Here is a 144,179-nt window from a genome sequence, read left to right as displayed (position 1 = left end):
CTTTATCCATTTGTGGACCACAGAAGGAAGAACGCAGCCACATCTGCCTCTGGGCAATGCGAGAAAAGATTATGTGTGAGTTTGGAAACATTTCCATTAGTTGGCAAAATGTCTCCTTCATTGCAAACTGCAGGGAAATGCCGGTAACATGCCCTAAACTGTTCCCTACACAATGAACAATAATAATGTCTGGATAAGGAAGCATCACCAAACTAGCACAAAAAGTACCGACATGGACCCACTGCATAACACGTATTCCGCACCACTGCACAGCAACATTATCGAAACCAAGGTGTGCTGCTAGTGCACAACTCTCTACGTAAAGTTGTACCCAATGTATCCACCAACAGCCATATAGTCGGCCTACTTAACGGCACACCTGTCCCCGCAGCCATGTCCACTACTATTGCCAAAGAAACGTTATGCCACAATATGTTCCTACACACCACACCCACAAATTCATCTTGACCAATCCCAACTCCTGCATAGTCCCATTTCCATTGCACCCACCCTCACAATACGCAGATGGAGCACGTGCGCTCCCCCTAAAGGCGCGGCTTTCACCAACATATTGCCCTGTATACGGGAGCTACACAAACCCATTTGAAGCGTAATGAAAATTCGGCATCTTCGTAGAAGTTATGCAAAGTGTTTATTTCTAATTTTGCTAAAGGGACGTGTCAAGAAACACCTTCTGTGCTCCTTGTTATGGATTGCTCTCGGCTTGTCCTCTGTATATTACTACATGTGTGTCTGTAGCGTACATAGTATGTACTGCAACAGATTACTAATTGCAATACAGGAAACAAAAATTCTGCCACTAACAAACGTCACACTACAAGCACTAACGTTATCATGGCCACAAAATAACATCCTACCATTGAACACAAAAGCATAAATACATGTCAATCGCTCAACTGTAGTCCCATTTCCATACCAAGCACATTACGAAGAACACCATTTAGCACGTGCGATTTCCCCTACTACCGTGAGGGCGGCGGCCCAGTAGAGCAGGGCCAGTCCTTCTTCTCTTTCAAGTAGTCTTTCAGCAGCACTCCCTGATTGGCTACTGTTAAACTATTACATACGCATAAACCAATTACAACCAAGAAGCGTGCATTTAATTCTATCATATCTAATGAACAGTGCATAACAGCCGTTACTCACGCAGAGGTGAAATATCTTCTAAATGAAAAGCACCTCCACGAGAAATTACGGGTGAACGATCTACGCGTTCTGCACCCACAAACATCAGCATCACTACCCATCAGCAGACCCAGTAGGTATTACTATTTTTTCTACAGTACAGTGCCAACTGTGTTATGCGTCCGCATACCCCTCAAATCACACGCTTTTGGCGGCTGTCACCCGCCACTTATGCAGCTGTCTCAACCGCCAAGCTCCCTAAACGTCCATAACAATCAGTGGGCTTTCCTATGCCAATTACAACATCAGTTGTTTTCAGCGCCCCAAGAGCCATGAAAGGTTGAGAACTATACTCCATGCGTAGCAACAGAGTACCTAGGTCTAAATCTCCATAACGTACTAAAAAGTTGTACTATTGTGCCTCCCATCACATACCATGAAATTGCTCCTACAGTGGTAGGTTCCATTTGGCCGCAACACGCATTGGTATACAAAAAAGGTTACTGTTTTCTTTTGTTCAGTCTTTTTTACAATTGTTTCCCCCATTACACCACCTCCTAACACTTTTGTACAAATCGCAAACACAACTATCAGGCAGCCTTTCCGACCAAACTATGCAAACTGCATACATTTCAAGCATAATGACAGTTTCCACCCGTACGTCATCCTTAACAACAGGAGATAAGCAATAAAAAAAGTTATCGCCACGTTCAAAACAGTCACATATGTAAATGTTCATATTCAAATTAAACCCCCTAAGCAATCCCAGCACTCAGATACTGAGCATACATATGCACAGAACTGCATGCAAATGGACGGCCAAAAACATTGTACTTTCTACTCTGTACATCTTTCTGAACCTTTGTCTCATCCTCCCACACTGCACAGTTCTGTATTTGTCAAGTAAATAGGACTACACTAATACACACACGTTTTTCATAACCTGTGACACACTAAACTCCCAAGTAGGTCACCTACTCCCTTAACAAACATGCTTTTACTCCCAGCCGCCTTTCATATTGTAGACCTTCTATTTACACAAACACACTTTGTCTTCCTGCCAAGACATCCCCCTGCAGTTCTCAAGAATGTAATGTACACATATAAGCAGTATGTCATTAGCCAACATATTTTCTTACCGTCTTCTTATACAGGAGCAGTACCCACCAGTCTCTGGGAAGCTACTGGAGTGTACACTTCAAAATACAGCCTAGAAGACACCTAGTCTCTGCAACCAACAAAGTAAGTACAATACCAGCATACTTGTGTATGTCTTACTAAACCAGTGCACTAATATTCTACTGTAGCGTATATATGTGTGCCCATCCAGCAGTATGTACTTCATTGTTACTAATCACACCTCTACAGGTGGTAAGTGTTTCTTATGTCGCCACCATTACAATAATACCCATACTAACATAGTGTCCCAAACCTAACCTTACACACCACTACACAGCCACACACGTGCACTTAAATAGCTGCCTACCCTCCCATTCACCCACTGATGCACATTGTACACATATGCATGTGAAAATTTGCACACCCACACTTCCCTTTCTTCGCCAACAGCCACTACACAAACACAGAAAGTACCCATCCACTGCAATCTGAACGTAAACAGAAAGGTTCAGGAGAAGAGTGTATTCAGGCATTAAGGAAAACAAATCCAACTGACAGTAAAGACAGTGTAGGTGATATGGCAAAATGTGAGAATGCACAGGAAACCACAAAATACAGTCCAACGCAAACTACTCCTAAAAGAGCACATACAAATAGTAGTGTAATCACAAGCAAGCATTCAAAAAAACTAATTTTACAGAAAATTTTCCACCACAGAGTCCTTCACAACCTTACAGGTAGAGGACAGAAATCACGCTCAACCCTCAAAACCTACCGCAGAAAAGTCATCCTAGAAGCTCTTGTAGACACTGCTATAAGTGTGAAGCGGAAATTTTTATAGTAACTTTAAAGAGAATGAAACCACTAACAAGATTAATTGGTAAATTACAAGCAGTACTATGAAACAAACGCAATGGGGGTCATTCCGAGCTTGGAGGTAAGGGAAAAAGGGTGCCGGTAAGTGATTAACGGCATCCTTTACCGCTATGGCCTGTTCCGACCAACCAGACCGCTATTTACGGCACCGTACAGTATGATGCAGTAAATAGCGATCTTGGGTCTCGCGCGCGACACACCATGCCGATATTAGCGGCATGGCATAAACCGGAGCTGATCACAAGGAACGTGCACACGTAAATAATGGCCTCCTCAAGCCTGTTAAGTACCTTACCGGCATGGAGTACATACAGGCATCTCAGAGAAGGTGTAAAGAACCCTGAACAGTAGTTCCCAGAGCCACAGGTCCACACAATCAGCACAGGTATAGCCAATGGAGTCTGCCATGGCAGAAAAGGACGACACCCACACACCAAACCCCCTCCCACATAAAAATGATAACAATAGTGGTAGCAGTACATGAAGCAGGAGGCCCTGCTTGCAAGGGCACAACTACAATAACAACACCAACAACACCAGGCCCCACCACAGAGGAGACACAGGAGGAGAAGGAGGGTGAGACAGGCCCTGCATGCAGCAGCATTGCAGCCACCGTCACCACCCCAGCAGCCCCCATTCCCACGCATCAGGTCCGGTCCCTCAAGCTAACCCCTGAGGAGATCCACATCCTGTACCAGCTTGACTGTGACACCATCACCACCATAGTTGACCTGAGAAATGACGAGATAGTGAGCATCATAGAAATGCACACTGCTATCCCCCCTCAACTGAAGGTGGTGCCTGTGCCCCACCTCCATGCCACAGGCACCTACCAGCACACAGTGGGGCCCAAGCATGGCCGATCACAACTGTTCATTTCACGGACACAGAACCAAGTGCTGGATCACCACCTCAAGCACACAGGGGACTACAAATCCCTACCATGGACCACCCAGGAGATATACGACACAAAAGTTGCCTGCCATGCATTGGCAGGCATGCCAAATTGCATAGGTGCCCTTGACTGCACCCACGTGGAGTAGGCAGATCTGCATGGCATGGAAGTGGCGTATCGCAACCGCAAGCAATACCACTCCACCAACGTGCAGACGGTATGCAACGCAAGCAAGATCATCACACATGGGTGGGCCCGACATCCAGGACCAACTCATGACTCAATGGTCCAGCTGAACCTCACGCTACCCTGCCACATGGGGCGACATGCAGGACGACGTGCCTGGCTGCTTGGTGAGTTGTCTGACTGTGTCGTGCCAGTGCATCGGTGTCATGAAGTGGGTGCCTGCATAAGCAAACCGGGATAAAATGTTGACGCCAGTGCACGATATGCACCCCACCAAACACTGTGCCACAGAGCCAGTGTAATGGCACATGAGTACAGATACCCACATTGATGTAGTAAGGCACACACCTAACACTACATGACCAACATGTGACAAGGCCACAACCCACAACACATGCGCCACTTATTGGCGGCCATCACACAACGTAAGGGCATATAGGAAGACACACTGCATATGCACTATGTGGCTGCCTCCAGCATATCACCACACCGGAGAGTCATCCCTGGGAGTGGATTGAATTGAAGCCAGCAGGGATACCACACCGCATCACTGGTTCGGCACACCCATAGGAGTGGTGGAAGTCACAATAGTACGGATCAGTGCAGTATGATGAATGTGCCACTGACTACAGCCAACACACCCAACTACGGAATCACACAGTAAACAGCACTTCATGGATCTAACCTCCAGACTGCTGCATGCATAAATGATGCTTGTGCCACGAGATGTGCGTGCCATAGTTCATAGACCATGTCGAAGACGCTCCCCCCTACATCATTCCATTGCACAGGACACATATCAGGGCCATGATTGGGGTAAATGTATCCATGGACATGTGCGTATGGCCATTAACGACCTTCTGCCATGCAAGACAAGTTCAGTTCTCCACCATGACAGTCCAAATAGTTACCTTCATTGCCTACACATGCAGGTGATGGTGGCTGTCCCTTGACACCATGGTACAGGACCCCTGTCAGGAACCCACAGAACAGGCCCGAGGAGGCCTACAATACTGCCCATACCCGTGCATGTGTGGAGATGAAGCAGGCACTTGGCTTGTAGAAGGCACATATGAGTTGCCTAAGCAGGTCGGGTGGGGCACCCATCTACTGCAATGCGTCGGTGTCCAAGACCCCCATGGCATGTGTAATGCTGAACAAAATGTGCATCCCTTGGAACGTGGCCCTGTCCCGACATGGGACTGCTAACACCAGATGAAGATGGAGTGTAGGAGGAGGAGGAAGGGGCAGGACAGCATCATGGTGCCGGTGCACAGGAGGGACATGTCGTGTGGCAAAAATTGATTGGACATCAAAACCGAAACACAAGTCAGCAGATGGTGGCATGACATGGGCACATAGGGCACTGGGTGTGGGGATACTTGTACACCATGCACTGTCAGATATCATAATACACATGCTCAATGATGAATGTCCACACAGGTGTAACTTTGTAACTTTGCGACACAAACAGTGGATTGAAAATGTAACTGCATAAGTGTAAACATACCCTCCACCACCCCACCCCCAACTCCCCAACACATCCTCACCCTCCATCCCCCTCCCCCCAACTCCCCAACACACCCTCACCCACCACCCCCCTCCCCCCAACTCCCCAACACCCCCACCACCCTCCTCCCCCCAACTCCCCAACAGTAGTCCCATGGTGTCCGTCAAGGCCACATGGGGCAGCTATGCTAACTACTCCATGCTCCCGGGGCCTGGGGGAGGCATGTCCCGGCGGCGCTGTGAACGTAGAGAACGTCACAGTGGGCTTGCCGGGGTTGAGCTACTGGATGAGGGGGTGTCCTCTTGCTGAGCCGGCTGAGTGGGACGCGCAGCCTCAAGGGCATCTGCAATGCGTCCAAGGACTTCGCAAAGGCGGTTTGTACTGTCCAGCACCACCTGACGCATTGCCCTTAGTTCGTCAATCCACTCCACCCTGCTCTGGCGGTTGTCTTCCATCAGCTCAGTAATGAGGGCAGTGAGCTGTGCCGCACATCATGCATCATTTGACGTGGTGTCATCCCTGCAGGGAATTGGGCTTACATGCCCTGACAGGGCTTCGACTGGGGGACTGGGCACGGGATTGGGGTCTTCCTGTGGTTCACCACGTGCACATCGGCCAGGTGTGTCAGGCTCCCCTGAGTTGCTCCACAACACCTGGGGGTAATTGCTGGGCTCTGGAGTGTGGCCGGTGGGGTAGGATTCCTCCTCTGACGCTCCACAGATGGACAAGGGGCTGTCCACAGTTTCAAGGGGGGCCGTGGCTGCCACCTCCCCAGCGATGCTGGACTCCTCTAACCTTGGGGTGGTCAATGTACCTTGCGCCTATGCCGGGAGGGATGGGGGTGGTGCACCCTCCATGGGCATTTGAGGAGCCAGGTTGGGTGTGTCCTTCCGGGCTGCTATGCGGCAGACCCTGCATTTGCCCCTGGAGGCTGGGACGGCTGGTCTCGGGCTCCCCGCTCTCATGGTCACTGGCTCTGGGGGTAGAAGAGAGGGACGGCATGAGTGATTGTCTGAGACGCTACTGACATTAATGGCTACATTCACATTTCAGTCATTTGTGGTTTTTGGCCTTTTGGGTATGCAACAGCACTACTTTACAATCATGTGTATGATATGTACGTAGGTGTCGGAGTCACTCATCCTGGCCTGGTACTGTGCAGTCTGACTCACACACTGGCCACCCAGCTGCACAGTATGCATCATGGGATGTGCCAGTTTGTGCACTGTGTGAGATATGCATTATGACCTTGTACTTGGGCCTAGCTTGGGTGGCAGTTGGTTCAGCATGATTGGATGGGGGGGGTGGACACCATGACACGGCCCTTGGGAGTGTATATATAATGTAATTGGCATTGGCAGTGTTGACTTTGGACACTCACCTCCATCAGCGGACGATGTTGCCCCACACTCCATTTTTCCGACGCCCTCTATGGATTCCGTTCCAATCAGTGCAGCACATGTCTCCTGCCATGCCATCAGTTTCATTGGGGAACTTGGGCCCCCTCCGGTCTGCAGTGCCTGACTGCGGTTGGCGGAGAGGGTGCTCTGCACTCTCAACCGCAGGTTATCCCTCCGCTTGCGGCAGTCTTTGGGGGTGCGGGGGGTGGTGCCGACTGTGCTCACCCTCTGGGCAAATAGTGCCCAGATGTTCTTTTTCTGGAGCACCGGCTCTCGACGCATGTCCCCGCTGAACACGATGTCAGCGTGCTCCTGAAGTGTGTCTACCAAGGCCTGCAACTCATCTGGGCTAAATCGCTGCTTGCGTAGCTGGTCTGCCGTCTTCTTTGGGGCTTTTGGCATTCCTGCAGGGTGTGATGGCCTTTTCCAGTGTTCAGAATGCTCCCAAGGGTGCTGCCTGATGAGGATGGCAATGGATTGTGTTTTAAAGATGGCCGCCGCACTCCTGCCCGTTCCTGTGTGATGATGGTATTTCCGGTTCCGTTATTTAACGGTGGCCGTAATTTACGGTAGCCATAATTTATGGCCAACATTATTTACGGACATCGCTGATTCCATGGCGGTATTGTTAAGTACGGCACGCATCATGCCGGTAGGGGGATTTACGGGCCCTTTTGCGGCATGGTGCTAGGTGCTTTACCGGCATTGCGCAAAGCTCGTGCCTGCGATGTCGTAATTCGCCGCAATTAGCGGTCTGTGACCAGATCGGACTTGTTCTTTGCTCCATGCCGGTAAAGCCCGGTACTTACCTCCAAGTTCAGAATGACCCCCAATGTCACCATAGATACCTTTGGCCACATATGTACAGGTGAGTGGAGTCACACCACCAACACAGAGCCATACTTCAATGAAGAATGCTACAAACAACAACTAACTAGCCGAATTGCCTTACATCAGAGTGGACGAGGATGTGAAAAGATAGCCAATACCATAATGGAAGAAGAAACACTTCTTTCACAAATATCCCCATCAAACTTAGATGGCACTCTCCAATCCACCAAACCAACACGCCTCACCTACAAATGGCCTTGCACATTAATGTGCAATGTTCACCCATGCCTAATCAAACATTTGCAGCAATTCCTCACTCAGTATGTCAAAAGCACCAACAAAAGAAAAATGAAAATACGAAAACTCTGGCTTTAGCACTCCAACATTTCAATGATATTCTCCTACACAGTATAGCCAAACAAGTGTGCGATGAAATTGAGCACATCCTAAGGAAATACTGTGAAACTGAAGAGCGCTTACCCACTGCAACATTGTCAGCCAACAGTACTGACAACGGTGCAGCTATCAAATATTTACATCACACATACACACAAGAAATGCAAAAGTTCAAAAGCACTTCTGCTGAAATGCCAAACCAAGTATGGGTGTGTTGTCGTAGAAATTTCTATAAAAAGAGCACCAAAACTTGATATAATTCTGAAAATAGAAGGCAATGAGGAATCCCAATGGTTTCAATTAGCTCTGTACTTTCTAGCAGAAAACAAGTACGACATTACCAACACATCCATACTGTGCACATACTGCACTTCAAAACTTGACAATAACCAAAGGCCTTCACATGCAATTAGTGATAATTTGGAACTGTTTACAGTGCCAAACGCACGGCAGCAGCTTAATTTGTATGTGAGCATTATAATACAAACAGTGCACCCATTTCAAGCAATAATACATCTTCAACAAAAAAACTGCAAAATTACCTCCCACCGAATTACTCAAAGGCATTTGTGGTAAAGTAGTTTATTTACCGTTAGATCTGAAAGAAAATGTAGACACTCTACGAGTGCAAAGGCCAATACACAATTCTTTGATTATCCTGGTAAATGGTGTAGCTACAAAAGACAAAAAAAGTTGGCAACACCTAGTGAACTTAACCAAAGCTAGAGAGGCGTTTCAGTACCTTAAAGAGAACACTACAAGGAAACAAACATTGAAGAAAACCTGAGAGAAACAACCGAAATAATGCAGGACTCCTCAACAAGTGGCAAATTTTAACGCCTAGATCCTAGTGCAGCCTCCAGTATTTTAGACCATTATACAATTCACCCACTGCACTCCAGAGACACCATAGATGATGCACTAGAAACATATCAAATGCGGCAAGCCAAAGGAGTCCCAATCAGTATATGGGAAAAAAGTGTGGAAGCACGAGCCTTTCCTCTACTCTTCCCCACTGGAAAAGGTGGGAGATATGATGAAAGAAGCACACAAATAACAGCATTCAAATACCGCTGTTTACGAATGTATGCTGAAGACCCAAGATTTAGAAAGAACATGGAGTACATATTCCATCTGCTCTTTGAAAGTGAACTAGCAACCCTATGTTATGGAGTTGCCCACACATTAAAAACAGGTTCCCATTTCCAAAACATGTCTGCTACACAACTACTTCAAAAGGTGCAACAAAAGGGCAAAGTTTTACAAAGTAGTGTTACAAATGTCTTGGCAAACATGCGTGGCAGCAAAGAGTACTGGTTCCGACGACACGCAGATGTCCAGTGTATGCTATGCAATCTTGGCCCACCCACATGGTTTGTCACTTTAAGTTGTGCTGAGTATGCATGGGAAGACTTGCACACTTTTCTACGCATAGCAAACAAAAACAAAACAGGTATAGACATGAAAACACCAGGAGAGCTCTGCTCTCTTGATCCAGTAGATGTTTCACGCTACTTTCATCATCGCTTCCTTGCAATGCTGCACTTTATTTGCAATAAAAGACTTCTTCCCCTCAGAGAAGTACAACACTTCTTTTGGAGAAAAGAATATCAAGCCAGAGGAGCACCACACATCCATATGCTTTTGTGGATTAAAAATGCTCCTAAATTTGGTGAGGAGAGTGATGAAACTGTTTTTGAGTTCATTCACAAATATGTCACTTGCGAAATCCCTCCGGAAAGCACCCATAGTGTCCTACGAGCACACATTTTGCAATTCCAACGACAGAAGTGTGGCAACGCAAATTTGTCGACGCAAATACAAGAACAGAGGCAAACACTACACCAAATGCTGCTTGGTTTCCATAGATCAGTTTCAACAACAGGCCAAGTAAACAGCTTCATGTCTTCAGTTCGACACAGTGTCAAAGGAAAATCTCCTAAAAACACATACTGCATAAAAAGGAGCGAAGCATCCAAGTACATCAATGATTACAATGCAATTATTGCCCTCTTATGGAATGCCAATGTTGATGTACAGTACATTGCAGACAATTCTACTACTGTTGCACGATATGTCACCGCCTACTTAACCAAATCAGAGAAAGCAGAGCTCAAAGACCTCTGGGTTGAAATATCCTCTGAGAAAACACTGGCACAAAAATTTTACAGCTTTGGCATTAAAATGCTCTCGCATAGAGAATGTGGGAGTTACGATGCTGCTGACTTAACCGGCACAGTCTTATATGGGAAATCTGACAACATAGTGTGGCTAAGCCTTGGGCCTGCTGCATCCAGAAATAGAGTGCTTAAATCGTACGAAGACATACAAAGAATAGCCAAAAGCGATCCCAACAGCCAGGACATTTTAAAGAACAATTTATTGGACACATACTGCCCAAACAGGAGTACTACTTAAGAATCATTGTCCTTGTACCAGGTAGCCCAAACTTCTCATACAAAAACAACATTACACCAAATGAGGAAAAAGGTAGAAAGAGTGGAAAGTTGTGATGGCAGCCTTGTGACACTAACCAAATGAAGCCTAATTAATCATATCAAGTTGTCCTTAAAAACCCCTCAAGACAAAGAACTGTACGACATGGCTCTACTGCAACTTTTTAAACCATGGAGAAAAGAAGATTTATTAGCCACCTACACGTGCTATGAAGATGCTTTCAAAGCCACTGAAAGTACAATTACTGATGAAATCTTTACACAGTACAAAACCATATTGGACAGTGAATACCAACAAGAAGAAGAACCTCAAGTACAACTAAATGTAAACACTTCTGAAAGCAGTGAACCTTCGCAAACAGGCAGCCAAGAACCAATTGGAGAGCCGCTCATAGCAAATGAGGCAGAATTAGCCATGACAGAGGTAACCACCACTATGCTTCAGTACGAGCACTCTGCAGAAGAGTTTGCAGTATTGAAATCCCAATTAAACAATGAACATCGTACCATTTTTGAAGAAGCAAGTAAAACCATTGAGCATGGTATACAGCACGAAAGTACAGCTTGCACCTGTAAGAACTACAAACCTATACAACTGTATGTAAGTGGTGAAGCTGGATCAGCAAAACATTCTTAATAAACAATTATCAGTAAATATGTCCAACAATTAACAAACAACAACCTTTCTGCAGTTATAACTGCTCCTACAGGTGTGGCTGCGTACAACATATGTGGAGTCACTCTACACTGATTGCTACTCCTTCTAGTGGAACACCAAAACAAATTAGGGTACTATAAACTTTCAGCACAATCTGCTTTGGGGCTACGCAGATTTTTGAAACAAATGAAAATACTCCTAATAGATGAGGTCAGCATGGTGTCCAACCTAATGTTGGCTTTGATTCACCTCAGATTGCAAGAGGTACTCAAAACAGACTACGAAGAACTCTTTGGAGGAAAACATGTAATTGTTTTCGGAGATCTCCTTCAATTGACACCAGTCAAAGGTGAACCTATCTTCAAAACCTTAGGACACAAACAGTGCCGTAAAAGTCTTGGAAGCATCGGCAATGTAAATCTTTGACAACATTTCCAATACCGAGAACTAACTCATAACATGCGTCAGTCCGCAGGCATCACATATGCCAACATTTAAAAAAACATATGGATTGGTGTACTATCAAAAGAAGCAAGGTCTACCGTCCATAATAGACACATTCATGAGCTATACGGGTGTAACACATAAGCTACTGATGTCATGGAACAATTAGCTCACAAAAATGTCAGCTGTATGGCCTTAATGCCAACTCTAGCAAGCTGCGCACAATTTAATGCAACAATGCTGCAAAAAGAGAAACAACCACTAGTAGAAATTCATAGCACAGACAAACTGGACCTACACGGTATGACAATACCTATGTGGCAGCAAGGCATAGCACGACTACAAGTCTTAGATAACTCCATCTCCAACACAGCTGGTTTGGAGAAAATTCTAACATTATGGGGGTCATTCCGAGGTTCGAGGTAAGGGAAAAACGATGCCGGTAAAGTATTACCGGCATCCCTTACTGCTACGGGCTATTCTGACCAACCAGACCGCTATTTACGGCACCGTAATGTACAATGCCGTAAATAGCGGTCTAGGGTCGTGTGCGCGACACACCATGCTTATATTAGCGGCATTCTGTAAACCGGAGCTGATCCCAAGTAATGCAGACATGCAAATAACAGCCTCCTGAAGCCCAAAAAGTACCTTACTGGCATGGAGTAAATACCGGCCTCTCAGAGAAGGGGCCTCATTACACAGTAGGAGGTAATGGCTGCCTCCAAAACCTTACCGACTCCGCCCTGGTGAATGGAGCAATTACCGGTCCATTCCAAGGTTGGCAGGACCGGTAATTCCCCATTCACCAGGGCCCTTCCCCATTCCCATTTGAGCCCCCAGAGGGCTCAATGGGAATGGGGAAGGCGCTCATAACGGTACCGCAAATTGCGGTGCCGTTATTAGCTCTAAAGTCCCTTTGCGGGTCCTGTCCTTAACGCCTGGAAAAACCAGGCGTTAAGGGAGGACCCGCAAAGGGAACTCGTAGTAGGGCGGTAGGGGATTACCGGCACCGGTGCCCTTACCGGTGCCGGTAATCCCCTACCGCCTACCGTGTAATGAGGCCCAAGGTGTTAAGAACACTGAGCAGTGTTTCCAAGAGCCACAGGTGCACACAATCAGCACAGGTGGAGGCAATGGAGTCTGGCACAGCACAAAAGGAGCACTCCCACACACCACACCCCCTCCCACACCAAGATGATACCAGTAGTAGTAGCATTACTGGAGCTGGACGCCCTGCTTGCAAGGCAGCAACAACAACAACAGCAACAACAACCACAGCCCCCACCACAGAGGATACACAGGAGGAGAAGGAGGGTGAGACAGGCCCATCATGCCCCACCAGTGCAGCCACCATTACCACGCCGGCAGCCCCCAATCCCTTGCATCAGAGCCAGTCCTTTCAACCTAACCCCTGAGCAGATCCACACCCTGTACCGCTTGACCGTGACACCATCACCACCATAGTGGACCTGATACATGACGACATAGTGAGCCTCATAGAAATACGCACCGCCATCCCCCCTCTACTGAAGGTAGTGTCTGTGCTCCACTTCCTTGCCACAGGCACCTACCAGCACACAGTGGGGCACATGCATGGCATATCACAACCCTTATTTTCCCGGATACTGAACCAAGTGCTGGATGCCCTCCTCAAGCACACAGGGGACTAGAAATCCCTAACACGGACTCCCCAGGAGATACTTGATACAAAAGTTGCCTTCCATGCACTGGCAGGCATGCCAAATTGTATAGGTGCCCTCGACTGCACCCACGTAGAGTTGGTGGTCCCGCATGCCATGGAGGTGGCGTATCGCAACCGCAGCAATATCACTCCATCAAACGTGCAGATGGTATGCAACATGAGCAAGTTCATCACACATTGCTGTGCCCGATATCCAGGATGAACTCATGACTCTTTGGTCCTGCAGAACTCCACGCTACCACACTATATGGAGCGACATGCTGGACGACGTTCCTGGCTGCTTGGTGAGTTGCCTGACTGGCCCATGGCAGTGCATCGGGGTTATGAGGTGGGTGCCTACATACTCCACCTGGGTGGGAAGGGGGAGATGCATACTCCACCTGGGTGGAAATGTTGACGCCAGTGCACGATGTGCACCTCACCGAACACTGTGCCCCATAGCCAGTGAAACGGCACATGACTACCGAATCCCACAGTGATGAAGTAAGGCCGGCACCTAACACTACATGACTAACAGGTGACCAGGCCACATCCCACAACACATGCACCACTCACCAGCGGCCCTCACACACCGTAAGGGCATCTAGCACTATGCACTGCATATGCACTATGTCGCTGCCCCCGGCACATGACTACCGAATCCCACAGTGATGAAGTAAGGCCGGCACCTAACACTACATGACTAACAGGTGACCAGGCCACATCCCACAACACATGCACCACTCACCAGCGGCCCTCACACACCGTAAGGGCATCTAGCACTATGCACTGCATATGCACTATGTCGCTGCCCCCAGCATATCACCACACCGGAGAGTCATCACTGGGAGTGCATTGAACTGAGCCTAACAGGGATACCACAGCGTGGTACCAATATGCTACTGACAACAGCCAACACTCCCTACCACCAAATCTCACAGAATACAACACAGCAATGATTTCACTACAACACTGCTGCATGCATATATACGATGCATGTGCAACAAGATGGGAGTGCACACCATAACCCATCCTGAGTATGCTACCCACTTCATCATCCCATTGCACAGGACACATAGTGGGGTTAGAAATGGGCCAATGCATCCAGGGACATGTGTGTATGGGCAGAAATGACCTGCTGCCATGTAAGACTAGCACAGTTGTCCGCCATGAATGTACAAACACTTACCTTCATTCCCCTCTCATGCAGGTGATGGTGGCTATCCCTTGAAGCCGTGGCCCATGACCCCTGTCCGAAAACCCACAGAACAGGCACGAGGAGGACTACAATCGTTCCCATACCGTACACATGTGGTGATTGAGCAGACCTTTCGCCTGTTGAAGGCACGATTTTGTTGCCTCAGCCGGTCGGGTGGGGCACGTATCTACAGCCATGAGAAGGTGGCCAAGATCACCATGGCATGTGTAATGCTACACAATATGTGCATCCGTCGGAACATACCCCTGCCCCCTGACATGGAGCTGCTACCACCTGATGATGATGAAGGGGAGGAGGAGGAAGAAGTGGCAGGAGAGCATCACGGTGCCGATGCACAGGAGGGACGTGCCGTGCGGCAATCATTGATTGGACAATATTTCTGACACACAAGTCAGCAGAGGGTGTGAGGATGTCAGGACATCGGGCACTGGGTGTGGGGATACACTATGCACTGTGAAACATTAAATGACACATGCGCAATTATCAATGCCCACTCTGTTGTTTTTTTTGATGAACAACCGGTGTATTGAATTAGAAGGTTCAAACGTGAAAAACAAAACCTCCACCACCCTCCCCCCCACAACTCCCAAACACACCCTCCCCCTCCTCCCTCTCCCCCCACAACTCCCAAACACACCCTCACCCCCCTCTGCCTCCCCCCACAACTCCCAAACACACCCTCACCCATCTCCCCCTCCCCCCACAACTCCCAAACACACCCTCACCCCCTCCCCCTCCCCCCACAACAACCCCACACTAGTCCCATAAGGACAACATAGGCCACATGTGTATGCCAGCATTGTCAATGTGCGCTCCCGGAGCCAGGGGGATCCATGTCCTGCCGGCGCAATGTACGCTGTGAGCGACGGAGCGGGCTGGTCTGGGTGGAGGAGCTTTGAGAAGGTGTGTCATCCTGCTGGGGCTGTCGTGCAGGAGGTGCAGCCTCCAGGGCTTCTGCAATCCGGCCAAGGACCTTGCAGAGCCGGTTCGTGCTGACTGTGATGACCTCTCCCAGTGCCCTAAGTACATTACGCCACTCCTTCCTGGACTCCCGATTGTCTCGGATGAACTCATTAATGAGGCCTGTGAGCTGCTGAGAGCGCTCTGCATCCATGGCTGATGTGTCAGATGTGGTTGGCCCGCTGGGAATTGGGCTTGCATGTCTTTCCGGTGCTTCTGTGAGGGAAGTGGATACAGGCCTGGCATGTTCCAGTGTAGCTCCTTGCCCTGTAAGCCCTGGTGTATCACTCTCACCGGAGCCACTGTATGACACCTGGGGGTTGGTTTGGGCGTCAGGGGTGTGGACAATCTCATCAGTGACCTCCTCAGTTGCTCTGCATATAGATGAGGGGCTATCGGGAACATCGAGGGGGCCCGTGGCTGCATTCTCCCCAGCCACACTAGACTCCTCAGAGTGCGGCATGGGTCATGTGTCCTGGGCCAGTGCAGGGTGGGTTAGGGGTGGGGGTCGGGGTTGTGCACCCTCCATAGGCCTTGCTGGGGCTGGTGGTGTGGCTTGTGGTGTCCTCCTGCTTGCAGGTAGACGGCGGGCCCTGACTTGGCCCCTGTAGGTACTGGGCCGGTTGCTTGCCTGGTCCTCGCTGTCATGCTCGCTGCCTGTGGGGGTGGAAGACAGAGACGGCATGAGCGATGAATTGAGAGTCAGCATTTGGACATGCCTACAATATCACAATGGGATTCTAGTGGGTTGTCGCAATTTGGGTGGTGAGCGGCACATTAATCTATGCTTGGATGGTAAATGCATGTCCTCAACAGCCGCGGACCGAGAAGGGCAGGAGCCCTCTCTCACCAGCTTGCCGCTCGACTGCCAGGAGGAACACCAGGATCCACATGGTCCGATGACCAGGAGCGCTGCTCCTCTACCTGTTGCCTTTCTCCAAGCCCAGGTGAACCATCTGTGTCCATCCGACGCAACTCGTGCATTATTTTATTGATTTTGCCCCGATTGTTCATCCTCGCTCATACGGAGCCGTGAGGAGCCTACAGCGTGCGCAAAATGGCCGCCAAAACAACGCTCCCTAGTTGCTAAGCAACCCGATCCTCGCCCCTTGCCTGATTGGCCCCGCGTCCTGCATCTGTGCCCCGGCCCCACCGGAAGGCGAGAGCCGGCACAGGAAGGGCCGCATAGAAAGGGTCCCAGCCTGTCTGCGCCTGTCCTCACTCCTCAACAGCCACGGACCAAGAAGGGCAGGAGCCCTCTCTCACCAGCTTGCCGCTCGACTGCCAGGAGGAACACCAGGATCCACACGGTCCGATTACCAGGAGCGCTGCTCCTCTACCTGTTGCCTTCCTCCAAGCCCAGGTGAAGCATCTGCGTCCATCCGAGGCAACCCGTGCATTATTTTATTGATTTTGCCCCAATTGTTCATCCTCGCTCATACGTAGCCGCGAGGAGCCTATGGCGTGCGCAAAATGGCCACCAAAACAACGCTCCCTAGTTGCTAAGCAACCCGATCCTTGCCCCTTCCCTGATTGGCCCCGCGTCCTGCATCCGCGTCCACCGGAAGGCGAGAGCCGGCACAGGGAGGGCCGCATAGAAAGGGTCCCAGCCTGTCTGTGACTGTCCGCAGCCAGTTCGCACAGCGTGCTGCACCCTTTCAGTCATTGTAGCACCCACGAACAGTCCGCAGCAATATAACTGTCTACTTAATGGTACTCCAGCACGGCCTCTGGTTGAAACCTTGTGTAATCTCATCTTACTGATGTCTGCACTCCAGTTGCTGATAGGACTGTCTAATTTAGTCACCCACTGATGTTTGCATTTGAGTTGCTGATAGGACCACTAAATGTAGTCGCCCACTGATGTTTGCATTTTAGTTGCTGATAGGACTATCAAATTTAGTCGCCCACTGATGTTTGCATTTTAGTTGCTGATAGGACTGTGTAATGTAGTCGCCCACTGATGTTTGCATTTTAGTTGCTGATAGGACTGTCTAATTTAGTCACCCACTGATGTTTGCATTTTAGTTGCTTATAGGACTATCAAATTTAGTCACCCACTGATGTTTGCATTTTAGTTGCTGATAGGACTGTCAAATTTAGTCACCCATTGATGTTTGCATTTTAGTTGCTGATAGGACTGTCTAATTTAGTCACCCACTGATGTTTGCATTTTAGTTGCTGATAGGACTGTCTAATTTAGTCACCCACTGATGTTTGCATTTTAGTTGCTGATAGGACTATCAAATTTAGTCACCCACTGATGTTTTCATTTTAGTTGCTGATAGGACTGTCTAATTTAGTCGCCCACTGATGTTTGCATTTTAGTTGCTGATAGGACTGTCTAATTCAGTCGCACACTGAGGTTTGCATTTTAGTTGCTGTTAGGACTGTCTAATTTAGTCGCCCACTGATGCTTGCATTTTAGTTGCTGATAAGACTGTCCAATTTAGTCGCCCACTGATGTCTGCATTTTAGTCGTTGATAGGACTGTCAAACCTAGGTATCCTTTGCTGCTCACATCTTAGTCACTGCTGGTTTTGCCAAATCCAGATGCCCTTCTGCCACTTGTTTCCCAACATGTACACTACTAAATCACGCCTACTATACATACTCTCTACCCTACTCTGGATTCTCCTAACCCTCATCATAACAATGGCCCACACCAACTCCACAACTTGCAACTTGCAAGAGAGAAACACTCGACTTAGAGCTAGACTGCCACGTCTCTATGACCTCAAAAACAAAAGAACTAGACCACCTAGCTCGACGTCAACCCCAACTGTACGGGACCCTAACCTTCTTGCCCTAGTGGCAGAAAGACACCATAAAATACAAACTGACATCCACTATAACCAGAAGAGGCCCAACACCTCTAATCCTAGACCTATCCAAGACACAACTATGACTTCCACCCTATCAGGAGCACTCATCAATGCGAGGTCCCTCATAGCACACAGCACTGAGATTGCCGATACACTGGTTATGGACAACTTAGATTTCATCACAATCACTGAGACCTGGCTCCATGATGCCGCAGGTCCTGCACTTATGATCACCGTACCGGACAACTACAACATACTAAGAATCGATCGGCCCAACTCTAGGGGAGGTGGTCTGGCTATCATTGCCAAAACTAAGCTAGATGCACGACTTACCCCCCACCCAGAAATAACATCTTGCGAACTTCTCTTGGCCAAAATACCCATTTCTAATAACAGCACACTAACTATCCTTTTGGTGTACAGACCACCAGGCCCACTAGGTAACTTTGAGGAAGACCTATCCAGCCTCCTCACCAATAATATCAAAGACTCCACCCAGTTCCTTTTATTAGGTGACTTTAACCTGGGCTTTAATGAGGATGAGGACAAACAAGCCTACACCATTCAATCTATCCTAGCTGATCATGGCCTCACCCAGAAAGTTCTTGCCCCTACTCAGATAAAAGGACGGACACTAGATTGGATAACCAACCGAAACTGTACCACCACCATCTCCAACATTTTATCGCAAACTTGGACTGATCACCATCTCATCTGTTTCTCATTAACCATAGAGCCGCCTAAACCAAATAATCAGGAAATAGCACCATCTATGCCAACCAGAAGTAAAAAAGACATCACCTCTGAAAAATTTCTCCCACTTCTCCTACCAGCCCTCACAGGCAGCGATACTAACCCTGACCCTAACACGCTAGTTGAGATATTTAATAATGCTATATCCAAAGCCTTGGATATAATTGCCCCTATTAAACTTCGAAAAAGTAAACGAGAATCCCATCTTAATTCATGGTTCACCCCGCACCTCAAAGAATTACGAATCCAAAAACGTAAACTCCAAGCTGTCTGGAGGCATACACCTTCAGTGGAGAACAAAGCCCTTCTTGACAATTTTGCTAAAAAATATAAGAAGGAAATAATCCAAACTAAAAAAGACACATCCAATGAGAGAATTAACAAGGCTAACTCCAACTCTAAAGAACTCTTTTCCAATCCTTCGGGAAATGGAAAATCCTATTGCCCCCGTAGACAACGTCCCTAAGGACAAACAATGGTGCACTAGTGTCCAAAATGCACTAGCTAATAAAATTGCAACCTTACAAACCAAAATCGCAAAAAAGAAAGCATCCTTGAGCCCTACCAGAATCCATACCACCCACTCGACCAACATACCCAGAACAGCCACCCAAAGCAACTGCCAATCTTTCAGCTTTACTAACATATCCATTCTGGAAACTGAAAAGGTGATCCTATCACTGAAGCCTTCTAACTGCCAAGGTGACAACTGCCCTGCACAGATCATTAAGGACGCAGCAAGAGATTTAGCACCCTTCATCTCGAAACTAATTAATGCTTCCTTTAGATCTAGCACAGTACCCATTAACCTCAAAGAATCCTGGGTATTGCCCCTCCTCAAAAAACAGACCCTTGACCCAGCTATCCCTTCCAACTATAGGCCCATCACCACAGTCCCATTTCTCCTCAAAATCATCGACAGAGTAGCCTACCTCCAGATCCAAAACTACCTGGAGACTAACCAACTACTAGGATCTCGCCAATCTGGATTGAGACCACTACATGGCACTGAAACAGCCCTTATTGACCTTAAGACACAAATCGATGAGTTCAAGGACAAAGGTAAAACAGCTATGCTCCTCCTCCTTGATTTATCGGCGGCCTTCGACCTAGTGGACCATGCAGTGTTATGCGACCACCTAGCGTCTGCTGCCCATTTCTGAAGTGAAGCTATAGCCTGGGTACAATCCTTCCTGGCTAACCGTACGATGAGAGTGTTTTCCCCTTTAGCCTCAGAGGACCCAATACAAATCACCTGTGGCGTCCCACAAGATTCCTGTGTCTCACCCACCATGTATAATATATTCACTAAGCCACTCTTCGACAAACTGGACAGACTGGGGGTAACTTATACCAACTACGCAGACGACACGCAGATCCTCATACCTCTATCTGGTAACTTTGTCGAAGACACAGCTCTAGTAAATAAGATCTACCTCCTCATTCAGGCATGGATGGCCTCCCACGGCCTCTGCCTGAATGATGACAAAACAGAGATACTGATCCTGGGCTCCGACTCTAACCTCAAGAAACTTAGCCCGAATTACAGAGCATTCAACATAGACGGCAATATAATCAAAGTGGCAACTGAGGTAAAACACTAGGTTTTTACCTTGACTCTACATTATCCCTCAAAAAACAAGTTAACTCCCTAGCGTCCTCCACAGCTTACACTTGTAAATTAATCAGAGCATGCCGACCCTACCTCTCCAAAACCAATTGCTACTATGACTACTGTAATGCCTTCTATGCAGGTGCTAGCAAAGCTTTCGCTTTCAACGCGATCGGTTCTGCGTGCGAGCTCCGCACACGAAGGAATGTTGGAGACAACTATTGAGAATACCCATATGAGAGGACAACCAATTTAAAGCAGTTGATGGTATATTCACTAAAGCATGGCCCTGACGATGGTCATAGACCGAAATGCATTGGCATATGTGCTTACTGATGAAACAACCTATGTTTTTCGAAGTTGCCTCCCTATATGAGAATTGAATTGGTGATACTAAACCTAGAAATGTGAATACAACATTTCTTGTTGAAGAATTCACTACAACCTTTGCATATCTATGAATCAATATTAAATACTTTATTGAATTTTTGAATTTAATTGCGCAACCCTGCCAAGGGTCAACTGAGAGCTCTAGCCTTTAGTAAGGTAATGCTACCTTACTTTCCTTCTAAACGGTGCTAGCAAAGCTGTCATACATAAAGTGCAAATACTGTAGAACAATGCTCTTAGAGCAGCTCTGGACATACCCCGCAGAGCCCACATATCCAACATCAGGAAAGACCATCACTGGTTTAAAATCAGAGACAGAGTCCTCCTTAAGACACTATCCCTCACATATAAAGGCTTACACAATACTGTGCTCCCGTATATCTCGGCCAGACTGACCAGAAAATCCCCCATCTACCATACCAGAGCCTCTAACCACCTCCTACTCGACATACCCAGATTTAAACTATCCAAAGCGGGTGGAGCAAGCTTCCCTGTTAGAGTGGCCCAGGCCTGGAATGCACTCCCCACTCCACTAAGAGCCACTCTACCTTACACTATATTTAGATGTTATGTGAAAAGTTGGCTCTGGACTAATGATGACCTACAACTGCGCTAGGCCTGGATTGAGTATCATATCCAACTACCGCTACTACTCTGACACCCGACAGCATACAATCCCATGCCTGGGACCCGTATTTTCTGGATCTTGTACTCACAGTTCTCACAATCTGTATATCTGTTTTGTATATGCATCAATAATTAATGCACTGTCTTTGTTTCTGTACGTATCTCATGTATGTAACCCAAGCTTAAGTATTCTTATGACTGCTGCGCCCGGCTACCCTTGGGTCTTGGTGCGGATTATCAAATAATAAACTAAACTAAACTAAACAATATGTCTGAGTCACTCATGATGGCCGGGTACTGTGCTGGTTCACATGCACACTGTTTACATCAACTGCCCTGTGTGCCTCACGGAATGGGGCTCTTCGTGTGGGATGTACCATATAGGTTACAGCCTTGCACCTGGCATTAGCCTGGGTCTCACTTGTTTCGGCATGATTTAAAGGGGGGGGTGGGTGTCGCCAACCATGATGTGACACCTTGCCCAGCCCTTGGCAGTGACTTTCATAACAAATGCGTTGTCAGTATTGACTTTGGACACTCACCTCCATCCACGGATGACACTGCCCCGCACTCCATGTCGCCAACCCCTTCAATGGCTTCTAGGCCTATCATGGCCGCAGACGTCTCCTCCCACGGCATCAATTGAATGGGGGAACCTGGCCCTCCTCCTGTCTCTAGGGCCTGGCTTCTGTTGGCCGAGAGGATGCTCCGCACCCTCAGCCGCAGGTCGTCCCACCGTTTTCGGCAGTCCTTAGTAGTGCAGGGGGTGTTGCCCACGGCGCTCCCTTCTGTGCTACCATGGCCCAGATCTCTTTCTTTTTAATAATCATCACCCTCCGCATGTCACAGCTAAAAACGGTGTCTGAATGCTCGTGGTGAGTGTCCACCATTATCTGGAGCTCATCCGGGCTAAAGCGCTCCTTCCTGAGGTGGGCAGCTCCCTTTTTTGGTGCTTTCGGCATGATGCTGGTGTTGATGGTCGATGTCTGTATTCACTAAATGGCTCCGTGTCCTGTGCAGTGAGGATGGCAATGGATTGTGTTTTTAAAGATGGCCGCCGTGCTCCTTCCCGTTCCTGTGTGATGACGCTGTTTCCGGTTCCGCTATTTAACGGTGACCGTAAATAGCGGTGACCGCTGATTACGGTCACCGCTATTTACGGTCACCGCTATTGCCACTTTACTCTATGGCGGTAGTGTTATTTACGGTGCGCTTGATGCCGGTAAGGGCTTTTTGGGGCCCTTTTGCGGCATGGCGCTAGGTATATTACCGGCATTGCGCAAAGCTTGTGCCCGCTCGGACACGCTATTTGCACCATGCCGGTAATGACCGGTACTTACCTCCAAACTCGGAATGAGGCCTTATGTGTCAACTGTAGAGTTATATTAAAGCGTAACATTGACATAGAGCAAGGTTTAGTTAATGGAGCACTTGGTACAGTTGTTGCCTTCCACACATACCCACAGGACAGCAGCATTCAGTTTGTAAACATCAATTTTGACAAACTTTCAGAAGTCAAAAATATAGGACGCACAACGCCGCGATTCCTTCTTTTCAAAGACATGTATGTACGCAGACAACAGTTTTCTCTGTCGTTAGCTTATGCAGTAACTATTCATAAATCGCAAGGTCTCACCTTAGATCAAGCATTGATTGATATTGGCAACACAGTCTTCGTAGAAGGCATGAGTTACGTAGCACTGTCACGACTACGTACACTGGAAGGACTGTATCTACTTAATTGTGATGCAACTGCAGTCAGTGCAGACATTCCTTGCATCATAGAGTACAATAGACTACACACCCCATCTAAAAATATACCCTATTCCTCAAAAACCAAAAGTTTGAAAAGAAGGCTCATTCCATCAGAAGTACTAAATGATTGGGCCACACTACCATCAAAGAAAGTCATACTACAGCAACTACCAAAAGCACATTCAAAAGGAGTAAAATAGACAAACCAAACCCAACTCCACCCACAAAAAAAAGCCTCTGCTAAGAAACCACGTACCCTTCCATCGAAGAGCTCTGACACAGAAGGACCTGTCCCATTAACATTTTCCAATACAATAGGTGTTAATTGCTATGCAAATGTAACAATACATGTTGTATTCCAAATCCCAGCAGTTGTTGAACACATTTATTCAAAGGGCGAAAACCAATTGTGTTTGCAAATTCTCATTCTTCACAGAAATGCAGTAAGCAATCCTGACACCATTTACAGTGTCTCAGGAATAAGGCAAGAATTGGACTACAGTGCTGGAATGGTGAAATTCACTTTAAACCGACAAGAAGACCCCCGACAATTTCTAATGTACTTACTACCAATACTGCAAAGAAAAAACATACTTATAAAAGAATTCTTTCACATTTCCTACATGTGGAGACATACATGCACTCTTTGCAACCATGTCATGGAGGAGCAAGTCCCTAACATATCCTTTGGGTATATACCAATAACCAACTGTGACTCTATTCCATTTCAGCAACTAGTCAAAATGCAAACCATAGCAGCTTCTGTATGTCGTGCAATTCTGTAAATCGTTCGATGCTACATATACCCTCACATAGTCAATATGTGATATTAATGCTCTTAAGATACAATGCAGACAGTACCAAAAACAACTGCAAACTTACTGCCTTCACACATGGACAGATATCACTTGGCAGGAAAACCTTCACAACTGTAGCCATAATCTACCACACACGGGACTACACCAATGCAGGCCACAATACTGCATACATTAGAAAGCAATCGTCATAGTGGGACTGCAATGATGCGTCCATCCGTCCAAAGCACAGACTACCTGCAAATCTTGCAAATGCCTACTTAATATTCTTGAGGCCAAAATGTACTCATTAATGTACAAACCCAGTATACCTTACTCCCCAGCACCAATCAGTACCTTCGTAAGTGGACAAAAAATGTTTTCCCTTCCACACTATCGACCTAAAGCAACATACCATACATGAAGCATTGTGAAATGCACTACAGTGTATATTTGCCAATTTCATCCCCAATGATTCGAAGGAGTACAGTCACACAAACAGTACGTGTCCACAAAACACAGTACCAGTATTTTCCACTGTAAATGTGGAAGGGAATTTGCTAAGTGTAACGTCTAAAATCACCACTAACGCAAATCAGTCACCAGCTCTCCAAGAATAATCCTACAACTACCAACACATATTTACGTATCACCATGTAAATCCGCAAATGGACAGTACCACTTCAAAATGTACACAGATGTCCAAATAACCACAGGAATGCACAAACTTCTCTACGTACCCTTTATAAACGGTACACTGCAAACAGTTAGAATACGCCACCTGGTATCTAACTGCAACCTAAATACGACAATGTTATTTGCAGCATCACAACTACCCAACTCAACCTTCAACAACTACTGTGCTACAAGCATAGCATGAAACACTTCCAAAGTATCAGCAGTTACAATACACCAATAGGTACGTAAGTACCGTGCAAGTTCTGCACTAGCACGGAGTCCACTATACAGCATACATTCGAAAATAGCGGTCATAGTAGGAATGCAATGAAACTTCCATCAGTCCAAAGCACATACTACCTACAAATCTTGGAAATGCCTACTTATTAATCTGGAAGCCAAACTTTACTCAGTGATGTACAAACTTACTATACCTTACTCCCCGGCACCATGCACTACCTTAGTAAGTGGACAAAAAATATTTTTCCTTCCACACTATCTAGCTAGAGCAACGTACCATACTGGAAACATTTAAGAAATGCACTACAGTATGTGTTCGACAATTTTATCCCCAATAAACCCAAGGAGTACAGTCACACAAACAGTATGTCTACACAAAGCACAGTACCAGTATTTTCCACTGCATACGTGGAAGGAAAAGTGCTAAGTATGAGGGTTAAAAACTATCCTCTATAACCTCTAAAATTACGATTTATGCAAATAAGTCACCAGCTCTCCAACAATACTCATACAACTCCAACACATATGGATGTGGCACCACGTACATCCGTAATTCTGCAGTACCAGTTCCAAATGTAGACAGATGTCCAAATAACCACAAGAATGCACAAGCTTCTCTACGTACCCTTCACAAACAGTACACTGTAAACAGACTACGCCACCTGGTATCTAACTGCAACCTGAATACGACAATGTTATTTGCAGCATCACAACTACCCAACTTAATCTTCAACAACTACTGTGCCACAAACATAGCATCAAACACTTCCAAAGTATAAGCAGTTACAATACGCCAACAGCTACGTAACTACGGTCATAATACTGCATTAGCAATGAACAATATCATTATACTTGCAAACCACCAGCAGAAACCAAATGCGTAAAGGAACAATGGTACAAAAAGGAAGCAGTAAAACATATACAAATCTGCACCTGCTATAGAACACCACCCATCCTACCAACGTGTATAGTGCACATATCGTACACCGTTACATTTCCTCCTACAACAGTACACTTTAAAAAGTGCTGTAACCACTCCAAACATCACTATCACCCATTGTGCACTATATTATCAACTACATTTCAAAGGTTTCTTTTTAAACCAGCATGGATTTTTTCCCCCACAGACCCAATGATTATGCAAAGAACCAAGGGAACTGCGCTGTTTGCACAGTACACTGGTTCAAAGCATAGTACTTACGAAGTGCTAGTTATGAGGGTCCACAAAAGAAAGAAATATATGCTATGTAGTGTACTTCAAAGTAACGAAATACCTGCGCTAACATATTGTGTTCTCTTTTCCCACAGATAATACAGCAACCAGTACGACAACATTTTACACTCCATACCCAAAACACAGTGCAGGGCGTCCTCAATGCAAACAGTAAATCTTCAACGATTCTGCTATACACATACCAATAGCACCACTGACAATGCACACCTATATTACACTATGCAGCTTGTGGCCACGCCCTACCCCCTTCACTATACCCTCTACATTGTAGGGCCTCCAGCCATAAGCTACACATTCAAACATCTATGCACATACGACTAACCCCACACATAACACAGCCACCTACCCCTTAGCCACTGCAGTTTACATTGCCTACTACTTCTTCCAAAGAATACATAACCTGTTTCCTACGTACACTGGTAACCTAACCCTATCATAAGTGCACACACTGAATTAACAACACTACAGTAACCTACCCTACAATGTGCACAATTACAACAATACCACTTCATGCATGCATCAATACATCTTACGTAACTCTCCTAACTTCACCGACATTTGCCTCCTTGCTTTACACTGCCACCATGTACGCCATTAGGTCACTTTCATCGTTATGTACACCATTTCCAAAAAACGTAGCCAACCCATATTTCAGTTCACTGCATACATCATAGCTCCCCAGCCACATTGCAACCACTGCCATACTTCTTTACTTTTTCAATTTACAGCCCATAACCGCCTTACAATGTTAAACAAAGGTTAACACTAACTGCTTTCCTTCCCTAAACAGTAGCCCCAAAAAAGGTCATCCAGTACAACACCAAACTGCGTACTCTGGACCACCCACCCACGTGTTCTCAAACAGCAAACACAGTGTCACATTACACACAGTTGCCTCGTAACACAGTGCACATCGAACTTTTCCTTACACACAGTAAAAACACAGTTCATGTATTTTGCCATCTGTGCAGTCACGTGTGCATTCACGTAACCATTTGTACAGCACCATCATATCTACTTGTACGTTGCACTGCCTTCACCGTAATGACACTACCAACATTCGCAAATAGATGCTACACTCGAAATGTTCCCGGCTAATTCCTTCCTTTTTTTCCTGCCTGACCTGCGGAAATCAAAACCTAACATACCTCTCCTTAAACAGAACACACGCTCATTGTAAAACAGCCTTGAGGGGGAAGCATGGTTAGCTCCAAGGTCACATATTTTATAGAAGTCTAGCAAAAAAAGATACATAACTTGCACTGCAGTTCCTCTGTCCATGTGCCCCAAAGGTACTCTGCAACCATCTCATACGCCGTACACTGCCATTTCACGGCCTCCCAATAGATGGATGGAATTTGCTGAAATTATGTAAGTACACCTTTACATCACATGTGTATTACGATTAACAGTTATTTTACGTGCTCCTCAGTATGCATATTTACAAACTTGCTATACCGCTCACTTTCTCTCAATACATTACATGGACCTTTGTGACGGCAGTTAAAAAATGCTGTCACACTGCCATGTCTCCACCATTCCTAGTAACTTGCAACTGTCATTGTACTTTCTTTTGCTTCCATTCTTCCCCACCCCCTCCAAATGCAGACATACAAGGCTCCACGAACACGGAACGCAAGTCGTACACTAAAGCACCTCACCTTCTACGCACTCATAGACTGCTACATTCCCTGTTCTGCCCTTTGTATGCCCTTTCACACAATTACTACGTCTACTCACCCTCAGTGTAGTATACTTTATAACCGACACAGGTGCTCGCAGCGGTCAACCGGCACACACATATGTACAATTCACATTTCTTTCACGCGCTTCTTAGCAAAGCAGCTACTCCACTCTCCATTAATCCAAGGTAATCCCCATTACGTTTCTTATTGTATTACTTTCTTTGTAAACACACTGGCACATTGTGCCTTGGGTCCGACTACACTCGCTACCACTGTCAACTTTTGTAAAAAAGCAACACATGAAAACATCATCTTGTCCCAACGGTTCCAACATATTTTCTTCTCTGCACCCGTACAATCACTGTATTACCTACAAACCAGACACCAAGGCAGTTAGTTCAGATATGGCGCTACGTACTAACACACACTTCATTGTTCCTCAACCATTCAGCTATTACCACATTATCCTCCCCGCAAAGTTTTGTCCTGTACGCTACAACTAATACCTGCTACTTACATGTACTCTTATTCCTCTTTCTACTCAAATATGTTGCACCCTACTGCGCATGTCACACCTTCCACATTCCAATAGACGGCTGGTGGACCAACCATTGGAAGATTACCATAAGCAATGTCTTTTACATCGTGATTATCTGGGCTGACCACTATGGGCCGGTATGTCCACTTGCGGTTCCTGCTATACGAACCAACATGCCAACCTTCATTCTATGAGCCATCCCAGGGGCACCGCATGCTACGTTTGCTACCTTTCATAGACCATGGGCCTCATTACAACCTTTTAGGTCTGGACCACAGTGATTCCGTGATGGCGGTAACAAAGGTTCCACGTCCGATTACGTGCTGTCGGTCGCGCGCACCACACGGACGCGGAAACCTTGTTATCACCATCACGGAAAAAGCAACGGAAATGGACATAGCGCTGCCACAAGTAGTGCAAAACCCGTGTCCGCCAGCGTCACCACGGACACGGAACCGGAAATACCATGATTGCCAAAACAGGAAACAGAGAGGCGGCCATCATATAAAGCACAATCCATTGGCATCCAGAGTCAGCACAAGCAGAATCCACACTGTGAGAAGCCAAAAGGGACCACCAGCATGTCTGCCAGGATTCCAGCCCAAAGGCAGCGCAAACAACGCTTTAGTGAGGCGTAACTGACCGTTCTGGTGGAGCACATAGTGGAGCATGCAGAGATGCTGTTCAGTGACGATCAACGGCGTGCAACACAGCAGCGGAGGAAGGAAGTGTTGGCCGAATCAGCACGCAAGTGCACCGCTGTGGGTGTGACTGTGTGGAGTGTAAAGGACTGCCACAAGCAGTGGGACGACCTCAGGCTGAGGGTTCGGAACCTGATCTCCACAAACCGCCAACGTAGCAGTGGGACAGGTGGAGGACCTCCTTACCCACTGAGGCTGCAAGCATGGGAGGAGCGTTGCAGCAGTGTCCTCCACCTTGAGGGCATCCATCTGATCGGGGAGGCTGAGGCAGGAGTGAGCCCACCTGCAGATGCTGGTAAGTGGTCAAACATGAATGCCATATGAGTATATGTTGATGGCATGACTGGGCCAAAGGACCCATTAACAAACCCCCCCCTCAGGCAGTGCATGACTGGGCCAAAGGACCCATTAACAACCCATCCCCCCCAGGCAGTGCATGACTGGGCCAAAGGACCCATTAACAGCCCCCCCGCCCCCCTGGCAGTGCCTGACTGGGCCAAAGGACCCATTAACAACTCCCCCCTCCCCCAGGCAGTGCAAGACTGGGCCAAAGGACCCATTAACAACCCCCCCCAGGCAGTGCATGACTGGGCCAAAGGACCCATCATGATCCATATGGCAACCAATATCACTACAATGCATACTCCCAACAAGCAGATGCATGTAACTGCCACTATTAAATGATCAACCTGTATGATGCATGTGATGCACCCACCAGGCACCACCACATAACTAATTGCATGTCCTCTGTGTCCCCACAGCCGTATCAAGTGACAGTGATACTGCACAACAGACCAGGCGATCAACACTGGCATGTGTGCAAGCCAGCGCCCCTGCACAGGAGGATGCTGCCAGCAGTTCGGCATCTCTGCCCCCAGTAGCAACTGCAACACATGTGCTGGCCACCATCACCGACATCCCCACCGTCTCCACGCTGCCTGACGCAACACAGGTGCCACGGGCTCCCATCATGCCCACCCAACCCACCACAGAAAGCAGCTGCACTGCAGGGGAGGCGGCATGTAGTGACAACAGTGCCCTGGCAGTGCAGTCTGATACTGGCCCACAGGGGGAGTTGCCCACATTGGATGACTTGCAATCCTTCCATCAGCTGGAGTTCAGCCCCACATCACTCCGAAGTCCCATGAGGTCACCCACCCCATCAATGGCAGAGCTAAATTCACACATGCAGCGGATGGAGGAGCAGCAGGCTACCCTCACCCAGCTGGTGGAGAGGCAGCTTGAGGAATCTAGGCTGCAGAGGGAGTGCTACAGGACTATAGTCACCCTGGCACGCCATGTGCGGGAGGGCAATGACAACACCTCCAGGCTCATAGAGTCCATGTTGATTGGCCAACAGGCAAATATTGCACAAATGCCATCTATTCCTGATTCTCTGCCATCCAATACCACCACCACATCCAGCTCCACCACTGCCAGTCCAAGGAGGTGCTCGAGTCGGCTAACAGGGCTCTCGGGCAAGGATGCACAAGCATAGAAGTGCACACGGAAGTGATGGCATGTGTGTCGGGCACTGCAGGACACGTGGACTTGAAGGGTGTGAGGGGTGGGTATGTTTGGGTGGTGGGGGAGGTTGTTTGGGGGGTTTAAACATTGGGGCCTGGTTGGGGGTGGGTACGTTTGGGTGGTGGGGGAGGTCGTTAGGAGGGTTTGAACATTGGGGCCTGGTTGGGGGTGGGTACGTTTGGGTGGTGGGTGGGCACGGGTGTACAGCTTCCCTAACCATTGCACCTCCTTCCCTGTTGTTAATTCATCAATATATCATCATTTAAAAAAAAACATACATGAGTGGACATCTATCATTTCATTTGCAGTACAACAATTCATTTATTGGCATCACCATATCCATGCATTGCTGTGAATGTGCTGTGTCTCAAAAGTAAATGCGAATCAGTTAATCCTGTGCTCTTTGTCCATCTATGCGTGTGTCATGTGGCAAGGTGTGTTTGGGCACACTGTGGTGACCTGTCATGTGTTGCTTTGTGATGTTTAGGATCCGCTGTCTATTCAGTTGATGGCCGGGGGGTGATGCATGTGCAGTCACAGCAGCACACTCACATTGCTCATTGGCCTTCACACACACCACTTCAACATGGTTGGTGCATTGGCAGCTGTACTCACCCAATAGCCATGTGCTTTGTCTGGTTTAGCGTTCCATGTACCGTGGCAACCTGGAATTCCGCAGTACCATTGAGTCATGGGTTGAGCCTATGAATCATGCGCAGCAGTGTGTTATCAGTTGCGTGGCATCACATACCATCTGTACATTCAGCGAGTGATACTGTTTCCTATTGCGGAACACCATCTCAATTGCACGTGGTACTGTCATTTCAATGTGGGTGCAGTCGACTGCACCTATGCAATTTGGCATGCCTGCTATGGCATGGAAGGCCAACTTGGTGGCAATGACCTCGGGGAGGGCACGGGGTAGGGCTATCTGTTCCGACACATGGCGCAACAGGGCATCCAGTACCTGTACCAGGATTTTTGAGAAACAGGGTTGTGATATGCCGTGCAGCTCACCAACTGTGTGTTGATAGGTGCCAGTGCCAAGGAAATGCAGTACAGACACAACCTTCAGGAGGGGGGAGATGGCGGTGGGGGTGTCTATGTGGCTGCTGATGTCGTCCTCAATCATGGCGGTGATGTATAGGATTGTTGGACGGTCCAGCAGGTATAGTGTGTGGATCTGTCCTGGGGTAAAGTTCCAGGGTGAGGCCCTGATGCGTGGTATTGCAGGCTGCCTGCGGGGTTGTGTTACGCTCACCTGATTCCCACAGGGGCGTCTATCTGGACTGGCCTGGTGCCACGTAGAGTCGAGATGACTGACTGGACAGACCCACTTAACTTCGTTTGTCGGCTCGTATGAATATCTTTCTGCAAAGGAGAAAGGGGATTAACTTCCCGTAATTTGAGCGTTAACCCACCTTCCACTCCCGTTGTCTGCCCACTGACCACTCCTGATGTTCCCTCTTAATCTCACCTGATGGTCTGGAAAGATGAGCTCTCCATCCTGCATCGAGCGCAGGGGCGCGTAGACGACCAGTTACTTCACTGGCGTGGAGGAATTGGTGAGTTCCAGTATTGACTCTAGAATCCAATAGTTTGTAAGAGTTCAAATGTCTGATCTTCACTCTTTCCGATTCCTTGTAGGTTGCCGGTTTAACCACCACGAAGAGTCCAAATGGCAATTGGTGAGAGTCAGGTAAGTCTATAGTGGTTTTCCCCTTAGGGGCCGGGGTACGGCGATGATGCAGAGTTAACTGCACCGACCCGAGATGAGGTGAGTACCCCCCTCCGGTAAATCAGGTAAGTCTTTGGGGGGGTAGCTTGTAATGTCCAGTGGTTTCCCCTTAGGGGCCGGGGTGCGGCGGTGATGCAGAGTTAACTGCGCCGACCCGAGATGAGGTGAGTACCCCCCTGTGGTAATCCGGTAAGTCTTTGGGGGTAGCTTGTATTGCCCTTTTGCATTCCTTGCTCACATGGCTTTTCTTGTCCCCTTAGATATCGGAGAGCGGTCTGGAAGTGCAGAGTTTGCGATGGAGTGAGGAAAAGCTGCACTGGATGGTGAGTTCAGCACGGCGCTGCGAGGTGCGTGGCGGCGCGCGTGCAATGACTTCTTCTTCAAGATCGACGGTGCAATGGATCAAGAATTCAGGTAAGGTTTCAAGTTTAAATCTCTTCTCCTTCTTTCTTTTTGTTTCCAGGTGGTCCCGGACTGAAGCGGGCGTGGCTGAAGACTGGAAGCTGCTGAAGGCACGGTGAGCGTTACGCTGCTGAATGCAGAATAACGCGAAGCACGTGCGGCTGTCCGGGTGTGGTTTAAATAGCCTTGGAAGAAGTCCCAGGTAAGTATTATTCCACAGCCCCCACCCAAGTAGAAAGTAGTCCCTTAGGTAAAATAGTCCCTCCTAAGCCCCATTTGGTTTGTGGCTTCGTGCAGCATGGTCTGCACCAGGTAAGTATGCAGCATGGTCTGCATTAGGTAGGTTTTCTGTAATGAGCCTGGCGCCCATGGCGCCAGGACTGACATTATCCGTATGAGCCCGGCGCCATAGGCGCCAGGACTGCACCCAAACAGCCCCTAACTGGGGTTTTTGGGCATGCTCCAAATGGCATGATGCCTGCTTCCGGGGTTGCTGGGCCTGGTCTGGCTACCCGGGGGCAGGCATCATGACAGCACTCCCCCTCAAGGCCCCTCCTAAAGTCATTCTTCCCCTTGGCCTTGGTTTGTTAGGAAATCCTCAGTGGAACTTCTTCACTAATTGAGGTGCATGCACGTGGTCACTAGGTTCCCAAGACCTTTCCTGAGGACCATAGCCTTTCCAGTCAATTAGATAAAAGATTTGTGATCTCACTCTTTTTGAGTCCAAGATGCTCTTAACCTCAAATTCGGGCTCTCCGTCTATGAGGATGGGATCAGGTGGTTTGGTTAGTCTTGATCCTGGTTGTACTGGCTTCAAAAGGGACATGTGAAAAACGGGATGAATCCGCATATGAGCTGGTAGGTCCAACTTGACAGCCACTGGGTTAATGATGGCCTTGATAGAGTAAGGTCCTAAATACCTAGGGTTAAAGGTCCGTGTTCCCTTGAGTGGGATGTGCTTAGTGGACAACCATACTTGATCCCCTATCTGGTATTGCGGTGCTTCACTCCTGTGCAGATCTGCATCTTTCTTGTATTTTTCCTTAGCCTTTCGCAAATGTGCAGTTGCTTCTTTAAAAGCTTGTGTAATAACAGCGTCGAGATGGTCCACCGCAGGCATCTCCAAGTGTTGGCGCGAATCAGGGTCCGAGGTTCGAGGATGGTGTCCATAGATGGTAAAAAAAGGACTTTGTCCAGTTCCCGAGTGTACGGAATTATTGTATGCATACTCGGCAATCCAAAGAATGTCTTTCCAAGTACCCTCAGACTGATGTAGCATACAACGCAAGTACTGCTCAAGAGTCTGGTTGTTCCTCTCTGTTTGACCGTCGGTCTGAGGGTGGTGACTGGTGGAAAGCCTAACATCTATCTCCGCCAGTTGGCAACATTTTCTCCAAAAATGCGAAATGAATTGACTGCCCCGGTCCGAAATCAACACGGATGGAAAGCCATGTAGGCGAACAATGTTTTCAAGGAACTCTTTGGCCAGGACTAAAGCTGAAGGTATCCCTTTTAAAGGAATAAAGTGGGCCATTTTGGAAAAAAGGTCCACAATAACTAAAATGGTGTTAAAGCCATTGCACGGGGTAGATCTGTGATAAAGTCTAATGACAAGGTATGCCAAGGAGTTGGTGGGATGTCCAAAGGATGTAATAGTCCAGCGGGTCTTTTCTTTTGACTTTTATTTTGGGCGCAAATGCCACAAGACATGACAAACAATTTAATGTCTTTGCGCCAGGTGGCCACCAGAATTGTTTCTTAATTTTGGCTTCAGTTTTTGCAATACCAGGATGTCCTTCCAGTAAAGTATCATGGTACCGGGAAATGACAAGTTCTTGTAGTTCCTTTTGTGGCAGAAATAGCCGGTCTTGGTAATAAGGTAAATCATCGGTGACAGAATACTCTGGACCTTTATTGGCCCAGTCCTGTAAGGCAACTGAATCAAAGAGCTGGTGGATCTTTTCTTGAATGTCCTCCAGTGTATGTATGGACGTCAGGCCAAGGATTCTCTGTTCGGGAATTATGGGTACAGGTTCTAATGCTATTTCAGTTTCTCCCATTCCAATCCGGGACAAGGCGTCTGCTTTACCATTTTTACAACCTGGTTGATAGGTTATTACAAAATCAAACTCGGCGAAGAACAATGCCCAACGGAGTTGGCGCGAAGATTGGGCCTTAGCTGTCTTTAGGTATTGCAAGTTTCGGTGATCGGTGATGACTGTAATGGTATGTCTGGCACCCAGCAGATAGTGCCGCCAAGCCTTGAAGGCGGACTTGATGGCTAACAGCTCCTTGTCGGTAATGGCATAGTTTAATTCGGGAGCCGAAAACTTTCTTGACCAAAATGCCACTGGGTGAAGCTGGTTAGTTTCGGGATCCTTTTGGGAGAGCACTGCTCCCATGGCTGAACTGGATGCATCCGTTTCCACTATGTATGGAAGCTCAGGGCGCGGGTGTCTTAATACAGGGGCAGATGTGAATTTTGCTTTTAACTCTTGGAAGGCGTTCTCGGCTTCTTCTGTCCACACAAAACGTTTATTCTTTCGCAATAGCTTTGTAATGGGATGTACAATGTGTGAGAAGTCCGGGATAAACCTGCGGTAGAAATTGGCAAAGCCAAGCATGCTTTGCACGCCTTTGACTGAGGTTGGCGAAGGCCAATTAAGAATTGCGTCCACCTTACGTGTATCCATCCTGATTCCTCTCGGGGTCAGAATAAATCCAAGGAATTCCACCTCCGTTGTGTGAAAGACGCACTTTTCCAGTTTAGCATATAATTTATGCTGGTGTAACTTCTCTAGGACTGCTCAGACGTGCTTTACATGAACAGATTCTGATAAGGAGTATACTAAGATATCGTCGATGTAAACGACCACACACACATCGATAAGCTCTCGGAGGACATCATTCATGAAGAATTGGAAGGCTGCTGGTGCATTGCATAGTCCGAAAGGCATCACCTGGTACTCAAATAATCCGTACTTGGTGCGAAACGCAGTGTTCCATTCATCGCCCTCTTTGACACGTACCAGATGATATGCCCCCCGAAGGTCTAGTTTAGTGTATATACAAGCGTCCTTCACCTGGTCTAGTAGTTCAGGGATCAAAGGCAATGGGTATCGATTCTTGATGGTTATCTGATTCACAGCGCGGTAGTCTATGCATGTTCTAAGGTTGCCTTCCTTTTTAGGTACGAAGAACAAAGCTGAAGATGCAGGGGATTTGGACGGGCGAATGAAACCATTAGCAAGGTACTGGTCAAGGTACTGGCGCAAGTGGAGATTTTCGGGTTCCGTAAGGGCATAGATTCTGCTGCAAGGTGGTTGTGCTCCCGGTGCAAGATCTATTTGACAATCATACGATCTGTGAGGTGGTAAAGTGTTTGCCTGTTCCTTTTGGAAGACATCCTGAAAGTCTTGGTATTCAGCAGGTAATTGCATGGCAGCTGGGATTACTGGGGCCAGGACTGAGTTTAGAGTTTTCTTTGAGTAGCAGGTGTGAGCACATTCTGGGAAGGTTAGTCTCTTCTCTCGCCAATCAATACAGGTATTATGTTTTTCCAACCAAGGTATTCCCAGTATCAGTTGGAACTGTGGGGCCTTGATCAAATCAAACACCATAACCTCTCGGTGCCCATCTTGACCCAGCAATGTCATCTCTGCAGTGGAATGAGTTACGGTACCAGAGACAATTTCCGTTCCATCCACTGTGGTGACGACATCGGCAGTGGTCTTTCGGGTGAGAGGTAGATTCATCCTGGAAGCCAATTCACAGTCCAAATAGTTTCCTATGGCTCTACTATCAATGTATGCCTTTACGGCGTGCATGCGTGATGACTGCTCTGGATCTACAAGGACCATGGGTATGGTGAAATGCGAGGTCAGAGTGTCCTTCTTTAAGCTCGGCAAGCGGACCTCTACACTTGCCGGGCTTGGTTGTTTCCCGAGTCAGGTTCCAAATGGTTTTCGTCTGCTGCTCCTATAGTTTTCTTGGGTGGTTTTACAGGGCAGTTCCGAAGAAAATGACCAGTAGTTCCGCAATAGAGACATAATTGCAGTTGCCGTCTTCTTTCTCTTTCCTTCTGCGTTAGGGGTCCTCTAACTCCCGCGAGTTGCATAGGTTCTGGGGCATCTACTCCCTTGGAGCTTACGTGGGTTTTAGTCAACACTCTATTCTCAAACTTGGTTCGATCAGCCTTTCTGGTTTGAAGTCTGTGATCTAACTGGACCACTAAATCTATATATTCAGCACAGTCTTGAGGCGGGTTCAAGATTTGGGCCAAAACATCTTTGAGTTCTCCTCGAAGCCCTCGATGGAATAATGTGATTCGCTTGGCTTCAGTCCATTCGGTTTCCACTACTAATCTGTTAAAGGTTGCAATGTAAGATAAAAGATCCTGATTACCTTGCCGTAAGAATAAAAGTTTGTTATCCAAAGCCTGTCCTTGGGAGTGTCGGGCGAATAGTCTTTCCATGCTTGTTTGAAAACCCTGGAAATCTCGAAGAATCGGGTCATCCTGATTGACTAGTGGAATGGACCAATCCGCCGCACTGCCGCTGAGATATGACAGCACAAAGGCCACCTTGGCCTGATCGTTCGGGAAGGCTCCAGGTCTACATAAAAAGTGCAAGCGGCATTGATTCATGAATATAGCAAACCTTTTTGGGTCTCCGGCAAAGCGTTCAGGCGGAGCCAAGGGAACGGCTCCAGGTAGATTTATCTGCACCGGGGTTACTCAGTAGTACAGGAGCTGGACTTGCCCCGAGTCCTGGTAGAGGTGTTTGTCCAGCCTGGTTTTGCAATAGTTGTCTGGCCAAATCATCGGTTTGTTCTTTTGATACTATCAGTTCTCTCCCGAGGGCATTAGTTTCTTGGCGGGCGGAATGCACTTCGGCCCTTAATTCCCCTAATAATTGGGCCAACTGATCCGTTTCCGAGGTCTCCATGATGTCCAGGTGGGTATTTGTGGGTAGGCTTCGCGTTCTGTTACGCTCACCTGATTCCCATGGGAGCGTCGATCTGGACTGGCCTGGTGCCACGTAGAGCTGAGATGACTGACTGGACAGACCCACTTAACTTCGTTTGTCGGCTCGTATGAATATCTTTCTGCAAAGGAGAAAGGGGATTAACCTCCCGTAATTTGAGCGTTAACCCACCTTCCACTCCCGTTGTCTGCCCACTGACCACTCCTGATGTTCCCTCTTAATCTCACCTGATGGTCTGGAAAGATGAGCTCTCCATCCTGCATCGAGCACAGGGGCGCGTAGATGACCAGTTACTTCACTGGCGTGGAGGAATGGGTGAGTTCCAGTATTGACTCTAGAATCCAATAGTTTGTAAGAGTTCAAATGTCTGATCTTCACTCTTTCCGATTCCTTGTAGGTTGCCGGTTTAACCACCACGAAGAGTCCAAATGGCAGTTGGTGAGAGTCAGGTAAGTCTATAGTGGTTTTCCCCTTAGGGGCCGGGGTACGGCGATGATGCAGAGTTAACTGCGCCGACCCGAGATGAGGTGAGTACCCCCCTGTGGTAATCCGGTAAGTCTTTGGGGGTAGCTTGTATTGCCCTTTTGCATTCCTTGCTCACCTGGCATTTCTTGTCCCCTTAGATATCGGAGAGCGGTCTGGAAGTGCAGAGTTCGCGATGGAGTGAGGAAAAGCTGCACTGGATGGTGAGTTCAGCGCGGCGCTGCAAGGTGCGTGGAGGCGCGCGTGCAATGACTTCTTCTTCAAGATCGACGGCGCGATGGATCAAGAATTCAGTTAAGGTTTCAAGTTTAAATCTCTTCTCCTTCTTTCTTTTCGTTTCCAGGTGGTCCAGGACTGAAGCGGGCGTGGCTGAAGACTGGAAGCTGCTGAAGGCACGGTGAGCGTTACGCTGCTGAATGCAGAATAACGCGAAGCACGTGCGGCTGTCCGGGCGTGGTTTAAATAGCCTTGGAAGAAGTCCCAGGTAAGTATTCTTCCACAGCCCCCACCCGAGTAGAAAGTAGTCCCTTAGGTAAAATAGTCCCTCCTAAGCCCCATTTGGCTTGTGGCTTCGTGCACCATGGTCTGCACCAGGTAAGTATGCAGCATGGTCTGCATTAGGTAGGTTTTCTGTAATGAGCCTGGCGCCCATGGCGCCAGGACTGACATTATCCTTATGAGCCTGGCGCCATAGGCGCCAGGACTGCACCCAAACAGCCCCTAACTGGGGTTTTTGGGCATGCTCCAAATGGCATGATGCCTGCTTCCGGGGTTGCTGGGCCTGGTCTGGCTTCCTGGGGGCAGGCATCATGACAGGTTGTGCCGACTGGACAATGGGGTTTGCCATAGGTGCAGGGTTGGCTGGTTGTCGCCTGCGCCTCCTACGCCTCCGCCTCCTCCTCTGCACCATTACTGCCATCATGTGCAGTGCTGCCTGTTGGTTGAGTAGGCCCAGTCCCAATGCTATTAGAGCTGCTGCCTGCATGGTTCTGTATTGTGTTGGGCTGGGTGTGGCCTTTTTGTAGGCTCCCAGTGGGCTGCTGGGTCCAGATGGGCTGATTTGGTGCACCTGTGCCCTGATTCAGTTCAGCAGGCACTGATTAACGGCATGTTCGCAGTGGCAGCGGTACCGCCACCGTAATAACGGTTTTAACGCCATTTTTCAGGCAGTGTTTCCATTTCTGCGCTAGTTGTGATGCTCGCTGTGTTTTGTATAGTCGGTAACGGAGGGGCTTCCGTGCAGGCGGACTTTACGGGACCCTTAGCTCCGCGGTGGCGGTTGGGGGTGGTGCTATTTCCGGGCCGCAGGTCATGATTGGGCGGATGCGGAAACGGTGCCGATATGGTTATACCGGCGGCGTTAAGTCCGGACCGATGTACTTGTAATGAGGCCCCATGTCTTCTTCCACATGGACATTCTCCTTTTCCCACTGTGCAACACGAGAACAGAAGAACATAATTACACAGACGGCATTGGTGACTGTGTTTTGTTTGTGAAATAAAAGAGCGGGGAATCCAACAACTGCGTTTACATTCTGTGACAAAATAAAGCACTTCCAACCACTCACTGGGCCTCATTACAACCTTTCAGGTCTGGACCGCGGTGATTCCGCTATGGCGGTAACAAAGTTTCCGCGTCCGCAAGGTTGCGGAAAGACCGCCCGATTACGTGCTGTCGGTCGCACGCACCACACGGACGCGGAAACGTTGTTACTGCCATCACAGAAAAAGCCACGGAAATGGACATAGCGCTGGCAAAAGTAGCGCAAAACCATACATGCCAACCCTCCCGATTTAGGCGGGAGACTCCCGATTTTCTAGTGAAAAATACTGCTATTTTTCACGTTCTCCCACCTAAAATAATTATTTCCCCAATGCATTTCTATGGCGAAATTGTTGTCTCCCGATTTCGCTGTAGAAATCTCCCTGTCAGCTGCTTCGGAATGTTGGCATGTATGCAAAACCCGTGTCTGCCACCATCGCCACGGAAACGGAACCGGAAATACCATGATCGCCAAAACAGGAAACAGAGAGGCGGACATCATATAAAGCACAATCCATTGCCATCCAGAGTCAGCACAAGCAGAATCACACTGTGAGAAGCCAAAAGGGACCACCAGCATGTCTGCCAGGATTCCAGCCCAGAGGCAGCGCAAACAGTGCTTTAGTGAGGTGGAGCTAACCGTTCTGGTGGAGCACATAGTGGAGCATGCAGAGATGCTGTTCAGTGACGATCAACGGCGTGCCACACAGCAGCGGAGGAAGGAAGTGTGGGCGGAAGCAGCACGCAAGTGCACCGCTGTGGGCGTGACTGTGAGGAGTGCAAAGGACTGCCACAAGCGGTGGGACGACCTCAGGCTGAGGGTTCGGAACCTGATCTCCCCACACCGCCAACGCAGCAGTGGGACAGGTGGAGGACCCCCTTCCCCACTGAGGCTGCAAGCATGGGAGGAGTGTTGCAGCAGTGCCCTCCACCTTGAGGGCATCCATAGGATCGGGGAGGCTGAGGCAGGAGTGAGCCCACCTGCAGATGCTGGTAAGTGGTCAAACATGAATGCCATATGAGTATATGTTGATGGCATGACTGGGCCAAAGGACCCATTAACAACCCCCCCCCCTGCCCCTCCAGGCAGTGCATGACTGGGCCAAAGGACCCATTAACAACCCCCCCAGGCAGTGCATGACTGGGCCAAAGGACCCATTAACAACCCCCACCCCCAGGCAGTGCATGACTGGGTTAAAGGACCCATTAACAACCCCCCCCCCCCACCCAGGCAGTGCATGACTGGGCCAAAGGACCCATCATGATTTGTATGGCAACCAATATCACTACAATGCATACCCCCAACAAGCAGATGCATGTAACTGCCACTATTAAATGATCAACCTGTATGATGCATGTGATGCACCCACCAGGCACCACCACATAACTAATTGCATGTCCTCTGTGTCCCCAAAACCGTATCAAGTGACAGTGATACTGCACAACAGCCCAAGCTATCAGCACCAGCACGTGTCCAAGCCAGCGCCCCTGCACAGGAGGATGCTGCCAGCAGTTCGGCATCCCTGCCCCCAGTAGCAACTGCAACACATGTGCTGGCCACCATCGCCGAGATCCCCACCGTCTCCACACTGCCTGACGCAACACAGGTGCCACGGGCACCCATCATGCCCACCCAACCCACCACAGAAAGCATCTGCACTGCAGAGGAGGCGACATGTAGTGACAACAGTGCCCCAGCAGTGCAGTCTGATACTGGCCCACAGGGGGAGATGCCCACATTGGATGACTTGGAATCCTTCCATCAGCTGGAGTTCAGCCCCACATCACTCTGAAGTCCCATGAGGTCACCCACCCCATCAATGGCAGAGCTAAATTCCCGCATACAGCGGATGGAGGAGCAGCAGGCTACCCTCACCCAGCTGGTGGAGAGGCAGCTCGAGGAATCTAGGATGCAGAGGGAGTGCTACAGCTCGTCAGTACGTCGCCTCTCAAGGTCCATTGGACGCTTTGCCAGCACTATAGTCACCCTGGCACGCCATGTGCGGGAGGGCAATGACAACACCTCCAGGCTAGGCTCATAGAGTCCATGTTGATTGGCCAACAGGCAAATATTGCACATATGCCATCTATTCCTGATTCTGTGCCATCCAATACCACCACCCTATCCAGCTCCACCACTGCCAGTCCAAATAGACGCTTGAGTTGACTAACAGGGCTCTCGAGCAAGGATGCACAAGTACAGAAGCGCACACGGAAGTGATGGCATGTGTGTGGGCACTGCAGGACACATGTGGACTTGAAGGGTGTGAGGGGTGGGTATGTTTGGGTGGTGGGGAAGTCGTTTGGGGGGTTTGAACATTGGGGCCTGGTTGGGGTGGGTACGTTTGTGTGGTGGAGGAGGTCGTTTGTGGGGTTTGAACATTGGGGCCTGGTTGGGGGTGGGTACGTTTGGGTGGTGGGGGGAGGTCGTTTGGAGGGTTTGAACATTGGGGCCTGGTTGGGGGTGGGTACGTTTGTGTGGTGGGTGGGCACGGGTGTACAGCTTCCCTAACCATTGCACCTCCTTCCCTGTTGTTAATTCATCAATATATCATCATTTTAAAAAAACATACATGAGTGGACATCTATCATTTCATTTGCAGTACAACAATTCATTTATTGGCATCACCACATCCATGCATTGCTGTGAATGTGCTGTGTCTCAAAAGTAAATGCGAAACAGTTCATCCCGTGCTCTTTGTCCATCTAGTGGACCCCCAGAAGGAGGTGGTGCCATCCCATCCCCATCTCCATCCCCATCTTCTTCCTTTGCATCTGGGGGCATTGGGATGTTCCTGCGCAGGCAGAGATTGTGCAGCATGGCACATACGAGCGTGATTTTACCCGTCTTCACTGGGCTGTACAGCAGTGATCTGCCAGATCAGCTCAAACAGTGGAACCGAGCCTTCAGCAGTCAGAATTTCCTCTCAATCATTGCATGTGTGCGGACATGTGCCCTATTGTACGCCTCTTCATGCCTGTTCCTTGGCCTCCGTACAGGTGTCATCATCCATGACGTGAGTGCATATCCAGCAATACCTACATGGGATGTAGATGGGGGGGACATGTCAGTGTTTGTGGTATCATGTCTTCATCTGATGCTGTGCTATCTTGTGTCATTGTTCATTCATGCATATGTGCCATGCAGTGGTTGGTTGTGTTCTTTGGCCATCACAGAGGACGTTGGTAACTGGGTATTGACCAACGCATTGGTGTGCATGTGTACTCTGCCCTGCGGGTGACATTTGATTGTGAGTAAGGCATTGTGCAGTGATGTGCACAAATGGCAGAGTCACTCCACTGTGATGAAGTAGTCGATGCAGGACGTCTCATGTACAGGCATCATGTGCATTGGGAGGGCAGTGTTCCATATTGTGGGTGGGTGTTTGCAGTGGCACAAGGTGTATGGGACAGTGATAGTATTGGCTGTGTGTGTCATGTGGCAGGGTGTGTACGGGCACACTGTGGTGACCTGTCATGTGTTGCTTTGTGATGTTTAGGATCCACCGTCTATTGAGTTGATGGCCGGGGAGGGGGGATGCATGTGCAGTCACAGCAGCACACTCACATTGCTCATTGGCCTGGACACACACACACCACTTCAACATGGTCGGTGCATTGGCAGCTGTACTCACCCAATAGCCATGTGCTTTGTCCAGCATAGCGTTCCATGTACCGTGGTAACGTGGAATTCCGCAGTACTATTGAGTCATGGGTTGAGCCTGGGAAACGTGCGCAGCAGTGTGTTATCAGTTGCGTGGCAACACATACCATCTGTACATTCAGCGAGTGATAATGTTTCCTATTGCGTAACACCATCTCAATTGCAACGTGGTACTGTCAGCTCAATGTGGATGCAGTCGACTGCACCTATGCAATTTGGCGCGCCTGCTAGGGCATGGAAGGCCAACTTGGTGGCAATGTCCTCGGGGAGGGTACGGGGTAGGACTATCTGTTCCGACACATGGCGCAACAGGGCATCCAGTACCTGTACCAGGATTTTTGAGAAACAGGGTTGTGATATGCTGTGCAGCTCACCAACTGTGTGTTGATAGGTGCCAGTGCCAAGGAAATGCAGTACAGACACAACCTTCAGGAGGGTGGGGGGGTGGCGGTGGGGGTGTCTATGTGGCTGCTGATATCGTCCTCAGTCATGGCGGTGATGTAGAGAATTGTTGGACGGTCCAGCCGGTATAGTGTGTGGATCTGTTCCGGGGTAAGGTTCCAGGGTGAGGCCCTGATGCGTGGTATTGCAGGCTGCCTGCGGGGTTGTGCCGGCTGGACAATGGGGTTTCCCACAGGTGCAGGGTTGGCTGGTTGCCGCCCGCGCCTCCTACGCCTCCGCCTCCTCCTCTGAACCATTACTGCCATCATGTGCAGTGCTGCCTGTTAGTTGAGTAGGCCCAGTCCCAATGCTACTAGAGCTGCTGCCTGCATGGTTCTTTATTGTGTTGGGCTGGGTGTGGCCCTTTTGTAGGCTCCCAGTGTGCTGCTGGGTCCAGCTGGGATGATTTGGTGCACCTGTGCCCTGATTCAGTTCAGCAGGCACTGTTTAATGTCATGTTCGCGGTGGCGGCGGTACCGCCACCGTGATCACGATTTTAACGCCATTTTTCAGGCGGTGTTTCCATGTCCGCACTAGTTGTGATGCTCACAGTGTTTCGTATAGCCGGTAACGGAGGGGTTTCCGTGCAGGCGGACTTTACGGGACCCTTAACTCTGCGGTGTCGGTTGGGGGTGGTGCTATTTCCAGGGCCGCAGGTCATGATTGGGCAGAGGCGGAAACGGTGCCGGTATGGTTATACCGGCGGTGTTAAGTCCGGACCAATGTACTTGTAATGCGGCCCACTGTATTATTAATAAAGTATGGAATGATCTGGAACCGTACAGTGTGTCTGCGCAAGTCTGCTTTTTCTTTTGTTTATGTTGTTCCTTTCCAGAGCTAGGTGCTCACATGACAGAGTGTGCTTGGCACACACATAAAATAAATACCTGGAGTGCACGCTGTGAGGAACGACTGTCCACAAGTAAATTCACTGACACCAGTGACTGCTGCGATGGTGTATGCGGCACACAGGTATAGCTAGAGGAAGCGATGCACACATGACAATTGTACACACTTCAAGCTCCACCGGCTTCCTTTCGCCATCTGAACAAGTACGCCAAACAAAGGTAACAGTCAGATGGCCTGCGATCCTATTTATAGCTCCACTTAACGATGTTCATCATGTTGCCGGCTGCAAATGTATGTATGTTCGAATTTACATTCTCCATAGTGTTCATATGTAATACTTATTAACTTGGGTCATGTCGCACTTCCTTCCTTCTCTCTCAACGTACTAGGTATTATGAGAGGTGTACCATACTGTACATTAATTGTGTCATCTCAGTATGTGAATGGCAACAAGGCCAATAACGGTCACCATATTCACGTGTTGTCACTTCACACCACCTCTACTGGTATGGCATCTGCAAAATTTCCTCCACAACCATGCTGTGACAGTGAGCACCCACAGTAGACATACATATTTCCAGCCATGTACGCTGGACTTACATTGTCTAGACAATGAGACACAAGAACTAACCCAAAGAATGGAACATTGTTAAACCTACTTCTGAGCAATGTCCACATTGTTACGTCAAATGCCCTTAGCCATCCATACACGGCAGTATGCACTGGCCACTCCCAACACAACATGGTACACCAAAATAGAAAAATCCCTATACCATCAGCAATACACTCCCCAACCCCAATAGCCTCTCAGCGTTGTCACCTGCGCACCTACCCCACAACTGTTTATGTGTTAGCATCTGCGTACATGGGCCATGTCGCAAACGTTACGTACTAAAACAAGCCTTGCATTTCCCACTTTCTAACTGCACTCCCTGAACCGAACCTCTGTTCATGTCCACACCCCCTCCTAACACAAATGATGTCTTATCTCTGCAATTCCCTTTTACGACCTGCACCATGTCCTCCACATTAATTCTGCAAAGGCGTGGATCTTACAGCACTTACATATTTACAAGTGTATTGTATAGCATAAGGTAAGCTTATAATTTACTGCCTACAAGTACATATAGATACAACAACATACTCAAACAAGGCAACATTCTCACACCTACTTCCAACCAGTGCCCACACTGTGATGGCCAAGGGCCGTACCCATGTTCACAAGCCAGTATGGGTTTTACAGGCACAAGACAACATGGTACTCCGACTGCAAATATCCTCTTATTGTCTCCAATGCATTCCCCATCCCCAATAGAGTTTGCCTGCACTCACCAAAAAATAATAGTCGCCTCCACAACTGCCCACCAACTAACTATGTGTGAGTACCAGCATACAAATTGCTTCCATCTGCCAATGTCAACCTGCCCTACCCAAAGCAAGGCTATGGCCAAGCCCTAGCCTCTTGGGTGCATAGGCGGAGGCCTAAGGCCTCCACCCATGCACCCAATTGCCTAGTCCTACTACACACCCACGGGAAGGCAATACAGGCATGCATGCTAACATTTGCAACAGTGCTTGCCTGCCTACACGTATACCTAGAGTAAAGGAGCGAACCAAAACAGCATTTGCACACCTACTTTCAACCAGTGGCCACACTGTTACGGCCAGAGGCCATTGCCATGCACACAAAGTAGTAGGGCCTTTGGAGGCACAACACAGCATAGTACACCGACTGCTAATATCCTCATATCATCTCCAAGGGACTCCCCATCCCCTATACAGTCTGCCTACAGTGATCAACATATCATACTTCCCTGTGCAACTACCCACCAATCCAGTGTATGTCAATAGCTGTGGGATTGGTCCATATCACGACAATGTGCTGCCAAACAATCCTTCTTTTTCTCTGTGTTGTTATGCACTCCCATACAGCAACGGTGTAAGCAAACTCGCCCGCCGGCACACCACTATCCTCCGATACACCATGGCGGTGTCTCCCAAAATCTTGATGCACAGCACACTTCCCTCCAGCCAACCAGCGGCCACGTCCACTGTTCGCAGTCAGCACGGCATACCATGACCCACTCAGACATAGGTTCACGGAGCGAACAGGGAAATGGGTTTGCGGAGCGGACCCAGATATCACACATTTTTTGGCACGTACATTTCAGTGTTTTGCAAATAATTACCGAGTAGACTTTCTGGCCCAAGCCCCCTCCTGGTGCAAATTTGGTGAAAATTCATCCAGCCGTTCGACCTGTAGCCGTGCGCAAAGTTTTTCCCCATTCAGTCTATGGGAAAAAAAATGTTGGGACCCCTCCTATAAATTCCCCCGACACGAAACCTCGCACAACTTGTCGAAAAGATTCAGAGCCGCCCACAAACTTTTTTTGCAAAGTTTGGTGAGGATTCGTCCAGGGGGAGCGAAGTGTATATATATATATATACATATATACATATTCCGACATCTTGTGACACCAATCTGGATAAATAGCCCATTTAACTGTAATAGTTAGTTAACCGTGGCATGCTGCACTTTCAGATATAAATTAAGTTTGTTAACCAACATCACACTGTGGATGCAGCACAGTTGGATCTCAAGCAAGACCTACTTGATGGGAATGAAGACTGGAAGATTAAGTATGGTTTTTAAACATTGATGTTCCATTTTAACAAGTTTGGTTGATTGCTTTGCAGCCCATACCTCAGCACCATAAAGAATCATAGGCCGGATTTTAGATTTATAGAGCTGAATCAAGGAAATCAAAGAGTAGCTTGAGTGTTCCTTTGCAAATTGTACAATAGCCCCTGTTAGCTTGAAATCTTTCACCTCGAGGCCTAGTACATGCTTATCACAATTAAGGTGACAATCAAAAGTGATGCAGAGGTAATTATATGTGGTGACTTGTTCCACACATTGATCCCCAAATTTCAGTGAGCTCCTCTCACTAACCCTGGCATTGCCAAGGCAAAGAAACATGGTTTTAGTTTTTCCAATGTTAATTGTGAGTCCGTTTTAACTCAACATACTGTTGAAGCTTGTCCATTGAGCATTGCAAGCCACTAGGAGTACCATCCAACAGGACAAGGTAATCAGCATACCCTAACCATGGTATCCTATGAGAACCCAATCAAGGAGGATTAAAAATTGGGACTCTTCAATGCTTCATATAGGTTCCCAAGGTTCCATGTCATTTTGCTAAAGCAATTACTCAGATGTCATTTACTTCGAAGTAATTACTGCGAATTTTAAATTTGATTTTATTTTTATATTTTTATTTGGGCGGTCACCACCAATGCCCCCACACCCTTCCCTTTCACTACTACCTGTGAGGGGTCAGTAATGCAAGGCAGGCAACTGCTTGTAGTTTTCTCAAGATCAGACATTTTATTAAAGTAATATTTTGACAATCAAGCCTCGATTGTCCTAATCTATCAGGGGATTCCCTACCTAGTTTGAAGACTAAGGGAACCACTCCTAACATAGGGGAACTGACCCTCACACTAAACAACAAAACATTCAAAGGTATCATAAATATCATAAAAGAATAAACAATAATTAAACAATATTTGGATGACCATCGCCTATCTTGGGTAAATCCCTTCTCTAGGGTTTCAAAGTCAACTTCCCAAATGTTCAAAGAAAAAGAATAGTCTTGAACCAGTTCTTATCAGTTCTTCAAAGTGTTCAAAAGGAAAGAACAGTCTTAAACCAGTTCTTGTAAGGTGCAAGTCATAACAAAAGTTCATCAAACAAAGATCCACTGATAATAATTCTTTAGCATTTTGTTGAAAAGATCCCCTTCCAATTACAACCAAGAAAACAGCAGCAATGGTAATCTTGGAAATCTTCTTCCCAAGATTATTTGCCACAGTTCACAGACTAGGTAAACGACATATTCTACAACTCTACAATCGGTATGCACCTCTGCAGTACATTTGGTATAAATGGCAGGGTGTTTCTCTTTGGGTTGTTGCTTTCCTCTTGACAACCACCCTTCTACTACTGTTACAGTGAGAACAGTCTCCTTTATTCTACAGAATACCACTACTTCCAACAACTTCAATGTGACATCCACTGACAGTTTTATACCCCACCACAGGTCAGGTACTTCTGCTTCAACTTTATACTTCAGAATTATTAGCCAAATAAAGAAAAAACACTTCTACCACTACAGGTAGGCAAGGCACTCTTCTTTCCTATGCTCCAAGAAAAGGACAGTCTTGTTTCCTCTTCTGTCGGCCTTATTGCCACAAGTATAACTTGCCTCTGCCCCAAGACTGACTTTCTCTCAACTTCAGCATTACAGATTATGTTCTCAATCTTCTGTACAAGCACCCAGCTCCCTTCCACCGCTTTGTTCACACGTTATTGGTTCCAGTAACTACCCACAAGCTGTATTGCCACTCTTCCAGCTTCAGGTAACAATGCCACACTTGTATCGGAGAACCTTTAAGAACTTCACAGATCAGTTGGATAGATCTAAATAGGGCATGTTTCACTATGTAAAGGGTCCAACTCTTGGCTCAGGTAATGCTTGTTCTACTCGTCAGTACAAAAACTTCAGAACTAAATGTTCCTACAATATTCAGTCATCAAAGGCAAAACAGATTCAGGCAAATGCGACCACTCTTTAAGATAGATCCTTAACCTTAAAGGGTTGCGAGTGATTGTATTCCCATATAATGGCACAGCGATACTTTAAAACTCCTTTGGGAAACACAATTGGCCACCTGGGACATTCCTTTAATGCTGTATTCACTTGTAACTCTTGTGAAAGTCAGCGTTAGCTTTTTCTGAATGTTTTAGCAGGCATTCCCTTTGTTAATTAGGGACACGCAACCACTCCGGCAACAGTAAATTGTTCAACAATGGAAAATAAGGTGCTTTACTTCATATGCAATCACTACGACTTTCCGTATTAGTGCACATGCTATGTTTCCATTGTTAGAAATGTTTTTCTCAAAAACAGACAGTTTATACTCCCTTTTACACTCATGTGAATTACTTTAGAGCTGGTAACAGTTACCAGTAAGGCTTGTTGACTGAACTTGAACTCTGAGCTTCGCTCACCGGCTCCAGGAACATTGCTGTTGTGGGTTTATTCACTTTGCCGACTTCTTTAACTTCTACTATGGCTTTGGTTACACTTGGGACCCACACCCTGCTACAGCACAGTGTCTCTGGTGCGGCCAAACCAATTGGGAGTCTCCTTCACTCCTCCGCCCCTCGGCTTGCTTTCTGCTACGGGCCTTGTGTTAGGCAGAATCCTGTGCAGTTCCCTTAGGGAGAACTACACAAGATTAGGACTATAGGTGAGAGCAATAAATCTCCTTTGGTATCAGTCTGTGCCACAAAGATTTAGTTGGTAGCGGTGGCTGAGCAGTCAGACTTATCTCAAAAGGGAGATGAGCAGTATTCAGGGTTTACACAATAGGCCTACAGTACTATGGCACAAGGAAACAATGACCAAAGTTTTGTATTAAAAAGTATATATATATTTATTTTATACACTTCTAGTTAAACACTTTTATCACAGTTCTTAAAGCAAGTTAAATAAATCAGAGGAAAAATATACACACTCCCTAGTTAAATTGTAGAACAAGTAAACCAGAGTGAAAACTGAGCAAAACGGCACAGTGAAAACCACACACAAGGGATACTCTATCAATTTCTCACAAGGTAGGTAAAGCACAAGTTATATAGAAATAGCTTCTTACACACCCTAGCAACACTTCCCATAAGTTTGTGTACCAGATTAAGCAAGACAGTGCATCAGCATAGGCAATGTTTAAATGAAAACTGAGCAAAATGCATTTCACAAGGTTTAGAAAGGGGAAGAAAAGGGTAGTTATAAGAAGTAGGTGCACCAACACAGTTCTAGTTGAGAATCAATCTAAAGAAGGCAGTTCTAACAAATGTAGCCAAAGTCAGTAGGCCTGTGCCAGAGTCAGTGGTACAGGGCAAGGGACCAGGAGCAAGATGTTCTTGTAGCTGCAGTCAGGTCTTTGGTTAACGATTTTGAAAAGGTGGATGCAGACGTTGAAAGACAATGTTAAGAGAGAGGGGCGGCCAACCCAACAGGTAGGTAAAGGATTTAAAACACCTTTAGTGCTACCGCGAAGAAAGGGCTGCCTGGCGGAACAATGTACCTTTAAAATGAAGAAGTGGCTCCTGCGGTGGCGGTTGTTCCTGGTAGTTCCCGCAGTTCGGGTGATCCAGCAGAGGAAGAGAGGCTCTCGTCGTGGAGGAAGGTTCGAGTTACTGCACCCCACAGGGATGAAACCAGCCGCGGTGCTGCCCGATGAATAAAAGGTACGCTCCTTTAAATCGCGGTCCGGGTGGACTGGTGTCTGGCTATCCGGCCTCCGAGTACAGGGTACGGGAGATTCGACCAAGGCAGGTCCGGGAAGGCGACTGGCAAACTGGTTGGCCCCACCAGCTCAAGGGAAGAAGGCTCTTGCAGGGGAAGATCTTCTCTTGTCGTGTGGAGAAAAGTGGTGAGACGCTGCAGCAGGGCTTCACCGGTGGTTCAGTCGTTGCAGATGTCTTTGGCTTCTCTCCTCTTCGGCTTCTTAGTTCCAGTGGCAACGTCTTGCTCTTCCAGTCCTCGGGACCCTGCTTTTATGCAAAAAGATCCCCATTCATACAGCCTAGCTGTTATTAACACAGTGGAGTGGTCATCTTGGCGGGAGACCCTCCAGCCTATCAGGATAGAGTGCGACATGGGTTGCTGAGGCAACCCTGTCCAGGGGTCATACTCCCCCTCCCACACAATGGACCCACCCCAGACTCAGTGGCCCCGAAAGGAGGGCTTCTCGGCAGAAGCCTGCCAAACGGACGAACAAAGGATCCCCGACCTGGGTTAGGAGTTTAGAGAAAGACACGAGAAAGAAGTTATATTACAGTTCTGGCAAATAAAACCTACCGGAGTAAAGTTAATATTAAAATACACCGGCGGTATGTTAGAGGCTGTCAGAAAAAGTGGTAGCCTCGAACAATGGGAAAATCCCATAGGGAAATATTTGCGGTTGAATATTTTCGGTAGTAACCACTGCCACCAGCCAGAAACGTTTGAGAGAGGGACTGTGCGGTACCCTCTCGAAAATGAACATAAGGGAAAAACTATTAACCCTTCCCAGTACTTCCATAGTAAGATGGGTTGTACTGCTTTAGTTCACAAAAATTGACTAGTAAAGTCAATGGGGACTTTACATGCCCTGGGAGACAGTAGTCAGTCCCAGGGTATGGAGACTATGTTTGGGGGTCGATACGACACCCCTGTGTCACTGCACGGAGGGTGCTGTGTAACACATGTGAATAAAGATGGTTCCTATGGAGGGGAGAGAAACTCCATAGGCATTAAACACAAAAATAGCCTAGAACACACATAGCAGAAATGCTTAAGAGTGGGAAAAAGAGTCTCACTCTTAGCAGGAGAAAAAAATAAACCCTTCAAATTCAGCAAAGCTGCTGGGGGACTCTATAGGTAAGGGAAATTAGCCATAAGATGAGAATTCTCCCTAACACCTCGGCCTTTAGCACGGTAACGGCTCTGCAATCACAGCTACTCAGTGCACATGGGGAAAACTCCACTCTCAGCATGTCTTCCTCCGAGCAGCCACGGCAATGCAGGTTTTGAGAACACAGGACCCTCTCAGAACTTGCAGGTGAAATCTGCTGTCTCCACGTTCCGGCGTCCCTTCTATGATCACACTTCCTCGTGAATTGCCAGCCTCATGCTCTTGTACTACTACTTCTGCTGCCAGCCTTCCAGTTCCTGCTCCAGCTCCTTCCTCCTCTCCTCTCCTGCTACAGCCTTCTATGCCTCACAGGTTTGGCAATTGGCTTCAGGTGTGAGCCATTTTTTTTATTGCCTAGCCCTTGTAAAGGCTGTTAGGCCTAATTGCCTGACTACTATATCTACATGCCTCTTCAGCCCCCCTCTTCGTCTCCGTCCCTATAGGATTCTGGGACATGTAGTTTACTTCATCAAAGTTAGGTTTTTCTACTTCCTTAGTTTGGCAAAAAGCCATCAAAAGGGTGGGATTAAGGGGAAAGTTAATAAGGGGTTAATCCCAGTCTTCCTGGTCTGCCCCCCACCCCATGTGATCCTCCCACAGTACACCACCCCCAGGGTCAGGATCAGAAAGCGTCTGACTTTCCCTGGCCACATGAGGAGGTTCCCATCAGATTCTTCACATACCCCTACTCCAAACCCCTCCCAACCCCCTTTTAGCTCATTAACCCACAACTATCTATTTAAAATGAAGTAAATTCAAAGTAATTATTTCAAAGTAAATTACTTTGAAGTAATTGCTGGCATTAAAACCATGTGATACCATCCCCAAGGTACAAATTAAATAATAGCAGGGCCAAATTACAGCCTTGTTTAAGGCCTACCCTGTTGTCAAAAGGAATATGTGCTGACACCAGAATTAGAAGTCCTAATCTTAACTTCAGTAGAAGTATATATAGAGAGATGATCATCTTGAGCAAGCCAAGAGTGATGCCCACTTTTTTGAGACAATCTCTCTCTACTTATGGTGTTGACCGACCCTGGGGGTGGATATGTGAGGGAGGATCACCTGGGTAGAGGAGACTTGGGGAATGGAAGGGGAATGTCCTTGGGTGAGACACAGTATACCCTATTTCCATTTCATGATGAACCTTCAGTCCCATGATGAGCCTGATGTTATGGGATATTGTCACCCTTCCCATCAGGATCACTCTGGAAAATGTCATCAATGTATTGACACAAGATAGAGATTAAATAGGAGGATGTTCCCTTATTCAGGAAAGGTAAATACCTAGCAACCCCCTAATATTGTTTCAGAGAAACGTCAGGCCAAAATAGTAAAAAAACAACCAAGATTTGTGCATAGTTCCCCTCAGTCACACCACTCCAGTACTGGGACGAGGAAGAAACCACACTAACACTAAGTTACACCACTCTGGTACTGAGATGAGAAAGAGGCCTGGAAACTATTGTGAGGGTCAGGCATGTCCAGAGAACCTTAGTAATTGTGGTCAGGCAATTGAACTCAAGGGCACACACCTGCAACCTGTTAACAGGTCACAGGTGCATAAAAGTTGGAGCCACCAGCAAGGAAGGGGAGACCAGCAGGAGAGAGCCTGGTTGGAAGGCACAGGCCTGAGGGGGAGAATTCCTGCCCTGAAGGGGGCCTCTGAGGAGAGTACTGTCTGGAGGCCAGGATGCCGGCTACTGCCAAAGAGAGACCGCACCGCTGGGGCCCAAGCGGGCCGTGAGAGGGTCAAGGCAGCCAGAGTCTCCTCTGCCTGGTGCCCACAGTCAGAGCTGTGAGGCACGGAAAACTCCAAAGTGCTGCAGGTCACTGGTAGCATCAGTAAGTGAAGAGCAGAGCTACCAGCACCCCAAAGCGAGATTCAAAGGTGGGGGAACGCTGCTCCCAGAGCTCCAGAAAAGTGCGCAGAGACGAAAACCCCAAGTAGAATGAAGAAAGATGATGCCTGGAGGAGCCACCGAGGATCGGTGAGTGAATTGCAGGGAACACACGTACCGGGGAGCCCCTGGGGCTACAATTGGGCATACGGTAATACCGGATGAATTTAATTAGATGTGAAATTGATGGTGAACCCAAAGTGAGGGGTTTTTGAACACCATAAGGAAATGCTGAATTATAAGTAAAGGAACTTGAACATAAAGCAAGCATTATTAAATACTGTACTAAAGGAAAGCTTTGATAATTATATGAATTAAGTGCAAGCATGTCTGAAACACACGTAATGAACACTTAAAGACAAAGGATGAATCTTTATGAATGAAGTTAAAAGCAAGCAATGAGCACTTATGAAGATTGTGAAAGCAAGGTGGCAAAAGAGAGCGAGTACCACCGAGTGAGTTGTGTGGAAGGACACACTGTGGCAATGCCAAGAGACTGTCCAAGAGATACCAAAGTGAATGCAAACCATGACACAGCTGCAGTGAAAGAGAATCCTGTGTGGGCAAGAAACCCAAGGGTTATAGGTTGCCTGACCTGTTATTGGTGGACCGTATGGTCCGTCAACTGCGCCGAAACCGAGGACACCCTATCTAGAAAAGTCAAGGAAAGTAAAGATAAACCATCTCCACTTGTGAATTGGACTGCGGAAGTGAATGTGGAAGATAGCAATCTGTATAAAACATTGAAGAGCCTAAAGGATTGTGAAGTCGAACTGGAAAAGGTTTTGAGACTTAAGAGACTAGAACGAATTGTGAGATTGGCAAGTTAAAAGAGCTGACGTCTTGGGGAAGGGAAACCCAAGGTCTTTTTGAAACTGTGCTTTTACCTTGGGGAAGGCAACCCCAAGGCTTTTTGGAACTGTGCTGTAGCCTTGGGGACGGGAACCCCAAGGCTTTTTGGAACTGCGTTGTCTTCTTGGGTAAGGGAACCCCAAGGTCCTTTTGGAAACTGATTTAAGCTTGGGGGAGAGAACCCTGAGACTTCTGGAACTGTGTTGTCACCTTGGGGAAGGGAACACGAAGGCCCTTTTGGAACTGTGTTGTCTTCTTGGAGATGGGAACCCCAAGGCTTTTTGGAACTGCTCTGAACTTGGGGAAGGGGAGCTGGGATGTAAGCCAAAAGCTGAAAGAAGCTCAGAACTTTATTTTAAACACGATTTCTTTTGTTGCTGACACCCCTACGCTTTGTTTAGCTTTCGTTGTGAGGGCAAGTATATGTTTTGGACACGGACAGACTTTTAAGTTGAACTTATTGTCTCAGACAGTCCTTAGTTTCTTTAGGTAGGGAAATCCCACCTTAGCATAGGGTAAGTTAGGCCTGACACCATCCTGACATGTAAAACAATATAGATTGTGTTTGAACCTTGAATCTGTTGTCTGTGTCTTGTTTCATGATGCCTTCACAGTACAGGCCCCCTTTAAAAATACTGTCTGAAATATGGGAATGAGGTTAGCCTGAGTTGCCTCAGTGCTTAGTTCCAGCAAATGCTGCCTCACAAAAATCTAGGAAGTGTCTAGCATGGCCAGCGCCTATAATTTTTGGCATCATACCTAGACCCTTATTTATACGTAGGCACAATCATGCTTTCTCGCCAAGTAGCTGGTATCAGGCTGGATTGACTAATGGATTTAAACAGAAGAAATAACAGCTTGCCGCTCCAGTCAGGATGGTACTTGATGAAGACATTACAAATAACATCCGGGCCAGGGGCTCGAGAAATGTTTAATGACCTAATAACTTTTCTCAAATCTCACGTAGAAAGTGTGTTAGCTGGGGGATTACCAACAGTATTATTTATAAATGAAGCTCATGTCTCACTTGTAACAGTAGCCAAAATTAAAGGCAGCTTAAATTGAGACCTAGTCAGCTGCCAAAAGAGACTATGGTTACCATTTTGCACTGCTACCGAAAGGGCTTGTCATCTCTCCTTTTTCTTGGTGTTACAATAGTACTTAAACCACACAGAGTATAGCCTTTACCTTGCCTTCATTAGGTCTGCAACATGCATATCCCTCATAATTGCAGAAAAGAATGGCACAGAGATTCCTCTGCCGGCTTCTTTTAGCTGTCTGAAAATTGTTATCATAATTGTGTTTATGGGTGCTACAATTAGAATTCCTGGCACGATGTGTCGGAGCAGAAGCAAATGGATCAACATATCCAATAAAAGTCTAGGAAAATCTTCCAATACAAACCTGGTCACCAATAGAAGACACACAGCCTGATCTGTTGGGCTACCCATGGTACCACTGGTAGCTACTTTATTTGTGCCCAAAATGTGCCCTGAGCCCATATGTGGCACCAAGGTCAGTAGTGACCGGTCGCTAATTAGCCCCAAATATATTAGGAGGGTTCCATATTAATCGGTTCTTGCTGCAATTAGTGTCAACTGGCACACTCTATCTGGTAGAGAGTCAGAGACTTCAAGATCAAGCAGTATCAGCAGCAGAAAGTGGTCGCTCTCTTCTCTAGGAAGAAGCGGCAAGTCCAAATCTCTTTTCATCATTGAATGGGAAAAAATGCATATTCAGTGGTAGTGGCGGTACATCCTGGAACCTGCCTGGATAGTCATGTGGGCATCTACCATTCATTATACACATGTCAACCATACCCAATGTTTTGGCCCATCCTAATCCTTGTTGATTAGTTTTCATTTTCAACAAAACAGATTCTGGTACAAATGGAGGACAATGATCATTGGGGGGAATTTGTGCATTAAAATTGCCCATCAACAACATTTGTTTTCCACAAGCATGTGTAGTGATGAAATCAGTAGTGATGTGTTTCAGTTCCTTAGTATGGATTTCCCTTGGAGGATCATGCAAATTAATAATGAGCAGCTTCATGACTTGCCCGTCAGCCAGTTTCCCTCTACGGATGTCAACCAAAACAAACTCTGAATCAACATTAAGTTTGATCAGACTAAAGGCAGTGCTACAACGTATAAGTAGCCCACCTTTAGGGTGACCCAGTCCTCCTCTAGTAGTGAGACACTGGATAGTGAACCTACTGTCAAATGCCACCTCTTCTGCCAACCAAGTTTTCTGCAAGGCAATAATAGTAAATAAAAACAAATTACTAAAAAGTCTGTCCTCCTCGAATAAGTGAGAGGATCCTCAGGAGTTCCAAGAGAGGATTTTTAAACCATATTCAGGGCCCTCAATGTTGGCAGATATTCAGTAGGCCAAGACCAATCAGTAGCTTTAGACCCTTCCTGCTGATTAGAATTATCCAATAATTGGACTGATCTGGTACCATCGGGTGAGTTGCAACTCTGATGGTTTAGGACTGATGAACTAAGTTTGAGGAGAACATAGTTCCATAAGTTGAAACGTTTGGCCCGCCCACCGTGTGCTGATCAATACGATCCATAGCCCAAATTGATTCAGGTATGTTTGCAATTGTACAATCATATCATATCCTATAGAAGTCCACTCACCCTACACACTGAATTTTTTGATATCTCAATTCAACATCATTCAGAACTTTCCCACTGAGGCAAGGCTGATTACATGAATTATTACTATGTCAAAAAGCCTCAGTGTCAGTCCTAGATCGTTGAATATGAGAGACCGAAGAAGAACGTTCAGTTGTCTGCTTAAGGGAATGAATCCTCTGGGCACATTTACAAGAGTGGCACCATCTAGTATTATATTCACTATTATTTTGCAAAGGGGGTCATATGTTGGACTTTTCGGTGCAGGAACCAGGACGTCTGAGTCGTAAAATAGATGTATGTCTTCTAAGATGCATGATTCATTACGATTGCGAATGACTGGATGAATAGACTTAACTAGCTTGGGGAGCATGTTGGCACCCTGTGTATAAACCACCCCAAGCAGGGAGCAAATGTCTTTGTGCCCCTTGGTGTTAAGTACAGTTTAGTTTAGTTTATTATTTGATAATGTGCTCCCAACCCTGGGGTAGCCGGGCGCAACGGTAACAAGAATACTTGAGCTTGGTTACATACAGTGGTACATACATCGGATACATTACAGGTTATTACAATGATTACAGTATTTACAGTAGAGATAAGAAATGTGGGTACTTCACAACACACAGGCAGTGGTGTGAAAGTCTATAGTAAAGGTTTCATGAGTAACATAGTGGATCCATACCATAATACAGGGCCTAATGCATGGGACAGTTTAGTGGGCGTCCTTTATCCAGAGCCAGTTTTTCACGTTGCATCTGAATCTGGAATAGGGTTGATCGGCTCTCAATGCAGTAGGGAGAGCATTCCAGGCACGGGCAGCTCTAACAGGGAAGCTTGCTCCACCTGCTTTTGTTAGTCCGAATCTGGGGATTTCTAGTGCAAGATGGTTGGACGCTCTAGTATGGTGACTGGAGGATTTTCTAGTCAGTCTGGCCGAGATTTATGGGGGTGCAGTGTTGTTCAGTCCTTTGTGGGTGAGAGATAGCGTCTTGAGGAGGATTCTATCACTAACTTTTAGCCAGTGATGGTCTTTCCTGATATTAGATATATGCACTCTACGGGGTATGTCCAAGGCTGCCCTAAGAGCATTATTCTGCAATATTTGCAATTTGTGTATGACAGTTTTATTGGCACCTGCATATAGGGCATTACAGTAGTCTAGCTTAGACATTACTAAATCGTTGGCTAGAGTGATACAGTTGGTTTTGGAGAGATAGGGTCTACAGGCCCTGATTAATTTGCAGGTGTAAGCTGTAGATGAAGCCAAGGAGTTAACTTGTTTCTTAAGAGATAAAGTGGAGTCAAGGTAAAAACCTAATGTTTTTACCTCGGTTACCACCTTGATTATGTTGCCATCAATATTAAAGGCAGTATAGCTGGGGCTGAGTTTTTTGAGGTTAGAGTCGAAACCCAGGATCAGTGTCTCTGTTTTGTCGTCATTCAGGCAGAGGCCGTGAGAGGCCATCCATGCCTGAATGAGGAGGTAAATCTTGTTTACTAGCGCAGTGTCTTCGACAAAGTTGCCAGATAGTGGTATGAGGATCTGCGTGTCATCCACGTAGTTAGCATAGGTTACCCACAATCTGTCAAGTTTGTCGAAGAGTGGCTTAGTGAAGATATTGTACATTGTAGGGGAGACAAATTAACCTTGTGGGACACCACAGGTGATTTGTATTGGGTCCGCTGAAGCTACAGGGGAGAACACTCTCATCGTACGGTTGGCTAGGAAGGTATTTGTACCCAGGCTATAGCTTTGCTTGAGAAATGGGCGGCAGATGCTAGATGCTTGCATAACACTGCATGGTCCACTAGGTCGAAGGCCGCCGATAAGTCAAGGAGGAGGAGCATAGCTGTATTACCTTTATCCTTCAACTCGTCGATTTGTGTCTTGAGGTGATTTAGGGCAGTTTCAGTACCATGTTGTGGTCTGAACCCAGATTGGTGTGATCCTAGTAGTTGGTTTTTCTCCAGGTAGTTTTGGATCTGGAGGTAGGCTACTCTATCAATAATTTTCAGGAGGAATGGGACCGTGGTAATGGGCCTATAATTAGTGGGGATAGCTGGGTCAAGGGTCTGTTTTTTGAGGAGAGGCAGTACCCAGGATTCTTTGAGGTTGGTAGGTACCATGCTAGTTCTAAAGGAGGCATAATTAGCTTAGCGATGAAGGGTGATAAGTCTCTAGCTTATCCTTGATAACTTGTGCTGGGCAACTGTCACCTTGGCAATTTGATGGTTTCAGAGAGGATATGACCTTTTCAGTTTCCAAAATGGAAATGTTAGTAAACCTGAAAGGATTGCAGTTGTTTAGTGTATCTGAACTAGGTGTATCTGTTGGGGTGGTGGTATTTGTTCCTGTGGAACTCAAGGAGGCTTTTTTCTTAGGGATTTTAGTTTGTAGGGTTATTATTTTATTTCATAGAGCATTTGGATGTTCGTACACCATTGTTTGTCTTTAGGGATGTTGTCTATAGGAGCAATCGGGTTTTCCATTTCCCGGAGGATGGAGAAGAGTTCTTTGGAATTCAAGTTAGCTTTACTAATTCTCTCATTGAATGTGTCTTTTTTGGTTTGGATTATTTCCTTCTTGTATTTATTTGCAAAATTGGTGAGTAGAGTTTTATTCTCAGCTGAAGGTGTATGCCTCCAGATAGCTTGGAGTTTACGTTTTTGGGTTCGTAGTTCTTTAAGATGGGGGTAAACCATGTGTTGAGGTGCGATTCTTGTTTGCTTTTGCGTAGTTTGATAGGGGCAATCGTATCCAAGGCATTGGACATGGTTTTATTTAATGTCTCAACTAGCGTATTTGGGTCAGGGTTGAAGGCACTAGTGGTAAGAGCTGGTAGGAGGAGTGGGAGTAGTTTTTCTTTTTTGCTTCTGGTTGGCAGGGGTGGTGCTAATTCGCGAGTAGCTGATTTTGGCGGTTCTATATTAGATGAGAAACAGATGAGATGGTGGTCGGTCCAGGTTTGGGGTGTGATGTTGGAGATGGTAGTGGTGCAAATGCAGTTGGCTATCCAGTCTAATGCGCGTCCTTATATATGTGTAGGGTCTAAGACTTTTTGGGAGAGGCCATGATCGACTAGAATAGATTGGATAGACTGAGCCTGTTTGTCCTCAACATCGTTAAATCCCAGGTTGAAATCACCTAGTAGTAGGAGCTGGGTGGAATCTTTGATGTTGTTAGTGAGGAGGCTAGAGAGGTCTTCCTCAAAGTTACCTAGAAGGCCTGGGGTCTATACACAAGAAGAATGGTTAGTGTACTATTGTTGGAGATAGGTACGTTAGCCGAGAGTAGCTCTCAAGAAGTCATTACTGGAGGTGGGGTGAGTCTTGCAGCTAGCGTGGCTTTAGCAATGATAGCCAGGCCACCTCCTCTGGAGTTCGGCTGATCAACTCTGAGAATGTTGAAGTTGTCTGCTATAGCAATCATAAGTGCGCGACCTGCGGCATCGTGGAGCCAGGTTTCAGAGACAGCCAGGAAATCTAGCTTATCCGTAGCGAGTATGTCGGCGATTTCCGTGTTATGTGCTGTGAGGGACCTTGCATTGATAAGGGCTCCTGATAGGGTGGGAGTTGTGATATTTTTTTTTGATATGTCTAGGTTTGGGGTGTTTGGATCTCTTCATGTTAAGATGAGGGTCGGTCTGTGTTTTGGGACATCTTTCAACAGTTATGGTGAATGAATTGGGTTTAGAGGCAGTCAGAGTTGGTGTGGGGCCCGATGGTCTAGTTCTTTTATTTTTTAGGTCATAAAGTTGTGGCAATCTAGCTCTAAGTCGCATGTTTCTGTCCTGTAAGTTACAAGGTGTAGAGTAGGTGTGGTCCATTGTGGTGGTAATGGTTAGAATAGTCCAAAGTAAGGAACAGAGTGTGTATCTAAGGTAAGTCTTGGAGATGCGCATGTTGGGATATAATAAGAAGGGGCACCTAAAGTTCGACAATCCCGGTGGTAACTAGAATGCTAGCATGCCGTGGTGACTAAAATACATACATGCACAGCAGTGGGCGCAAGAGATTGACATTCCCAGTGGTGACTAGAGATGCATACATACAATAGTGGCCAGAGTGCATGCAGGCACAGTGGTTGGCACCTATGTTTGAGAGTCCCAGTGGAGGCTAGAAATACATACATGCAGTGGCGACTAGAGTGCATTCATGCAGTAATGACCAGAATACTAGCGTGCACAAGGAGGGCACCTAAGTTTGAGAGTCCCAGTGGAGGCTAGAAATGCATACATGCAGTGGCGACTAGAGTGCATTCATGCAGTAATGCCCAGAATACTAGCGTGCACAAGGGTGCAGTTTCAACACTAGGGGTTCATCTGAATACAAAAGTCACAGTATAAGGTAAAATGTAATGGGTAAGCAGATAGCTATCAATACTAGGCGGGTGGGTGCAATTTCAGCAGGCAGAGCTAAGGGCAGGCAAAATGCAGTTGATCAATCAAGTTGTGTAGTACTATGACTAAATGCAGAAACTAAGGCAGGCAAAGTGCAGGTGAGCAGTCACATAGGCGGTACTATGGCTAAATGCAAAACCTATGCTGGTAAAGTACAAATAAGCCACGAATCAAAATAAATAATCAATCAAATTGGGTGATGCAAGGCTGAATGCAAGACGTGCCTGAAGCAGGCAAAACACTGAAGGCAGTAAGGCAGTATTCCGTTGCTCACAGCACAATGTTCTGTGGTGAAGATGTGATCAGTCCGATAGGCAAGGATAGTTTTGTCGGGTGCAAAAGGATTTGTGGTTCAGTGGGAATCGAGGCACGATGGGCAGATTGCAGGAGGAAGATTATCGTGAGCCGTAACCATCCATTATGCGGTTAAATACAATGCAAAAGGATAGAATACAGGGGGGCGGCGGCAGTGACAGCGTGGTTTGATGTAATCCCCAATAATGTGAAGGGGACCATGCCACACTCTGGGCAGTCAGGGCATTTGAATTGTGGATCCACACGTTACTCCTGAGTATGGGAGTTGGTATTAGGGCTTGGTATGGCTCATAACAGAGGGTGGTTTAGGGGGTGCGATGCATCCCTTAACGTGTAGGCGATTTTAAAGGGGGGGTGGTAGTAAGTACTCACAGCATTTCACAGTCAGGGTGTGAGGATCCAGCGTCCAGCGGCCTGCCACTTCGTCAACCATGTTCTTAGTAGCTTTATGTGCTTTAGGGGCAGCACCCGGCTTCTGAAGCTTTTTAGTGCAACCCCTAGTCCTTGGTGGGGTTGGGGCTTCTTTGTCCGTGGTAATCTCAATATCCGTTTGAATCAATGGAATAGCTAGAATGCTTACAGGGGAGCCACTATTAGCCAATTGCATGTTATGAGCTAGTTTGCTTCACAACGTTTTCTGCGTGTCTTAATTCGGTTGCTAGGAGCTTTTCACCTTGCAGGCATATTGGGGTTATGATGTGCAGAAGTGTCAAGGTTGGGCTCATCAATGGTGGCAATGCTTTAGTTTTCATTGCCTCCTGAACCGACCTGACATTAATATGACGTCCAGGAATAATGGTATCAGTAAGTGATCATAACGGCTTTAGTGAGAACTAGGCATGGGAGATGAGGGGATATGCTCTATTGATAGATCCTTAAGGCAAGCAACGTTGGTATTGGGTCTAGAAGTAGCCAGTAATTCACTTTTCGAAGGGATTGTGTCCTCCGACGTATTCCTTATCTTTGATAATCCGTCTCCAGCTTGCTGGCCTCGGAAAAGAGGGCGCTGCGCATCGCCGTCCGTCGAGTTGGTGTCCCTCGACAGCCACCGTATCGGCGCCGACGTCACCATGCCCATAAAAAGCCACGCGCATCGTCCGTTGCCCAGTTCTGTTTTTCTGCGCTTTGTGGTGCCTTGGAATATCGTTGCTCAGTTCTTCAGTCAAATATACTTCATTATTCCTCGTGAATACCGACTCGTACTCGATGGCTTCCTCATCCGAACCGACGACTCCACGGTCTGGCTTCAAAAGATTTCGAGACTGTGGAAAGAAAATGTCGTTGACGGATCCTCACAGGATCTGTTTGTGGTGCCTGGGAGTCGAGCACCATTGTTCGGAGTGCGAGGACTGCATGTCCATGACGGCGAAAGCCTTGAAGGAGCGTAAGGGAAGCTCGAGAGAGGTAAGGCAGTTAAAACTTCTTCAAAAGTTTCCTCGGCGGAGTCGAGACATTCATCTCCTCGCCATCACAAAAGACATTCTCATTCTAGGTCTCGAAGCAGTTCCCATCACTCTTCGAGATCTAAGCATTCAAAAAAGAGACGTCGAAGATCCCCTTCCTCGTCTTCTTCTTCTTCCGTTTCCCGAAAAAGGGTCTCCTGCCCCACAAAACATAGCTCTCAGGCTGAGTGCGAGGAATTCAGGAAAAAGATGCTTAGCGTCTTCGAGAAAGCGGCCTCGACCCCCTCGAAGACTGCTGAGGGTGATACCCTAGGTGAAAGACCCAAAAAATCAAAACGCTGCGAGTCGCAGCACCCGGCAAAAGAAGCTACTCGAGAGCGTCATGAACCCTCGAGTAAAGGCAAGGTCGCGTCTTCGACGCCGTCGTCGAAGATCCCTTCGACACATAGATATGTGTCTTCGACGCCATTATCGAAGGGTTCTTCGATGCACGGGTCTGTCGATTCGACGCCGTCTTCGACACCGACGTCGACGCCAAAAAAGGACAAACCCACAGCCACCTCACAGCCAGTGGCCATACCCAGAGCCTCAATCACGAGAAAGTTGTCGACAACCTCGAGTAGAATTCTGATACTCTCGAGTTCCTCGAGGCCTCTACCAACTTTCTCAACGCCTTTTTTCGATGGTTTCGAAGCCTTTAATGTCCGCGTCAACGACGTCGATCTTTTCTCAGCCAATTTTGACGAATTTGGCCCCTTCTGATCTGGAACTGGGATTTATACCATTTCCAAGACCTGATCATTCCAGAGCCTTAGCATCTATTTATGAAGAAGGGGAGAATTCGGATCAGGAGAGACCTTTTGAGTTGTAGGGATCTGCAACTCCTGTACCAGAGGAATTTACCTCTGAGGAGGGTAGGTTTAAGGACCTCCAAGAATCCTTACATGAAGCAAGTGGGTTGGACACTTCCCCAGAAGTGGAATTTGCCAAACCAGACTCAGGGGAACATGCTGAAACCCCTTATAGAACCTTGATGGCAAGGATAATAGAGTTTATGGGGTGGTCTACACCCTCACCTGCTTTTCAGCAAGACGACCTCACAGACATTTTGGTTAAAGGTCCACAGGAGGATCCTGTGGTGCCATTTCATGTGGCATTACAAAGGAAAATATTGGCAAACTGGGAAACCCCTGAGGTTATCCCGGCATTAAACAAAAAATTATCAGCCAACTATAGGGTGTCTACTGCTGACCCTGAATATTTATCCGAACACCCAACTCCGGAGAGTCTGGTTGTTCAGGCAGCAACTTCATCAGGTAGTAAATCGGCTTACCCTACTGTTCCACAGGACAGGGATGACAAGAGATATGACTCTATGGCCAAAAAAGTCTTTTCTGCATGTAGCATGGCGTTGAAATCCATCAATGCTACTTGTACGCTCGCAAGGTTCAGCCACACACTTTGGGAGTGTGCTTCATCAGCGGCTGACTGCCTCCCAGAGGGAGAAGAAAGGGAAGCTTTTCAAAACATCATTAAGGATGGTAAAGACGCAATGTGCGAATCCCTTCAAACTGGCATTGATTATGCTGACAGCATCAGCAGGGCCATGGCGGCAAGTACAACAACCCAGAGATTTGCTTGGTTGCGAAAGTCTGGTTTTGCTCCAGATGGCTCTTCTTTGTTTGGTAAGAAGGCGGATGACAGTTTAGAAATGCTTCAACCATCAAAAGCAGCAGCAAAATCCCTGGGAGCTGCCATCCGTCAAACACCATATCTCCCCTCAGGAACCTCTTGGAGAGGTAAGTCCTTTCGCTTCTATTCCGCATTCGAAAGAGGCAGAGGACAGCCAGTTCAAAGGGGTCATAAAAAATTCACCCGAGGTGGATGGGTTAAAAATACAAGAGCCGCAGCAGCAGCAGGTGCCTCTTTACCCTCGGCATCTGCATCAGCCGCCTCCAAACCGCTCTGAGGACTCTCCTCACAAGACACCAGTTGGAGGCAGGTTAACTCAACATCTGACGGAATGGCAGGCTATTACGTCAGATGCTTGGGCATTGGAGACAGTTGTCCAAGGTTACTGCCTGCCTTTTCTACGCATCCCTCAGAGTCATCCACCGGGGAACAGCTCTCTGAAAGTTCCAGATCTGCTCCTCTTGCAGGAAATTGTAGACCTGCTAGAGAAAGGTGCCATAGAACCAGCACCTGTAGCGGAGAGGAACAAGGGCTGGTACTCCCCCTACTTTCTCATACCGAAGAAAGACGGAGGACTGAGTCCTATCTTGGACTTACAAGAATTGAACAAGTTCCTCAGGATGGACAAGTTCAAGGTGGTAACTCTCTCTCAGATCCTTCAGGCCCTCCAGCTCCAGGACTGGCTGGTATCTCTGGACCTCCAGGATGCTTATTTCCATTTGCCAATCCATCTCAAACACAGGAAATACCTGAGGTTCGCAATTGGCGGCTCTCATTATCAATTTCGAGTTCTGCCATTTGGGCTGACCTCCGCCCCGAGGGTCTTCACCAAGTTAATGTCGGTATTGGCGGCAAGTCTAAGGAGGGGCGGGATTCATGTCTACCCCTACCTGGACGATTGGCTGATTAGGGCTGTATCTTCGGAAAAAAGCTCAGATCCAGCTAGATTATGTCTGCCACTTCCTTCACAAACTGGTCTTCTACCTCAATTTAAAGAAGTCACAGATGATACCATCACAGAGACTCCAGTTAATTGGAGCAGTCCTGGACACTTCCCTGGGAAAAGCCTAGTCGCCAGAGGTGAGGGCTCAAGATATTCTGCAGATGGTCACCAAGTTTCAAAAGGCCCAACGTCTCCCAGCCTTTGACTTTTTGAGGTTGCTAGGCCTCATGGCATCCTGCATCTTCCTTGTGCCAGAGGCTCGCCTGAGAATGAGATATCTTCAGTGGGCACTGAGAACTCAGTGGTCGCAATTCTCAGGGAGAATGACAGACCTCCTTCAGGTTCCGGACAAGGTGGCTCGAGACCTTCAGTGGTGGGCCTGCCAGGAGAACATCTTGAAAGGAGAACTGTTTTGGCAACCATGGCCGGAGATAACAGTAGTCACAGATGCCTCACTCACGGGGTGGGGAGCCCATACCAACGACTTGACCATCAGCGGTCGTTGGTCTCCATCGGAGTCCAGACTACATATCAACCTGTTAGAGCTGAGAGCAATCAGACTAGCGCTGAAGGCTTTTCTGCCATATGTACGTGGGAAAAAGTTCCTGATAATGACGGACAACACAGTGGCCATGCACTACCTCAACAAAAGAGGAGGCGTAGGATCACTGCCTCTGTGCAGAGAGGTGATGCAGCTCTGGTTTTGGGCATTGCAAGAAGGAATCTCTATCGGCAGTTCACCTAGCCGGTGAGAAGAACTTGACGGCGGACGCTCTGAGCAGGCAGGGCACAGTCTCCCACGAGTGAGAACTAGCTCAGGAAGTCCTTCAGGAGATCTTTGCCCTTTGGGGAACCCCTCAAGTGGATCTGTTCGCCACCAGTACCAACAGGAAGTGCGATCTGTTTTGTTCAAGGGAATTTCCCTCGAGAGGAGCTCTAGGAGAAGCGTTCATAGTGGACTGGGAGTTTCCACTCCTGTACGCATTTCCACCAGTCCCTGTCATTCCTCAAATGATCAGGAGGTTGAGAAGATTCCGGAGGACCATGATCCTAATTGCCCCAGACTGGGCCAGGAGAACGTGGTACCCGGACCTTCTGGACATGTCCATCTGCCCTCCAATTCGCCTTCCACTCAAGGAGAATCTTCTCTCACAGAAGGGAGGTCAGGTTCTCCACCCAGACATCAGAACCCTCAACCTTCACGCTTGGCTTCTGAAAGGTTGAGATACAAGGATTGGGACCTCCCTGTTGACGTCGTGGAGGTGTTGCTTTCGGCCAGAAGGCTAGCAACAAAGTCTTTATACTGCAGCCGTTGGAACAAATTTTGCAGCTAGTGTAGAGAAGAGAATATCGACCCCTTTTCATGTGGTACACCAACGGTGTTATCCTTTCTACTCTATTTGGCAAAATCAGGCCTTCAAGTTGGCACTATCAAGGGCTATCTCGCAGCGCTATCGATCTTCAAGCGCACTGCAGAGGAGCCATCGTATTTCAAATTACCCTTAGTAATACAATTTCTAAAGGGATTAACTAATGTCTATCCTCCAAGACCATTCCAAGTCCCCTTATGGGACTTAAATTTAGTCTTAAATTTCCTGATGGGTACTCCTTTCGAACCACTCCACTCTTGTTCGCTAAGATTTCTCACCCTTAAAACTGTCTTATTAGTGGCACTAACATCTGCTAGAAGGGTGAGCGAATTACAAGCTCTATCTTGTAAACCCCCTCATACAATTTTTCATAAAGACAAAGTTGTCCTACAGGTGAAGCCTAATTTCCTCCCAAAGGTGGTCCACCCTTACCTTCATTCTATCCTCCTCCCCATCCGGGGAAAGAGGAAGAAAGGCTACACAAGCTGGACCCAAGGCGGGCTTTAAGCTTTTACATCAGCAGACTTGCTAGGATTAGGCAAGCAGACCAACTATTCGTAGGTTACTCAGGGCACAAATTGGGACTACCGATAACAAAACAGACCATTTCCAGGTGGATTATTTTGGCCATTCTGGAATGTTACAAACTAGCAGGGAAAGAGCCTCCTCAAGATCTTAGGGCTCATTCAACCAGGGGTATCACAGCCTCTTCGGCCCTCCAAAGAGGGGTTCCGGTTCGAGACATATGTGCGGCTGCCACATGGTCGTCTAGGTTTGGCAAAGCAGTTTTACATTCTGTTCATTCCTAAAGGGAAACATGGCATTTTTACTCCCACCTCCAATTACACACCACTGCTATGGGAGTCTATCAAAGATAAGGAATACGTCGGAGGACACAATCCCTTCGAAGAACAAGGTACTTCTTACCTGGTAACGTTCTTTCGATGGGATGTTCCTCCGATGTTCCTCCGATGTATTCCTTATCGCCCCTCCCATCCATCCCCGCAGTAATACTTCCCTTGTGGTTGCAGCTTACGCTCCTTCAAGGTCAATAACCAATTCAGGCATGACTTATCTTATGCTACAAAACGGAACTGAGCAACGAACACTGTGCGTGGCTATTTATGGGCATGGTGACGTCGGCGCCAATACGGTGGCTGTCGAGGGACACCAACTCGACGGACGTCGATGCGCAGCACCCTCTGCCGAGAATTTTTTTTCCAAGGCCAGCAAGCTGGAGACGCATTATCAAAGATAAGGAATACGTCGGAGGAACATCCCATCGAAAGAACGTTACCAGGTAAGAAGTAACTTGTTCATCTGTATAAGCATGGTGGAGTAAACAGAGGTAGTAGCATTTATCTTGGCACACTTCTCAATGACTTCCTTCAGTAATGAGACCAATGTCAGATATTGTGTTTAAGACAAGTCAGAAGCCATGGAATCCAAAAGTCAGTTCGGCATCCGATCGGACGCATTGTCATTATGAAGTTTGGATTCTGCTTTCTGCAAAAAAACTCTTAAATGGGTATTTGTGAAGCAATACATTAATCAATCTTTTATAAAACACTCAATACTGGAGACCAGTCTCTAAGCACAGGACTGTGATTCGAACCGGGGTGCTCTGTGTTGTCTTGCTTCCAAGACAAATGTGTTGCCCCAGTGTTATCATCTCAGTCCTCATCATTTCTTTTGATAGTTTCCCATAGAGGAGCCTGTTCTTTAGACATGGGATTTGTTGGATGATTTTCACTTTTGTTTCCAGCTATTTTTCTTGTCCCTTTTCATTCATTGGGCATTTGTAAACAGTTTTGAAAGTGCGGGCATTCAGGTTTTTTTACAATAGTAAATGTTTCTTCATAATTGCATGTATTTGTCAGTCAGTCAATACGTTTATTAGGATAAAACAATCCAACAAACTAGCACATTTTACATACAAAACACATCATCACACAATTAAATCCCAATATTAAAATAAATCCAAATATAAAGACTGATCAGTGCTAAAACTATCTATATAAAATGAGGGTATCATTAAAGTTGCCTTTCTTAGAAACATTGGGCCTCATTATGACTCCGGCGGTAGCCGTGCTGGTAAAACCGGTAAAACTGCTAACGTCATTTTTTTCCAGCGCCCGGAAATGGTCAATTACCGGGTTATTACTGCCGCAGCAGTCCCGGTACTTGCCCATTCCCAGGCGCTGGAAAATATTACTCCCCATTCCCATTTGAGTCCCATTGGACTCAATGGGAATGGGGAGGTCGGATGCACCGGCACCATTCATGAATGATGCCGGTGCATCCAACATGGTCTGCGAGCGGGTGCTGTTCCGCCCACCAGGTCAGACTTGGTGGGCGGAACAGCAGTTGCCGGTAACACCAGTACCGGCAAGCTTACCGGTACCGTTGTTACCGTACCGGCAAACTTATAATGAGGCCCATTGATTTTTTCAAATAAGTCAACCAAGTCCAAGCCACACAGGGAGAATCAGCTAGAAGGAGAAACATTAAGGCGGGACAACATTTTCTAAAATTAAAAAGCTTAAGCACAGGCAGGATAGTTGTAGATCTAATAGCTTTATATGCTGAACAAAACAATACCACATGCATAAGATCTTCCACGGCATCTCCGTACAAAGGACAGACCAAAGTATCCGGAAACACCCTTCAATCTAACAGTAGTATTCCTTAAAAATAAACAATGAAATCGAGCATGGGTGATCAACCAGTGGTCAGTTTTCTGTGACTCGTTATCAGGTATGGCTGGATAGAATCTACCCACTGCATGTTAGTCATGACACACATCTCTTTACACTTGTGCCTCTTGCTAACTGCCAAAGCAAACAAAAGTTTATAAAGCTATTGTTTCACAGGTGGCAGCAGCGTATTTGGTGGAGAAAAGCGCAAATGCATTGGATTGTGTCAAAAACTTGCTTATAAAAGAAAACCAGATAATTGTATACCAGTCATCCCTGGCCAATAAGGAATTAATAATGGAATGGGTTAAACCTGCACACCAATTTGACAACAATCGCAGCCAAAACAAAATGGGAGCAAGTGTCCAATGATCCTCTAGAAAACCCACTCCTACTTCACTGTGGACTGCAAAATTATGGCTCTGACTCTGGAAGTCCCAGTTAACGTTTAAACCATTTATTTTCCAGGATCTGTAAGTCAACTATCTTCATATAGCCCCAAAGTGGGGCTCCATAGAGAATCGCAGCCTTTGTCTGGACTACGTAGAATTTTATAATCATGTCCGAAGGCTGTCCATGAAACATGGCTATGAAGCGGGCAAGCACTCCTAAATACTGGCTCATATTACGATTGGAGCAGAGAAGCGAATACCCAGGTAGTCAAATTCCTTGAGCCTGAGAACTGCTGCCTCGTTACAAATCATGAAATCATTCTTTTAATTGTCACAGTTTTTTTACTCTAGCACACACCATCACTGCCGACTTCAAGGTGTTGATCTTCAAAGTATTCATGAACGAAGTATAAAATGAATTAACTTTTGGAGTGCATTTGGGGTCCAATCGAAACAGTGTCATCAGCGTGGGCCAAAATCGGAAAGCGCTTTGTGCATGTTGTGCACATCTGCATGGTTTTTCCACCATGTGCATAACAATGTTCCTTCATCTTGCTGCATTGATACCGTTCTATGATGTGGGGGCCATTTAAGCAATAGGGCAGCCCTAGTCTGTGCAACAGGGTGCACAAAGTTAAGGTGGCTTTTGCTGAATTTCCAGGGTTTTGTTGCATTAAGTTCTCACCTTAACGTCCCTGCAACTAAAGTTTTTCCTTGAATTTCAAAGATTTTGTTACAAAGTATTGCTCACCTTAACATTCCTGCAACTGAAGTTTTTTTCCTTGAATTTCAAGGGTTTTGTTATTGTATAGATTTTGAGAACACTTCCAGACCTCTAGCACAGTCTTTGGCCATGGTCAGTGGGAATGGCCTTTGGCTGTGCCCACTGTTCATTTTAAAACACTAACAGACCACTAGCCATGGCCTTCGGATTGCAGGCTTTGAGAACTCACAATGTTTTTAGGCAATGCGCAGTGAGATGAAATTATTTGCCATCGAGGCACACACTTCGGTTAAGCAGCATTCTCTAAGCAGTACACCCCTTTTTGGGGGCCATCATTTTGGTGTGGGACGATTTGGCACACCCATTCAGCTGCAGCGCCCATTTCGGCGTGCCCTTTCTGGCGCGAAAGCCATTCCGGCACCGTTATTTTGGCGCATGGGATGTTTGGACGGGGCTGACATTGCAGCCACGTCTAAATGCCCACATGCTAAATAATATCACACGACTGCTCTGCAACAAACCCTGCCACCTCCCACTTGCGTTGCTTTTCTTTTTATTAAATTAAATTAGTTACATTAAAAAAAAATACAGCCTTGTTCCCTGATCTGCCAGAGTTTGAGACCCAGCATTTAATCACTAGGCCACAATGGCTTGGTACTTCATGGGACATACATTTCATACTTACCCTATAATTTAACATGTTCAATGATAAAAGGCTAGGTATGAAACTTGTGAAAATCCAGACAATAACATCATTCTAGCATAATGGTTAAATACTGGGTCTCGAACTCCTTAAGGTCAGGGTTCTCTGATAGCAGTGTTCAGCATAAATATAATTTTTTTAAATTTCATGTTTTCTGTTTTATAAAAATGTGGATGCAGTGTTTTGTGAGATATTTAAAACTAAGAAAACACATGGCATACAGGACCGTGTACTGTCTGCCATCCATGCAGGAGCCGAATCCGACCCTGCTTAGTTTCAAAGCAAGGAAGTATCCAGGCGGCTTAGGCCACGTTTCTCTAAATGTTCTTCTAAGGGGGGCCCATATATTAGGCAACATGGCCTTAGTGGGCTGACCCCTTCCTCGCTTTGAAGCTATGCAGGGTTTGTCCCAGTTAGTGCAGGTATAGGAAACCCACTGTTACTATAAAAATACCTATTATTTGATTTGTTATTATTGACTGGTGACTATAAATACCAGAATGCAATTCAGCAAAAAGCAAAAAATTGTCTCTGAGTGCAAAATCTTGAAGGACTGACAGTAGCATGGTTTTAAAAAAGTAAATAATTCAGATGCCCATCCATGCGGTAATAGGACTGACCCTGCTTAGCTTCAAAGAAAGAAAAAGGGCCGGTCCATTCCTCTAAGTGGTCTTGCAAGTTTGTCTCATTTATCAGGCAACATGGCCTGAGGGGGCTGGCCCCTTCCTCACTTGGAAGCTAAGCAGAGTCTGCCTTGGTTACTGCATGAATGGGAAGCCTAGACTTCACAATAGTTATACAAAAAAGTTTTTAAAATGTAATTGCGGGTACTAAACTACACATACCCGTGATTATTTGTAGTTCTTTGTAACCTCAGGTATATCCGCGAATATCGGCAAAACAGCCCCCAAAAAAATGCTTCTCTGACCCCACAGGCCATCACCAAGTGCCCCCTTCATCGTGCCAGCTCCACCTGCTCCCCACAAGGCCTCCTCTCCCTTTCACCCCAGAGCACACTCTGCTTCTGTGATGCTGTTTGTTTTTAGATGTCAGCTATTTGCAGCTATAGCTGAGGCTACAGAAGCTTCATGTTGCAAACTTGGTCCCTGGACCCCCTCCAACTCCCAAATTTCACTCAGTGCTTTCTAACCACCTCCCCCCACCACTACATTGATGGCATTTGCATGTTTTTGACCTACACATAACTTTTTACTGCATTTCATTTTCCCATAATGCCGGCTATAGCCACGAATATCTCTCACATTGAGAGAAAAACAAGATGGCGGTCATTTCATTTCTGAAAACCATGATCCTGCAATGCACCATGGGAGATATAACTATAATTTTTGGGTAATGGGCACCCCCTTCTCCATCAAATTTTGAAATGACTACGCCATGGAATAACCCCAAACCATGCATGCATTGCGAGTGAACGCTTCTTGCCCAAGTTGTTTCAGACCTGGTCCAAATCCGTACAGCGATTTAGGCTGTGAGCTTTAGCATAAATTTACATTTTTGTCTATGGGAAAATGAATGGGAAGTAGGCCTCACTTTTGGAGAGAAAAAAAGAATTTGACGCTTAATAGCTTTTTTATTTTTGAACAAATCTTTACGAAACTTTGCAGTCGGGGGGGCCCGCAGACCTTTAATCACCTTTGGAGTTTCTGCCAAATACGTTACTCGAATCAAAAGTTATTAACAATTACAATGTTGAGGGGTTCCTATGTTTCACCTTAACTGTAGGGCGGCAACCGCCGCGCTATAACATATATATATATATATATATATATATATATATATTACACGGCCCGCTGGAGCGGCGGTGTAGTTATGGTTAAGTTGCTAAACCCATAGGAATACCACTTTTGCGGTGGCTTATAACTTTGCTCCCCGTGGACAAATCTTCACCAAAATTTGCCAAAAACGTATATGGGGCCCGTTGAATTTCTCTGGTAAGATGGGTGAGGTTTCGTGGAGGGGGGTTGCACAAATTTTGTTTTTCCATAGACTCAATGGGGAAAAGCTTTACTCACGGCTACAGGCCGAACGGCTGGATGGATTTTAACCAAATTCGCAGCAGAAACGCGGGTTTGGTTCAGAAAGCGTGTGTTTGTGTGTTTGGTGGAAATCCGACCAGTACTTTTGTTGCAAAGAACATAATTGTAGATCTCAAAAAATGAGAGATATCTAGCTCTGCTCCGCGGACCCATTTTCATGTTCACTCTGTGGACAAAAGTCTCATTGGCTTGCAGTACGCTGTTATGTCGGCGAACATTGGATGCGGCCGGTGGTTGGCTGGAGGAAAGCGTGCTGTGCGTCAAAGTTTTTGGGAAACGCTGCCATGGTGTATCGTAGGACAGTGCAGCGCCGAAAGGGACTGACAAACATAATGTACGGCATGTAGTGGTGGGAAGACGGGATGGAAAGGGTGGGGGAGAGAGAAGTGGTTCATCTGAGAAGTGTGATTATTAGGTGGACGAAGATGGTGGTGTGTCTGCAGTATCTCTGCGTACTGCACCAATTCGCCAGTCCCTGCACAGGTGACTACCATGTGTGGTGAATGCAGGCAGCCTTTGTTACGGCATGATAGCTCGTGCTGCGACCTCTTACAGTGGTGACTGGTAGGAGCTGATTTGCAGAAGCAGAGTGCATTGGAAAACATATATTAACCCATGTGGGGTGGGAAGAAGGGAGAGAAAGAGTGGGGAAGTGAGAAGTGATTCATCTGAGATATGTCAATAGGTGAACTAAGACATTAATGTGCCTGCAGTATCCGTGAGTACAGCGCCAATTTGTGGGTCTTTGCACAGACGACTACCATGTGTGCTGAATGCAGGCAGGCTTCGTTACGGCACAACAGCTGGTGCGGAGGCCTCTTTCCATGGTAACTGGTGGGAGCTCAATTGCAGAAGGGGAGTGCATTGCACATGACATACACATTGTAAGATAGTGTGTACTCTGGTGTGTTGCATGTGGTAAGCCTGTAGCCCATTCGATGTACAGATGGAGGCCTTGTACCACCAACTATGTGCCATGGTAGCAATTAGATTTGACATTGTTGCCATCTGTGTGTGGTTCGTCAGCATTGCATACATTGCTCATTCCAACTATGTGCCGTGGTAGCAATTAGGTTTGACATTGTTGCCTTCTGTGTGTGGTTCGTCAGCATTGCATACATTGCTCATTCCATGGGTGTGGTGTTTGTTAGCACATCCTACAGTGTTTACTCCATGGCTGCAGCTAATGGAGTGAACAGTTCTGCAGTGTGTGCACTGAGTGCAGTATTGCAATACTGTCAGTATAGAAGACGGTAGGCTTGAAGTGCATCTTCTATGTGTTTGGATACTGCAGTGTGTGAGGTGGGTGCAATATTCAAATAGTTTATGCATAGATTTGGATAGGGGTGAACTGCATATTTCATAGGATTGCGTAGTGCCCATTGTGCGGAGTCATGACTTATGTACTGCACTATGCAGCATTGCTTTTGTGTACTGAATAGAGTGCTGGGAGCAGGGCCACTGTTGCAAACATGTTTTGGTTTGGTTGGCAGTAACACCATACTATGTAAATGAAAGTGGGTATGGATGCCGGAGGCTGTGTTATGTTTGTAGATTCTGCTAACTGTTGCATGTTGCCATGCATAACTGTATTACGGTGCAGAGGTTGGGTAGCAGTGGCTGTGGTACATGTGTGGAGTGTGGTACTTGGTCACACGTTGCAATGCATGGGTGCATTACATTGCAGTGGGTGTGGGCAAGGCCTAGACTATTATGTCCATGGTCAAAGGCTGTAGGCCATACACCAAATAGTCAAGGCCTTGCCCACACCCACCGCAGCAATGTAGTTTAGACTGCATCTGTCAGAGGGTGCTCACCTTTACTGAATGGTTGTGGAGCACATTGTAGACTTCATTGAGCACCAGAAGTCAGCTGACATGCATATATTGTTGGTTGGTTCGGTTGGCAATAACACCATTGTATGTGAATGAAAGTGGGTAGAGGTGCCAGAGGCTGTGTTAAGTTTGTAGATTCTGCTAAAAGGTGCATGTTTCTATGCATAGCTGTATAACTGTGCAGAGGTTGGGTAGGAGTGCCAGTGGCTGTGGTACGTGTGTGGATTGTGGTACTTGGTGACATGTTGCCATGAATGGCTGGATTTCGTTGCGGTGGGTGTGGCCAAGGCCTAGACTATTGGGTGCATGGCAAAAGGCCGTAGGCCATGCACCCAAAAGCCAAGGCCTTCACCACACCCACCGCAGCAATGCAGTTTTGACTGCATCTCTCAGAGGGTGGTCACCTTTATAGAATGGTTGTGGAGCACATTTTACTCTTCATAGCGCACCAGAAGTGGGCTGACAAGCTTATATTGTTGTTTCCATGGGTGCGGTCATTGTTAGAACATCCTACGGATTTCGGTGTATGGCTGGAGATTGTGCAGTGAAAGGTCCTGCAGTGTGCCCACTGTGTGCAGTGTTGGAACACTGTCAGTATAGAAGAGGGTAGGGTTGAAGTGAATCTTCTAAGTGCTTGGATATTCTGGTTTGTGTAGCTTCCTGGGAGTAGACCCAATGTTGTGAAGATTGTGTGGTTTGGTTGGCAGTGAAACAATACTTTGTGAATGGAAGTGGGTAGGGGTGGCAGAGGCAGTGGTATGTTTGTGGAATCTGCTACGTGTTACATGTTTCCATGCATCGCTGTGTTATGGTACTGGGGTTGGGTAGAAGTGCCGCTGGCTATGTTACGTTTGTGGATTGTGGTTTCTGTCCACATGTTCGCATGCATGGCTCCATTATGTTGTGCTGGGTGTGGGCAAGCAGTAGACTCTTGTGTGCACGATCGAAGGCGTGATGGGCGCCGCTCTGGATGATTTTGGATGCTGAAATCGTGGATATTTTTCCAGAACTTTGTAATGAAGGTGCTTTGGAAGCACACGCGACGTGTACTCGGAGTGTTCAACAGTAAATATGGAGTGCTGTACAGAAATTATACTGTGTCATGGCCATGCACCCAAAAGCCAAGGGCTTCACCACACCCATCGCAGCAATGCAGTTTTGACTGCATCTCTCAGAGGGTGGTCACCTTTATAGAATGGTTGTGGAGCACATTTTACTCTTCATAGCGCACCAGAAGTGCGCTGACATGCTTATATTGTTGTTTCTATGGGTGCGGTCATTGTTAGAACATCCTACAGATTTCGGTGTATGGCTGGAGATTGTGCAGTGAAAGGTCCTGCAGTGTGCCCAGTGTGTGCAGGGGAGCCCATACCAACGACTTGACCATCAGCGGTCGTTGGTCTCCATCGGAGTCCAGACTACATATCAACCTGTTAGAGCTGAGAGCAATCAGACTAGCGCTGAAGGCTTTTCTGCCATCTGTACAGGGGAAAAATGTCCTGATAATGACGGACAACACAGTGGCCATGCACTACCTCAACAAAAGAGGAGGAGTAGGATCACTGCCTCTGTGCAGAGAGGCGATGCAGCTCTGGTTTTGGGCAATCCAAGAAGGAATCTCTATCGGCAGTTCACCTAGCCAGAGAGAAGAGCTTGACGGCGGACACTCTGAGCAGGCAGGGCACAGTCTCCCACGAGTGGGAACTAGCTCACTGTGTGCAGTGTTGGAACACTGTCAGTATAGATGAGGGTAGGGTTGAAGTGAATCTTCTAAGTGCTTGGATATTCTGGTTTGTGTAGCTTCCTGGGAGTAGACCCAATGTTGTGAAGATTGTGTGGTTTGGTTGGCAGTGAAACAATACTTTGTGAATGGAAGTGGGTAGGGGTGGCAGAGGCAGTGGTATGTTTGTGGAATCTGCTACGTGTTACATGTTTCCATGCATCGCTGTGTTATGGTACTGGGGTTGGGTAGAAGTGCCGCTGGCTATGTCACGTTTGTGGATTGTGGTTTCTGTCCACATGTTCGCATGCATGGCTCCATTATGTTGTGCTGGGTGTGGGCACGCTGTAGACTCTTGTGTGCACGATCGAAGGCGTGATGGGCGCCGCTCTGGATGATTTTGGATGCTGAAATCGTGGATATTTTTCCAGAACTTTGTAATGAAGGTGCTTTGGAAGCACACGCGACGTGTACTCGGAGTGTTCAACAGTAAATATGGAGTGCTGTACAGAAATGATACTGTGTCATGGCCACTGGACAGGAACCCCAGTTTACATCCCCTAAAGGGTCCAGTTGGACCCAGTCCTGGCACCTTTGGCGCCAGGCGCCAGGCTCATAAGAAAGTGTGCTCTGCACACTTTTTCCCTTGGGCACGTGTCATTCCATCTCATATCAGTCAACCACGTGTATCTGGGCTGGGCGTGGCCATAGGAATCAATGAAGCTGCATGTGCAGCATCATTTGGGAGTGGCAGGGTGGAACCATCTAGCAGAGCAAGGGGGCGTGGCCGGGACCAGGCTATTTAAGCCTGCCCTGGCAACAGGCCTAGGCTTTGTGTTATTCTGCCTAAGCAGCGTAACGCTCACCGCCGCCTGAGAAGCATCTTAAATGTTTTCCAGTGCAACCATCTCGGAGAAGCCTCTTACCTGCCTCCCAGCAAACCATCTCGGAGAAGCATCTTACCTGTCGCCAGCGAAAACCATCTCGGAAAAGCTTCTTACTTGTCCAGTGAAACCATCGAGGAGAAGCATCTTACCTGCATAGCCAGCCAAACCATCACGGAGGCGCAACTTACCCGTTTTCTCCATCAGAACCAGCTAAATCATCCCTGAAGCATCCCTTATCTGCTCGCAGTGACTCCATCCGCGATCGACCAGAGCACACTTACCTGGCTCATGGAATACAACCACCGACTGCACGCCTTACCTGACCTTCAGCTCGGACACCAACTCAGAAGTTCTACACGGCCAGCTTTGTCGGGGTTGCAGGCATCCTTCACCTGCCGCCAGGTCCGTGCACTGCAACTCTTCTCCAAGCGCCGCCAGACTATACCTGCAGGAGGAAAGAACAAATAAGGTTAGAAACCGAATTGAGACATTTGCTAAGGTCGCATGCCATCGCATCTATCGCTTACCTTTGGATTCCAACTAGTCATCTTCTTGGGAACACTTCAACGTCCTCCACCGGCGCAAAAGCTTCACTGGGCTGCCATCACCTATAAGGGAGAAAGAGACATTAGTACGAACTTAAATCATGTGACAAGACATTAATACTTATATGAACAATAATCACCACAAAGACTCCTACCTTCAAAGTGGTTCGGTCACAGCCGGCCTGGGCCACCACTTCTATGGACCAGTGAAGCAACTGGGTCATCTTGAAGTGCTCCTGCTGAAGAGAAGCAGAACGGAGAGCTCGCCCTAACTATATATCAGGTGAGCCTATATGGGTAAACGCTTACTTACCTCATTTTGGCACGAAAGGTCCAAGGGGAGTCACGCTACCTCCACATCTTTCTCATTGCCTCTCGTGTTCCCGCAGGGGCAGTACCAGCATCCAGAACAGTATATTTGGCAGCAGCTGGGGGTGAGAACCGATCCCGGGGAGCCGAATCCAGGGAGGGCTCCAACCGTGCCCCAACGTTCCCGCAGAGATCAGGTGAGGATAACATAGTGTTGGATGCAGAGTTCTTGGCTGTGATTGCTGCATGCATGCGTGAATATTTCACAGTACTCAATGAGAGAGTGCTGGAAGAAGAACAGTGGAGAGGGGAGAAAGACTGTCCCTGCTTTACTAGGGTGTAGCCCTCGCTGTAGCTGGGAAAGTGCACGTCCCACATCCTGCCATTCTGAGCATGGTGAGCATGCAAATGGAACTGCAGGGATTATGGAATCAGGTGTCATGGGTGTGGTTCACAGGAAGGAGCAGTACTACTTTTTCCCAATACTCTCTGTGTAATGAGGGTGGTTGAGATGGAGAGACGCACAGTGCTGATCATGGGTGATACCTTTGTACAAGATCTGCACAGGTACGCTGTGCAAAGAGGTGTAGCTGCTAATTTCGGGTTGGAAGGAGTGGACGCTTTGTGGGCCAGTCTCTATGCCTGCAGTTTCGGCAGGATGGTTCGCCTTTGTATATTTGTGGCCTCTGCCATTACTGTTCAAGTTGTCATGGTGCATTATGGAGGTCTACATTTGGGTTACATGTTGTGTGGACGTTTGCTCCATCACCTGAAGAAGTTGATGAATGCAGTGATGCATATTGTTCCCACTGCGAATGTCGTTTTCTCAACCATTCCACCAAGAGGAGTATGGGACCATGGCAGTGTAATTTGTCCCCAGCCAGAGCTCGATAGGTGTCTTATAAACAGAAGCATGTCTGCATTTATGTGCACTAATGGGATTTTCTCTACACACTATGAGAGCATGAAGTTGCAAAATATACACTGCTTCCATGCAAATGGCATTTTTTGAACGCCATTGGCAATACTATTTTCTTTTACACTGTGCAAGAAGCGTTGACCATAAATCGGTAAAAATTGAAGGTGGAGAAGCAAACAGAAACTCATAGAAAGTGAAAAAACAAAAAAGGTTGTTTGCAAGCACGCAAACAAATACGAAAAAAAACTTTTCAGACGGACCACTAAAGACCCAATCCCCTACCCTGTTTCACCCCCTAACCCCTCTTCCTAGGATGAAAACTCAGCAGATTCTGCTGGAGTTTCAGGATTACACGTGTCACATATGGCCATTTTCAGGATGGGAGCCATGGAAATGGGACTGTGGAGGTAAGGCATTGATCAATAAGGTTTGTGGTTGTGGTGTGTATGCAAAAACTGTGGCAGAAGGTCTCTTTGTACAAAGAAGTGCAGAAGCTTATGGTGGAAGTGTACAAGGTAATGGGAAGGCATCCTGTTTGTATGCATGCACTGTATGTACTTGTTTGAAGTTGGTAACATGCATTCAGTGCTGCTTTTGTGCGATGATTTTTGAAAAGTTTGTAGTAAGTGGGGTACTGCGGGAAAAAAAAACCTGTGAAGTGTACAAGGTAAGTGGCAGGCGTCCTGCTGTTATGAATGCAATGTGTGTATGATATCATATGATGTGAAATGGTATGATATGGCATTTATAATGCGCCTATACACAAGTTTTGCAAGGCACGACGAGACAAGGCAGGGGGAACATAGGGGAGACAGAGACAACGAACCTACTAGGCCAGGTGTCACTCAGATCGCCCAACTGCATGGTTAGGGGGAGAGGAAAGTGCAGTATATGGGAAGAAGGAATGACAATAAGTAAAAATACGGCCCGATTGTGCCAAGTGCAAGGATAAGTGCAGACATCAGGTGGTGGTGGAACTGTTAGGGATACAGAAAACAGTATTTAAGTCCGGGTTTTGCCAGAAAGGCAGTGCAGGGGTGCGACTGGCGGGGGGAGGTGGCCTGGGCCCAACATCAGAGAGTGGCCAGATAACCAGTGCAGAATCAGTTTCAGCCAGGAAGTCAGCCGGTGAGAGGAGGAGAAAAAGCAGACGCAAAGAGACAGGCTTTAAGGTGCTTCTGGAACCTGCGACAGTTCTCCTCAAGTGTCAGGGAGGTAGGGAGGCTGTTGCAGAGGGAGGCCCCAGCGGAAGAAGGAGATCTACCACCAACTGAGGGTTGAGGGAAGAACTCGAGCAGGGAGATATATAGGAAGTGAGAGTTGAAGGTATTGAGGTCCCAGGGCCCAGAAGTCCTTGTGCATAATGCAGAGGGTTTTCATCTTATTCCTCGCAGCCACTGGGAGCTATTGCAGACATTTCAGTCCAGGAGAGATACGATCCCAGGGCTTGAGGCCAAGGACAAGTTGTGCAGTGCTCTTTTGTATGAATTGCAGAAGGCAGAGAGTAGAAGCGGGCAGATTTAAATAGAGGCTGTTGCAAAAGTCCAGCCTAGAGAGAACTACAGCTGTGCAGACAGTGACCTTTTGGGAACTTGCTTAAGGTTGGTAAGATACATTCAGTGCTGGTTTAGGTGCCATATTTTTACCATTTATGAAAGAGATGGGTTAGTGGGCAAACAATTTGTAGCATTGTTGGAAGGAAAGAAGAGAGTTCCTGTTTTGATATTGCCATGTATGATATGGGTAAATGAAAATGTTGCAAGCACATACCATTGAAGTGCCACTTGATGGTAGGGGATGGGAGAAAAAACAGTATGCTTTTTAAAAATGTAATGGACGCTCAGTGGCAGATACCGTGCGCAGAGGCACTTATAACAGAGTTGTAAACATACTGCAGGAAAAGTATTCATACCTCCATTTTGTGGTGATGGGTGCTCATGTGGATGAATGTGGATGCACAAATCTTGCAATCTTTTACTGAACTTTCTACTGGACGTGCTTTCCAATGGCAGGACACTTGTAGGCTGAATTTGTAATGGTACATATGAAGTGTTGTGCAGAACTGACAGTGTTAGATGCTAACGTTTTGAATGGCATTTGTGGATGCGTGTGTGACTACTTACCTGCACCCAATAAGGTAGTGGTGGACAATAAATAGTGGAAAGGGAAGAAGGACTGCTCCTGCTTTACTGGGGCACGACCCTCGCGGTACTTTGGGAAGCGCACGTGCCACATTCTGGCCTTCTCACCATGCTGGCCAAGGGAAATGAGACTGGGGGGATTATCCAATCAGGTAGTGAGGGTGGGGTTCACAGGAAGGGGCGGTCATACTGTTTTACATTACTCTGCGTAGTGAGAGTGGCTGACATGGAGAAACGCATTGTTTTGACTTTGGGTGATGCCTGTGTGATAGATCTGCACAGGTATGCCCTGAAAAGATACTTTGATGGCAATTTCAGTTTGGAAGGAGTGTACGCATTGTGGAGCGCTGTGCTATCTATGACTGCAGTTTCGCCAATATGCATGCACTTTGCAGAGGCCTGGCCACTTGGGCTTGTGTTGATGCTGTCGTTGTGCACTATGGGGGCATGCATTTGTGTTACATTTCTTGTTTAGGTTTATTCCGTCGACTTAAGAGGTTGCTGAATGTAGTCAAGAGGCTTTTTCCCACTGCCTAGGTGCTTTTCTCATCCATAACACCAAGAAGCGTATGGGACAATGCAAATGTATGTTGTTCCGAGCCAGAGGTTGGAAGGTGTCTCATCAATAGAAGCATGTGTGATTTTTTTTTCCGCTCGTGGGATGTTCTTCTGCAACAATTACCTCATTAGTTGTGGAAATGCAGAGTTTTTCCATGCAAACAGCATATCGTTGTCACCCATTGGTAATGCTGTTTGTTTGCCCATCTACAGGATGCGTTGAAGAGTTCTCAGTACCAATGTGAGCACAAGAACACACAAAATCAAATAAAAACTGAAAAAAAGGTGTTTCTCTAGAAGCACCTTAAAAAAAAAGGCTCTTTTCAGAGCCGTCACTAAAAACGAACTCCCCTACCCTGGTTGCAATTTACCCTGTCCCGTACTTAGTCTAGCCATTCTTTCTTTGTTCCCATGCACTGTAGCAGTGAGGTAAGATTGTTGAAGGGAGACGTCACTTATGTTGTTGGTGCATTACTTTATGGTGTAGGCCCTATGCCTTTGTGCTGTTTGCTTCATAAGTACACCGTTTGCAGACCTACTCTATTTTACCTTGCAATTGATGTACATGCTGCTGGTTGCATATGTTCCTTGTGTTTGCTGAATGGTACCACTATATAAGAGAGCCCCTGCCTTTCTGAGCAGGTTGGATGCCACCCGATGTCCGTGACCAGACGCATACTCCAAGACTACTGTGCGCATTAACATGGTGCCTACATGTTCAGTATGTTGTACAGTAAATCTTCACAAAGTAAGGGTATCCTGCTAAAAACCTATGCAATTCACAGAAAAAACATTGCCGAAGGAACATTATGCTTAAATTGCACTAGTGAAAAGCTATGAAATTCAATGACAAAAAACGTTGTTAAAGGGACGTTATGGTTAAGTTGCACTAGTAAAAACCTATGCAATTCACTCACAAAAAACATTGCTAAAGGGACGTTACGGATAAGTTGCACTACTAAAAAGCTATGACATTCACTGACAAGAAACTTTGTTAAAGGCAGTGGTCGAAGTGGGCGGGAGCGGTCGGGAGCGGCGCTCCTCTACCTGTTTTAATTACGTTTTACTGTTCCTATACTTTTATTTTAAATAGAAACAGTTCCCGAATGGTTTTGTTTGAAAATAAAAGTGTAGGAAGAAGTTGGACCTTGCACTTTCAGTGCACTGCACTGAACGCTCCCCTAAACAGCAGGCGCATGTGTTGTGGGGTTTGTATTGTACGTGGGAGGGGGCATGGCGATGGGGTCTTTTGGGAGCGAGGGTGGGTCAGTAGGTAACACAGTTCCACTACTTCTTTTCGTACACTTCTACCACTGGACTTAAAGCGATGATATGTTTCAGTTGCCCTAAGTAAAACCTATCAAATTCAGTGCAACAAGTACTTGAAAGGAACATTACACTTACTTGGCACTAATAACAACCTATCCATATTATGGTTACAAGTAAAACCAAAAAACGTCAACCTAAGCAACCATAACTCGCGCCACAACTATGCACTGCTAAGACTAACACCAATGGTATCAAACATGACATCACAAATGTCATTGATGACGTCACTGATGACATCACATGTCTGCCTCCCTCTTTTTTCGTTCACTGACATATCTAGGCCAGGTGGTTTTCTTCACTGACAGTCGAAGTGACTACTATATTTGTAGACCTTACCCTTTTCGTATGTTCTTACACTACTTTCCTTAGGATTCAGTCACATCATATGATACATACACAAAGGGGAAGAAGGAAGCCCAAAACACAGCAATCATTTCTGTGCATGAAGGTAAGCAGTTAGGTTATGAACACTTTCTGGTAATACTGCAGCTTTTTTGCTTACTTTACTTTTTCTGTATATGCTTATATTTGTATCTGCTGTGGTATATTTATGTTTTGTGTGTAGTAGTACAATTATGTAGTAAGTGATGCATTGGTAGCTACTTATTACATGTTTCACAGTACGCAAAACTGTGAAACGAAAGCATTCATCATTTTACTATGCAACATGGCAACATTTTGAATATTGCACTTCTACGGTGCATGCTTCTAACAATGTCAATGTTTGCACATGAGTAGGTGCATGCACTGGAAAGAACTCTGTAATGAAATGGTGTTTATGGCAATGCATTACTTAATGAACTATGTATGTCATGATAGTTCTCCCAATGACCTCTGATAGTTTTCTGGCAACATTATAATGACAATCCCTTGTGGAGGATTTTCATGAAAACTAAATGCAGATGTGATGTCATCAGTGATAACATCAATGACATTTGTGATGTCATGTTTGATGTCATGGGTGTTAGTCTTAGCAGTGCACAGTGGTGGCGCGAGTTATGGTTGCTTAGGTTACCATAAAGGCGAATTTCTTTTTTTTTGTTTTACTTGTAACCATAATATGGATAGGTTGTTATTGGTGCAAAGTAAGTGTAATGTTCCTTTCAAGTACTTGTTGCACAGAATTTGATAGGTTTTTCTTAGGGCAACTGAAACATAACGTCCATTTAACAATGTTTTTTGTCAGTGAATGTCATAGCTTTTTAGTAGTGCAACTTACCCATAACGTTTCTTTACCAATGTTTTTTGTGAGTGAATTGCATAGGTTTTTACTAGTGCAACTTAACCATAACGTCCCCTTAACAACGTTTTTTGTCAGTGAAATAAATAAATAAATAAATAAATAAAATAAATAAAAATATATATATACATATATATATATATATATATATATATATATATATATAATGTTGATCCAGAAGAAAACAAGTCAATACCTACAGATAACGGAGTATCTGTAGGAGGAGTTATGAAAGCTGTAATTCTGTGATTTTTTTCAAATGCTTCATTTCATGTCTGCCAGATGAAGTGCAGACATTCCACAAAAGCTCACCAATATCGGCAGGGCCAAGGTGCTTGTCTTGGAAGCAAGATGACACGGAGCAACAGAGGTTCGATCCCTGAGTCCATGCTTAGAAACCTCTGGGTATTAATCGTGTTATAAATATCATACATTTGCAAAATAAATTACTTTGTTAGCCTACTTAAGGTATGGACTTGATGTTTTCTTCTGGATCAACATTCTGTTCAACCCTTGGCTAACACAGTACAAACAAACTGAACATATATATATATATATATATATATGTTTTTGAGCAGCTGGAAACAACTCTGTGCTAGTCAATTAGCAAGAAGTGTTCTCACGCTACAGTGACTTGTTTATTAGATGTACGTTTGTGATGTTGACACATAATTGTATTGCTTATATAAACATGCTGCTGACATTATTTAACCCAAGATTTCCTTCCATTATTTTTCCTATTATAATATTTTTTGTATGGTGTTGTATTGCTCATCTTTGTGTGGACATGTTTTTTGTTAGTCCCACAGTGGGTAAACACAGCGCACTAGGTAAATGAGAATTCATAGAATTGTAGGAGATTACTTCAATTAAGGTACTGGATTGTCTTGTTTTCTTTTAGTTGCTGTTGCTACCCATGTTCTTGAACTTTCTTTTGGGCTATTGTTTGAAATATTATCTGCACATTTACTGATATCAAAAGGAGTATGACATAAAATCAAATAACTTTGACTCCAAACATTTCAAGGTCGTCTCTTTGTTTAATTTCTTGGTTTCTAAAGTATAAGGACATGCTGGAGACCTTTCTAAGTTGCCTCTGTTATCAGTAGTTTTATGTGTTTTAATATTTTTGAGGCCTTGTGAGATGCCTCTTTGTGCAGCTTTGTGTATTCTAATGTTTTGTTATGTTCTGTGGATAACATGATTAGATGCTATAGTGTGATGCAGCCTCTATTATAAGCAGCCAGGAATGTTGCGGAAGTTGCTACGTGGGTTATTAATGTAAGAAATGCAGTATTACAAAACTTTTGCCTGTACCAGCTACTAATATTAGGAAGTGTAGACTTGGACACTGTAAACTCACACATTTTTAGATTGTCACAGAATTCTTCATCTACTTGATCTGAACTACATTATTCATGAATTTAATGACTTCTTCATTTTGCTCAGCATTTAATTTAACCATTTCCACAAGTGTTGTCTTTTTTCTCATATGCCATGGCAGCAAAAATCTCTGAAATGGCTATTTGTGCAGTAATCATTTGTTTAGTATTTAAAATAGTACAGTACATCTAAATGAAAGCTTTTTGTGCAAACCACCATACAAAAGTCAATTTAAAGTTGTGATTCACAATAGTAATAATGTTCGCAAATAAAACAATATCTTCACTATACATCAACATGGTATTTTAAAAATCGATTCAATCTATCTCCACATTTTGGTAAAATGGTATATAAACCCTACTTCCTTTCCTTCAAAATAGTCAGCCCATAGTTTAGAAGAATTAGGCTGTCAAGAGTCTGTACCACATGCTAAAAACGTGGTCCTTCTCATGGTACTGAAAGCCTCGCATTCAACATCAAATGTTAAACTGATTCAAGTTCACTTCCCCCACATAATCTACAGCATCGTAGATGCCTAGGAACTTTTGTCCGTCTCGACCACATTCCTATAAACTACAATATTACATTTGATGCATAGATATTTGGCAATAATCCAGTTGTTGGGACAAGTAATCAAATAGTGACCAATGCTAGAATGGCTCATGTATGGAACTAAGTATTCCCGAGCCAATGATTTGGTGGACAAATTCCCAAGAGATTGTTCCATGTCCATATTATAGATAATCTTTTTGTGACAAAATTTTACTTTGGTAGATGAATATTCTCTAGAGGAAATTCCAAACCGTGCAAACCAAATAATAAGTTCTCTGTGTAGCTTATGCAGATATATACATTCCGGCATCCTGTGGATAATATTAATGGATGGTGTAGTGTGATTCAACTTCCATTATAAGCAGCTAGGAATGTTGTGGGAGTTGCTACACAGGCTATAAAATCATTAAATATTTCTTGTAAGAAATGTAGGATTAAAAAGCTTTGGCCTGCACCAGCTACTCTACTAATATTAGGAAGTATAGGCCTGGGCACTGTAAACTTGCACATTTTGAGATTGTCCAATAATTCATCATCTGCACGATCTGAACTACATTATTCATGAATGTAATGACTTCTACATTCTGCTCCATATTTAATTCAACCATTTGCACAAGTCTTTTTTTGTTGTCTTTTTTTCTCATATGCTGTAGCAGCTGAAACCTCTTAAATGGCTATTTGTGTAGTAATTAATTTATTGGTTTAGTTTATTAGAATAGTACAGTACAGCTAAATGAAAGCTTTTTGTGCAAACCACCATACAAAAGTCGATTAAAAGTTGAAAGTGATTCACAATAGTAATAACAGTCACAAATAAAACAATACCTTCAATATACATCAACAAAGTATTTTAAAAATAGATTAAATCTTTCCCCACATTTTTGTAAAATGGTATATCAACCCCACTTAAGTTTCTTCAAAGTAGTCGGCCCTTAGTTTAGGAAAATTAGCCTGGCAAGAGTCAATACCACATGCTAATAACGTGATCCTTCTTATGGAATCCAATGCATCGCATTCCAACATCAAATGTATAACTGATTCCAGATCTCTTCACCCACATAATCTACAGCATCGTAGATGCCTAGAAACTCCCATCCATCCCCAACCACTTCCCAGAAAGCAACAATATTAAATTTAATGTGTAGATATTTGGCAATAATTCAGTTGTTGGGATAAGTAATCAAATAGTCACCAATGCTAGAATGGCTCATGTATTGAAATAGGTATTCTAGAGCCAACGCTTTGGTGGACAAATTCACAAGAGATTGTTACATGTCCATATTATAACTCATCTTTACGTGACTAAATACGACTTTGGTAGATGAATAATCTACAGAAGCAATTTCAAACCATGGAAACCAAATAACATGTTCTCTGTTTAACTTATGGTGCCCTCTTTGACTCTTCTTTCTCCTTCTCTCCTCACATCACCGACCTTGCCAAGAAGGCCCACTGTCAGCTACACCTCCTCAGGGGCATTCTCCCTTTCCTCTACTTCCCCTGTGAGAAACCTGAGGGCGTCCTCACATCGTCCCCCCTTGGATCCTCTGCTCAGGTGGCAGGGAAAGGCCATCACTTTTGGATCCTGACCCTGGGAGTGGAGAAGCGAGGGAGGATCACCTCGGTGGACGGAACTTGGGGAGAGTGAAGGAAATGTCTTCAGGTGAGACGCAATATTAGTCCCAGAAGCTTTTAGGGATATTGTTCTTGCATTCCCTTTGAACAAAATACTGTCGGAGAAAAGACAAACATCGAAAACCAAGGAGGAGGGTGTGAAAAAGTGGGATACCCTTTGGGGAGACATGGTACCCTCCTAATAATGACCACAACAACCCTTCCCCTGTCTTCATGGGGTATTACAAACCAACTCCCTTGAATCTTTGCACATGACTACAAAAAGTACTTTAGACGAGGAAGAAACAACCGGGAACAGTGAAGACTAGTTACTTTCATCACTTAGGTACTGGGGCGAAGAAGAGGCCTGCTGAGAGCAGTAGAGGTCAGGCATGTTCCCTTAATGATGGTCAGGTAGGGCTAATTGTAAACTCGCACCTGCAGCCTGTTAAAGGGCTGCAGGTGTATAAAAATCCCCACCAAATGAATGTGAAAGAGGATGCGAGGAGCAGTGGCAGTGAAATTGCAGCAGCAGAAAGGTCAAGAAGAACAGCAAGGAGCTGTCTGTGTGGATTGCGCTTATGGTCCAGGGAAGAGCGACCCAGGAGCTGGGGCTCTGTGGAACCAAGGTAAACGTGAAAGATGAGCCGTGCTGGAAGGCTGCCCCTTTTTGTATTGCTCAAGATGCTCGTTCTCCTGGGGCCAGAAGCCAGCCCAGGAGTGCCTGAGAGGCAGGAGGTGGAGCCCTGAAGCAAAGACCAGAAAGCGGGGAGATCTCTGCTGCAGGAACTTGCATAAAAGCAACCAGTGAGTTCCTATACAAACAGAAACCCGGTATGGGAGTGTTTGAAGATATGCGCAAGGATATTTCGCATCGGAGTGGTTGTGTGAATGGTGGCACGTTATCGGAGATCTCCAAGTGGAATCCTTGTAAACCAGTGAACAATAGGACTTGTTAATTTGGGAATTAGCATGAATACTTTGCCATTGAGTAGTCACGTGCAGACGAAAGCACATTGTTGATAGTCTCCGAAACGCTGGACATATTTAAAGATACATTACAAAGACAGATTACAACGCCAAAGGAATTGAAAGTGACAACAGAGTTACTTACTTTAAAGTATTTACACATTTTTTAATGCAGAATGGAAAACAATATTTAAACATTGAATTTGCACAATTCTGAATACTGCATTGAAGGAAAACCATAACTTATGAAGAAAATAAACACAGAATGAAGCTTTTCCATATAACTAAATCCACCTTTTACAAATTCATAAAGTGAATGAAACTTACATTGCAAGTAATTTTCATATATATATATATATATATATATATATATATATATATATATATATATATATATATATATATATATTATTTTCAAAGAACAATTAAGTGTTAATGCCAAGAAACCAATGAATAATGAACTATAAAGTGAATGCAACTTTAACAAGGCCAACAAACCAATGTACATTACTATCTCAAGTGAATGGAACTTTGGAAAGTGAACTTTAAAAGAGGATTATAACTGAACTGCAATTTTCCACCAAAACATTTTGTGGTGCAAAGACCAGTTATATGCAGAGGATGCAAATGAGGCCCAGAACATTAAGAAAGATGTGAGACAACATCCTATTAACACATTAATGAAATTGTGTCTTGGGGAAGGGATCCTTGAGGTTGGAGCAGTTTATTATCCTGAGGGCAGAGCCTCAGGATATTTTGTTTTTGGAACCTGGGGAAGGGAACCCAGATTATTGGTCAATCCTATATTCCTTTGGAACTTAAAACAATCCTAAGACTTTTGCAAGAACTGCTTTATACTTGGGGAAAGGAGCTGAAAGAAAGCTGTGAGCAGAACCAACCTCAGAACTTTAAGCTGAACACTATTTTGTAGGTTGCTGACATCCCTACAGTTGTGAGGGCAAGTATAGGTTGTGGACACAGACAGATTCCTAAGTTGAACTTGTGAACCTTGACTTTTCTTAGTTTTGGTTTGGTAGGGAAATCTCACTTTAGTATAGGGCAAGATAGGCGTGTTTCCATCCTGACATTTAAGTTAATAAAAGTGCTTACTTTGAACATTGAATTTGTTGTCTGTGTCTTGCTTCAAGAGGCCCTCACAGATGATGTCAGCGTGGGATGCATTCAATTGATACAAACTTAGGGACCCTTATGTGTTTGGTAATTCAACAGAAAGAAGGGAAGGACATTACTGTTAAAGTTCAAGATCAAGACAGAGTATTGGCCAATGGACCCGAAGGTGTTGCTGTTGAGCTCTCCCGATGAGAACACTACTGATAAATGGGAAGGATTTCTCCTATCTACGGCCACAGGACTGATGAAGTGGAACATTGCACAAAAATGGGGAGCCCCAGAGTCCCCGACATTGGAACAATAGGCAGATGATATGGACATGCTCGCAATGTTAGAGCGCAGAGTTTATAAAGCAAGAGGCTGCCCGACCAAAGCTTCTCTAAGATTTGGGACAAATGGGAGGAGAGAGAATCCCAGTAACCTCATGAGGCCCTAAGACGCTAGACTGAACTTTAGATGGAAAGGGCGACAAATGGAGATCATTTGACTCTTATCGTGCCCTCACTTATTGATTCGTTCCTTGAATGCGTATGTTTTGATTTTGTTTCTCTTGTAGTTTTCGTTGATTGTGTTGCTGTTTAAATTCAATAAAATGCAATATTTTTTTTAAAAAAGACAGAGTATTGGCATTTAAAAGGGCTATTGCCTTACAATTACAGCTTCCGGTTAAGTGCCAAGATTTGTTTCATGGACTTCAGGCCCTCCTTGACCCCCTTGCCCTAACCCAATATTATTTGAAACAGAGGGATAGGATCACACTATCGGTCAGGGAATCCCAAATTTATATTCAACCCGGAGCATTAAGTACCTTAAAATTAGAGCAGGAGAACTCCCCTGTCTCTTCTCTTCCTCTTCCTGTAGAATCAATATCAAAAGATCCAGCCTCGAGTTGTTTAGGGGAAGTTGAGGTAAGGTTGGACATCATAGGCGATCCCAACATTTTTGGACATCATAGGCGATCCCAACATTTTTTTACCTTTCTCTAAATCTGTCACCTTATCCTCCCCAGACACAATGGTATCATTAGAAGAAGTTGCAGCACAATTAGCCAAACAACAGATTGAAGCTGAACAAAGACTACAGAGGGTGTTGGAAAAATAAATAGCCATCCAAGAAAAGACTAACATTCCCCAAGGGCTCTTACAGCCGTATAAAGAAGAAGATGATCTAGGAATTGTATTTTTGAACTTCAAAAGGCTAGCTAACCAATTTAATTGGGGAGATTATGTAAACATCTGTATTTTAGGCCCCCTTCTGAAGGACGAATTACAAACATCTATCAGCTGTTGAATTTCTCAGGGACTGCATGTGTTGCTGACAGTAAAGAAGGGCTCCTACAACGGGTAGGTCAAACTAGTAACTTCTACTATCAAAAGTTTAGAAATGTAAAGTTGGGACCCGGGGAAACCCCAGTTGAATTGGGAGAACAGGTTTAAAATGCATTATCGCTATGGTTAGGAAGAAAACCTTGGTTGAAGTATTAGATGCTTTAAGCCTGGAGCAGTTCATTAATTCTCTACCTCCTTTGCCCTAGCTGGCTGTTTTGCCAATAAATAGACTTACTCTCTCTTTGGCTTTTAAGACTGTCCAACATTTTTCTGATGTTAATAAATATTTCCACTCGTTACACAAACCTGAGTAAAGAAGAGAAAATAAAGGACCTCCAAAACATTCCTTTCTCCCTAAAGATAGGGTTGAACCTTCCTACCGGTACCGAGAATTGTAGTACACTGGAGAGAACGCAAGAATAGAGAAGACACTGGAATCCAGATCTAAAGGGGAGCCAAAGAGAGAAGAAATTAAAACAACAAAACCCCAAATGCTAACATGCTTTTCTTATAGAGAACCAGGATATTTAGCTAGAAATTGTCCCGTAAACAGAAAAGAGGAACCCATGGAGATCATGTATATGGTGGAGGAGGAATGGGACTACTTGGAAAATAATGAGGAGATAGAAGTCCAAAGTAATTTCTTTTGTGGTAGGTCTACTCAATCCACCTATAAACCAGTGGTGCTTTATGGCATCCCGGTGCAAGCCCTGGTAGATTTGGATAGTAAACAAACGGCAGTTAGGACTGACCTAATATCTCCTGAAAGGTTGGAGGGGGCTTTACTAGGGAAAATAATATGAGTACATGAAGATCAAGAAATGTATCCTAATGCAAATATCCCCATTCCAGTCAAAGGGATAACTACCAACTTTCCTTCTGCCCTTATCCCTGGGCTACCGGCAGAAACTATTATTCCAAACAAGAAACTATTATTGAAATATTGAAATTGACTTCCCTAATTTGTCATCATTATTACAGGAAGTCAATCCGTGCAGGACTTCCAGGTTTTCAACACTTGACAAAAATATATAGTTGAGACAGATAATGTTATATGGGACTGGAATGAAGTCCAGTGAAAGTTAGAGCATGAACTAACCCCTCACCATCCTGGAACAACAGTCCCCTGTTCGGGAGGCCGGTTGTATAGGGGAAGGGTATGTGTCAAGCTCTGGGGATATCTCCCGGTCCTCCTCCTCACCTGTGTCTTCAATGGAGCTTTCCTGGGCTTCGGAATCCTTCTTCCGTCGTGGATTTTGGAGTTCCTTAGGTTTCTTTTCCTTCTTCTGATGAAGGTAGGGGAGAGCTCGCTCGGAGGCCACCTTGGCCTGACAAGACACCCAAGACTAAGGGATCTCCAAGGAGCAAGCTCCCAAGAAATCAGGGAAAAAAGCCTCCTTGGTGTAAAAAACCCTGAACGTAGAAAGGCTATGGAACTCCTGTGTAGAGTTAGTCTTTTCTTCGAAGGCTTCCCAATTAGAAGTGGATAAATGTACAAAGTCAATGAAAGCAAGCACACACCCAAGAACTACTGTAATACCAGAGCCTGAGGTCAGCAGTCACCAATTTAACCAAGGGTATTTCAGACTGGTATCCACCAACCAAGTGAGATCAGTAGTTCTTATAACAAGACTGGAAACAAGTCTCCAGCTAACTGGTGTGAGGAAAGCCAGAGCACTAGTCGGATAAAGTAACTTTAGCAAGTAAATAGAAAAGGATAGTCCATAGGAAGAAGAGACCTAATGTGAGCCGAACCAAAGGCGATAAGAAGGTAGCTAACTCTCTAGGCAGAAAGAGAGCAACACCTAGGATAGTCAGAATCTGTACGCAATAGGCGTACAGAGGAAAGTTGGAATATAGAAGAATGGAGTCTAAAGAATAGATCGAAACGGGAGCTCTAACACCCGATAAACAGGAGACCTATCTGCGAAAAGGCGGAGGAGAAAGTAGGTAGGAAATGGAGGCAGGATCTATTGGAAGAGGATAGACAAGCCGGCGGAGAACGGAACAGAGAAGCCAGCTAGATAGCGGAAAACAATTCACCAAGGTGCGGGACAGAACGGCCAGTGAGAAATATTGAAGCCGCTGAGTAGCAGAATGAAAAGCTAGCAAGGTTGCTAGAAAGAGACCACAAGAGAGCAGGTATGAAACCGCTAGAAAGGGGGACAGAGGCCGCAAAGGGCGGAAAGCAAGACAAAGCTGTGCCGTTAGGAAAGTAACAAACTTCACAAAAAATACCTGGTAAACGAAGGAGAAACCCCAAAAGTGACTGTTCAAGAGGGAGGTATCTAGAAGAAAGCAGAAAAGCTAGGAGCAAGAGGATACTGGAAGCAAGGACACTAGAACACTGTAAACAGGGTCTGGCAGCGTAAACCCAGGAGACGGATACAATGCAAGGAAGTCGGTTACTGCGTCAACCAATATAGTGGCGGTGGCCATATTGGAGGAAGAATAGACCGTCAAAACGGCAACTTGAAGCATCATCTTACATGTACTTCCATTGCTGCCAATACTTCCAAGGGCGCGCGTTAACAGTATGCCCCCTTGTATCCACGCCTCCTCCTGGTTTACTTGGATACAGCCTGTCGAACTGCTGAACCAGTCTGGGTATATGTATATGAGATCTAGATTTCCAGGTTCTCTCAGCACTCAGATAACCCTTCCAGTGGGCCAGATATTGCAAGACACCTCTTCTATATCTAGAGTCCACCAGCCGTACCACTTCGTAGTCCTCGGGTTCTGGAGGTACCGACGTGGTGATTCTTCAGACGGATCTTTTGAATGGATCATCAATATGGGTCTTGAGAAGGGATGAATGAAACACAGGATGTACTCTTCTTAAATTGCGTGGCAGTTGTAACTTGAAAGCCACCAAATTGATCCTGGATAAAATCCTGAATGGACATATGTATCTGCGGGAGAATTTGCCCAAATGTGTCCAACGTGGTAAGAATCTGGTGGACAACCAAACTCGGGTTCCAGGCTTCCATTCCGGGTTCGCTTTCTGCCTTAAATCTGCATACTTCTTATAGTCTTTACGGCTTTCTTCCAGGGATCTTAGGGCATCCTTGTGAGCCTGGCTGAGAGCAGACAGCAACCCATCCACTGCAGGTGATTTTGAGGTAGAGAAACGGTCCATGGTAAATGGTGGGGATGATAACCTTACGTGCATTTGAAAGGACTCATGTTAATTGCAGTGTGGTGAGTGGTATTGTAGACAAACTCTGCCATTGGTATGAAATCGACCCAGTTGTCCTTGTTCTCTGTTTCAAAAACAGAGAAGGTATTGCTCAAGATTAGTATTCAATCGCTCCATCTGGCCGTTAGATTGCGGTTGATAACCCGAAGACAGAGCTGTCAGAACACCGAGCTGTTCGCATAAACAGGCCCAGAATTTAGAAGTGAACTGAGTATCATGATCAGTCACTACGGTCTGAGTGATACCATGTAATCTTACAATGTCTTTGAGAAAAATCGTTGCTGAAGGTACTCCCGGTAGAGCTGAAAAATGTGCCACCTTGGTATACGTATCTATAGTTACCAATATGGTGGTCCTCTTTCTGGAGAGGGGTAGATCGTCAACAAAGTCTATAGAAACATGCTCCCATGGTTTGGAGGGTATGGCTCCCTGTTGTAGTAGACCTAATGGCTTCTGTCTTGATACTTTGCTGGTGGCACATGTGTGTTACGCTGACCTGGTAGGGGGCGCCACATGATACTGGATGGAGGTCTAAGAGCTATCCCGGACCCCTCTCTACTTGGTTATGTGCAAGACGTTGGGTAGCGCCGTAGGTTTTTGTGCATTGAGCTCTCCGTCCTGCGTCTCTGTGCAGGGGCGCGTGGTTGGTGCGGGCGTTCCATGGACCTAGTTGCTTCACTGGTCCGTGTGCCCTTATGTTGGGTCCAGACCGGCTGTGACTCCGACTCTGCTTGGTGTCTTCCAGTTGAGTTATAATGTATTTTCCGTCTTTATTCTGTCTCTTTCTTTCCCTTCATTTTCTCTGTCTTCTCTGCGTCTTGCTCTAGTATGCTGTTCCCTAACAATGTCTCTTTTTGTTTTCACAAGGATGGTTGCAATCTCGGAGTTGCCACGCCGATGGCGAAGACCATGGTGAGTTATTGATGCGCGAAGTGCTGCCGTGTTTATTGGTGTTAATTGGTAACCTGTGCTCTCTTCTCTTTGTACAGGTTGCGGTGATGTTCCTGAGTGATGAGTGATCGAAGCGCTGCTTGCCCAATTAAGTGCTTTGCTAATGCCTACCTTGTTCCTTCTCCCTTGCAGGTTGCGGTAAAACCCGGAGATGGGCAAGGTAAGAGAAGCGCAGCGTGCTGCCTGGACTCGCTGCTTGCCCAGGTGAGAATTGTTATTAATGCTGTCCTTGTTTCTTTACCTTTGCAGGTTGCGGTGAACTCCGGAGATGGGCGAAGTAAGCGAAGCGCAGGATGGATTCAAGACCGGTTACTTCACAGGTAAGTGTTCTTGCTTGCTAATGCTATTCTTGTTCTTCCAGGTTATTGATGGAATCCTGATCTAGGGCTTCAGGATCGGGCTGCCGGAGAAGCAGATGAGCAGGAGCTGGACACGGTGAGCGTTACGCTGCAAGAGTGCAGAATAACGCAAAGCGTGTTCTGCTGTTTGGGTGTGGTTTAAATAGCCCAGGTAAAGTAGTTCCAGGCCAAGTAGTACCAGGCCCAGCCACACACAAAACACTAGACCGCATGGCTTTGTTCTAAAGAACTGAGCTGTGTACTTGTCACAGGTTTCCCCCTTCTCACCTGTCTATGTTGTTTGTTGGAGTTCTTCGATGGAATCTTCTTTCGCACAGTTCGGTTCTTATATAACCCTGTGTGTAGGTCCTCGGGTTCCAGCGTGCGTTCAGCATTCCGACTCCTGGGAACGTTCAGATGTCCGGGGAAGTCCGAGGAAATCCAGGAAAACAACAAAGAGTGCACACGGAAGACGAGTGGACGGAGATCTGGGATGCAATAGAGGACAAAAAGAAGGGGAATGAAGGAGGAGGAATTTAGGGGAACCGGGAACCAGGAATCAAAGGATCAGCACAAGCGAACTACGGCAGTTCACGTCTAGCCACAGCAAGCGGTAGCGTTGAGACGCGCAGGGCCGCGGGGGCGTGTCAGCTTTATAGAACGGAATGCGTACGGCGCGGAAACTGGTAAACAGTGTTTCCGCGTTCGGCGGCCATGTTGGGAGTACTGCTGAGTGCAAGCCCCTATGGATCAGGGACCAGGAAGTCCAGAAAGGACGCGTCCGATGGTTCATGACAGCATGCCTCCTCCGAAGGCATGTGCCTCCCGGTTTGCCCGGGTGTATAAGGTGGTACCTTTGAAGTAGCCTGGGGGCATCTAGGTTTGAGACTGGTTCCCAGGTGCGTTCACTGGGTGGATAGCCTTTCCACTCCACCAGATACTGTAGCGGACCACGTCTGTACCTGGGGTGACATATTCTGGACACTTCGTATTCTAGCTGGTCATCGACAGCCTGTCATGACCCTCGCCCAAAACCCCCTCTGGCAAACCCATTGGCCAGGTGGAGTCAGGATTCGGGCCTCTAGAGCCAGGCATCCTCTTCAAAAGCCCTCACAGGGCCAGTCCTGGCACCTATGGCGCCAGGCTCATACACCATGAAAAACAATGTGCTTGGGAACTACTTTATTGTATTGTGAGCCAACATGGAGACATCCACATAGCTTGGTTCCTAAGAACCAAGCTATGCGGTCTAGTGTTTTGGGTGTGGTAGCCTAGGGACTACTTTACCTGGACTATTTTGTTGGGGCTATTTAAACCACACCCGAGCAAGACAACACGTTTCGCGTTACTTTGCAGCTTGAAACGTGACGCTCACCGTGTCCAGCTATTCCCTCGAACCTCGGAGAAGCAGAACCTGCAAGGAGACAAAAGGAACATCATTAGCAGCAGCATCTTACCTGCAGTCTTCATCTTTAAACACTCGCAGCTACTGAGAAGAGCTTCCTCGAATCTACATGCCTCCCGGACAGAACGATCTGAAAGAGGAAGATAGAGGCAACATCAAAGAAAGCAGTAGAGACATTTACAAATTACAAACTGCTCAAAAGGCTTACCTGGCTGGTCGCCTCTCGGCTGGCACCACTCCGGACATCCACTCGCGCTGAAGAACACCGCGACCTACAAGGAAGGAAAACACAGGTTAGCAAAGGCAAGACTTTGCAGCGCTGCGCATAGCGCTTACTTACCACATCATAGAGCTCTTAATGTGCCATCATTTACCAGCGGGGCTCAACCAAGCCAGTTCGTCGCGCTGAAGCTCTGCATACCTAAGGGAGAAAAAAGAGACATTTTAAACAAAATAAGGCATGCAAGATAGCAACAAAACTAAAGAACAGCAATAAGACCTACCTGGACAATATCAAACGGGCTGGCGTCAGTGAAGTAACTGGACCGCACTCGCCCATGAAAGACAACGCGCCCCTGCAAAGAAGGCAGGACGGGGAGCATGCGTAACTCTACCACAAGGTGAGGAGAGGGCGCCAGAGGGACTGAAATCATACGGGGGTGGAGGGAGGATACTTACCCCAGTTGGTCAGTCTTGAACAAAGTCCTCCTGTATTTTCAGGCAGAATCTTCCCCACAGACCACATCAGGGCAAAGCTGAGAAGCATACCAGCGAGTAACCCGGCTGGGTGGCGTCCCTGTGAATACCAGGTGAGCGTAACAGAACGCGAAGCCTACCATAACAAATCCACCTGGGTGCCATGGAGACATCAGAAATGGGCCAATTGGCCCAATTACTAGGAGAGCTTCGTGCTGAGGTTCATTCTGCCCGACAAGAGACTAATGCCCTCCGGAGAGACCTAATAGTGACCAAAGAACGCACTGAAGAGATTAGCAGGCAATACTTGCAACCACAGGCAGGACAGACGCCTCTACCTGGAAGCAATCCAACGATGCTCTCACAGAACCAGAAAAACTTCATTTGAAATCCTATTTGGACCAGTGCCTTGCAAACGGATTTATCTGTCCTTCGAAGTCCCCCGCAGCCAGTCCTTTGTTCTTCGTACCGAAAAAGAAAGGAGACTTGAGAACCTGTATTGACTACCGCGCATTGAACCAGATCACTAGAAGAACTGCTACCCCTTGCCACTTATCCCTGAGATGCTAGGCCAAGTTAAAGAGGCCCAGATTTATACCAAATTGGACCTTCGAGGAGCGTACCACCTGGTCCGAGTCAGAAAAGAGATGAATGGAAAACCGCCTTCCCTACTAAGTACGGCTTGTTTGAATATCAAGTCATGCCCTTCGGGTTATGCAACGCTCCTGCGGCATTCCAGTATTTCATGAATGACGTCTTAAGGGAGTTAATTGATGTGTGCGCCTTAGTGTACATAGACGACATCTTAGTATACTCAGCCTCGGAACAAGATCATGTTAGGCACATTCGTTCAGTCCTCACCAAGCTCCGTCAACATCGCTTGTTTGCAAAGCTTGAAAAATGTTTTTTTCACGTCACCGAAGTAGAATTTCTTGGTTTTATCCTTACTCCAGGAGGTATCAGAATGGACGTGCACAAGGTAGATGCCATTCTGAAATGGCCTTCACTGACGTCTCTGAAAGGGGTACAAAGCATGCTGGTCTTTGCAAACTTCTACCGCCGGTTCATCCCAGACTTCTCTCAGGTTGTGCACCCAATCACACTACTATTACGAAAAAACAATAAAAAGTTTGCTTGGACCGAAGGAGCAGAAGAAGCCTTTCAGGAACTTAAACAAAGGTTTACCTCTGCTCCAATCCTGCGACATCCTCGTCCAGACCTCCCTTATGTCGTTGAAACTGATGTGTCCAGTCTCGCAATGGGGGCTGTCCTTTGACAGAGAGACCCGGAAACCGGCCAGCTACATCCTGTGGCCTTCTGCTCGAAAAAGTTATCACCTCCAGAGATGAATTATGCCATCACGGACAAGGAAGTCCTGGCTATCAAATCCGCCTTTAAAGTCTGGAGGCACTACCTTCTGGGGGCCAGAAACACCATTACAGTCATCACAGACCACCGGAACCTGCAATATCTCAAAACAGCCAAGGCCCAGTCCTTGCGCCAATTACGGTGGGCCCTTCTCGTCGCCGAATATTATTATGTAATCACATTTCGACCAGGAGTCAGAAACAGAAAGGCGGATGCCTTATCTCGCATGGGCATAGATGAAATAGTATATACAACCCCAGACCCAGTACCTATTATATCTGAAGACAAACTCTTGGGTATCACGACAGCCTTAATACAAGCAGAACTACGAAAAGAAATCCAACGGACAATGAATCCTGATGTCTACCTCGCATGGCAAACTCAAGGAGAACAATATACCATCAAGGACCATCTAACCTTTTTTAGGGATCGCCTATATGTACTCAAGAAGGAATTACAACAGCATATTATTTCAAACTATCATGATTCACTGATCGAAGGGCATCCTGGGATCGCCAAAACCCTAGCTGAGGTGGAAGAGAACTTTTGGTGGCCTACCTGGCGTAAGGACACCATTCAGTATATTCAGTCCTGCGGTGTCTGTGAACAAAATAAATCACAGAAACAAAAACCATCTGGTCTCCTACAACCATTGGACATTCCTCCAGTTCCATGGCACACTCTTTCCCTTGACTTCATCACTGATCTACCTCCAAGCCAAGGGTTCAACACCATCCTTGTAGTTGTGGACTTATTCTCGAAGATGGCCATTTTATTTGTTAGGGAGAATTCTCTGTAAAGGCTAATTTCCCAAACCAAGTGAGACTCTTTTACTCCCACTCTTAGACATGATTTGAGGTGTTCCTTTGTCTTTCCATGTGTTTTATGGGCTATGGGGTCTTTTACTCCATAGGGTCTCATGTGTTTTTTATGTAGGTTACACAGCACCCTCCGTGCCGTAACCCAGCAGTGTCGTAGAGACCCCCCAACATAGACTCCATACCCTGGGACTGACTACTGTCTCCCAGGGCATGTAAAGTCACCATTGGCTTACTAGTCCCAAATTATGAACAGAAACCAGTACAAATCATCATATTGTGGACATACTCGTCGGGGCAATTCGATTGCCCCGGGGTCTGTTGTTCGATCAGGGGGGTCTCCGTCCCCCCTGATCGAGTTTTGGCTGGTGGCAGTGGATACTACTTTTTATATTCGACCGCAAATATATCTCTATGGGATTTTCCCATTGTTCGAGGCTACCAACTTTAATTATTTAATTCTTATAGCCTCGAACATACCGCTGGTTTATTTATTTAATATTAATTCACTGGTTGGTATTTTTTGCCATAACTCGATTCTAAAATGGCATTTGTGTTCTCTTCTGTGACTCCAACCCAAGTCGAGCCCTTTGTTCCACTTTTTGGCGGGCTTCTCCACAGAAGCCTCCAAAAGTGGAGCCACTCTGTCTGGGTACCACAGGGGGTGGTACCCTGGACTGAGTTACCTTGGTAACTCAAGTCGCACTCTTGTGTGATTGGCCCAAGTGGTGAGCCGGCCGGCTCACCACTTAGCATGTTTGATTGACAGCTAGGCAGAATGAATGGGGGTTTGCTGCATAAAAGCAGGGCTTTGGGGACTGGAACTTCAGAAGTCGCCACAGGACCTAAGAATCCGAGGAGGGAAAAGTTGAGCCGACCTGCAACAACGACACCACCGGTGGAGCCCTGCTGAACCGTCTCACCACTTTTCCCGACGACAGAGGAGATCTCCAGTCCGGAGAGTCTTCTTCCTTTGACTGGTGGGGATAACCAGTTTTGCCTTCTTTTTACCTTCCTGGAGCATCTCGTGGCCGCCTTGCCCGTTTCAAGCACCCCGGCAACCAGAATACCACGGTTTACCACTACCACGAAGAGAAGGGTAGTACCTTTTAACCGAAGAACTCTGCGCTGGTTTCTTCCCTGGCAGTGCAACGACCTTCATCTTTCCTCCACGGCGAGACCTCCTCTTCCTCTGGACGAAACACCGACTTGCACCCGCTGCCAGGAACAACTCCCCCCGGTGGAGCTTCCTTCACACTTAAGGTACTGTGTCCCGCCTGGCTTCCCTTGCGACAGATCGTTCAGGGTGACAGTAAAGCTTCAACTTTCTAACCTGGGCTAGCCTGGGACAACCTAGCTAACTTTTCCTGACTTTAATTTCATCCTTTTTTGTGCAAACTATCTACAAGACTCTTTGGGCATAACCCCACTGAGTGAACCTGGACCCCTTCCGCTTGCTCTCTCCAAGAGTGGGCCTTGCAATTGACTTCTTTGCTCTCCAGTAGAACTCTGCCTATACTGCCTTACTGTGGTTCTTGTAAAAGTATTGAAACTTGTGTGCTTCCATAACTCTTCCTTTTTCCCTCCCTTTTTGATAACTTATTAGAGTGCCATCTTATGTTAAGCGATCACCTCTGTCTGAAAATAAGTGGTGTTTCTCACTAAAACTTGTCTAATAAGTAACTAGGGTTGTATATATATATGATGGTGACTGTGTGCTGAATTTACTCACCTCCTTTTTTTGCTAGTGTAAATTACAAGTATGTCTTTAAATAAATAATTATATACTTTTACACCAACGCTCTGGTCAGTGTTTGTTTGTGCTACTGTGTCTCTGTACCTATTGTGTATACTCTATATACTGCCTAACTCTTCTTGAGGGATGTCTGACTGCTCAGCCACAGCTACCAAGTGAATCTGTGTGGTACAGACTGCTACCAAGTGGGTTTACTGTCAAACACCTGTAGTCTTAAATCTTTTGCAGTGGTCTCCAAGGGAACTGCAAGGTTTCTGCCTAACACTGGTGTACAGCGGTGGGATTTGTATTGAGTATACATTTTAGTGTGCTTATAGTTACCTTAGTGCAACTAACCACAAAGCTTAGCACTAAAAGAAGTATTTTCTAAAACCTGTCAACTATGGAAAGTTATAGTCAAGAGTCCCTTGCTACAAAAACTGCTGATTGTTTAAGAGTTCTCTGTAAGCATAAGAATCTCCCGACTAAAGGCAAGAAAATGGAGCTAATAGAAAGGTTGTTAGCAAACCAAAGTCTGGATGGTGGTTCAGAGGAACCTACCACTCCAGCAACTGTAGATAACAGCAATGATATTGATATGAATGCTAGTATTGATAACTTTGAGTCAGAAGCAGAAGAGGAGATGGAAGATGTTAGAGTTGTCTCCCCTAGGCCTCTACCTGCGCCGCCAGCTGTACCTACTGGACCCTTACCAGGTCCCACACTTAATCCTCAATATATGGAACTAGAAAATATGAAGCTTGAATTAGAATTCAAAAGAATTAATGCTCAAACAGAACAACGGCACCAAGAACTAAGGCTCAGAGAAATGGAGCTCAACCATGAGCTAGAAATGAAAAAACTGTCTGTGGAAAGTGCTTCTCTCTCCGAATCCTCTAGGAGTTCCAGTCCCAAAAGACCCCGGATGCCTAAGGAGTTGGTGGGTATGTATGAGCCTGAGTTGGATGTGTTGGATTGGTTCAGTTTGTTTGAATATAATCATGGGCTCCAGAACATTACAGGAAATTAGTTACTTTCCTGGTTGTTCTCTAGGCTCCCCCCTGTTGCAACTGATGTGGTAATGGAGTTGGGTTAGGAGGATAGAAAGGATTATGAATGTGTGAAGCTAGCTTTGACAGCTAGATTTTGGAAGACCCCTTCCCAGTACCTAAAGAGGTTTAGGACCCTCAAAAAGCATGATGGTACCCCTTGGGCTACCTGGGTGAGTGAGTGTTTGAAAAACTTAGAGGGACTGATTAAGGGTTACAAGGTGAACACTTATGAGGGAATGAGAAATCTTGTAATGTCAGAGTCAATTTGTGATGCCTGCCCTCCTGAGCTCAGACAGCACTTGGGCGATTCAAAGGAATTAGATCCTAGAGGACTAGCTAAGGCTGCTGTCTTGTGGGTTGCCAACAGGGATACTCACAAGGATTCAGGGGTCACTCAGAAAAAGGATGAGGGAAAGCAGCCACCAAAAGGGAACCAAGAGATTTCTAATACCTCCCAACCCAAAGAGGGCCCCAAACAATAAAATAACCAGGGTAAGCCCCAGGGTAAACCACAACAGGCTAGTGTACCTTCTGGTCACAAACCAGAAGGAGGTCAGGCCAAGCCACCCTTCCAGAGAGCATTTGGAACATGCTATCTATGTGGGGCAACTGACCACATCAAAGGAGATCCCAGATGTAAGGGTAAACCTACAGGGATCAGCACAGTCTCTTAGCCTTCACTCCTGAGGAGGAAGCCCAAATGGCTAGTGCTCACTTTGAAGTCTTTGCTGAAGAACCTTTGGGTCTTCAAGCAAGTGTAACAGTAGAGTCCATGGGTCTGGTTAGTGATCAGAATAGGAGTGTGTACAACTCCATACCAGAAAACTCTAAAGTTTATTATATGGACAGTGTTCTTGTCAATGGCCAGGATACTCCTGCTAGGCGAGACTCTGGGGCCAGCAGAACAGTAGTGGATGAAAGCTTTTTCAGGCCTGAGGATGTTGCTAAGGCACCCAAAGGTCCCACTAAGATGTCTGGAGGCCCTGTTCAAATGGTTCCAATTCTACCAGCCCTCATTCAGTGTAATGACATGACAGTGTTGATTCCTGTCAGTGTTCAGACTGAGGTGCCTGGGAGAGTCCTGTTGGAGAATGATCTAAGAACTCTAGGAGTAGTATCCAGTACCCCCAGGCCTCCCAGGATGGAGACCCAGAACCAAACCAAATTGGCTAGAGAGGCCACCGTAAGGAATCACTCTAAGCCTGTGGGAACCTCTACTGAGAACCCCACTACAAGCCCTGGTGTTGGTAAATTGACCTCTGACCCAGGCAAATTTCAGGCTAAAATGTTAGGGAAATGGGAGCCCCAACCAAGCTCCATCATTATTCCCCCAGTTATAGAGTCTGTGACTCCCCCTGCTTCTGAGGAAGAGGTGGATAGACCTACTGGAACCCTAACTAGGGCTAAGAGAACTGGTAATTCTCAGTGCTGGTGGAAAACCAGAAAAGAAAAGTCTAAGGCTAAAAACCTTCAGACTGTTGGACCTTCCAAGGAAGACTCCAACCCAATTCCTAGTCTTAAGGGGGAAACTCTTAAAGTAGGTAAAGGTAGATCTAAGAGGAAGGAGAAGCATGTACCTTGCTTATCTCCATCCCCTCCAACCAAGAGGCCTAAAACCCAATCTTCTCCCAACAGAGAGGTGGTGAGGACCTCTGGAGGCCCCTCTAGATCTAAGGGAATCCTTTATAAGGACCCCTTGAAAAAGCCTATCACAGGTTCAGAAGTCGTACCAACTTCTGAGGGACTGGTCAACCAGATCCCCTATAGTTTCAAAAAGACTGATGTTCCTCAAAGGGTTTGTAGGTCATATAGCTTACAAAGGAAATCCTTTGATTTGACCATAGAACATAGGTCAGGGTGTCACCATCAAAATGTTGATGGACTCTCTAGGATGTATGTCATCGACTAGAGGTATGAGGTTCATCCAGGAGTGGATTAAATCCTCCTGTCCCTTAGGCTGGGGGGGGGCGAGTGTTAGAGGGAATTCTCTGTAAAGGCTAACTTCCCAAACCTAGTGAGTCCCCCAGCAGCTTTGCTGGATTTTTGGGGTTTATTTTTTTCTCCTGCTAAGAGTGAGACTCTTTTACTCCCACTCTTAGACATGATTTGAGGTGTTCCTTTGTCTTTCCATGTGTTTTATGGGCTATAGGGTCTTTTACTCCATAGGATCTAATGTGTTTTTGATGTAGGTTACACAGCACCCTCCGTGCTGTAACCCAGGGGTGTCGTAGCGACCCCCCAACATAGACTCCATACCCTGGGACTGACTACTGTCTCCCTGGGCATGTCAAGTCACCATTGGCTTTACTAGTCCCAAATTATGAACAGAAACCAGTACAAACCATCATATTGTGGACGTACTGGTCGGGGCAATTCGATTGCCCCGGGGTCTGTTGTTCGAGGGGGCACGTCTCCGTCCCCCCTGATCGAGTTTTGGCTGGTAGCAGTGTATACTACTTTTTATATTCGACCGCAAATATATCTCTATGGGATTTTACCATTGTTCGAGGCTACCAACTTTAATTATTTAATTCTTATAGCCTCGAACATACCGCCAGTTTATTTATTTAATAGTAATTCACTGGTCGGTATTTTCTGCCAGAACTCGATTCTAAAATGGAGTTTGTGTTCTCTTCTGTGACTCCAACCCAAGTCGAGCCCTTTGTTCCACTTTTTTGGCGGGCTTCTCCACAGAAGCCTGCAAAAGTGGTGCCACTCTGTCTGGGTACCACAGGGGGTGTGGGAGGAGGTTTAGGCACCCTGGACTGAGTTACCTTGGTAACTCAAGTCGCACTCTTGTGTGATTGGCCCAAGTGGTGAGCCGGCCGGCTCACCACTTAGCATGTTTGATTGACAGCTAGGCAGAATGAATGGGGGTTTGCTGCATAAAAGCAGGGCTTTGGGGACTGGAACTTCAGAAGTCGCCACAGGACCTATGAATCCGAGGAGGGAGAAGCTGAGCCGACCTGCAACGACGACACCACCGGTGGAGCCCTGCTGAACCGTCTCACCACTTTTCCCGACGACAGAGGAGATCTCCAGTCCGGAGAGTCTTCTTCCTTTGACTGGTGGGATAACCAGTTTTGCCTTCTTTTTACCTTCCTGGAGCATCTCGTGGCCGCCTTGCCCGTGCCAAGCACCCCGGCAACCGGAATACCAGGGTTTACCACTACCGCGAAGAGAAGAGTAGTACCTTTTAACCGAAGAACTCCGCGGCTGGTTTCTTCCCTGGCAGTGCAACGACCTTTATCTTTCCTCCACGGCGAGACCTCCTCTTCCTCTGGACGAAACACTGACTTGCACCCGCTGCCAGGAACAACTGCCCCCGCTGGAGCTTCCTTCACACTTAAGTTACTGTGTCCCGCCTGGCTTCCTTTGCGACAGATCGTTCAGGGTGACAGTAAAGCCTCAACTTTCTAACCTGGGCTAGCCTGGGACAACCTAGCTAACTTTTCCTGACTTTAATTTCATCCTTTTTTTGTGCGAACTATCTACAAGACTCTTTGGGCATAACCCCACTGGGTGAACCTGGACCCCTTCTGCTTGCTCTCTCCAAGAGTGGGCCTTGCAATTGACTTCCTTGCTCTCCAGTAGAACTCTGCATATCCTGCCTTACTGTGGTTCTTGTAAAAGTATTGAAACTTGAGTGCTTCCATAACTCTGCCTTTTTCCCTCCCTTTTTGATAACTTATTAGAATGCCATCTTATGTTAAGCGCTCACCTCTGTCTGAAAATAAGTGGTGTTTCTCACTAAGACTTGTCTAATAAGTAACTAGGGTTGTATATATATGATAGTGACTGTGTGCTGAATTTACTCACCTCCTTTTTTTGCTAGTGTAAATTACAAGTGTCTTTAAATAAATAATTATATACTTTTACACCAAAGCTCTGGTCAGTGTTTGTTTGTGCTACTGTGTCTCTGTACCTATTGTGTATACTCTATATACTGCCTAACTCTTATTGAGGGAAGTCTGACTGCTCAGCCACAGCTACCAAGTGAATCTGTGTGGTACAGACTGCTACCAAGTGGGTTTACTGCCAAACACCTGTAGTCTTAAATCTTTTGCAGTGGTCCCCAGGGGAACTGCACAGGTTTCTGCCTAACATTATTCCTCTCAAAGGCCTCCCAGACACCGCCACTTTAGCAAAAGTGTTCCTGGACGGCGTGGTTAAGCTACATGGTTTCCCTTCAGTTCTGGTCTCTGATCGAGGCAGCCAGTTTGTTTCAAACCTCTGGAAAAAATGTTGTGCAATGGCGCAGATCGACATTCCTCTATCTACCAGTCAACATCCCCAAACGGATGGCCAAATCGAGAGAAACAATCAGACACTTGATCAATATTTACCACGAACAAAGGAAATGGAAAGACGTTCTATGGATAGCCGAATATGCATATAACAATTCTTTGCATTCAAGCACGGGACAAAACGCCCTTCTATACCCTTTATGGCAGACATCCACGTACCTCTCAACTAGACCTTACAGCCAGCTTGGAAATGCCAGCGGTAAAGACTCTACACACAACCATTACTCAGGCTTTCAAAAGGGCAAAGGAACACCTTATTCATGCCAAAGAAAAACAAAAGAGATTCGCCGACCAACACCGGAAAAAGGCCCCTGATTATCAAGTAGGAGACAAAGTTTGGTTAGCTGCTAAATTTGTACCCATCAAGGGAACCCGGACCTTTCATCCCAGATTCGTAGGACCATATACCATTAAGGCAATTATCAACCCAGCAGCCGTGAAACTGGATTTACCACCTAATCTACACATCCACCCGGTATTCCATGTGTCCCTCCTGAAACCAGTGCAACCCGGCACACGAATTGGGACACCACCTAAGCCCATACTTGTTGACGGAGAACCAGAATTCAAAGTCAAAGATATCTTGGACTCTAAGTACTCTAGGACCAAGCTATATCATCTCGTCGATTGGAAAGGATTTGGACCACAAGATAGATCCTGGGAGCCCAGTGAGAATATCCACGCACCACGTCTAATATGGAAATTCCATGGGAACTTCCCAACCAAACCTAGGCCAGACAGAAGGAACACCATGGGAGGGGCCTTAGGGGGGAGTGCTGTCACGACCCTCACCCAAAACCCCCTCTGGCAAACCCTTTGGCCAGGTGGAGTCAGGACTCGGGCCTCTAGAGCCTGGCATCCTCTTCAAAAGCCCTCATGGGGCTCATACACCATGAAAAACAATGTGCTTGGGAACTACTTTATTGTATTGTCAGCCAACATGGAGGCATCCACTCGCAGCTACTGAGAACAGCTCCTCGAATCTGCACGCCTCCCGGACAGAACGACCTGAAAGAGGAAGATAGAGGCAACATTAAAGAAAGCAGTAGATACATTTACAAATTACGAACTGCTCAAAAGGCTTATCTGGCTGGTCGCCTCTCGGCTGGCACCACTCCGGACATTCCACTCGCGCTGAAGAACACTGCAACCTACAAGGAAGGAAAACACAGGTAAGCAAAAGCAAGACTTTGCAGCGCTGCGCATAGCGCTTACTTACCGCATCATAGCGCTCTTAATGCACCATCATTTACCAGCGGGGCTCAACCAAGCCAGTTCGCCGCGCTGAAGCTCCGAATACCTAAGGGAGAAAAAAGAGACATTTTAAACAAAGAAAGGCATGCAGGATAGCAACAAAACTAAAGAACAGCAATAAGACCTACCTGAACAATATCAAACGGGCCGGCGTCAGTGAAGTAACTGGACCACACTCGCCCATGAAAGACAACGCGCCCCTGCAAAGAAGGCAGGACAGAAAGCATGCCTAACTCTACCACAAGGTGAGGAGAGGGCGCCAGAGGGACTGAAATCATACGGGGGTGGAGGGAGGATACTTATCCCAGTCAGTCAGTCTTGAACACAGTCCTCCTGTATTTTCAGGCAGAACCTTCCCCACAGACCACATCAGGGCAAAGCTGAGAAGCATACCAGCGAGTAACCCGGCTGGGTGGTATCCCTGTGGATACCAGGTGAGCGTAACACAACCACAGGGTTAGATCTTGGAGCAGTCCGGGAGGTCTGGATGTATGGTTTCATTAGAGATGTGTGAAGCACTGGGTGGATCCTCTTCCAGGAGTCTGGTGGTTTCAGTCGGAAGGCCACTGGGTTAATGATTTCCTTTATGGAAAAGGGGCCATAGTACCGAGGAGCAAACTTATTAGGTCGTAAGTGTCGAAGCAGTAGTTTCGAGGATAGCCAAACCTTATCACCCACTGCATAGGAAGGTCCTGGCCTTCTTTTGGAGTCCGCTTTGTGCTTGATGTTAGTTCAGGCCCTTTCAAGGTGTTCTTTGGCTTCCTTGTGTATGTTGATGAGGGTTTCAACCCAGGAGTCGACTGTAGGAACTGGTGTAGGATGTGGGAGAAGGAATGGTAGAACCAAAAGGTGGAATCCTTGGCTGCAGAAGAAGGGGCTGGTCTTGACAGCCGAGTGATCCGAATTGTTGTAGGCGAATTCAGCCACAGGTATTAAGAGAGACCAATCGTCCTGGACCTTGGTGGTGAAACAACGAAGATACTGCTCCAGGGTTTGGTTCACACATTCTGTAGCTCCGTTGGTCTGTGGATGATAACCTGAGGAGAGGGCACGTTGGATTCCTAGTATACGGCATAAGTGTTTCCACAATTGAGATATGTATTGAGGACCTCTATCTGATATGATCTTGGAAGGGAGTCCATGAAGTCGGAATATGTGTTCCAGGAAGATTCCAGCGAGTACGGAGGAAGATGGTAATTTATACAAGGGTGTAAAATGAGCCATGTGAGTGAATAAATCAATGGTAACCATGATAGTTGTGTATCCCCTGGAAGGTGGTAGTTCCACAATAAAGTCTGTAGCAATAAATTCCCAGGGTCTTGTTGGTAGCGTTGGTTGGAGTAGGAGACCCGCCGGCCTCTTGTTATCATGCTTGTTTTGATTGCAGACTGCACAGACTTGGATGTACTGCTGGACGCCAACTTTCATTTTTGGCCACCAAAACTGTCTTTGTATTAAACAGAGAGTGTTGGTAATGCCACGATGTCCTGAATGAAGGGTATCATGACAGAGGCTTGTAATCCTTTGTCGCAGTCTCTGTGTGGGAATGACCAGGCCATTGTCCTTGAACAAATACCCATCCTTGGTTTTAAGATTGTATCAATTCTTCCCAGTAAATTCCTTCCAGATCTCAGAGGACTGGGTTTGAGTCCGAATGTCTTCCAAGAGAGTGATTGCTTGGGCTATGAAAATTGTATGGGGAAACATTTTTGGGAAGGATCGATCTTCAAGAGTTTCGTAGTCGGGACGTCGGGATAGGGCGTCAGCAATTATGTTGTGTGTTCCAGGAACATGATGGATTTGGAACTGGTACTGGGCAAAGAAGAAGGCCCAATGGGCTTGACGACTATTCCTACATTCCAGGGATTGTAGAACTTGGAGATACTGATGATCCGTACAGACCTGAACAGGATGTCTAGCTCTCAGGAGTAGATGACGCCACTCTGTGAAGGCTTGATTGATGGCCAACAATTCTGTTTCCAGAACAGAATAATGGGTCTCGCTAGGAGTGAGGGTTTGCGAGAGATAAGCAATGGGGTGCTCTAATTTGTCCTCGAATTCCTGCTTTAAGACTGCTCCGATGGCATAGTTGGAGGCATCAGTCTCCACTAGGAAAGGTTGATCAATGTCAGGTTGAGCCAAGATGGGGGCTTGTGTAAATTCTGACTTCAAACGTTGGAACGCCTCGTCTTGGGCTGCGTCCAGAGGAAGGGAGTATCCTTCTTCAAAAATGTAATGATCGGTTGAACTATCTCCAAAAAGGAAGGTATACATTTCCGGTAGAAGTTGGCAAGCCCCAGGAAGGATTGAATCTGTTTCACAGTAGTTGGAACAGGCCAGGATAGTATGGAATTTACTTTTGAGTGGTCCATTCCAATTCCTTCTGGACTAAGGACAGATCCGAGATAGTGAACAGTAGAGACATGAAAAAGGCATTTCTCGGGTTTAGCCAGGAGTTTATGTTCACATAGCCATTGTAAGACTGCCTTGACATGCTCTTCATGCTTAAGATGGTCCTTGGAGTATATCAGTATGTCGTCCAGGTAAACTATGACGAAGAGGAACAGCATATCGGAGAACACCCGGTCCATAAAACGTTGGAAGACCGCTGGGGCATTGGCGAGTCCGAAGGGCATAACCAAGTATTCAAAGTGACCAAAGGGTGTTCTAAAGGCTGTTTTCCATTCGTCACCTTCCTTTATACGGATCAGATGGTAGGCACCTCTGAGATCTAATTTTGTGAAGATTACATCTCCTCTCACCTCTTCCAGGATATCCGAGATTAAGGGCAATGGGTAGCGGTCCTTGAGGGTGCATTGATTAAGACCATGATAATGAAGACAAGGCCTAAGCTCCTTAGTATCTTTCTTGGGAACGAAAAACAATGAAGCTCCCGCCGGGGATTTGGATGGTCGTATGGTGCCATTTTCTAGGTTGGTATCCAAGTATTTTCGGAGGGCCCTTTTCTCTGGTTCTGATGGGATGAACATCCTTCCAAAGGGAGTCGCTGCTGAGGGTTCAGTGTCAATAGCACAGTCTTTAGGTCTGTGAGGGGGTAGGGCTTGAACTGTGGGAGTTGAAAACACATCAGTGTAATCCTGATAGGCCCTGTGGACCTGAATAATATTTGAGACCGTGAGTGGGCCTTGCTGGTCTGTACCTTCAGAGGATCTTGATGAGGAATCCAGGGATAGGCAGTGAGACATGCAATGTTCAGAGTCAAGAAACAAGGATCCTGTTGCCCAGTTGATGTATGGGTTGTGCTTCTGTTACCAGGGCATACCCAGTACCATTGGATAATGGGCAGACTTTACGATGTCAAACTTGATCATCTCTTGATGATGGTTTATCGAGAGCCGGATCTCTTTGGTTTGCAGGGTTATTGGTCCTGAAGAGAGAGGTCGTCCATCGATGACCTCTACAGGTTGCATGATGTCTCGAGTTTCATATGGAATGTGGTGGGTAGTGACCCAATCCTGATCTATAAAAATCCCCATGGCTCCACAATCCACTAATGGCAGAATGGGGTACGTTTCTTTCTTGGACGGCGATAGAAAGGTCTGCAAGATCACAAGGTTGTTTTGTCCAGGAGAGTTCAAGGATGGAATAGATGTGGAGCAAACATCTTTCTCCTGAAGCTGTGCTCCATCTAGGATCGGGAGCTGGCGTTTCCCGAACGCTGTGGAGGGGCCAAAGGACATTCTCTCACAAGATGTTTATCTGAGGCACAGTACATACACAGCCCGGTGTGAATCCGTCGCAATCTTTCTTGCAGGGATATGGGTCTGAGGAAGGCCCCCAGTTGCATGGGTTCTGGGTCTGTGGTCGGGGCAGGAGTGGGCTCGGGTTTAGAGGAAGCTTCTATAGAGGTCTTTTGGTAAGGCATTTTTATTTTCTTCTTTTCCGCCTCCCTTTCCTGGTTTAGAAAGTCTATTTGTAAAGAGAGGTCCATAAGGGCCTGGAAGGAACCTGGGCGAGCTACCCTGGCTAGCTCGTCTTTTATCTCTTTGTTTAGTCCTCTCCGGAATAGGGTAAAGCAGGCCTCTGAGGAGCAATCTGCTTCCTTGGCCAGTTGCTTAAAGCGTGTTACATAGGTAAGAATATCCTGGGATCCTTGTTGGAAATCCAATAGACGTTCTTGGGCACTGTAAACCTGTTCTGGGCGGTCAAACATGGTCTTTAGAGCCCGTACGAACCCATCATAATCATCCATGATGGCATCTCCAGAATTAAGTAAGGGCGTAGCCCAGGTTAATGCATTCCCGGAGAAATGAGAAATCATAAAGCCCACCTTTGCCCTGGGGGTTGAAAAGTAGTAGGGCTTAAAGGTAAAGTGCACTAAGCACAAATCAAGGAAGCCACGAAGGTTCTTTGAGGAGCCATCATATTTATCCACTACTCCGCCCAGCAATACACTTTCCTTGGTCGCGGAATCACCTGACAGGACTAGTTGTTTTAATGCGGCATTCTCGGCTTTGAGATTCTGAACTTCTGTGGTTAACTCTTGCAAGCCGCGCATGAGGTCTTCAACTGCAGCCTCCATGTCTGTATCTGTATCAGTTCGTTGGCGTCTCAATCTGTCACAGGTTTCCCCCCTTCTCACCTGTCTATGTTGTTTGTTGGAGTTCTTTGATGGAGTCTTCTTTCACGCAGTTCAGGTCTTGTATAACCCTCTGTGTAGGTCCTTGGGTTCCAGCGTGCGTTCAGCGTTCCGACTCCTGGGAACGTTCGGATGTCCGGGGAAGTCCGAGGAAATCCAGGAAAACAACAAAGAGTGCACACGGAAGACGAGTGCATGGAGATCCGGGATGCAATAGAGGACAAAAAGAAGGGGAATGAAGGAGGAGGAATTTAGGGGAACCGGGAACCAGGAATCAAAGGATCAGCACAAGCGAACTACGGCAGCACACGTCTAGCCACGGCAAGCGGTAGCGTTGAGACGCGCAGGGCCGCAGGGGCGTGTCCGCTTCATAGAACATAATGCGTACGGCGCAGAAACTGGTAAAGTGTTCTGCGTTCGGCGGCCATGTTGGGAGTACTGCTGAGTGCAAGCCCCTATGGGTCAGGGACCAGGAAGTCCAGAAAGGACGCGTCCGATGGTTCATGACAGAAATAGGCCTCCATGTTGGATTAAGGTACAAAACTGGTATTGCTTTATTCCTGATAATGAGCCTGGCACCAAAAGCACCAGGACTGACTTGGGGCCAGTGTGAAGGGCTTTAGCCCCACTGCTGCCAGGGGGCTTTTATACCTGAGGGGGGTCAGGGACATGGCTCGTGACAATGTGGGACAGGACATTACGTATGATCTGACGTCCTGACGTATAGAAGGCCACCAAAAGCTTCTTGAAACCAGTTCCAAAGTAGCCTTCTGTCCCTTGTGTCCTGCCAATGGAAGGTCATGACATAACTGCAAGGCCTGTGTCTGTAATTCATCTGAAGGTAGGAACAGTGCTGTCTTATGGAACAGTAATCTTCCTTTCCTTTTGAGGTTAAAGCGCTGGAGGTCTGTCCTCTTGCAGGTACCCATGCTTGCTCGTACCTCCTGAAGGAAGTTTTTTAACCATAGCCAGGAACTTCTTCTCTGGTAGTAGCTTCTCATTCCCCTGATAACCACCAGTATCCTCACCCCAGCTGCGTGACAAGGCGTCTGCTACTGCATTCTGAGATCCAGGTATATAGGTGATCACAAAGTTGAAATTCAAAAAATAATAAGCCCATCTGACGTGTCTCGAGTTCCTGCACTCCATCTGCTGATTGGCGCAGAGGATCTCTACCTTCACTGCTAAGTTTCAGTGTTATGCGGATGACATGCAGCTCTCTTTCAGGCTACCCTTGGCCTCTTCCTCCTCCTCGCTCATTCCTGAATGTCTGTCCGCAATTCAGTCTTGGTGTGCTGTTAATGATCTCTGCCTCAATGCCAGCAAGACAGAGATTGTCTTCATTGGGACCCCTGCTCCCGCTTTCCCAATTTCTCACTGGCTGGCCTCCCTTAGCACTGTACTCCCAGCTGCTAGTGAGACAAGAAATCTGGGGGTCCTTTTCGACTCCACTCTCTCCTTCTCTTCTCAACTCTCAGAAATTCCCACTACCAGCAGCATCTCCTCAGAGGTATTCTACCTTTTCTCACTTTCCCCCAAAGGCTCACCGTCTCCAGAGCCCTGGTTCTCTCTAGGCTGGACTACTGAAACAGCCTCTTTCTCAGTCTTCCTATTTCTACTCTCTGTCCGCTACAACTCATCCAGAACAGAACCGCAAGATTCAAGCCCAGGGACCGCATCTCTCTGGCACCGAAAGCCCTCCACTGGCTTCCTTTGGCTGCTAGGATCAACTTCAAGACCCTCTGCATAGTCTCCAGGCTTTCGGAGGGCCGGGGCCCGCACTATCTACAACGCTGTCTTCCTAAATACTCTCCTTCTAGAGTCCTACGCTCGTCCTCCTCCAACTTTATGCGGGTGGGCTGTTTTTCCAAGCAGATATTTGGGGGTAGATCTTGAGCCTCTGCAGGTGCCTCGCTCTGGAACAGCCTCGCTGCCTCTCTCCGCCGTGATCCAGAGCTCCTTATGTTTCGGAAACTCCTCAAGACCTTCCTCTTCTCTTCCTCTTTCTCTCTCCCTCTCCCCTGTTAACTCCTCTCTTTTTCTCTCCTGAATCACTCCTCCTTCTCTTCCCTAACTCTGTTTAGTTTTTGCTGACTGGTCGCTAGGCTCACCTCCAGAACCTCACAGGTCCCAGGCTCCCCCGCCAGTCTTTGCACTTGACATCGGTCCTCTGCACTATGTTCAGCACTACTGCACTTTCAGCATACGTTCCATGAGAGGGGTAAACTCTCTGCACTTAACCCAGGACCCTGCTGGACTGGGCGCACTTGTCACGCCCTCCCCCGCACTTCCGTCTGTACACTTGCATGACCTGAATTTGCTAGGCTAGTAAGTTTTGTGCTCCCCCCCACCCCTTGTTTACCCTCTCTAGTTTGGTTGCGCCTGAAACACTTCATGCACTTGCTCTAGGTGAAATGCTGTAAGGACCAGTACGCTAGTTAATTTTTTGTTAGATCATTCAGAAACCTCAAGGCCTAAGAATGACTACTGTATACCCTTGCTGCCTTCCCACTTTGAAGCGCTTTGAAGCACTTCACTTGTGTATAAGCGCTGTCCGGCACTGTGTCAATAACAGTGCCGGTGCTTCCGTGGTCCCCATTCCCATGGAGTCCTATGAGACTCCATGGGAATGGGGACATACAATTTACCGGCACCTGACTTTCCGGAACGCTGGGGTTGTAATACCCTGGTTTCGCCAGTAAAGCATTACGGGTGTGGTGGCAACCTGCCAGTAGTACCGGCACGGTTACCACCGGACTCGTAATGAGCCCCATTTTCTGGAGATGAGATCATAGGTGTTCTTAATATAGAACATTTGCCCAAAGATTGAATTTCGTGAGGCATTACAACATTCCCATTCGGGCTCACCACGGTCATTTGGCACCTATATATAACGGATAAGATTTGCATTATATACCAAAGCAAGATTAGCCCACACCCTGTAAACATCTAGGAAAATCCACAGATTTTGCTCAATTAACTACACAGGTATGTTCACTACAAGCTTAATAGAGTCTCACGCTTGCTGACACGAATGCGATGCACAAGTGATGTCACACGCACGCTCGAGTGTTTAAACAAACAGGCAACATGGCGCCTGCATGCTCGATAACTCGCAAGGTGCCGGGGAACCTTCCCAATCTCAGGAGATATACCTATTAAGGTAGGAATGATGATCTTTATTTTGACCCTATGAAGGGAATAGACTTACAATTATTTGGCCAATACATGTGGCACTCTGCCACAATCAAGCACGGCAGCAATCAAAGAACGCCTTACTTCTCTATAGTTAAATTTCTACTAAGGCGGGGACAATGCATAATAGGTATTAGCCCCAAGATACACCATATGTGTATTCTGATCTAGCTAAGTATCATCTAGTAGTAAGTAACCATAACCAAGTTACATTTTGTATTCTGGTTTATAGACAAGCAGGGCAGCCACTGTGCAATGCCACCCAGGGATAAGGAATGTATGGGTTCTGTTTTTTACAGGAATATGTAAGAGACCCCATACTTAGATAAAACAATAAATAAATAAGAGACAATGGGCCTCATTACAAGTTTGCCAGTCTGGTAACTACGGTACCGGTAAACTTGCCAGTACCGTGGTTACCGGACCAGCAAACTACGAGTCCTGCTCGCAGGTGTCTTTTCACCCGCCAGGTCGGACCTGGCGGGCGTACCGGCACCCGCGAGCAGAGCATGTCGGATGCACCGGCACCATTCTGAATGGTGCCGGTGCATCTGGCCTTCCCATTCCCATTGAGCCCTATGGGTCTCAAATGGGAATGGGGGGTAAAGGTTTCCGGCCCCTGGCAATGGGGAAATACAGGGCCCACCAGTGCTGTAATGGCCCTCTATTTTCCCATTGCCAGGGGCCGTAAAAATTCGCAAGTTTGGCGGCAGCCTGCCGGTTTTACCGGCAAGGCTACCGCCAAACTTGTAATGAGACCCAGTAAATAAAAGTGTGGGCAGCTGGTGGCAAGTCTATGAGGGACATGAAAGAATGGTTGGTGCCCTTTTACGCTCACCTACTCTGCAGCAATCCACCCCCCCTCCATTATAACCCACTACAGTACTGGGTGGGTGGGAACGGCCAAGGTGCCAAATACCATGTACACTTCAAAGGTATTTTCTGCACAGGGGCCATTGTTCACACGGCCTCCACAGACCCAGTGTCTCCAGGCTCCCCTCTCGCAGACCCCGCCCCTGCAATCCACATACGTGTGTCTCCCACCAGCAGTGTTCCAGGCCTCATCTGCACGCCTCATGCCCATCCATCCCCCCTCCAGTATTAATGGCAGTTCGCACCTGTGGCTCTGCGCTCCCAAGGGGGCTGGCTGGGTGGGAACGGCCAAGGTGCCAAACACCATGTACACTTCAAATGTATCTTCCGCACGGGGGCCATTGTTCACACGGCCTGCCCAGACCCAGTGTCTCCAGGCTCCTCACTCGCAGACCCTGCCAGATACATGTCACATATTCACATACACACCCACTTTTCTAATCCTTAATAAACCCCTTGATATTTTGCTGGAGAACATCTCTGAGCACTGGAAGGCAACTCTTTATCGTGCTGCCTGTTCTCCTGCTACTAGCTCCTCTGCTTGCTCTAATTGTTTGTTAGTCAAGTTAAGGGCAGGTCATCTATTAACTTCTCTATATTTATCTATCTCTGATCTCAAATGTTCTATCTAATTAGACCGAATATACACGGTAGTGTAATGTTCATTCATCTCAATGGGCCTCATTACGACCCAGGCGGTAAGGGGTTAACGGCGCCGTAAAAGGTGTCGGCGCCGTAAAAGGTGTCAGCGCCGTTAAACCCTTACTGCCTAATTACGAGGTCCCTTTGCGGGTCCCGAAAGGAAGAAACCCGCAAAGGGACTTTCGAGGTAATTACGGTACCGCAATTTGCGGTACCGTAATTACCGCCTTTCCCATTCCCATTGAGCACTATGGGGGCAAAAATGGGAATGGGGAAGGGCCAATGGTGAATGGGGAATTACCACCCCGCCAACCTTGGAATGGGGCGGTAATTCCGCCATTCACCATCGCGGAGTTGGTAAAATACCGGCGTCAACCATGGCGCTAATAGCGCCATGGTGAACGCCAGGGTCGTAATGAGGCCCAATGACTTTACCATTGTCTAATGTTTCAAGTGTTGTGATCTCGATATATAGCACATTTTATCAATGTCCATTGTAATAGAATGGCATCTTTCATGCTTTCTTGCATCAATCTCATGCATACAGTACAATTTTATTTGTAATTATTATTTCTTTTTATACAGATCTTATAGACTTTTCAAGAATGCCTGCTTGCATGTTTTTCGGTTGCCCTTCTAGGAGCCATGTCAAACGTCAGGGCACAGTCCTATTGATTTAATAAGAAGATGGGTTCGATATTGTGGTTTTGCAGTGGACGAGATTGAAACTAGAGCGCAGAATGTCTTGAAGGACGTGAGGGCCAATCGATTCCGCATCTGCAGCCTGCACTTTACTAATGATATGTACGACCAATCGAAGTACACAAAAAAGCATCGACCCAGAATTTTTCATTAAATGCTTCCAAATGCAATTCCAACTCTATTGATGCGCACGCTACCTCAGGTGAGTCCCTGATGATAAATTAGCTGTAGACGGTGGGGTACTGAAAAGGTAACTTCATGAACGGATTGGTGCTTTGTGTGTAAATGTGTCTTACTAAAGTTTGCATATTTACCAGATTGTATTACATTTTCACTATACCACATTTAACTACACATCTGTCCTTGGTTTATGGCGCCTCAAATGAAGTAATTATGACCATAGAAAATAATGCCATAGTGCCCTTCAAAAGAAGCATAAGTTGCTTGACATATCCATTTTTTTAGGAGAGCATACTGATGGAAGTACAGACCCTCGCAAGTGACGAAACCACCAACACATCCAGTATACCAATGGTGAGCCCTACAGACATGCAGAAGTTTATATTCTAGACAGTTGGATCTTCCCACATATCTAATGCAAATGTAATGTTCCCTTGTACCACTTTATGACAATGCACTGAAAATGAAGGAGCAAGATTCTGCATCCATTTCTTTTCCGGAGTCAACAACAACTTCAAGCGCCTATCAGGTAATTTTATTTCACTTTTCATTTACGAGAATGTATTATGCTTGGAATTTCAAATAATATGAAAATGCTTATGTATCCTGTTGGTTGTTTACACTAGGTGGCATTTATGGGTTTCTCTTTATATGTACCATTGTCTGCATCCCATTGTCTCAGTTCCATTTTGCTGTTTTCATCGTACTAATCACAAGTACTGTGTTACAGGGGGATGCTGGTACTTCGCCTACAATTACATGGTCCTTTGCAGCTGGTCCAGCGTATGAGGTATGCATACTTATAGTTCCCTTGAATGAAAGAAAGAAAATCCTACATAGGATACTATTAGACAGTGACATGCATATAAACATGCAGTGTTTCTAACTTTTATGATTTCAGTTCACACGTTACACTTCCTCCCTAATGCAGAATGCATTGCAAAATGTTTGAGGGCAACATTACAATTACTATGTTTTGCCCAATGATCTCTGATCAAGTACACTTGCCATCTTGGATGGCTATCAGGTGAAATTGGAAATTTATATTTTGACTAAATGACATACACTGTTTGTGAGGGTATGTGTGTAAGTGCTATGTGCGATGAAAGATTTTAATTTCCAATACAATTGACTTTTTTTTAATGAATATTCAAGGAATCTACACAAGGTGTGGAATTTCAAGTGGAGGTACATGGATCAGAGGTGAACATAAACTACTGTTGGATACAATTGGACATCAAATAGCATTTGTAATATATTTTTATGTAGTCATTTCTTTAATTCAATTAAGTTGGTTCTGTTTGTAGATATTTTAATATGTTTGTTTGCGTGTAAATGAAATGTGTTTGACTTAAACCATATAAAAACTTTGTAATTAATATTCAAGGAATCTACACAAGGTGTGGAATTTCAAGTGGAGGCACATGGATCAGAGGTGAACATAAACTACTATTGGATACAATTGGACATCAAATAGCATTTGTAATATATTTTTATGTAGTCATTTTTTTAATTCAATCAAGTTGGTTCTGTTTGTAGATATTTAAATATGTTTGTTTGCGTGTAAATGAAATGTGTTTGATTTAAACCATATAAAAACTTTTTTTTTAAGCTTGCTGGTGTGGTTATGAAAGAGAAGACCACGGTTTCACAGAAAATCAATAAAGCAAGGGTAACTAACAAGCGATTTTGTTTTCTAGAAGTGTTTTGGGCTGGTGTTTTCTTCATAACATGGTTTTATATTTAAAGTGCTATCTGCTGTATGTGTGCTATACATTGAACATGTTTTTACAACACATCTCCTAGAGGCCCAGAAGGAAAATAAGTATAAACACACAGACAACAAATGAAGCCAAAGATGTTGCTTGCCAAACAGATTTTAGCATGGAACAACTATTATTTGAGGCGCAGCGTGGTCCAGTCAATAAGCAGACTCGTAATGCTTATGTGCAATGGCCTGTAACTGAATTGAATGTGACCGGCGAAGACAGCAAAGTGTTCTTGGACCATTGCTACAATGTGAGAACTTGACAAGATGAAACTGAATATAATGAAGATGCATTGGAATTCCTCGCAGACCACTTGACACAATCTACACCCGCAAGCAAAAAAAGTCCACCCAATAAACATTCGATGTTGATGGTTTCTCCAATTTGTGTGCAAATAACACAAGCTGAACTAACAGAGACTGAAGCTTCAATGCAATTGACCGAGGAACTTGCCAAAGATCTTGACTACAGTTAGCCTAGTTTGGGTGATTTGTCCACCACAGATGAGTCACAAACCACATTCATGCAGGACGATTGGCTAATAAAGGAGCAAGAAGACATTGTATTCGACAGCAGCCTGGTAGAGATTATACTGATGCTGAAATGTGTCCATACATTGAGGGGGAAAATATGCAGGGAGCCATTGGTGATTGTGTCTTGTATATTACAATGCACTAAACTGAAAATCCAAGCCAGCTGTGTCCACCTCCGTGATACATTTTCATGGTCCGCTCAACCGATGCTGGGCAAAGTGCCAGCTGGAAATCTACTATGTTCAGCAGCTTTACTTTTCGGTGGCTCGACTTTCAGTAAGATGTCCAGTTTCTGTCAATTTGTGGGAGTTCAGTTCCTTGCTAAAACCCAGTACTACAAATATCAAAGGGAATTCTTATTCCCCGCTATTAGTCAAGTCTGGAAAATTGAACAGATGTCAATTGAAACGGTTCAGGATAGTTGGCGACGGACAGTGTGACAGCCCAGGGTTTTCAGCAAAGTACTGTACATAGCACTTTCAAGACATGGAAAGTAAAAAAATTGTGAGTTCGTAGACCATGCAGGTGTCAGAATGTACATCTTCTGTGGCCATGGAGAAACATGGTTTCATCAAATTCCTCGAACATCTTCAATCAAGGGGAATGCAAATATACCTCATAGCCACTGACAGACAGGTTTCAATAGCCAAGGCCATACAAGAGCATTTTCTGAAAATTCATAATCAATTTGATGCATGGCATGTTGGCAAATCAGTCAATAAAAAAATTACAGCTGCTGGTAAAAAAAAAAAAGGGTTCAGAAAATATTTTACAGTGGTCTCAGTCTTTCAGCAACCTTTGGTGAAGGTCCAAAACTTGTGTTGGGTCTGTGGAAATTGTACTTGAAAAATGGTGCTCATTGATGCACCACTGTTCCAATGTTCACTCATGGACAGAAAGATAACATTTTCACGAATGTGCACATGGACCTTTACCGGAGGAGCAGGAGCGCAAGAAGCAGTGGTTGGTGCCATGTTTACCTCCACACAAAGCTCTTGAGAAGATTGTGTACGATAAAACTCTTTCAAGAGACCTAAAGGGACTCAGAGAATTCTGTCACACCCGAGATTTGGAGGAGTTCGACAATATGCGCCTAAAGTACAGGCTCAAAAGGTTGCATTTTGGCATAGACGGTATGCAGGCCCGAACATTGCTAGCTGTATTAGCGCACAACGAGAACTTAGGGAGAGAACAATTGAGAACTGCCGGAAACTTTTGAATGCTTCGTTACACCTTGGCCTTTGCAAAACAAAGCAAAAAATGGGTGGCCAAGCCAATATACCAGGAAATGGAATTCGATTTTGTGAAAGATCTCACTTTGACTGTGTTGGCCATGCATACTCATGGAATCGATCCTGATTTTGTTCCTAGGACACTTACAATGCCACAAAACATTGCAAACAAGCCTTGTCCACCTAAAGCTGAACTTGTTGAACGGTTGACTTCCCAGTATAAATGATGTTCAGCAGTGTTCTTAATGTGCTCACTATAACGTTTGGGATATGTTCCCCAATGTTTGTACATTGTACATCAACAATGGAATGCTATTAAACTCGAATTTCAATGCTATAAAAGTATTAAGAAGTATTTAATTATGTAGATTTAATCCAGTTTATGATTCATTAATTTATATCTTTTGCCTTCCCTTACTTTATATCACTGGTCGTCGAACGATAACATGTTTGTTTGTTTATGTTTATTCATTTATATTGCGCGCCAGACCGAAAGTATGAGGGCGCAGGAGCAGCAAGGTTATTCTCAGCTTGGTTACAGTGCTGTACAATAATTTACAGTTGTACATAGGTTGATACAGTTGCGATGGATGCAGTAATATACAGTTTACAGTTTACAGGTATACATGGTTACATGATTAGTAAAGGCGATGTCAGTTATTGGTCATTATTCTTTAACCACTGAATGTAGCTACGCCTAAAGTGGGGATAGGTTTGAGGTGTCCTAAGGGAGGGTGGTCAAGAATTCCAGTGTTGGGCTGCTTTCACTTGAAAGCTGTTGCCGCCCATTTTGTTTCGATTGAATCTGGGAACTGTAAGTAAGTTAGCACTGGTGGATCTGGTGGGCCTGTTAGGGGTGTATCTTTTTATTCTATTGGCTAAGTAGCGGGGGGCTGCATTATTGAGGCATTTGTGTGATAAGGATGCTACTTTGAGCAGGATTTTGTCGGTGGTGGTAAGCCAATTGTGAGTTTCCCTTATGTTAGAGATGTGTTTTCTCTTAGGGATGTTGAGTGCTGCTCTGAGAGCATTGTTTTGTAGGGTCTGGATTTTATTGGTTACCTGTTTGTTGATTCCTACGTAGAGGGCATTACAATAGTCCAGTTTTGATAATACAAGGGCTCTGGCTAAGGTAATGCAGTTCTGAGTGGATAGGAAAGGTTTGGCTGCTCTTCTGGGCTTACATGTGTAGGCTGTGGAGGTGGCCATGGAACTAACCTGTTTATGGAAGGAGAGGGCAGAGTCTATGTAGATTCCTGGGGTTTTCACTTCTTTAGATACCTTGATGGGATTGGCGTCAATAATAAAGCTGGTGTAGTTATGATCCAGTTTATTTAGATTAGGGGTGGATCTGAGGATGCTGAGTTCAGTCTTGTCATCATTCAGGCATAGACTGTGGGAGGCCATCCATGCTTGGATGATGAGGTATACCCTGTTCACCAAGGCCAAATCCTTGTTGTAATCTCCCATCAACGGGATGAGGACCTGGGTATCATCGGCGTAATTAGTGTAGGTGATACCCAGACCATCAAGATCATCAAACAGGGGCTTCGTGAACACGTTATACAGTGTGAGGGAGACACATGAACCCTGAGGGACCCCACATGTCATGGGGATGGGGTCAGTGGAAACTGAGGTGAAGAAGACACGCATAGACCTGTTGCTGAGGAATGACTCAATCCAACCGATGGCTTCTTGGGAGAAGTGGGCGGCCGAGTCTAAGTGGTTGCATAAAATTTTGTGATCTACTAGATCAAATGCTGCTGAGAGGTCTAGGAGGAGTAGTAGAGCAGTTTTCACATTATCTCTCAGAGTGTCGATTTGGGCCTTAAGATCAATGAGAGCAGTTTCTGTCCCATGTTGGAGTCTAAAGCCTGATTTCCGGATTCCCAGGAGGTGGTTTTGTTCAAGATATTTTTGTATTTGTTGATAGGCAGTCTTATCTAATATTTTGAGCAGGAAGGGGATGGTGGTAATAGGTCTGTAGTTGGTGGGTATGGAAGGGTCTAGTGAGGGTTTTTTGAGTAGAGGGAGCACCCACGATTCTTTAAGATTGTTGGGGATGATGCCTGAAGAGAAGGAGGCGTTAATGAGTTTGGTAATGAATGGTGAGAGGTCTCTTCCCGCGTCTTTAATGATTTGTGCGGCGCAAGGGTTGCCCTGGCAATTAGACGGTTTGAGGCTGATGATGATTTTTTCCACTTCTAATGTAGAGGCTTTGGAGAATCTAAAGTGGGTTGGTGGGTTGGGTATGGGGTTCTGAGGTGTGGGGCATGAGTGAGTGGTGGTGGAGTTAGTACAGTTGGTTAGGGATTCTTTCTTGTTGTTGATTTTGATTTGAAGGCCTGTGACTTTATTGGACAGGGCATTTTGGACACTAGTGCACCATTGTTTATCTTTCACGCATGTGTCTGGGACTAGGACAGGAGTTTCTAACTCTTTGATAATAGAAAACAGTTCCTTTGTGCTGGATTTGGCTTGTGAGATTCTCTGGTTATATGATTCTTGTTTAGCGATGATGATTTCTTTTTTGTATGAGGAGACTATTTTGTTGAGGATCAGCTTGTTAGTATCTGTATGAGATTTTTTCCAAGCTTGTTCCTTTATGCGTTTCTCTAGTCTGAGAGCTTTTAGGTGGGTAGAGAACCAAGTGTTCAGGTGTTTTTTTGGCTTACATTTTCTCAGTTTGAGGGGTGCAATAGAGTCTAAGGCTGAGGGCATGCAGTTATTGTAACTTTCTACAAGGTGGTGGGGGTTGGAGGTAGCTGAGAGTTGGTTCAAGGTCGGTAGAATGAGGGGGATGAGTTTTTCAGCTGTGATATTTTTCTTGCTTCTCGTAGGGATAGCTGTGGCAAGTAAATTATTAGTGATGGGGCTTGAGGCTTCAAGGTTGAAAGTGAGGAGGTGGTGGTCAGACCATGGTTGAGAAGTATTAGGAGTGATGGAGGCCGCACAGTTGTAGTCTCCTACCCAGTCAAGGGTTCCCCCTTTGTTGTGGGTAGCGGTAGATACTCTTTGGGTAAAGCCTTATTCTGACTGGATATTGTTAATGAGGGTAGCCTGGAGGTCTTTGGGATCTTTGAGGCCTAGGTTGAAATCTCCTTGAAGGAGACTCTGGGAAGTATTTTTTAGGTTGTTGGTGACGATGGTGGTGAGGTCTTCCTCGAAAGAACCTAGAGGACCAGGAGGTCTGTAGAATAAGTGGATGTTGATGGTTTGGGAGTTGGCAGTGGGAAGCTTAGCTGTGGGAGAGTCACATGAAGGGAGGAGGTTTGTGGTGTCAAGTCTAATGTTTAGGTGCGTTTTGGCAATTATGGCGAGGCCTCCACCTCTGGATTCTGCTCTGTCCGCTCGGAGGATAGTATAGTCATCAGGGATGGCTAGTGAGAGAGCTGGGCCAGCGGCTGCATGGAGCCAGGACTCAGTGATGGCTAGGAAATCTAGTCCATCTGCAAGAATAAGGTCTGCTATATCTGTGGCATGGGCTACAACAGATTGCGCATTAATTAAGGCGCCTCTTATGGGCGTGGAGATAGTTTTGGTACAAGTGGGTATAGTGGTTAAGTTGTGAGCCTTATGCTTGGTCATAGTATTAGTTGGGCTATGCTTGGGTGTATCTGTGGGGCGGTTGGTTGGGGTGACTGTTTACATAGGTGGGGTCCGGTTAGTCAATTTAGACTGGATGGAATCCCTGGCTCGAGGTTCATATAGTTTGGGTAATCTGGCCCGTAGTTTGGCGTTTCTAGCGGGGAGGCTGCATGGTGTAGTGAGATACATAATGAGTGGGGGAATGTTGCCTATGGAGGGAGAGCTAAAGGTAGGGCTAGGCTGGCCAGATAAATGGATGAGGTGGAGAATTACTCTCAGCAATGCTGAGTAGATGCCTGGGAGGTACATTCTGTAGGTGTAGGTTGGGTGTGGCGGTCAGATGGCAGGGCAGGTAGCTACTAGGTGCATTTTAGATGCCCGGGTAGTATTCAAAGACGGGGCAGCTAGGTACCAGAATGCAATAATCCAGTGCAGCAGTCGGATAGGGGGTCAGGTAACTGCTAGGTTACTAGGCAGCGTTCTGTCAAGGTTGACAGTGGTGGTGTTCGCAGGGCAGCAAGATGCAGAATGCAGTAATCAATGCAGCAGTCAAATAGAGAGGAGGTGGTTGCTAAATGCATCATAAATGGCAACTTTGGGGCAGTTTTAGCGACAAAATGTTTGGCTAAAATCAGAGATCACAACCTATGCGAGGGTAAAGTGTCCAGGCAGGTAATAACAACTATGGCAACGTGTGTAGATTCGGAAATCACAATTTGGGGTGAAATACAGTGTGTAGGCAAGTAATAGCAACTATGGCAACCTGTCTAGATTCGAAAATCCCAATCTGGTGTGAAATACGGTGTGCAGACAAGTAACGTCAACTATGGCAACCTGTCTAGATTCGAAAATCACAATCTGGGGTAAAATACAATGTGCAGACAAGTAAAGTCAACTATGGAAACCTGTCTAGATTCGAAAATCACAATCTGGGGTAAAATACAGTGTAAAGACAAGTAATAGCAACTGTGGCAGCAGGGTCTGACTATAGGGATGGCCTGTACAGACAGGTAAGAGCGATTACAATAGCGTTTAAACTAAGAGCAGCAATTATAAAACCTGGTTGCAGTTTCCTGACGTGTGCTAGGTAGTGCTAAGCCGGTCACAAGTGGACAAAACATAAGGATCATATCGCCAATGAACAGTGCTATTGGATACAGGCAGGCAAGTTAGGAAAGGGAAACAGGGAAACGTGAGATACATGCGTAATACCTAGACAAAAAATGCGTGTTCTTGAACGCAGATGTGTAATAATGGTGACATCAGGCGGCAAGCTTTAACAGTAAAAGGGTAACAGTTCACAATCTGTTTAAAGTGATTAAGTACAAGTTCTTACATGGGTCTGAGACCGTTGTACGCCAGGTGCAGTTAGCAGCTTGGTGAAGCGAGTAAATAGTGTCTTGGGATCAAGGTTTTGCAGTGGGTGCAGGTGATCCAGGGGTGTAGGGCGTAGGGCGGAGGTCTAAGGGTCGCGGCCCTGGGCTACCTGCGGCTCCAGACAGGCTCACGACAAGGAAGGTGCCTTATACTGTGTGCCTTGTTGTATGGGTTGGCTTGAGCCTGCAGGCTCGCAATTGGACAAGAAGAAGGTGCTCCTCAGCCTGTTGTTGTGGTTCAGGCATAGAGAGTTTTTGGAAAATGGCAAGCAGCCATTTTGGAGTGGCTTACCGCCTCGTGGCAAATGCTGGTGTATTTGCAGTGAAAGAAACTCTATTGCAGACTGGAGCGTTCGAAATGCAGGGGTAAAAGACAGTTGGCCTACCTGCAGTCAGGGTGCATTCTTGGCTCTCATACATGTCTGTGGTTGCTTGGTGTCTGTAAATCCATCTGCTAGACCGAAACCACATCCACACATGCAGTGCATGGCTCTGGCGTTGATGGCCTATGGTGGGTAATATTTTCATTGCAATGATAAATCGACTGACCAAAGTCTACCCGATAACATACAGATCATCTTGCTTTAGCGGTGTATTATTTTGATGAACACCTTGGCGAGTGTGCACCTTTACATAGTGGTTTGGTCTTTTCATGTGTGTGGTTTTTTTGGGTTCTGCAGAGCTCGACATAGGTGGCCATAGCATCAAATTGTCTTTTCAAATGTATCCTTTTTGTCAACTTTTTGGCAAGAAGTGCCTGTTGCCATACAGTGTAACTCTGTGTTTTGCCCCCTCCCGCTTTTGCCCAACGCTTTTTCCCTCCCCCCCCTCAACTGGACTTGCCCAATCTTAAGGTTTCTCCGTCGCTCTTGACACACGTGGGTCAGCTGGGCTCATCTACGCGGTGTGAAGGTCAGGGCAAGGGAGCAATTCATCTACTGAACTAAACAACAGAAACTGATAATGCAGAAATAATGGTACACATAAAATATTGCATGAATAAGGTTACTTCGGTGAAATGAGCTAATATATTGCCATTCTAACCTCTACCCTTTGGAATCTATTTGATACCACAATATCTGTACCCAGATGCACAACCTAAAGTTTTGATCTGCCATCTGCCCTGCTTGGGTCCTCAGGATATAGGTAGACATGTGTTGCTTTTTGGGAGAATATATTACAACATGGGATTAGGGCTGTGATGTGGGACCTTGACTGCTGAAGGCACAGGAGGGTTAGATGGATATCAGCATGAAAGGTACAGCGGGGTCTGAGCTGGTGGGCTCAGGCCTGGTGGGGTGGAGGTTGTTACTGCACGGGAAGTTCTGTGGAGATGAATGGGCACTTGGATTTATGACTTGTCAGTGTCTCCATTATCCGCAGGGCACATTCCTCTGCGAGAACAGGGCGTGCACAGACAGGCCAATGGGGAGGAGATGGTGTGGGCTGGCTGAGCGAGGCGCTGGGGATGGGAGAGCTGCATTTGTACAGAAAGATGGATTTTCGGGCCTAGTAGAAAGATGTCATTCGGGCTATTTCAAAATGGTTTCCTAATGCTGGGCTTGAAACTATAGAGTATGTGTTATTTGCGATGGGGTGTGGTGTAACGAAATGTCGCTGGGGTTGGCCACGCCTCCCCCCTTGGTTATTACATATGTTATGTTTTGAGAGTGACGAACGAGAGGGAGGGAGGAGCAAGGATCATCTACTTCCCAACACTAGTAAGATCGTTGTCTCTGTCTTCCCTCTGTTCCCCCTTCATTGCCTCGTCGCGCCTTGAAGCACTTATTCATTGACGTGTTTTAAATGCAATATCATATCATCATATGATATCATTGTCTGTTTCAGACCGACACAAATGGAATTTTAGGTTACACCAGACTTTCAGTGGCTTGTATTATCTGTTTTACTTACCTTCAGTGTAACTGTTGTCCAAAAATAAGTAAATCACTAGCACTATTGATGGGTAAAAAAGTATTCATGATCGCGGGCATTGGTGGATGCCAGCAAACAATTTGTTTATTTTTTTAACATATTTCAAATGCCACGTTGGTCGGCCCGGCTCATCGCTCCCATGGAGTGAAGGTCATTTCGTGTGATGTTGCTTGTGGGGAGTTCACACTGACGCGTCCTGTACGGTATGTTTTAGATTTGTGGCTTTCCTTCACAAAAACAAAAGCTACCAGGCCTACACGCTCTAAACAAGCTTCAATTGTTATTCGACCTTGGACGAAAGGGAGAATTCGCTATGGCTTGAAGGATGGAAGGTGTCGAATACCCTCAAATATGATAACATTCACTATTTTGAAACTGGACATTGGAACATTTACTTTCAATCTATGCAAACCGGTGTTGTGAGCGGACACGCTGCGTTACGCCAAGAGAATGGAACTACCAAATATAATGTAAGTTGAACTATTCAGTTTAAAGATGAGTTTAAAGAGTTTTAAGACGAATGAGTAAAGGTATTGCTTGCTTGCATTGTTATGAGTTGTTAGTTGGAGTATATTGTGACGAATATTCATTGACGAGCCGCAAACACAACCTGTATGCAGGCTAGTGATATCTAAACCACTTCGTACTATGGCATATCAGGGTGTGCTATCAATGTTGTATTATTGGATGTGCCGGGTGCAGAACATTTTCCAAGGGGACTTGGTTTGCTTGTCGAAATCGGATGTTGCCAGTTCCATTACATTTTTAAACAAGGTAGAAGGCACCCCTCTCTAGAAAGAACATGGCATGATAATCTGTTATGGGTTTGTTTCACACTTTGAGTGTCCGCAGCCATCACCTTTTGCTCAATGGACCTTTTACAGATGGGAAATATCCATTTGCATATCAGTCTTTGTCCCGGCCTCATGGACAGTCCAGCACTGAAATGCTATGGCAATTCCCTTCTGACCAAGAGCACGTACAGGAACCCCACACACGTGTTTCAGCCTTGTTGGGGCTCATCAGTGAGGTGGAGCTGTGCCTCTCTGAGCACAGTGACCATGGAGCCCACGTCTGGGTTCCCCCAGGGAACTTAGGGTCACCAACCCCAAGTTCGTTGGAAATATTCTGTTATAATGGCATCTATGTGTTGTTCAATTTTTCTGTCAGCTTCCTCATCCCATTGGGAGCTATACATACTCAACAGCACTAACCTCTCAAGCACATCATAGACTCAAACTTTCCCTGATGTTTTCTGTGTGTTTCCATTGTTTGTGGGTTGTGTTCGTTATTAGGTTTCACCCAGTGCAGAATTACATGGTAAATGGATACATTTGAATAAACAACGGCTACTAAAATATATTTTTATTATGTTTTCTACAGAGCTACATTGTACCGTTCTGCGAATGCCATAGTTTCCAGATACAGACAGATGGTTTCTTCAGTCAGCAGTGGCAGATACGCCTACACGGATGGAATTCCATTACGCTGATGTAGGACGATCGCCCAGGACCAATATGCCCTTTGGTGGTACCAGCGACGAAAGGAGCAACCTGTTATAGTTTACGGTCTTGCAAGATGCTGATGCCGATGTTCTTGGAGCGTTTTTTGTGAAATGAAAGCACATTATAAATTGCAGAGTATTCGATGTTTCCTTTCAAAATAGTGTTTTCTAGGGGTGTGGCTTGGAGCCGAAATGGTCGGTCCAGCGCTATGAGAGCTCCCGGCTGCCGCCACGCATCCGCCTAAAATGCATAGGTGAAAGGCGATTTACAGCACATCCAAACGGTGTCCCTGATGGCGGAAGCTGCCCCGTTTAAGTTGAACTAGCCCCGGTCCCGCTGCGAGCCTGGGGCCCGAGGCAGGGCCGTGAGGTCTGCGGTGCCGGGGAGGAGCGAAAACCTGCACCCAAAATGGCGGCCGGCAAGATCTAGCGGACTCCCGAGCCGGTTCGGAGCCTAGAGCCGGGATCCTCATCCAGCGAGCCTCGGAGGTCCTGAGCAATCCAGCAGCCCCGGAGCGGAGACGCAGGCCGAACCTCGGTCGGAGAGTGTGGCCCTCATTACAGCTGCCGGCTCCGCTCGGCCTGCCGGGGCGGAGCCGCAGGAGCACCCAGCGAAGAGGTGCCATTGGGGCAACTGTGTCAGCACCCGGCGGTCCGGTGGCCCGGAGGGTGGTCTGCCTTCAGGGAGCCGAGAGCGAGGGGCCTCTGCCTGACGGCACCTTGAGGCGCGTGGAGGGAAGAAGCTCTCAGGGGCAGCGGACTGCCTCACTGGGCGCGTCAGGTGAGAGCCGGGCGGTGGGAGCTGTCCTTGGGGTGACTTTATCGGCACCCGGCAGCTCCCGCACGGCATGGCGAGCGGCGCTGCAGACTCCGTGGGGCGGGGAGGGAGAGGCGGAGAGCCAGGTGGATCCGGCCCGCATCGGGGGCCTGGGAGAGGCCCAGCCAGCAAAGCAGAGCGGCAGGGGCTCTCGTTGCCGTCCCCCGCCCCATGACTCCTGACGCGGCTGCTCTCCCCCACCTTGCAACCGAGGATTAGAAGCCCCCGGGGGAGGTCCAGAACTGGAGTGGCCACAGCCCCGCTCCGACCCAGCAAAAGGCATCGCGGGGTCCGGAGGAGGCCCCCAGACTGACATCCCAAAAGAGGCAAGGTAGGGCGCCACCTGCTGCACCACCCACAATCCCAGCCGGATCCCCATAGGCCCAAGAGGGGCCAAGGACAGCTTCGCTTGGGGGATGCGGACGCGGTCCCCAATCCCAGGTCCACGAGAACATCAGAGAGGGGCCGGAACAAACTGCCCCGGGCCGGCGCGAGGGGAGCGGGGGCAGGGTGTCCCGCTCCCGCCTGCACAAGCACGTCCAATACAACCCAGAGGGGGCCCAGCTGGGGCGCATCATTATCCCGGTCACTGAACACCCCCGTCCCCATCAACGACCCCCAGGGGCCACTAACTCATCATCAGGACTCAGCGGGTCCCCCGCAACAGACGCGGAGGGAGATTGGCGTATGGAAGGGGCAGCCCCGATCTTCAGACACCCACCTGGCCTCGGGGGGGGGAGAATCTGGACCCCCGGAGGGCCCTCATGGCGCAAAGACACCACCCACTAGCAGGGCGTAGCGGGGCAGATCGCTCCACAGACCGCTCCACAGACCCCAACGAACACAGCGGCCTCTGGGGCGCAACAAGGTGGGGTATAGCAGAGGCTCCAACCAACGTAGGGCGACCATCAGGGCCCCATCGAGCAATCACCCGGGGCTTAACACGTAACATCAGCCCTGAGGAACAAGCCCTCCAGGCCCCAGGAATCCAGGCACGCGGGTGAAGGTCTGCACCGCCCGCAACCCCAAGGACTAATTGCGCCAACAAACAAGCGAGCTACCACGAGGAGAGACTACCGCAACCGACACGGGACCTACCAGACCAAGAGAAATCCTCCCTCAGACATTAGAAGTGCAGTCCTCCCCTCCAAATATGACGAAAGCGCTCAAAGCCACGAAACAAACAGACATCTCAACCCTATTGGTGGCCCCGAGCGCAGGCAAGCCCAAAAAGGGGGACCGCCGGAGATGGCGTCCACAATCCCAACCGCTGCCGCGGACCTTGACACCATGGCACAGTCAGTAACCAAATCGGACCTGCAGGCGCTCTTACAAGCCCTCACAAAAGAATACGAGAGGGGCACAGAAGAAGTCATGGGAAAGATCACAGCTCTAGACAAACGAGTGGGGGAAGTTGAGACAAGAACGGAAGAGGTGGAGGTGACCCTGTGCGAACACGGGCACGTGATTGGCGAAAGTTCACACAGAATCACAGCACTCGAGGCCTGATGCGAAGCTATGGAATTGAGGCAGGAGGACGCCGAGAACCGCTCTTGCCGGAATAATATTCGTCTAAGGGGAATTCCGAAGATAATCCCGGACGCTAATCTGCCCTGCTATGTCAACGACCTATTCCGTTTCATCTTAACCCTCCCCGACGACGCCCCACTGGAGCTGGACAGGGTGCATCGAACAAGGACCAGAACGAACACGGATACCCCACCGGATGTCCTAGCCAGAGTGCACTTTTACAAAGTTAAAGAGGAAATCATGAGGAAGGCCAGGGACTCCCCCTGCATCCTCTTCAGAGACGCTTCCATCTCCCTCTACCAGGATCTAGCAGCCATAACACTAGCAAAAAGAAAGGCCCTATGGCCCATCATGAACTGGCTCAGGGAAAAGAAAACCTCTTACCAATGGGCATTCCCCACGGCCCTAGCATTCTCTTGGGAGGGAAAACCCTGCCTGATCCGCACCCTGCAGGAGGGAGAGAGGCTTCTAAACCCAGACCCAGAAGACGACATCCAAGCCCGAGATACACCAGCACGAACGCCCCGAACAAGGGGGACTGATCCCGCCTGGACCAAAGTGGGAAGATGCTGAAAACTCCGGGGACCACCGATTAAAAACAAGCCAAATGGATAGATCTGGGCTCACCTCCCAACAAAGAATTAAGAATAGGGATGCCAAACAGAAACCCAAGAAAAGGGGACAATGCGATGTTAGCACATTAGAGACTCATCGTCTCACCAAATAACAGTTGAGGCACCGTTGCCTCCAAGCCGCAAGCATGCTGTGGCCCAGCCGGATGCCGCGTTGGCAGATAAGCTTTCTTTCAAGGCCTTAAAGACTTGGATTGTTGTACTGTTTTGGGGGCGGGGACTCTGCGCACCGGAGGGATCGCAACAAGGACAGCCCTATGGACACAGAAGCGACATCATCACAAAAGATGGAGACCACTAAGGAACTAACCATGATAACATGGAACGTAGAGGGGCTGAACTCACCTAGAAAACGGATGTCAGTGGAACAGAGACTGAGCCATCTAGAAGCCGACATCGTGTGCCTTCAGGAAACACACCTATTTGAAATGGACGAAAAAAGAGAAAACTTCTGCCAATACCCCATGAAATTCTTTGCCTCTTCGGGCCATAAAAAAAGGGGAGTCGCCATTCTACTCAGCCAGGCAGTGCAGCTCACCCAAATCTCGATTAAACGCGACCCAGCAGGGAGATACATACTGCTGAAGGGTCTCCTTATAGACCTTCTGATCACAATAGCAGCAATATACGCTCCGAATTCCGGGCAGGACCGCTTTCTGTGCAGTCTTCTCCCCACGATCACCTCCTTCACGGAAGGGCGCCTCCTAATCGGAGGAGACTTTGTTCTCACCCCACATCCCAACACAGACAAGACACTACCGCCCTCTAGGGAAGACTTTGCCCGGGCACTGGGGATGGCAGAATTTCTGAGGAACACGGGTATCGTCGACACCTGGAGATTGGCTCACCAGGGAGAGCGAGACTATACATTCTATTCCCACGTACACAGAGGCTATTCAAGGATAGATCTTCTGTTAATGACCAGCGAACTCTTCCCCTGTATCGAGGACATTCAAATTGGCCGCAGAGTAATATCCGATCATGCCCCAGTCATAGCCAAGCTGCAAGTGGAGGGCCTCCCAGCACCCCCTCAGAGAACCTGGAAACTCCAGGATTACGTCCTAGCAGACATAGCACCAAGCTCCGAGCTACAGGTGTCCCTGGAGAACTACTTCTCAGAGAACGCAGACAAAGGCACCCCTGAAGGCAAGGTCTGGGACGCAATGAAGCCAGTTATCAGAGGAACGGCAATCAACTGCATGACAGCACAGAAGAGAAGGCACCAAATCCAACTCGCTAAGCTAGAGGCAGATGTGGGAGAAATAGAGGCACGATACAAAATCCGCCAAACCGTGAAAGTAAGCAGAGAACTTAAAAGAGCGAAGATGAAACTGGAAATGCACCTGGCAGACAAAACGGCCCGAGCATTAGCCTACACAAAACAATTCTACTATATAAACAGCAACAAGGCCAACCGCCTGCTGGTCCAGAAACTGAAGAAACTGCACTCCGAAACAAGATACTAATGCTGCAGGACCAAGGAGGGAGACTTTGCTGTACGGAAGCGGAAAAGAAGGAGATCCTCATGAAACACCACACAGGGATCATGTCAGGCCCTGCCACAAGCAAGGAAGCCCGATACCTGCGCCCAATCCGGCGAGACCCTCTGCCCTAACAGCTCGATGCCTTAGAACTACCATTCTCGGCAGAAGAAGTAGCGGAAACAATCCGGTTCTTGAAAAACAAAGCTCCAGGCCCCGACGGCCTGACTGCCCAATTTTACAAAAAGTTCTCCCACATCCTGGCCCCTCGCCTTGCCTCGCTATACAACTCTTTTCTGAAATCAGGCTCTGTCACCCCCTCTATGGAGGAGTCCCTAATAGTACTGCTACCAAAACCAGGAAGAAACCAGGAGCTCTGCTCCTCATATAGACCTATTACATTGCTGAATAACGACGCAAAAATCTTATCTAAAATTCTTCAAGCAGACTGGCAAAACACCTCCCAGAGTTGATCCATCCAGACCAGATGGGATTCATCCCAGGGCGAAGCACCTTTGATAACACCAGGCGCACCCTAAATATCATCGAATCTGCAGGAAGAACGGGTGAGCAAATGGGAGTCCTGTCACTAGACGCAAACAAAGCATTCGATGTGCTAGACTGGGGATACATAGAGGAGACCCTAAAGCTTCTGGGCATCAGCCCAAAGTTCCGGAAATGGACCCTGGCCAACTATCAACATCCAACTACAGCACTATGGGTAAACTGCAATAATCTCCCAGAATCCATTTCACCAGAGGCACGAGACAGGGCTGCCCGCTATCCCCGCTCATCTTTGCACTATCCATGGAGCCGTTTGCCAGCAGAGTGTGCCAAAATCCCTCCATAAGCGGGCTATCGGTCAGAGGAGAGGTATACAAGATAGTGCTATACGCAGACGATGTTCTGCTATCCCTGACCAAGCCGAAATTATCCCTGGAAGCGCTTTGGAATGAACTGGCCAACTTTGGAGCGGCATCAGGATTTTCAATTAATCTCGAAAAATCCACGGCCCTGGGAATCAACATACCGGGTGGCACGATAAAATCTCTAGCTACCAACCACCCCATTCAATGGACTAACTCACACTTCACCTATCTGGGGGTACAGATTCCACAGAGAATAGAAGAAGCATACAAGCTGAATTTCCCCCCGCTGTTCAGGGAGCTCCAGGCGGACCTAGTAAGATGGCAAAAACAAGAAGTGCCATGGCTGGGAAGAATAACAACAGTAAAAATGAATCTGGTACCCAGGTTGCTCCATCATTGCCAGGCCCTCCCAATCTCCATCCCCAGGAAGGACTTGCTGAAGCTCCAAACAAATATCATGACATTTATCTGGGAGGGCAAGAAGCCCCGAATAGCGAGAAGGGTGGTGACAAGGAGTAAGGGAGCGGGAGGCCTGGGTGCCCCGGAAATAGAGAGATACTGCCTGGCTGCCCAGCTCTCACCTGGAACCTAACCACCAACAAACCCTGCTGGATGAAACTAGAGGAGGACTGGTGTCGAAGCCCCCTGGAAGCGCTTCCACATATCATCAGACCCATTGACCCCCCCCCCAGGGAGGGGCCCCTAACCGCAACCAAAAACACAGTTGAGAGCTGGATGAGACCGGCCAGACGGTGGAATCGCAGAAGAACAATTGGCCCTCTATCCCCGATCTGGGACAACCCAGACTTCACCCCCGGAATAACACCCAATAACTTTAATCACTGGAAAACCAGAGCACTAAAGCACGTGGGCGCCCCACTCACCTTTGAAGAATGCAAGGTAAAATTCGGGGTGCCGGAAACAGAAAGATTCAGCTACACTCAGATTCGACACTGGCTCTCGCACAAGCCCATGAGAACTCAGGGCTGCAGAAAGCTAACGGCACTAGAACAAACGCTCACAACGACTCCCCCCAGAGGGAAAACATCGGCTCTATACAGACTATTATTTAGAACTGATCCCGACAAAGAAGAGGCATACATGGAAAAGTGGGAAAGGGACATCGGCAGAACAATTGATAGGGAAGAATGGGGGCACATCTGAACCAGAACGCAGAAGAGCTCGAAGTGTATCACCAATAAGGAAGGGGCGATCAAAACCTGCTACAGATGGTACTTAACCCCAGAGACTCTGAACAAGAGCAACCCGGCCATCTCCCCACTATGCTGGAGAGGATACACAGACACAGGCATGCTATTTCACTTACTCTGGTCATGCCCAAGATCTGTCAAATACTGGAAGGAAATCCTGGACTTAATCAAGCAGATCACAGGGCTAACGATTCCATGGGACCTAGGAATAGTTCTACTGGGCAGCTCAGGGGAGGCCAATTTCCACTCACCGGCAACCTAGCGAGCCTGTGCACACAACTGCTCACGGCAGCAAAGATAGCGATAGCAAGACTATGGAAACATCCAGAGGGCCCTGCCGTGAGCCTGTGGTGGACTAAATGTTGGGACATCGCATCCGCTGAAAAAATAACCGCTATCCGCCTGAGGAACAGAAACAAGTTCTTCAACACCTGGGCCCCCTTCCTAGACTATGCAGACCAGTTTCCAGGAATGGCAAGAAAACCGCCGCCCCTCTGCTGGATGGACAAATACGACTAAAATAACCCACAGACAAGCCCCGCGGCCCGCAGGAAAATGGCCCCCCCAAATGCCACTATCCTGGGATCAAGAGCAGCAGAGGGCAAGATGAACTCAGAGACACCCAGCACCAGCCTAGTGCTAACCAACACCTCCCTGCAAAAGACAATTAATTAAAACAATTTAACAATTTACCCCAAGGACTACAGCCCCCCTGATGAACTGTCCCTCAGGGCTCCCTCTTTGCCCCCATTCCCCCACCTACTTATGTTCTGTTTATGTTTACGTGGTGGTTTAATATGCTCATTTCAAATGAACTATGCAATATGCCCCCAACTAATTATGTTTTGTTTATGTTTATGTTGTGGTTTAATATGCTCATTCCAAATGAGCTATGCAATATGTGAATTAACGCACTTGACACAATGGGCCTCATTACACGGAAGGCAGTAAGGGTTAACGGTCACCGGTAAGGGTACCGGTGACCGTTAACCCTTACCGTCTTACTACGAGGTCCCTTTGCGGGACCCGACCTTAACGCCTGGTGTAGACCAGCCGTTAAAGTTGGGCCCCGCAAAGGGATCTTGGTGCTAATTACGCTACTGCAATTTGCGGTACCGTAATTAGCTCCTTCCCCATTCCCATTATGCCCTATGGGGCAAAAATGGGAATGGGGAAGGGCCATGGAGAAAAGGGGAATTACCGCCACGCCATCCTTGGAATGGGGTGGTAATTCCCCTTTTCTCCATGGTGGTACTGGTATGGTACCGGCGCAACCATGGTGCTAATAGCACCATAGTTTACCGCCTTCCATGTAATGAGGCCCAATATGTTTATTGACAAAATCAAATAAAAAGAATGTTGGAAAAAAAATAGTGTTTTCTATTCCGATTTGGGACGCACTGTGCTGTGAGAGGATGTGTGTGTTGATATTCCGGGTTCTGCTTCAACTGACGTTAAGCCGTAGGTGATGACTGGGTGCGTTTGGCTACGCTGCCCACTAACATCATGAAAATAGTTGGAGAATATCACTAGGAATAGTGATGTCCGCTTCGGGGGCGGGTGATATGATTTAGTGCCGCAGGGGCACTTGAATTTAGGGCGATTGATCCACGGATAAGATTAGCACAAGATGGCCGTGCCCGACTCGTTGATTTCGCATGTGTAAAAGTGAGGAAAACTAAGGTATGGTGCATAGGAAATGTTTTTACGATCGATCACAGTTTGCTTAACACCACATGCACGAACGCTCGTGACAATAACATTTTTGAGCTCACTATTCCTTTAATTCATGAGCATTTAGGTGTTTTTCATCTTATATAGTGTGGACAGATGATAATTTATTATAGTATTGATACACTTTTTTTGTCAAGCCAAAAAAGCAATATTTATAGAAAGGTTGCTTGTTTTTATATATGCATTTACTGTAGACTGTACATCTATGAGATTCTATGCATTTTAAACTTAATTACTTTACTGTGTAAATCTTTTTTTTTAATTTCATGTGGAATTATAAGTGTGATACATGTTCTAGGGCTTTGTCTACATTTTCCACCCCATGTTGGACAGCAAAACAAAATAGGTGATGGCTGCAAGGTTTTGAATGAATCATAACCTCTGGCATTGCTTTGGGCAACCCTCCAGACCATCATTCTTCGCCTGCCAGGCCATTACAAAAGGGGAAAGACATATGCAAATCAGGCTTGGTCCCATCCCAAAAGGGGCAGTCCAGCCCAACCTGCTTGGTCACATCCCTTCTGCACAAGACCGCAAGCATCCACAAACATGTTTCAGCCTCGTTGGGCCTCATCAGTGAGGAGTAGCTAATTTGTTTTGCTGTAGTCACCCTGAATGGAACGGGAATGCCCAGACGTGGGTCACATGCCTGCTTGGTCTGGAGACCCAAGTTACTCCTCACTGATGAGGCCCAACAAGGCCGAAACATGTCTCGGGGTGCCTGTGGTCTTGTGCAGAAGGGATGTGACAAAGCAGTTGATCATAGACAATACACCTGATGGAATATTCCATGCTGCAAGTTTGTGCCACATGTTATCGCGAAGGACTGTGTCCAATGCTGTGCTGAAATAAATTAAGGCAACATACACTGTTTGGGAGCGAGTGATCCAGGTATTTTCAACTAAAGTCACCAGTGCTAGAAAGTTGTGTAGTGTTCTCGAATTCTTGTGAAAACTGGTCTGATTGTAAGGAATATTATTTGAATCAATCCAAGTGGTGAGATCATTTAATAAAACTCTAGCAAATACTTAAGAGGGAATATCCTCCATTGCTAGCAGTCAATAGTTGCCTGGGTTTTTCCAGGTGCCTTTTAATTTATGGATACAATGTTATTATAAGTCCCTGTAGCCGGAAATAAACTTGCACAACTTATATTTGTGAAAATCACATGGATAGTACTGGATTCATTTTCAGTAGTGCATTATAGGTACCACCAGGCCCAGCAGCCTTTGAAGAGTTTGTGTTTTTAATGATTTGTGCGAAATCTAGGGCAGTTAGCGTATAAGACCATGGTTTACCCTTGTGAGCGAGAGAAAGAGATTCTAATGAGGGGGCTCCTATAGTACTTGCTATATGTCCAAACCAATCCTTGTCAGAAGCTCCATTTACCAATAATGGCGTAAACCTTGTGGAATTGATTGTTCCGCAGAAGGATCTTTGATGGTTAATGACTGCAAAGTGAGCTAATTTTAGCCAGAGTTCCTTATCCTTTTGCCTAAAATGGCCACGCAACCATTTTTGATATTTTTTTTCTGATAGCACTGGGGATATAATCCCTATGCTCCTTGTTCTCTTTTAACTGTGTGTAATGAATCCTACAGATCCCCACTAAACCCCTGCCTAAGGTTTCCTCCCCCGGTGGCCAGGGTCAGGCAGAAACTTCCTGATCCTGACCTTGGGAGTGGTGGTCTACGGGGGGATAACCTGGTCTCAGGGTGCTGAGGAGATCCCGTGGGATGAGACACAGTAGTTCTCTTTAAAGTGGAAGAACCATTTACAAGTAGCACGTCATTTAATGACTTATTGTCGTTATGATTTGTCTAATCCAAAAATTGAACATCCTAATGTGGGAAAATTTGAGATACAATCCTTAAGAATCTTATGTAAGTAAAGTTCCTCAGAGACTTATAAAGTTCAAAAAACATTCTAACTCCAAGAGGTACAAAGAAAGGAAATATGTTAATGATGGCTTAAAGAAACTGCCTTCTCCTTTTCAAGTAAATGTTTGTAATGATTCCTTAAACATACTTAGAAGAAATTAATCTGAGTTTAAAAGTAGAAAGCTGACAAGAAAACCTAATTCTTCGGTTGGGGACATGTAGTGTTGCAGAAGTGGTCAGCTTGTTTTTGCTAATGACCCACACCTGATGGAGGTAGAGAGGCTTAAAAGGCCACCTCAGGTGCAGGCCAATTGATGGAGGAGGAGTTGGAGCAGCATCAGCAGTAGTAGCAGCAAAAGGAAAGCACGTTGTTGATGGAAAGAGAGGGCACCAGGACCATTGTAAAGCAGATTCTAGATGCCAGTCCTGAGAGGGTCCTTTTCCCCCTAAATCTGAAATGCAGAGGTTGTGCAGTGGGAAGCATGAAGGAAGATGGCTGTCCCCATGTGAACCGAGTCGCAGAGACTGTGTAGCAGGAAGCGTGGATGAGACTGTGGCTGGAGTCTGGTGTGCACCCAATGGTCGCTGGAGAAAGTCAACCTCTGTATTCAGTTGACGGGAATGAAGGCAACTTCAGCAGGTGTCTCTAGCGCTATAAAAATAAATAAATAAATAAAGGAAGTGTGTTATTTCGAAAGGAGCTATAACAGTGGAAGTCCTGCAGCACACAAAGGGATTGAAGACAGAAGCCAGTGAGTGTTACCGAACATTCTAATCCCTTGCACGAACAATGACAGGCAACAGTAGCAAAGAAGAATTACTCGCGTGTGAGTGAAAGCGCTGTCAACCCGACCATTGATTGTCAGACATCATTCCGAGTACGGCGCTAACCAATGGCGCTATTAACGCCTTGGTTGACGCCGTACCCGGACCGGCAGCGCCTTGGTGGTTGGCGGAATTACCGCCCCATTCCAAGGTTGGCGGGGCGGTAATTCCCCAATCCCCATTTACCCTTCCCCATTCCCATTCTTGCCCCATAGGGCATAATGGGAGTGGGGAAGGCGTCAATTACGCCACCGTAAATTACGGTGGCGTAATTAACATCAAGGTCCCTTAGCGCCATGGTATTTAACGCCTGCTAAAAGCAGGTGTTAAAAGCACCATGGCGCTAAGGGAACTCGGAGTATGGCGGTAAGGGATTACCGCCACCGCTCTCGTTAGCGGTGGCCGCTATCCCTTACCGCCATACTCGGAATGAGGCCCATAGACTGTAACAAAAGTAGCACTTGTGTATAAGTGAAACTGCCTAAAAGGCACTAACTGAATATTAGATGGAAGAAAATAGATTAAATATTAATCGTGTGTGTCTAAAAGTGATTCTGAAGTGGAGGCTAACTGAAGAGTCATTGGTAAAGCAGTAGAAAACATTATAACACTAAACCAAAGTGACTG

The sequence above is a fragment of the Ambystoma mexicanum genome, chromosome 8 (assembly GCF_040938575.1).
Source record: "Ambystoma mexicanum isolate Mex_15411 chromosome 8, UKY_AmexF1_1, whole genome shotgun sequence".
NCBI lineage: Eukaryota > Metazoa > Chordata > Amphibia > Caudata > Ambystomatidae > Ambystoma > Ambystoma mexicanum.
This window is presented reverse-complemented; position numbering follows the sequence as displayed.